The 105,815-nt window shown below is 40.3% G+C and overlaps 3 protein-coding genes across 7 annotated transcripts; 2 read left to right on the top strand and 1 right to left on the bottom strand.

Moving 5' to 3' along the window:
• Positions 1-19,658: 19,658 nt before the first annotated feature.
• MYH15 (myosin heavy chain 15) lies at positions 19,659-65,908 on the top strand. The gene is made up of 43 exons (XM_085239419.1): positions 19,659-19,795; positions 22,499-22,644; positions 23,721-23,824; positions 24,317-24,460; positions 26,754-26,910; positions 28,187-28,214; positions 29,054-29,147; positions 30,477-30,497; positions 31,104-31,196; positions 32,284-32,347; positions 32,440-32,538; positions 33,927-34,030; positions 34,436-34,574; positions 35,153-35,271; positions 36,326-36,475; positions 37,104-37,274; positions 37,951-38,130; positions 39,397-39,529; positions 41,349-41,416; positions 43,296-43,383; positions 43,608-43,725; positions 43,954-44,077; positions 44,770-44,906; positions 45,286-45,541; positions 45,933-46,175; positions 46,770-46,946; positions 47,423-47,568; positions 48,131-48,221; positions 49,272-49,661; positions 50,884-51,010; positions 52,045-52,163; positions 52,637-52,833; positions 53,468-53,817; positions 54,561-54,685; positions 56,921-57,036; positions 58,805-58,997; positions 59,656-59,859; positions 60,724-60,849; positions 62,165-62,335; positions 62,861-62,965; positions 63,872-63,967; positions 64,462-64,599; positions 65,763-65,908. The coding sequence occupies exons 2-43, from the start codon at positions 22,554-22,556 to the stop codon at positions 65,778-65,780; spliced, it is 5,814 nt and encodes a 1,937-aa protein (XP_085095545.1). The 5' UTR covers positions 19,659-19,795; positions 22,499-22,553; the 3' UTR covers positions 65,781-65,908.
• A 4-nt stretch (positions 65,909-65,912) lies between these two features.
• Positions 65,913-78,060, bottom strand: HHLA2 (HHLA2 member of B7 family). 5 transcript variants are annotated; one of them, XM_085239453.1, is made up of 9 exons: positions 77,785-78,060; positions 77,302-77,339; positions 76,407-76,476; positions 75,748-75,844; positions 74,431-74,751; positions 73,735-73,995; positions 71,618-71,908; positions 69,225-69,319; positions 65,913-67,302 (listed from the first exon to the last, which is right to left on the bottom strand). In XM_085239453.1, the coding sequence occupies exons 4-9, from the start codon at positions 75,809-75,811 to the stop codon at positions 67,276-67,278; spliced, it is 1,059 nt and encodes a 352-aa protein (XP_085095579.1). In that variant the 5' UTR covers positions 75,812-75,844; positions 76,407-76,476; positions 77,302-77,339; positions 77,785-78,060; the 3' UTR covers positions 65,913-67,275. The 5 variants fall into 5 exon arrangements, with proteins under 5 accessions (XP_085095579.1, XP_085095566.1, XP_085095587.1 ...); XM_085239440.1 differs by having other exon boundaries at positions 65,913-67,297; XM_085239461.1 differs by lacking the exon at positions 69,225-69,319.
• Positions 78,061-78,078: 18 nt separating this feature from the next.
• On the top strand, positions 78,079-93,717 carry IFT57 (intraflagellar transport 57). The gene is made up of 11 exons (XM_010721194.4): positions 78,079-78,379; positions 78,778-78,940; positions 79,796-79,914; positions 80,867-80,957; positions 84,691-84,759; positions 85,195-85,317; positions 88,581-88,652; positions 89,431-89,562; positions 90,566-90,628; positions 92,371-92,437; positions 93,477-93,717. Exons 1-11 carry the CDS (start codon positions 78,225-78,227, stop codon positions 93,653-93,655), a joined length of 1,233 nt encoding a protein of 410 aa, XP_010719496.1. The 5' UTR covers positions 78,079-78,224; the 3' UTR covers positions 93,656-93,717.
• The last annotated feature ends 12,098 nt before the right edge of the window (positions 93,718-105,815 follow it).

Here is a 105,815-nt window from a genome sequence, read left to right as displayed (position 1 = left end):
AATGCATCCAGTTTGGGATTCCCAACACAGGAAAGATATGGAGCTTTTGGAGAGGGTCCAGGGCTGGTGCACCTCTCCTATGAAGAGAGACTGAAGGAATTTGCCCAGCCTAGAAAAGAGAAAGCTGTGGGGAGACCTCATTGAGGCCTTCCAGTATTTAAAGGTAGTTTATAATCAAGATAGAATTCTTTTTACAAGGGTAGATAGTGATAGGACAAAGGGGAATTGTTTTAAACTCAAGGAAGGAAGGGTTAGATTGGATGTCGGGGAGGTTTTTTACTGAGAGAATGGTGAGGTGCTGAAACTGATTACTCATAGAGGCTGTGAATGCCCCATCCCTGGAGGTGTTTAAATCCAGGTTGGATGGGGCTCTGGGCAGTCTTATCTAGCATTTGATCTAGCAGCTGGCAGCCCTGACAGTGGCAGGGGGGTTGGAACTTGATGATCCTTGAGATCCCTTCCAACCCAAGCCATTCTATGATCTATGATATATAAATAAAAGAAAAATAAATCAGTCACTTTTTACACCCTGGGCAGTTCTTGTTGCACATAGTGTGCTATTGAACTATATATTTTTTCCCACAGGCTCTCTCAGTTACTGCAGAGAGCATCTGGCGCAACGAACAGCTCCTCAATAGAGTCGATTTTTAATTATGTGTGTGTTGTATCAGGTTGTCAATTGCCTGTTTTACAAGTGCAGAGACACTTGAGCTGTCTTAATTCAAAGCAATATCAAGTCTCATTATTGGGCACTCTAGTACTTTTTATCTGACAGTGGGTGCCTTTTATCCTATAAAATCTGGAGAAGGTTTTCACTCTGCAAGTGGCTCTGTATAGCTTTGTATGTGAATCCTGCTGGTGGAAAAAAATAGTTCTTTTTCTATAGCTTTTGATTACCGTACTCTTCAGTTCATTTTTGGTGTACCTCTTTGCGATGATGAGACAATGAACAGTTGATGTGAGCTGATGCCCTTCAACACATAATCTGTTCTATGTTGTCTTCATCTTATTCTTCCCCTTGTCTTTGGTCTTAACTCTGTGTCCTCTGCTCTTTTTCTGCCTCCCTGCTGTTGATTTATTCACTTTTTCGTACTTTCCCATCTCTCCATCCCTTTCACCACTGACTCTAAGTAACAGTGCTCTACCCCTTGCTTTTACCTGATGAAGACTAGCTTGCATATAAATCTGGAATGTTCTCTTGTGTGCTACTTGGATCTAATAGTATGGAGTCTTTTCCACCTCTGGATAAAAAAGGTGGCTTCACTGAACTCAAACTTTGAAGTAAGAACATTTGGTCATCTTTGTGAACAAGATGGAACACAAAGCTTTTCCTGAACCAGTCCACGTGCCATCATTGTCCTCCTGCCATGTTCACTCCTGTTACCAACAAGACAGAAGGTATTTTTATTGGCATGGTCAAATATCTATGTTGTTCTACTTGTGTTATCAAATGGGCAATGTAACATAGGCTAAACAAAAAAGCCTTTCTTCACAGGCATATGAATCCTTGTCACAGTATATCCTAAGTTGGAAAGGGTCTACAGGAATCATCGAGTCCAAATCCTGGCTCCACACAGGACCACTCAAAAATCAGAAAGCTTGGCTGGATTTTTTTTTCCCCTTCATCCTCTGACTAATGTCCTGCACAAATAATACAGCTTCTGAGCCTTACAAATTGAATGCCAGACACTGTTTTAAGAAGTGATCCTAAGTGCAAGTGGTGGTAAGTAAACCTGTTTAAAATGAGCAGTACAGTTAACCTCTTTGATGGATAATCAGAAAGTAGTACTGTTTGTAAACCATAAGACTTATTTAGAAGTAGTGTAAGCAAAGTAAAAAATTCTGCATAAAGAAGTCTGAAAATCCACTTATTGTACCGATTCATCAATGCCTGAAGCGTTAACTGCTGATGAGGAGTGATGCATTGTGGTTATGATTTTCTTTATTCAGAAGTGAGTGTCTGCTTCTCCAGGAATTCTTTAACAATGTACTTTTCTGAAAACAACTGCAAGAAAATGAAACAAATTCTATTGAAACTGTGACACTCAGCCATAATGGTCTGGTTTGGCTTAAGCGGTTTTGTGAACATTTAAGGAGGTGTTTTCTGCTTTTTCTTACAAGTAGTTATTGTTAGCAGCCAAATACATATTTTTAGACAAATACTTGTTTCACAAGAAATGCTTTCAACCTTGCAAATTTGGTTTGTATGTAAACAAAGTGCTCTGTGCACTCCCATCTTTTTATTTCTTTTGAGATCATCAGTTTTGTCCGCTCTCTGAAACAGGCTTCCTATTCTGACTTTCTCACCAGTTTCCCTTCTGCAGGGTGATGAAGGTGGGATCAGTCTGCTGTTCTTTACAACCCTAGTGATGCATTTGTGTATCTCTATCCCAGATAAACTGGGTCGTTTTCTAGGAGTACACAGGAATGAGGCATAACATATTAGACTGAATTTTGCTGAACTGAAAACTGTATGACTATTCATGCAAATATCCTGGTAATCCTGGACCAAGCCTAACAGCTGGAGCAAGGGGCTTTTCCATTTTTCAAATGGCAAATCACAGAATCACAGAATGCCGTGGGTTGGAAGGGATCTCAAGGATCATCAAGCTCCAACCCCCCTGCCACAGGCTGGGCCACCAACCTCCCCATTTAATGCTAGACCAGGCTGCCCAGGGCCCCATCCAACCTGCCCTTGAACACCTCCAGGGATGGGGCATCCACAACGTCTCTGGGCAGCCTGTTCCAGAACCTCACCACTCTCATAGTAAAGAATTTCCCCCTGACATCCAACCTAAATTTTTCCTCATTCAACTTAAAAAAAAAATCTGAATTGTTTGCTGACTGCAGAAAATAGGTAACATCTTAATCAAAGAAGGTAGCCATCCCAGAAGAGAAATAACAGGTTGTTATGATCTTCATTTTAATACCCACTTTCTGCCTAAATGTGCTGTGCCTGAGGTTCTCATCCTAGCAGTCTCTTAAACTTGTCTTCCTAAGGAACAGCCTTATGTCCCTTTTGGCATACTGCTCTTTGACAGCAGTCTGGGCTGGTGTGATGGTGTTTGCTTGCTGGAGCATTTTGCTGTCTTGTAAAAGGGAGTGAAGAAGGAGAGACAGTGTTTTCCTTCTTTTCCAGTTTTGTTTGGCTTTATGGCATTTGTCTGCAAATGAAAGTAGGGAATTCCGGGAGCTCTTGGCAAGAAGTCTCAGAAACAAACTCTTCAGTGTCTGATAAACGTGAAGATGGATTACACACCCCTTGTTGTGAGCAGGGGAACCCAGGTAGATGGCAAGTAGAACTGTGATCTCGTGGGATATTCCCAGCATATTCCAGGAAATGAAAAGCGGGGTGGAGGGAAAGGGAGAATATTGTCTTAAACAAGTTGATAGGAGTGGAAAAATCCCAGACTTCCTTGGCGAAGCCACTGCAGCAATATAACTGGTTGCAGTTTTCTTTTAATGTGGCTGACTTTGTTCTTACTCCAGCCTGCAGGCTGTCACCTAATACGCACTGGTTACATTCTGTAGGATCCTACCCCTTTGAGCCAAAGCACATCTCTGAGAAGGTTATCTCTGTGTGGAAAGCAGACACCTCGCAATGCTGAGATCTCCCGCATAGCAGGAAGGGCTAGCCCTTGGTTCCCTCATATGTAACTGAGCCTTTACGAGAGAGTAAATACTGTGTTAGTGAGTTTTCTTCCAAGTAACTGAGCTTACAATGTGTTTTAGGGGTTTGCACTGCATTAAGTTATTAAAAATTCATTTTGTGGGTAAGCAGCTGTTGTTTTGGCTCAGTTTTACTTCACAATAATCTATTTGGATGTATTATTTGCTCATATTGATACTCAAGCGTTGCATTTCAGACGTGTTTTACGGTGCAGCCAAAAAAGTCTTACAACCTTTGAAGGAAGTAAAAGGCTATTGTAATTTAAAAATCCAGAGGCTTACAATAAGCCCCAGCAAAAAAAAAAAGTCTAGTGCTGCTCAGTTACAATATTTTGTTTAATCTTAATGGGGGCTGGGGCCATCGTCAGGAGCCCTTTCTGCTGCTTGTGTGTCATATCAAGTGCCTTAATTGTTTCTCTTTTTATCTCTTGAGGATAAAGCTGAGCAAAACATCTTTGCTTGATCACATATCTAGCAATTGAATTTGAATCTAAGTTTTAAAAGAAGCCCTTAATTTTCTTTCTTATATTCAAGATGAGGCAAATTAATACAGATTCTTTGTTGTTGCCTTGCGTGTATTCTGCAAAGTCCAAGCAAATTCTTTTATGCCTTTCACTGGCAAGAACAAAAGTATCTTTTACTGGGGAGGTGTTAGTACACTGGGAAGCAGAATCCTGTGCACAGGGGGCTTTTGTCACTCCTTGACCTGCTCAATATCCACGGCTGAAGTGCCATGTATTTTTAGGCTTGGTGCACTTAAGAAGCACAATCTTTGGGCTGACAGATACAAGGTGGCTGTATTTCCCCGGAGAGGTTACAGGCCTTGGGGAATGCCAAGATAAACATTGCTCCTGCCGCTCTTCCTGTGAGCAGGATATGGCCGCAACAGTACATGCTTGGACACCTGCTGCTGTGCCCAAGCACTTGTGCACATGTGAAGAACCTGATCTGTAGCTATATATCAAATGAAGATAAAATATCTAATGCATAGCCTCCTATTAATCACTTAACTTCATTATAGTACTTATCATTATGTACCTACCCACAATTCCCTTATGTTACCAGCAGAGATCCAAGAAACAAATAGAGGTAATTTCAGGTTCCTTATGTGAAATGTCAAAACTCACTATTTTATACATGCATGAACAAATACGTCTTATACAAGTATCTATAGCTCTAAAAAGTTGTTCTTGGTGGCACTGGCTGCAGCCGTGGCACATAGTACATTAATGTGCTTCTACTCAGTACTTCTGTACAAACCAGCAGACTTCTGCAAGACAAGAGCATTTCACAGAGCTGTAGGGGTTGGAGGGGACCTCTAGAGATCACTAAGTCCGAACCACTGCTATAGCATTTCCCTATAGCTGGTTGCAGAGGGAAGTATCCAGACAGGTCTTGGGTACCTCCAGAGAAGGAGACTCCACAGCCTCTCTGGGCAGCCTTTGCCAGTGCTCTGTTGTCCTCAAAGTAAAGGAGTTCTTCCTCATGTTTGTATGGAACTTCCTGTGCTCCAGTTTGTGGCTGTTGCCCCTTTTCCTCTTGCTGCACATTGCTGAAAAGAGTCTTGCCTCATCTACTTGACTCCTGCCCTTAAAATATGTATAAACAGCAATGACATTTAGCCTTCTCTTCCCCAGGCTGAACAGTGCCAGGTCTCTCAGCCTTTCCTCATACAAGAGATGCTCCAGGTCCTTAATCATCCTTGTGCCCCTCTGCTGAACTCTTTCAAGAGGATCCCTATATTTCTTGAACTGGGGAGTCCAGTACAGGACACAGTATTCCAGATATGGCCTCACCAGGGCAGAACATAGAGTGAGGATCACCTCCCTTGACCTGCTGGCCATACACTTTTAATGCACCCCAAGATACAACTGGCCTTCTTGGCCACAAGGGCACGCTGCTGACTCATAGCCAACCTGATAATCCACCAGGATTCCTAGGTCCTTCTCTGCAGAGCTCCTCTCCAGCATGTCAGCCCCCAGCCTGTACTGATGTGTGCAGGTATTCTTCCCTACATGGAGGACCCTACTTTCAACCTAGTTTCACTGAAAATACAGCCAGCTGTAGTGATTGCCTGCCTGAAGGTTAGTGTGAATGCCTCGCTTGCTGTCACGCAGCTGCTCTGTGGCAAAGTGTCCTGGCTTGCTCATGCAGCCAGCAGTTACTTGGATCTTAAAATCATCCTCTTTTTTTCACTTCTGAGTCATGCAGAAGTGTTGCTGATACAGAATGAAGGGGGCAAGCCGACAGCAGTATCGGCCCCGTCACCTGCCTGCCTTCCTTCCCACTCAGGCCTCCCTCGTATGCAGACCTCCCTCATGCACAGAGTGAGGCAGAGCCCTGAGGGAAAATAGCATCTAATCACATTGCTGAGCAGGGAGTTTGCGCAGGCAGGTGCTGGAGAGAGGTCGTGCAGCCTCCCATTTTAGTTCTATTTCTGAAGCTGGGAGTACTCAAATAGCATTTTTCCTTCCCCCTTTCTCTCCTGCTCCTAAGCCTTATTTATTAGAATTCTAACAACTCAGCCTGCTACCATTATCTTTATTCATGAGTTGGTGTGAAGAAAGGACAGGAGCTAGACCTAAACTGCAGATATAATTCTACTAGCTTACTGAGTCTGCACGCAAGGACGATTACAAAAGACTAGTAAATCATAGAATCATAGAATAGTTTGAGTTGGAAGGGACCCTAAAGATCACCCATGATGAGATGACTTGCATTATAGAAACTGGAATATCACCTCTCCCAAATTCTCCCATTTCTCAGACCTTAAGGTAGAAAGTGATCCAAGGAGAAATGGAAGGAATGGTGCTAATCTCTGCTAAGTATTTTCCGTTCATCGTAGTGTTGAAGTGCAATTAAAATTTTAAAGCAGGTAGAGACGAGTGCCAGACTTTGGCTGTTGTTCAGTGATAATATTTTCCTGGATTTCTCCCAGACTCTGTCACAGGCAAATCTAAGATGGAGACATTGGATGAGAACCCCAGATGGATGAAATGTTAAACAGTGATTATTCATACCACTGATAGCAACTGGTAGGTTTTAGTTAGATGGGCACAATGGTGCCTTACACCTTTGGGATGAGTGAAGGAATTCAACAGATTATAATTACGTGCCAGCTTGACTGTGGTAACGTCTTCTGCACTTGTCCATAGCCCAAGGTAAAGTTGAGCTCAGCAATTAAGCTCAAATCTCTTTTACTGCCAGGTGAAATCAGTTGCTTTACACTGTTCATACTGATGGTCAGCTTCCATTCCACCCAGCAAGGTACTGTGGAACAGCAGAAAATTGCAAGAGCTTTGAGATTTCTCTTAAACTACCCATACTCTTCCTTCACGCAAAGGTCTCTGCTATCTCTTTAGCACTTTCTGGAGATGGAGGTAGGATTTGCCCTCTTCTAGGCACAGCTCTGCTACCATCTGAATATTAATTATATATATATAAACACAGCTGTATGCAATGATCTCCAACTGAAACAGTGTTTGCTGTATGCACTACTGAGGTGACCTTGCTCAGCTCTGTTCTTTGAAGTGCAAGCAAACTCTCCTCTTTGAAATGTTTTTATCTCCATAATGGGTAAGAAAGGGTGTATTTATTTTTACTTGTTTTGAAAGGGATAAAAACTTAGTGGGTCTGGGGCTTGAGCTCATATCTTGGGTGCCAACACATACACATGCTGATGTGTGCAAGTGAGACTGGATTTTTTTATCTTGTGTTAAAGGCTCTGACACGCTTCTATCTTTCAAACACTACATGCTAAGTGTCCTCAGATGTGAGATGTTTTAGGCCAACAAAATGCTAATGTAAGACTAGTTATAAGCTCATCTCACTGTTAAGCTCCATGAATTCATTCAAATTGTTTTCCAATGTCTTTTAATACCTCAACTGGGACTTTTGTTTGGAGATATTACTGCATGTTACTGTTACATTTTCAGTAACCCTATCAAGCAGAGGAAATATTGGCTGTTCTATACGGACTCAAGTGGATCGATAACAGATGCATGTGACATGTTGGAAAACCACTTACAGGCCAATAGACAAGGTCACTCCGTGTCATTGCTGCAGTGTGTCACAGAACAGCAAAGCCAGCTCTCCTGCCCGTGTTCTTGCAACCAGGAGAAATGTAAGCTCCTCCTCACAAATCCATGCATACTCGTCCTTCAGAAGAGCAGGAGAACTTGAAGGGAGGATCTGCTTACTATGGCTATGTGTATTGCTCACTCTGCATGGAGAAATCAAGGCAATGATAGCTGTGCATGTTAACTTATTTGTATAGGAAGGTAGCTCACTGCTGGCAGCTGTGTGAATCTGCTGAGCTAAAATCCAACTTTGTTCAAGCCAGTGAATGGCTTGAAAATTTTCATGCATTTTAAAACAGTGCATGATGAATGCTGCAAAACTCTGGGTCCTTTGTCCTCCCGAAGACTCTTTTTGTTCCACAAAAGGTGAGCTCAGCTTCCTTGCCTCTGTGCCACTGCTGATATTCTCATCGAGGAAGAAATATCACGTGATGACCATGGACTGATTGGCCAAATGGGCTCTGGTATACAGAATCGTAGAATCATAGAATCATAGAATCGCCTGGTTTGAAAAAGACCACAAAGATCATCCAGTTTCAACCCCCCTGCTATGTGCAGGGTTGCCATCCACCAGACCAGGCTGCCCAGAGCCACATCCAGCCTGGCCTTGAATGCCTCCAGGGATGGGGCATCCACAACCTCCTTGGGCAACCTGTTCCACTGTGTCACCACCCTCTGTGTGAAGAACTTCCTCCTAATATCTAACCGAAATGTCCCCTGACTTAGTTTAAAACTATTCCCCCTTGTCCTATCACTACCCACCCATGTATACAATTATAGTACAGAATATGACAAAACTAACTTCTGCCTATGTTGGTTTCCAGCAACTGACTTGTAGGGCTATTGCTTTGACTTTCCCTATGATAAGTGTCATTGAAACAGATCAGTGAGGCTAAAAGTAACTGTAGCTGGTGGGAGTTACACAGCACAACCATAAGCCTTATTTCTGTTGGCTATGATGAAAGATTTTATTTTCCTTTGTTGAAGTTACCCATTGAATCTAGTGTTTCTGTGGATATCTACCAAACTCATTTTCCCCTTCTATACTGCAGGGTGACTGCCAGTGGCTGTCAGAGCTGGTCATTGTTTTGTCTATTCATACTGTACAAAGATAACTGCTGAGTAGGGGAAGGTACTTACCCCAGGCTGCTCCACTGAAGGCTGTCTCCAGTGCTGAGATTTTTATATGAGTAGGAGCAATGGATCTGGGTGTCCTCAGGAGGCTGTTTGTAACTTGGAGCAGAAGTTTTTGCACTTAAAGTAGAGACTGAATCTTTAATCTCAAAGGAAAGTAGAGCATATTTTCTGCAAGCTTAAAGATTTGCCTTTTGAAAATGGGTTAGGTTGTTGGAATCTGTGAGTCTTTTAATTAGCCCGAGTTCAAATTAATAAGAAACTGTCATTTCAAAAATTAATCATTTGTGGCTTTTACTGAGTTCTGAATGATCTTAGCGGAATAAAACTTGAAACTCTCCATGTAATTACAAATAATTGAAATCTTGTGAGTGCATGTATATAAAGTAATTAGAAATAATTATGCTAAGATATCAGCAGTGGCTGTATTTGATGCTACATATAGGGTATAACCAGGCTAAAAAATCTTAGATCAGTAGTCCAATGTGGTATCAGAAATAACGCAAAACCTGAGGAGACTTCTGCAAACTTATCTGCAGGCAAGCAAGTTGCTGGCTGAAATGCCATGGGGCATTTCATCTCCCATGGGAGAGAGAAAGCATGTGTACATTTTCACTGCCGGATTACTGTGCCATTTTGCTTTTGTCCTTAAAAGTTGAATACCTTAATAGCTGAGTGACTCACTTACTACTGCAGGAAATGTACCCTGTACCACTGAAACTTGGCTACTGGTGGAAATGAGATAGAACCACAGAGAGCAGCAGAAGTTCAGTGCCAACAGGACTCAAAGTAGGATCTTAATTCCATCTCTCTGTATGTGTTCTCCTGCTGCAAAGCAAAATCCAAGTCTGTAAGTAGATCTGTCCGCTTTGCAAGGCTCCAGTCATGTAAAGTAGGTGAAAACCTGTTTAGAGGACTGGCAGTTGCTGCTTGCTTTACACTTCTTCAGTAGCTCTATTCTTAAAATAGTCCTGTGCTGTTTGGCTCCGTGCTTCTCCAGATTGCCAGAAATCTGGGGGTGCACAGCAGCAGCCTGTGTTGCTTGTTGAGTCTCACCATAGTCCTTCTGGAATTTTCAGATTTGAGATTAGGAAAAAAATATATTCATAAAGAGCAGTGGCACAGGCTGCACAGGGAGGTGCTGGAGTCACCATCCCTGGAGGTGTTCAAGAACTGTGTGGATGTGGCACTTAGGGACGTGGTAAGTGAGCATAGTGGGGATGGTCTGATGGTTGGACTAGGTGACCTGAGAGATCTTTTCCAACCTTTCTAATGATTCTAGAAATAGGAACTTCCTGGAGAAAAAAAAGAAAGAGGAGAAAGGAGAAAGAAAGAAAGAAAGAAAGAAGGAAAAAAAAAAGGTAGAAATGAAAGCCTGTTAAAATGAATGGAAAGCTAGCAATTATTCATTTAATGACTTCAGGAAAGGTGGAATCAGCTTTAATAAAACTAGTAACAGAAACAATTGCCTTAGTCATGGCCTGTCTTTCCTGTACGGCAGCACTAAGGCTGTTTGAACACCTTTGCTGTATCTTATCTGCTTTAATTTAGTTGAGTTTCTTTTAATCTGGTCTTATAGATTCCTGGATCAGTGATGCTTGATTTGAAGAGCTTGGTTTGAAAATAGCTGCAGCAACCTTGTCTTATCCCTCTTCATGTTCCTAGTTTTAATTCTGTCATTAAGAAGTGTTTCTCTTTAAGTTGAATGCATCAATACAAGGCTGAGTTTACCTAGGCAGCCTGATCAGAGATGCTGTCAGTGCAGGAGGATGGTGCATCCTCTGGTGCATTAATACTAATGAACAGTTCCCATTATCATTTCACACAGGATTTTCAAGTTTATTGGGTTTTAGTTGATTTATTATTATTATTATTATCATTTATTTATTATTATTATTTAAGATCCCTAATTCTTCATGGCTAGGAAGATTCTCTCAGCAAGCGCTGGCTTCCTGTTTTGGGATTTCAGACTGGTAAACCCGTAAATGATCCAAGTGCTGGATCTTGAGAATGTTAAACAAATGTTGGTGCTTAACATGTTCTGTCAGGCTGTAAGACATCGGAGGCAGTGTGTTCTGCCTGTTGTTTCAAAGAGGGATTTATTTTGGGGGAGGAAGTGGGTGTCTCTGAAGACAGTAATGAATAAAGGAGGAGTAAGAATGATGTCTGCTAATTATCATTCATTGCCTTTATAGGGTTGCCTTTTATTTTCTACACACAAAGCCACAAGTGCTGACATCCCACACTGCTGTCCTTCTGCCATGCTTTTCCATCAGCTCCAAAAAGAAAATGGTGTGGAGAGAGATCACAAGCGGATTCCTTGTTTGCCTTAAGGCAGGGGAGAATGAGGAGGTGATGCTAAGGAAAATTAAATGGTTTTCGTATGTAAAGGCAAAGCTGAATGATTAGTTTTTGGTTCTTTGCGGCTCTCACAGCTGGCTGATAGTTCTTCTGCATGCCCTGGTGCACAGGCACTCTCTTCTTGTCCTTTAGTTGCTGAGTTGGAAAGTGTAAGGCAGACAAAACTCTATTCAGACAGAGTGCTGAGCAAAAATATCTCGCCTTTGCTAATGCCTTTTTCACCTCTGGTTGTGATGACAGCAGTGGGAGACATTTAATGGAGACAGCTGGATTAAGGCAGCCATTGCTTGCTACCAAGGCTTGGTTATTGTGAAGAGACTTAGCCTTTTTTTTTCCCCTCCATGTTATGACTTTATCAGTGATTTAGTGTCAGAGGTCTGGAGCTCATCTCAGCAGAGCCCTGTGTGATATGTCGCATGTTGTTACTGCTAACAAACAGGCTGCAAGATGGGGAATGGAAAGAGTGGAGGGTTTTGTACCATTTGCCCTTTTGCAACCTTTCTTTTTTACACGGTACGAAAGTGCTCTTTCAAACTTTTTTTATAACCTGTAATGTTCACTAAAACACATATTGAAGCTGCAGTCTGACAGACTGCTTCCTTTCTGGTTAATGTTTTCTTTCCTCTTTGAACTCTACCTGTGCCCTGTGTTCAAATCAGTAAGACCTGTTTGCATTCCATGGCCACGGGACAAAACTGGTGCTTACCAGCGGACTCAAACTCAGTGTTTCATTAGCTAAGTGGAAGGGATCCAGGTCTGCCTTCTGATGCCTTCTCTTCTTGAAATAAATTCAACTTGCATTCCAATTTGAATGTTTGTGTTTTTTGTTGTTGTTGTTGTTGTTGTTGTTTTAATCATTCCGAGCCCACATCCCCTATGTGGCAATAGAAAACTGGACGTAGTTCAAGTGTATTCATTAAATATCGAGATCAGTGTAAGTAGCTACAATTTAAGCCTGTGTATTCAGTGTACAGTGAGTCAAATTTTAATGTGCTGTAACTTGAATTATAATGGGTTTGTTATTATATTTCACTGTATTTGCCTATTCTATTTTGAAAAATAGTGCCACTCAGTGCTGTTGCTCCTTATCCTTTCAAAACGTAAAATCTGCCTCTCACATCTTGATTTTCTCCCTGATTCAGAATAAACTAGTCTGGCAAGAGTGGCTTGCCATTAGCTTTTACACCATTAAAGATGCTTCTCTTTAGACCAAGAGAGAACTCATCTGGTCAGAAGTGTCTTACCATGGAGACTGCAGCTCCCTGAGCATGCTGTCACTCTCTTGCAGCCCTTTTGCTGTTGAATTGCTTAATCCGTCTTCTACGGAAGCAATTAGTTTTGTAACTCCACAATGAGACAGCAGCAGGAACTACACACCTTTTTGCTTATCAGGATGCAGTTCTTATCTTTGCTTCAATTAACTTTCCTTTTTCAGAAAGATATCAGTAATTTTCATATCACAAAGACATCCAGGGAGACCTCAATGTAGCCTTCCAGTACTTGAAGGGAGCGTATAAACAGGAAGGGGAATGGCTGTTTACATGGGTGGGTAGTGATAGGACAAGGGGGAATAGTTTTAAACTAAGTCAGGGGACATTTAGGTTAGATATTAGGAGGAAGTTCTTCACACAGAGGGTGGTGACACACTGGAACAGGTTGCCCAAGGAGGCTGTGGATGCCCCATCCCTGGAGGCATTCAAGGCCAGGCTGGATGTGGCTCTGGGCAGCCTGGTCTGGTGGTTGGTGACCCTGCACATAGTGGGGGGGTTGAAACTGGATGATCTTTGTGGTCCTTTTCAACCCAGGCCATTCTATGATTCTATGATTTTTCTAAGGATTGCTCATTGTAAATGGTACAAAGATGAAGGCATGTCAGTAACATATGAGTGTAGATGTAGATTATGCTGGAAATGCAATGGAAATTGTCTTGCAATTCCTTCTCTAATGTTCTTCTGGTGCATGTTTAGGTGACTACTGGAGTGGGGTTTTTTCTGCTCTGAAAAATCCCTCTGTACCATCTGCAGCATGACAAGAAGGACCAGAGTTTCCAGCAGAACCAGTGTATTTTCACATGCAAGAGACAGAACAATCCACCTTATAAAATTTCCTTTTTTTTTTTTTCATAACATGTTTTCATACCCCAAAATAGCTGATATTTTTGTTAAAATTCTGTGTCAGATTTTGCAGCTCAGCCTTCTGCTGTAAGTTTGGATTCTCTGAAAAATGTCAGGGACGATTTTAAAAATGATATACATCTCTCTCTGCTACACCAATAAAAACAGTCTGTTGTTGCTGTGCAGGATCTGTTACTGGGATAATGGTAGAGGCACAGCACCTACAGGACAGCACTGGGACAGGTGAGACCAACAGCCTTGTGCACACGGGGCTGTGCAGATGCAGCCCTATGAATTGAGACTGTTCCCAGTTGATCTTCGGCAAATAAATAGGTTAGAATAGAGTGAGCTGCTGGTGAGATGTTTCTGTGGGACATGCTGGATCAAAGCCTGAGGTTTCCTGTTGGGTGAGCTTTGATGAAAATTTAACAAGTTACTCAGCTGGGCTGGTGGTCCTGTCAAATGAGTTGTTTGGTGTTTCCATGCCACTGAGCTACAGTATTTAATGCAAGGCTTCAGAGGTCCCCTCTGATGCAGGGCATAAGTTCCATTCCTGCTCAGTGTTTTCACAGCAGTCAGTCTTTACCTCATTCTGCCAGAAGTGGTATTTCTTTTCTTCTTTTGCTTTTCTCTTCTGGAACATTGCGATACCAAAGTGCCTAAAGCTGTGTGTGTGGCAGGTACTTTGGCTCTGTGCAATACATCTCAAGCACATCGTTTGATTTTTTTTCACCTCCTTCATTTTTTCCTTTTGAAGACATAATGCATGTTTAAATTAAAAAAAAAAAAAGAATTTTAAATCAATTCTGTTCCAACAGGAATGGCTGAAGAGCACTGCACGTAATATCACTGCAGTTTCAGCTGATGTTTTGTTACGGCACCATAAAAGGTAGATTTAGCATCATAGCAGGGTAGACTTAGACTAGATAATAGGAAGAAATTCTTTACTGTGAGCGTGGTGAGACACTGGAACAGGTTGCCCAATGAGGCTGTGAATGCCCCCTCCCTGGAAGCATTCAAGGCCAGGCTGGATGGGGCTTTGAGCAACCTGTTCTAGAGGGAGGTGTCCCTGCCTATAGCCAGGGTTGGAACTAGGTGATCTTAAAGGTCCTTTCCAACCCAAACCATTCTATCATTCTATGACTAGTTCTCTATGTCAGTTCCTGTCTCTGCAGAAAAAGTCTCTTTTATCGAGCATTAAGCTGTAAGTGTGGAACACCACAGTTGGGAGGAGAAAGGTGGGAAGATAAACTTTTTTTCACATAAGTATGCGTATGTGTGTGTTTAAATATACACAGAAGTATACATATGTATTTATACATGCACATCAGCCGGTGGTTGCCACTGCAGAGAAGGATAGTATGTCCATTTTTGGATGTGTTGATGCTTCTCGTCTGTTGGACCATGTCAGAAGGACAGGCTTTTACAAGCTTATGGCAGGAAGCAGTGTTTCTGGAAATAGACTTTTTTAAACCCAGGTTTGTTTTTCCAATCTTTGGCTGCTTCCTAGCTGAGGTGATCAGTTCAGCAAGAAGAAAAGCACCTTGTCTTTGCTTATTGGATGTAAATACTGAGGAATCACACAGCTGGCTTTCCATGGTGGCTCCTTGCTATTTAGTGTCACATCCATCACACAGGGTCTATTTTCTCAGCTCTTGTAATGTTAAGTGTCTCTGCAAAGCAATTCTTTCCCCAATTGAACTGTTGGTGCATTTTTTTGTATAGTTTGCTTTTGGCATAAGATAAATATGGCAGTGAGATAGCAAACAATCCTTGACAAGGAGTCAAGCTAAGAGGCAGAGTTACAGAAGCAAAACACTGAAAAATTGCTTATGTCTAGAGAGGCAGAAAAGTTTTCCTTCTTTTTCTCCTCACCTACTTAGAAAAACAAACAGCAGCAAAAATGGGAAACCAGCAAGACCTATGCCTGTCTCTACCTCATTTTACCTAGGCCCTACATCCTTAAGGCTGCAGCTCAGAGAAGACAAAGGGAGGCTGTCTTGCAGGAGGTTGGCACTGAGTGCTGGGAGTGCTGGGATACGTTGTATCTGAAGGCCTCCAAGTATCTGAGGGCAGTGCTGAGTATTGACATGGAAATGTAATTTGCAGAACAGAGAGAGTGCATCACAGTCCCGGGCTGGCTGCCCAATGCAGCACCCTGCTTCCTATTTGGACTGCCTAATACAGCCCTTGAGAGAAATTGATGACTTTTTTTTTTCTTTTCTGCCTTGATCAAGGCTACAGCACTTCAGACTAGAAGCTTCGGTAGTGCGTAATAAAACTGGTGAGTGGGCTACAGGAATTCTAATGACGTGCTGTGCAAATAAATGCTTAGGTAATGAATACTGAAAAGATTAACCTGAACTAATTCCATATATTACTGAGGCGTTTAACTCCTTGCCTTCCCCCGGGGTTAAGAATAATGCAGAGCAGTGTAAAAGGGTAGTGGGGAAGGGAACTAAATTAAAGCAATGGGTGCGTGTGAAGGCCAGTAAAAGGATGCACAGCAGTTCTGCAGCCATGCCATTGTGCAGGCTCTGACCTCACTGCAGGGAAAGTTGGAAACTGGGCAGTTGGAAACTTTTTGGAGAAAGGAGGGGGAATGCCAACTTCTGGAAGGCACATGATAGACTTTCCTTTCCCCAGCACATCTCTACAGCCAAAGAGCTAAGGCCAATTACATTCTGAGGCTCACTTCCTCTAGTTTTTCACCTCTTTTATTTATTGTGGGACTATGAGTCAGCCCAGTGCTGATTTATCAGCACCAAATAATCCTCACTCTGAGCGCCGCCAGTGTTGCTCCCAGGAGATGTGCTCCCCATTAGAGCCCTGACCTATTCAAACATCCCAGTGATAGCAAGATGGCCACGTGTCATCAGGGATAGGCACCCGTGACAGCTCTCAGATGCTGCTCACCCAGCAGGGAAGCACAGCCAAGCTCCACAACCCAGCTGCTGGCCTCATGCAGTTTCCTGCATTCGTCCCCTGCTAGTGGCTTCCAGCAGTTCAAAGCACGAGAAGATACTCGGGCTCAGGGATCGGCATACTGATAGCCATAGGTCATGAGTTTCAGTGGTTTAAAAGGCATGTAAGCATTTTTGTGGGTGGCTTAGAAATAATTTCCTCCAGTCCAGTGGAAGAAGACGTTTTCCATAAAAACTTACACTTCCTTTACATGACCGATGGCAAACTTGTGCACCACACAGTCGCTATAGGCAAAGTATTAAACAGAGGAAACTACTTAAAATGATCATCCTGAAAGGAACGGGATCTGCTGCTCCCTCCCCAGGATGCAGACGTCTGTGCCCACTGCCTGAGTGTGCACTGCAGTAGAAGGGGCAAAAAGGCATACAGAAACCATGAAATCTCCCCTTCCAATAACCCAAATCTGGCTGTCATAAACTTTAACTGGAATGGCTAGTGCCGATTTTCTCATCTTCTAGAGATGTAGCAGAGCATAACTATTTTTAAGATTAAGCTTATCTCTCCCTCCAATTCCTCTCTGGGGTCTCAGCAGCTTAAAGAGTTAAACTGTTTCTTCACTAGAGAAAATGTATCTGCCTGTACAGAATGGGCTTGGATGTGCTGCTGGATGTGGTGCTCATGTTTTCCTTCCACCAGAAGCATTCTTGTGTGGATGACTTTTGCTTTTTCAAAGAGTACCTAAGTAGTTCATTTTTATTTGTTCTTGTGTACCCTTGAAACAGCAGCAAGGATCAATGACCACAAAAAACCTATAATTATCACTTTAGGTATGGTTTCTCAGATGCATCTCATGGAGGGACAGTCTTCCTGCTTGCTTACAGAGCACAGTGCAGAGCACAACGACTCAGGAGATGCTTTCTACTAGTAGCTATATCTTGCACTACTTTTCATCTATCTCACTGATCCGTCTCTTCAGGAGTAACAGGTTATTGCACTGCACTGCTTTAGACACTTGTCTAAAGGCCAGTTTCATCATAACACAGTAAACTCGTTGATTTTTTTTCTAATAAAATGGAAAGGGTTTCATAACCGGGCTTTTATGGATCCCAGGTGTCACTTTTTCTGTGTAAGGCCGCACTATTGACACTATCTGTGTCTGCAGCTGATAAATGTTATTACATTCTTTTCCATTATGTAGTGTTATTAAAAATAGGTTTGTCACAAGCACTTCTTATCAAAGGCCCTTTCTTCCTTAGAAATAGTGACCATCATTAACCTTTCTAAAAGTAGCTCCTGTGAGAGACGAGTGTCTTTGGTTGTCACCACTACAAATGTAATACGCTCTGAATTCTGCTTCTTATTAACACAAAGCTAATAAACTCCAGAAAGGCAGGAATAACGTGTGCATTGCTAATTCACACCAGGTCAGCAAGGAAAATAAATTCATCACATTTGACCCACTGCTGTCTTGTGTCCCTTTTAAGTGACAAATGCATTGAAAATGCAATGGTATCAGCTACAGAAACAGCTGTTTACAGCCCCAGAAAAGCAAAGGAGGCGTGGGAGAGAGACTGCAGTGTTCATGCAGGGCTGACAGAAGCTGAATGTTTGCAGAACAGAAAACATGTAAGTGATAACAGAGTATTTGTAAAAGATGCCTTCTACGCAAAGTAGGTGGTAATGGGAATACTGTACTTAGAAGTAAAGCTGCTGGTAGTGCAAGGAAGGAGCAGGAAGGAAAGAGCACCAGTGTGCTATGTGTTCATGGCATGAAATAATCATATTCTTAGCCCTGACAGCAGGTTAACAGTATCGTGGAATCTAAGTGATGCACACAATTTACCTTGTTTTGAATTACGTGGTTGGGAGCATCTCCTTGATCTTTACAGAGTCACTCACTTTTCACTTCAGTTGGGAGCATGAGCTCCATTTCCTTTGTTGTCAAGTATAAAAACAACAGTTGAATCCAACCTCAAAATACATCCATGCTACAGAGCACTGAGTACTTAAAAAGCAGCAGGGTGGGAAGTGATGCTGATTTAAGGGTAAAAATGAGAAGAGCTTGACCACCAGCCGAGTGCCAGAGTGTGACACACAGCTCATTTTCAGCTCAGGCTTGGGCTGCTTTTGCAGATTTATTCAGGACTGAAAGCCTCGTCCTGAGCTTTAGCAGAGGGCCCTCTCCTTAGCTTATATCCTTCTGAAGGTGGCATTTCTCTAGTGAAGCAGTAGCTATTCTCTGCCTCTTGGTTGCATTCCCCAAACGCTAAAAATACCAGGTCACTGAAGCACTCAGATCCTCAGTCTCCTGTCTTTAAGTCCACCACATCCACAAATCCCTCAATTTCTTCCGTAATTACTTTGTGCAACCCATCATCTCCCAGTCCTCAAGGCAGCAGCTTTAAAAATAGCAGATTCGGTATGCAAATATTTTTCTTCTTGCCTGGTGACAAACAAAACCATTTGTTCCTGTGGGTATCTAAGAATTCAATGAAGCTGTAGGTAAGCTCCCTCCCTGCTGCCCCTCTCTTCCTTGGAATTGAGTTTTATGGAACCCTAATGCATTATCTTCCCTTATGGAAAATAAGCATTGCCCACAGTATTTATTTTTCCTTTGAGCTTTTATATTCAGTTTATGCTGGAACCAAAAGAAACCTATATATCTACCCATGCTGGTAATGGCAAATCAATTTGAATGTTATTTTGCTTTTTATGTACTAAGGTGAAATGAGACCTGTGTTACTTATGGCACTTGTTTAACAGGAAAAAAATGAGTTGATAATAAGAAGACCTAAATTCAGTCTCATAAATAAGTTTTCTGAAGCAAAGCACTCACTAAAATTGATGCTTACTTTATTCATTACCTGTAGTTCACTTTCCAGGCAGAATCAATGTATTCTTAAAAACCTTCTCCATCTCGCCTTTCTTATAAGCAGCAGAATACCTGTTTATTTCAAACCTAAGCCAACAGATTTAGTTGTTATTCTCTGAGGCCCAGCAAGAGGATTTAAGATGTTTGGTTGGGATTTGAGAATGCACATCCTAGCTTTGTTATTTGAAGGCTGTTTGGTTCACATTACAAAATTCCCTTTCAAATCACTCGCTTCTTGCACAAGAAGTTCTGCTTCTTACTTCCTAGATGAGTTACATCTGTGCAAACCTTGATTCCTCCCTCCCCAAACCAACACTAATCAAGCCCTCAGGCATGCGGGGAAGCAAGCCTTGCTCCTGTACAAACACAGTGGAAAGGCAGGGAAGTTTTCACCCATGAAGTCATGGATCAGGAATGGAGCGACAAGGGGCAGCAGGCGCAGAGCACTCCCCCTCTGGCATTCCTTCTGTCCCTTGGCCACGCGTGCTCCCTGCTCAAGCATTGTCTCCTCATCCGACAGACAAATATAGGCATAAAGGAAAGGTCCAATGCCTTTATAAAGCCATCGCTGGTGACCTTGAGGTGGTGTATATAAAGTCTGGACCAGGCAGAGCGGTGACACCTTGTGTGTGCTTTGCAGGGTGAGTACCAACCTCTCTCACTTCTGAATGCGTGTGCCCAGCTGTGCTCTAACACTTTGCCATAGTTTTGGTGTGATACATTTTTCACGCGGCTTAAGTTTTATTAGTAGTTGTACCTCTAAACTTATAGCATTGTGTTGGTTGTCCTGTGATGCTGCGTGAATAGTAGGATGGAAAATAGGTGCTTTTTTTTGTGTCACCAGTGAACTCATTTGGTCAGCTAGAATAACCACTTAGGATAGTGTCAAGTCACTTGTAATTGTGTATCTGAGTGGATTGGTTGACCAGTAGTTGCAAGTCATCTTTGCGTCTTCTCTGTCATCTGCAAGAGATGATGATGACTTATGTAGTTAATAATTTTAAGCAGCCTGTTGTTTAAAGGATTTCTTTAGACCCACCCTTGGAGTTTTACTGATTTTCCTTTTGAAGGCAGACAATGATGGTTTTTGATGCTATCACAGATGAGCTACCAGCACTATGGTAGCTCTTCCAACAGCCACAGTAAAGAAAGACAAGTTCCCTGCTTTCCAAGCTTGAATGCATCACCAAATTATTGGTACTTCTGGGTGTGCCACTTAACTTTGTGTTACAATTCTGGCCCTCTAAAGAGAGTAGGTCGAAAATTCACATGCAAGAGCTACCTCTTTGTTATCAGACAAAACAAACTGAAAGGAAAGTGAATGTATTTAGCTCTGCCTTGTCCTTCCTGACTATAGCAGTTTTTACAAATAATCCTTTGACTGTAAGCCAAGCACTTCCAGCTTCTCATATCTTTCAATGGATTGGCTTGTTGAGTGCTTCAGTGGGCTCTGGGCTCTGTCTTAACTCCTGACACATGAGACTGCTGCAGAAAAAGGGATTCTCTCCCATCTGCAGCAGCATTGTGCTACACCCTGTTTTATAAAGTGCTTGCCATAGTGGTAAACCCTAAATATATATCAAGACAAAATTGTATCAGAAAGTATAGCTGAACAGTTGTCCCAAAGCGCTCTGCAAATGGCGTGAGTCTACACAGGAAAGGTCTGGATTATTAAATTTGGATCTGTAAGAATGTCTCCTGAATCCTAGAGGTAATGACTGAAGTGGCACTTCTTATCTTTGCATATTTAATGTGGAAAGTTCTAACACTCTTCTGTTTAGATGTGTGATGCCGTTTCTGTGCCCAACCAGAGCTGAGCTAAACACGCTCCCCAGGGGAGAGAGACTTTGCCATGCCAGTTTTGAGTTGTTTCCAGTAGGAAATTTTGCTCATTTCAGATGATGTTAAAATAGTTGCTGACAGCTGTGCTTATGTAGACCCAAACTCAAAGATCCTAAGCTTGCACTGTGGCAGGGATGGCAGGGGCAGAGGGATGGATGTTAAACATTAGATAGCTCTGCTGTCTTAGGGTTTGCACTTCTCAAGAGAAATATGCTGTGGAAAAAAGAATGCCTTCGTTGATGAAGAGTTTTTAGATCTATAGCAATTCCTTAGGAAGTAACTGAATTAAATTTTAAAAGACTGCAGTGTTTGTCTTGACAGGGTTCTCGAAACTTTTTCAGCAGTTCTGGATACTGCATAATAAATAGAGTAAGAGAAAAGATAATATCTGGGAGTCGCTTATGTAGCTTCAGATAGTAATTAAATAATATCTTGAACTGAAGGAGAGAATGCCTAAAGTTCTTAGATTGGGGAAGGGAGCTGGAAGGGGTTGGACACCTTTTAGCAATGGAACTCCATTGATGTTCTATGGGCAGCACCCTGAGTATTTTATATATGTGTGTGTGTGCATTTTTATACGTACCTGTGTGTATATGTCAACTCATTGATGCAGTTGTTGAAGAAAGGACACGGGAATCAAATTAACTCCTAGTAAAAAGCTGGATAGAGCTGTTTAGACTAAATTTCCTTAAAGATGATTTGTATTTATAAAATTTTCATTATATAAAGCACCACTGATTTGAGTTGTCTATGCTCTCTAAATGATAGAATTAAGAATAGGACAACCGGTTAGCACCTTAGTGCTCAGAAACCCAGCAAATCAGTTGCACAAATGTGAGCATGCCCTGGCCTTTCTTTCATGGTAAGAAATCCTTAAACACCATGGCTGTGTTATCTGAGAAAACAAGCATTGTAGGCATTAAGATGGGCTAATAAACTTGGATTAACGTGAAGAACTTCAAAGCCATTGTGCCAGCATTGCAGTTTGCCCTCTGCCCTGCCCTGCTGCATGGGGATACCCGCAGTGGGCGAGTCCTGGGTTTCTGCCAGGCTGAAGGGCACCATCTGAGAGCAGTGCTGCTGGGACATCAGCTGTACCCAGCTCCAGCAACAGCCTTCTCCACCAGGAGCATGGGGCTGTGTCCCTGGAGCCTTGTGCTGGCATTTCAAGTAAGCAGCTGCCCAGGAGGATCTGAGGTGTGGCTGGTGGCCTGGTGTGGGGTTTTCAGAGTCACAGCCTCGAGTGGTGCCTTTCATCTGCTGCTCTAAAGCAACATTCATGCCATAAAAAGATTGAATTCTCCTGTAGAAATAACCAGTGTCAGGGTTTTGAACCATGCAGGATCTGGCTGGCTTTAAACTGAGCTGGGCAAGGGTTTAGCTAAGGGTGCAGTAAAGCCACAAATCTGCAGGCGATATTGCCGTTTCAAATTAGGCCATTTTAATCAGCCACCTGCCACATTCTGGTCCAAGAAATACAATTTTTTCTCTTCTTTTTGTAGACCGGGTCCTTTTCTTCCTCCTCCTAGAGCTGTACTACCTTGAAACTTTGCCAAGATGATGGACATGACGGAATTCGGGGAGGCTGCTCCCTTTCTCCGAAAGAGCGAGAAGGAGCTGATGATGTTACAAACTGTTGCCTTCGATGGTGAGTTGCAGTACCATTTAGGCTGCCAGTGGCCAGCTAACCCAGATAAGGGTTGCACCCATAATATATCTGGGGAATGCAGAGCAAACAAGGATGCAAAGCTCTGTTGTTATTGCTGCTTTTTGAGGCAGCTGGCAACCAACTTTGTGATTCTTTTTCCTGCAGAGCTACAAAAAGCCCCTGATAGCACTGAAGAGAAACAGTCTATCAACTTGTACTAAGCAATTGACTAATTTTAGAATTAAGATGTATTTGTATGGTACTGATAAGAGAGAGATTGCTTCTTCATCTTTGTCCATTTGAGAGACAATCATCATGCACTGATGTTCTGGTAATGCAAGGATTTCTGTTATGTGAATAGATGTCTCCATCTGCTTGATTTATACATTTTTATAGGCAAACCAGTACTAGGTTTTAGCTTTCCAAGAGTTATTTTTCATGAAATGCATTTATGTGAGTTCTGAAGTGTAGTAGTAAGAACAAATATGCCAATAACCACAGCAATGCTCTGTTGAGAGTAGTGGCTATAACGAGCCATCTGAAGTCTAGCACAGATACTCCAAACTTCTAAAAAGCAGCAGTCATAACTCAATGTGAGTTATTGATATTGCTGTTTTTTAAGACAAACTTCAGGAGAATGTCAGGAATAAGGTTAAATCCAATAGCTGGCAGGCAAATAATGTGGGCTGAATTCCTCATTCAGATAGCAATGTTCGGTGTAAGTTTTTAGCAAACAGCTTCATTTGGGCTTGGATCTTGGTTCCTCCATCTGCACATCAGTGCTAGTGATTATGAATTTCCCTTGGAGGCTGAGACTCAGCCAGCATTTGTGAAATATTGTGACACCTTGTGTTGGGAGGATCTAGGGAAGCCAAGTAGTGGTTTCAAAGGAGAGACAACATTTGTGAGCCCTGCACCTTCTGTTTTGGCACGCAGCTCCCACAGCTCTACGATTGGCTGTGATCCCCGAGGTTTTGTGCTGCTTGTGTGGTAAAACTAACCCTACCAATCCCAGTTCAGCATGGTGTTATTATTCTACACAAGTCTGTGAGCCTTTCTTCTTCCTAATTTCACAGGGAAAAAAAAATGTTGGGTACCTGATGAGAAGAAAGCTTATGTTGAAGCTGAAATTACAGAAAGCAGCGGTGGCAAAGTGACTGTTGAGACAACAGATGGACGGGTATGGAAGCATTTTTGTCTGACCCATGACTAAGGAGCAAGTCCCAGAACAAACCTGGCTCAGTTTAAGCTCTGCTGCCTGGTTCACATCATCTGTGAAATAGCTTGTGAACAGGAAGCCTCAGTAGCTGATGACAAATGAGAAACAGCCAAGAGAAAAACAGGAGTTTGGTGGCACATCAACTTTTGCAAAGCACTGCAAGCAGAAATGTGCAATAATTCAAGCCAGGTTTAGATCCTAGGAGGAGGCAGGAGGTAAAACTGCACACTTAGAGCTAAATCTCATGGCTTCAAAGCCATACCACTCTCCTTACCTGTAGCATCTCAGCCTTCCCTGCTTCTGTTTATGTCTGTGAAAACAAATGGAATTACTTACACCACATTGAGTGGGAAGATCTCCTCCTAAAGAGATAATGCATTTACCTCTTAGGAGGGGAACCGATTGGGATTCTAAGTGCTTTCTAGACCTGCTGTATTCTATCTGTCTTTGCAGACCATGACTATAAAAGAAGATGACGTGCAGTCAATGAACCCTCCCAAATTTGACATGATTGAGGACATGGCTATGCTGACCCATCTGAATGAGGCGTCTGTGTTGTACAACCTGAGGAAGCGCTACAGCAACTGGATGATTTATGTAAGGTTCCCTGCTTTGTGTATTTGAAACATGCATTTCAAGTGCTATGATGTTTGAACACAGGCTCTTCATGTTCAGCTTATAACTTGCATATGTCATAAAACTGAGGGCTCAGCTGCTCAAAAAGGAAAGAATTTTCTTGCAGATTTGAATGAATATAGACAAACAAAAGTGAATAAATAAGGTGATGTCTAGCTCTGTTTTTCCTTGCTTGCCTGGGAAAGGGGTGTCATAGAACATATTTTCAGCAGTCAAGGCCTTTGGGAAACCAATTTTATTTTTCTACTCCTAATATTAATACCTGACATTATTAGGCATAACAATTTCCTTGTTAAGAAACAATGCCTCAAGCTTAGAGCACACATATAACTTCTTTTAACTAGGAACCTTTCTATCTTTAGTTCTATAATTTTCTTCCCTTCATTTTCAGAGCTGACATCTGTCTTGTTTTGCTCTGGCTTTATTCCTCACTCTGTATCTTTTCCATGGCATCATTAACATAATTTCTATCATCACCAGAACAAGCTTCGGTTGCACCAGTTTTTACGGGCCCAAACTTTTGCCTTCAGTGTGTTGCATCCAACTGTGTTTGAAGTCACTCAGGGCAATCTACAAATTTTCTAGCCAATCCTTATTCAGGTCTGTGGTTTTCACTGAAGGACTGAATCCAGTTTAAATTATGATTGTTATACAGTTTCAGGATTCATCTAATAACCCCTGGATGAACATGCATGTCCTAAAAAATAGCTATGTCTTGCAGATCGCTATAGTTAGAAAATGACATTTGTCATCTTGTTTTAATCCATTTACAGGTTGGAGCTTTTTTCTCTTAAAAATTAGGACTAAGGACTCATACCAGCAGCAATCTGAAGCAGGTCCAAATCTATTTTGGGAGGAAGGCTCCTGCATTTGTTAACTCAATAATCAACATGCATATTGTGTTTATGCCAATATAGTAGCTGGTTTCTGTGAAGTTTTATGCTTGGACCCAGACTAAGTACCTGAAAAGTTACCAGCTAACACTAATTCCCCAGAGTTACAGTTGGAATTGTGTTCTGTGGGCTGATGTAGGAAGCCCAAAGAATCACTATAAAGATAGATTACTTTAGATAGATTACCAATTACTTTTTTTTCCAAACACTGAAAAAGCTCCATGGCTTTGGAGAGAAGTGCTATGAAGTTTACACAAAATCATAGAATGGTTTGAGTTGGAAGACACTTTTAAGGTCATCTAGTTCAACTCTCCTGCAGTGAACAGGGACACCTACAGTTCGATCAGGTTGATCAGAGCCCCATGCAGCCTGACCTTGAGAGTCTCCAGGGATGGGATATCCACCACCTCTCTGGGCAACCTGGTCCAAGTTTTCTCTTTGAACAACCAACTGAAATTTTCCCCAGGGTGCTCATAGCAAGCCGGTAATGACAGATTGTTTCTCTCAGACTTCTTCTTCTAAGAATAGTTCTTTCTCCCAGATTTCTCTTCCTAAGAATAGAATTCAAATAGAAAAACTGTGATTTTTATTTCATAATTACTGTTTTATGGAGGAAGCAGCTCTTGCTGGGCAGCCAGGCAGAAAATCAGATGTAGATCTCCTTGCTGTTCCTATGTTCTGCTGAAAGGGCAGCTTGTCTGATCATCATCTTAGAAATACTTTTTTCCACCTTTGAAAACTGTTCAGGAGACCTCTCCTATGAAGAAAGGTTGGGAGAACAGGGCTTGCTTAGCGTGGAGAAAAGAAGGCTCTGGGGAGACCTCATTGTGGCCTTCCAGTACTTGAAGGGAGCAGATAAACAGGAGGGGGAACAACTGTTTACATGGGTGGATACTGATAGGACAAGGGGGAATGGTTTTAAACTAAGACAGGGGAGGTTTAGGTTAGATATTAGGAGGAAGTTCTTCACACAGAGAGTGGTGACAAGGAGGTTGTGGATGCCCCATCCCTGGAGGCATTGAAGGCCAGGCTGGATGTGGCTCTGGGCAGCCTGATCTGGTGGTTGGCAACCCTGCACATAGCAAGGGAGTTGAAACTACATGATCAGTGTGGTCGTTTACAAACCAAGTCGTTCTATGATTCTGTGATTAATATCTGTAATACTGATGTCATTGATTGCCAATAGGAAGTCACTTAGCAGACTGCCATTTCAGCCTTTGATCTGAATTTCTAAAACTTCCAATCAGAATTCCAAGTCAGACTAGAAGCTGGCAACACCAGTTTCTGCTTGGTTTACTCAGATTATTTCTTTTTCTCATTCGTTGAGAGGCTGTTCTTCCTTGCCTGTTTTTCCTCTCTAGACCTACTCTGGCTTGTTCTGCGTGACTATAAACCCCTACAAGTGGCTGCCTGTCTACAAGTCGGAGGTTGTTGCTGCCTACAAAGGCAAGAGGCGCTCAGAAGCCCCTCCTCACATCTTCTCCATTGCTGATAACGCATACCACGACATGCTGCGTAGTAAGTGGCGCTCCTCGCTTTTAAATTTAGTTTTGCTTTATTTAGCAGACGTGACTGATACCAGATGGCCCTTAGAGAGAGCAGTGCACACCAAATGTGCAGATACTCAACAAGCAACAGGAGCTTGGGAGTCTGCATCCATAATTTTATTAATTAATACATTTTTTTTTTTTCTCTCCCCTGCCCATCGTTGTGTGGGTTCTGGCAGCAGCGAGCTCATTCTGATGCTCATCAGATGCAAACATTGAAAGGTTAATGAAGGGCAGCCATGGAGGGTGCTGTGGCTGTGCACATGTCGCAACCAGGAGTCAGCTATGGATCAGCACTGTCTAATTGTCTCGTGGCTGAGAGCCCACTGTGAGCAACCAGATCCAGATTCTCTTGCGAACTATCATCCCTGCTCTCAAATTACTGAAGAAAAAAAAAAAAAAGAAAAGAAAAAAAGGGATTTTATCAGCAGGTGGCAGCAGTGATGTGCTTCCACTGGGAGGTTGCCGAGAAAGGCCAGCTAGAACTGGAATCACATGCTGTTCTCACCTGGTTTTCATAAAATGGCAAATGCAAGAGGATGGGAGGTGCTGGGGCAGACAAGGTCTGTGTGTGGTTGCAGAGAGCTGCCTTGTTTATTGCATAAGAGTGAAATATCACCAGGCTGCCCAATGTGCAGCTGGTCAGGATCTTTGGAGTTAAAACAGAAAAAAGGGATTTAGATACAATGGTTCAGGAAGGTGGTATTATTTCATATTTGCTGAACTAGATTGTTAACATACTGATTGCAAATTGTTCTCATAAACATTGGTTTCTGCTCAGGCCCATTACCAGACTTTATTTCAGTAGCATAGCTAACCAAACAAGACTACATAAATAGTGAGGACGGGTCCATTAACAAGCAGTAGAATTGCTTGGGCTGGTGCAGTACTGCAGGGCAGAGGGGTCAGGTGTGAGCAGAAACCTACACAGGAGTAAAGAAATAAATATTTTGCCAACAGGAAATAACTTTCTATTTTATTGTTTCCAAGACATAAGGAAATATTCATGACTCAGATGTTTAATGCTGACTTGAGCAAAACACAAGAGGGAGATTCAGGGCAAGGGTAGAATTGGCACTGCTCAAAGCTGGACTACATGGGGCTTATTTTTTCTTTTCCATCACCATTTCCTGTGATTCTATGCTTCTCTTTCAGGACCGCTTCTGGATTAGTTGGTGCTGATTTGCAAGGGTAATAAGCAAAAAGTACAGCCTACTAAGTTTGTCTCATTTTTTTCTCATCCACAGATCGGGAAAATCAGTCTATGCTGATCACGTAAGTGCTTCTCTTTTGACTGATTTGAGACTCTATTGCTGCAAAAAAAACTTCAAAGAAAAAAATCCCCTTGAAATACAAGTTGACCCTTGAAAGCTCAGCTAAATTGCCTGGAACTTAATCCAACTCAATAATTAGCACTTTGGCCATCTGATGTCTGCTTTGAGTCTCATTGGAAAGAAGTAGCTGAGGATTTCATTTGATGGAGGCCAACCTGTTTCTGATCCCCATTTAGTGTTCATTCCAAGTGGACATGGTAGCAACTCCGCAGGCAGTTAAAGAAGTTCTTCCAGGGTTGTCCTTGCTATCTGCCCTCTTCAGGCTCAAGAGACTCCTCCTCAACACAGTTGTTCTAGCTGCAAAACATAGTTAAGAGCACTGAGTTGACACATCTGTAGGGAGGAAAATGACCAAAACAGAAAAGAAGAGGGATGTCTTTTATTGGCAAGCATGAAAGATGGAGAGCTGTGTGTCTCTCTCCACAGTTCACATATGCTTCTGGATGACGTTGGCAAAGTGCTGCAGATTTCCTTTGGTTTTTAACTCATTAGCTGCACAGAGGTATGCCTCAGATACTGAGTGTGGATGTTTGTAACAAAATTTCATGCCCTTAATGAAATCTCAAAGAAGCGTGCATTTGTATGAGATTTCTGAACGCAGTCTCATAAAGCATTATTTGCCACTGACATGATTTTCACTGAAATGAGCAGACTACAAAATCAGTTGGTGACTCTAAGAAAAGCCTGTGCGGTACATGAAGCTGATGGGATGATGGGTGGGTAAGAGCACAGGTTACCGTTGGTGGAGCAACAGTAATGTTCTCTTCCTTCTTCCCATAGCGGAGAATCTGGTGCTGGCAAGACGGTCAACACAAAAAGGGTCATTCAGTACTTTGCCACAGTGGCAGCCCTGGGTGAACCTGGTAAAAAAAGTGTAAGTCAGCCAGCAGCTGTTTTATTTCAGGCTTCCATGATTTATGTTGTGTACAATTAACATTGCAAATCTGCATCCTGACCACCAAACCACATGCTAAACCTCAGCAGGCATGGCTAGGATAAGTGTTTGTTGGGAAAAGATACTGATGCTTCTAAATGACATTACCAAGACCATATGGTTCTGAAGATAGAAAAGTAATTCTCTTCCAAATTTGCCATGCTGCATGTGGAGCTGCAAAACGACTTCTGGTTCTGAGTTAATGCTTGTTGCTGCTGCTTTTCTCTGGGAGTTTGATTTTCATATGTATTAAATGTTTCTGAATGCATTATAGCTGGTTAAAAGTTGGGGATACCATGAAGATTAAGAAAAATAATTGATTTTTTTTCACCTGGAAAAGTCTTCAAAAAAGCTTAGCTTTCATCAGAATGCCTGTTTTGTTGAAAAGCCTTTTATGACCACAAAAATAGGAGTGTTTGACAAAAGAATTTAAATCAGCTTTTCTATATTTCCTTCTGGATAAGCGCTGTTCTGCTTAAAAGTGCTAAAGTTACAGTGAATAGCTCATTCATGTTGCATTTTATCTTGTGTTGCTATGAGCTTATTCACTATCTGCTTCATTGCGCTTCAAGGCTCAAAGTTCTTTGTGGTGAATTAACTGATTCCTATGAACCATATATAAAAGGCCAAAATTTCAGCCGGTCTTGGATACTGTACATTCACCTCATGTCACCAAAATCTAATATGCATTCATCTGAGGTCTGCAAAGCTCTCCTAGGAAATGATTAAGTAGTCCAGAGCCAGCCTTTTATGTGCAATGATCTAGATGCTCATAATGGTGTCTGAAATGTGGTGTGCTCATGAAACAGATGTGTTAATAACAGATATCACAGCTGGATAATTTTTCCTTGTAATTTGTCAGCTGAGGTAACATTTTATCTCTGCTATCATCATCCTTTGCTTCTAATAATCCAAGATGATTTCATTATCTAAAACTTGTCTGTTTGCATTTACATCTTTTTGTAAGTGCTTTTCACCTGGACCCAGCTTCTTTTCTCAGTCTAGTTAGTCAGCCTTGTGCTTTCTTCTCGAACAGCTCTACAGTAAAGACACTCAGACATTTGGGTTAGGGGTTAAAATAACAAGCTGAGTAGGAACTGCACTTGGCTATTTTGTGATGTGTGGTGAATGCAAAGTAAGGCTTCAGAAATCTAACGGTATGTTGGCACCAACTGGACGTCTAACCTTTCTAATCTTTATCTTCTGTGATGCTTTTCTTGTTCATGCCCATGTTGGTTTTTTTTAATCTTTTTTTTTTCCTTTTGACAGCAACCTGCTACCAAAACTGGGGTAAGTAATCAGCTTGTTATTTTATCTTTTCCATACAGAATCACTATTTAGCTATCATTCTGCTCCATGAACCTCAGAATTTCACTCTGCATGGTTCCCCTAGTGAAACGTTCCCCGAAGCCAAGGCAGTTGCAATTTTCTTCTGCAAACTAAAGTTTTTGCAAGCAGAAGATGATGCTTTTCTCATCTCCCCAAATTCCAGGCATTACAAGTTCTGAGTGCTTTCAAAACTACTGCATTTCACTGCAGTACTTGTCACAATCTTCAGCAGCCCATTTCCTCTACGCGTTCACATGGATGTCCCCAGAGACTCCATACATAGCACACAGAAAGACATGGTGATGCCATTCGTGTGCAGATGGAATAAATTATAAAAACCTAAAGCAAAGCAGCAGAGAGCAACTGAACTGCTGAGGCCTTTCAAGGACTCCTAGTTGGCAGCTGTGCTGTTAAATCACTCATGCTGTGCCAACCCTCTGGTGTGGCTAAACCATTGTGGTAAGGAGGCTTTCTGCCTGTAAGGAAAGGCAAGGTTGAGTTACAGAGGCCAGCTGAGTTTTTGGGTTGTTCTATGTTTCTCAAGAGTATTTCAACCTTGATTTTTAGGGAACCTTGGAAGATCAAATCATTCAAGCAAACCCAGCCCTAGAAGCTTTTGGAAACGCCAAAACCCTGAGAAATGACAACTCCTCACGTTTTGTAAGTCCATAACCTAACGTGTTTTCAGCAATGGCCTGTTAATAATATGTCTGTCATAATCCTTTCATAAATTGCTTCTAATTTTGTCTGCTAAAATGGTTGGGTTTTCTTCACGTGGAAAGAATAATGAAGTAGGACCTGACTAGGAAAAGCTACTGAAGGGAATAAAGAGAAAAAAGCAAGACCTTCCCACTCTGCAGACACTCATAAATAACAATTCTCCCACCTTTGGTCCACACTACCTACCCTGCTCATTTTTCAGTGTGGTTATAAGCTCGGGCCTCTCTCCTTGTTTCCATTAGACCTACAGGAGATCAGTTTGCTGGGGTACCCTTCTGTCACATTTGGTTGATATTGGCTCAGAGGTCCAAAAGGTGTTGCATGAAGCACGATAGCCTGAGTTTGTAGCTCATCTTTTCCCTAAGAAATCTGATTAAAACTGAAACTGAAGGGGTCACGTAGAGAATCGGAGATTGTAAGCATCTGTGGGAAGCTACACAGTTGTTGTAAGTTTTCCAGCTGGAATGCAAATTAATTTTAGAAAAGCTGATGTCTTTGAGCATGATAAATTAGATGAAAGCTAGTTTGATTTGTTTTAAATTCATTTTGGTATGAATATTCAAAATTAACAGGCAAATCAGGGTAAATAGCACAGCACTGTTCTGACTAAGCAGAGCATAAAAGTCAGGATTGCAGATAAGGGAGAGTCAAACAAACAAAAAAAAAGATAGAGAAAGAGCAAGAGTGCCTGTATGTCCTAGCCAGGCTTATTGGCTTACTGTCCTAAGTCCCACATTCCTGCAAAGCTACAACATGAAACTGGAAAACATGTGCTTTCCCATATCTCAGCCTGTCCAATAGGTGCGCAATTATCCTTTCCCCACAAGTCAATTACTTAGTTGTATATATAGACTCAGGCTTGGAAAACTATTATATCATTGTTTGGTATTTCTCATTGGAAATCTGCCTGTGCAAAGCCAAGGAGTTAGCATAAACTAATTCTTTGATCCAAATGATTGCTTTCATGTAACAACCTTTGTTTCCTTCTCTGTATTCACTAATTAAAATATTCTTTTGTGTGAATTAGGGTAAATTTATTCGAATCCATTTTGGAACCACGGGCAAGCTGTCATCTGCTGATATTGAGATCTGTAAGCACCAAATTCTCTCCTCTTTTAAAAAATACAATTCCTCATATGAAAATTAAGAACTTTTCTCACTGAATTTCTCACTGTGCAACTAGATTTACTGGAGAAATCCCGAGTGATTTTTCAGCAACCGGGTGAGAGAGACTATCACATCTTCTACCAGATCTTATCAGGAAAGAAGCCAGAGTTACTGGGTAAGCATTTAAGAACCAGCTTTTAGCTGAATAGACTGGCTGAAGAGAGGCCAGGCAGTAAACTTGTGTTCAGAAAGGCCCGTAAGCTTCCACTTCTCAAATCTGAACCTCCACTGACAGACATGCTCTACTAAAGGTGGTGTTCCAAAGGCAGCAACAAAAGAAATTCTTCTGTGGTGTACTGACTCAGGTACCCATCTCCTAATGCTTTGAATAAAACCTTCACTGGTCATTTTAGTAACACTTTTGTTTTCTAAGAAAACATTTCTTGTAAAATGCATTAAAGAGTCACTATATTGCCACATTAAACTTCTGATAAGCTTACTCTGACACTGTGTGGTCAGGTCCTGATCCTCTTAGCTTGTATGTGGCCTAATTAATTACGGGAAACATTTGAAGGAAGCGTTGCAATGGGATTCCTCTGTTAATCCCTGTGCTGGGAAAATGTGGTCCTTCTCATCAAGTGTCTGTGTACCTCACAACAGCACACACCTTTCTAGCCAGCAGGAGTTTGTCTGCAGGTTTTTGAAGAGACTGAAACCAATGGTAGCTTTGTTCTGTAGACAAGAAGTGTATGTCTTTGTGCACACATGTGCACAAATATCTCAGCATAGATGCATATAAATATAGACAAATTAAAATATAAATAAGTGAATGCATATCATACTGACTACATTGCAAACATATGGGCAGACTGTGATTTTAAAGATGCATATTAGCGGACATATTTACACACATACTTAGATATGCATGCACATGTATATACAAATTGACATCTAGCTCGGTCAAAGCTTTGTTTGTAGTACGGCTGAAAATTTCTGTGGATTTAAAGAAGAAGGACTCTCCCTGAAGTGCTGGAGCCAGCTAGCTTTCTAGAAAACAACTCTATTTTTTGATGTGAGAGAAAAGGAAAGAAAAAAGAAATAGAACCGTGTTCAGACTTCTGTTTGTTGAGAGACAAGAATCTTTTTCAAAGAGTCCTGAAACTTTTTATTTTGGGAATCTATTGTGAAAGAAGAGAAAAATCCTCTTTTTTCCTGGCGTGCATCATACTAAAATCTTTTTCTCCTCTGTGTTTTTATCCCTACTGCCATGCAAAGCAGAAAGTAGAGCAATATAGGAAATGATTCTCTTAGTATACTGCAAAACATGCTTAATAGACATATACAGTATTCCTATGTTACTTTTATTCACTCTTTCTCTAAATCTTGGTCTTTGGACTAGAAAAGTAGTGTGAAAGGGTTTGTTGCTGCCACACAGTTGTAAAAAGCATTGCATTCAAGTTTGTGTAAAGACAAATGTTTGTCCGATTTCATCCTTTCAGTCTGTTTTTTTGAGGGGTATATCCTGAATAGACTGCATTTTTCATCTTGTCTGTTCTTTTACAGATATGCTATTGGTCTCCACCAACCCATATGACTACCACTTTTGCTCCCAAGGAGTAGTTACAGTGGACAACTTGGATGACGGAGAAGAATTGATGGCAACAGATGTAAGCCTGTATTGATTTGACTCATTGATTGGATGCATGGAGCCTAACTTATTCCATTGAAACTACTGGAATAAAATGGAAGCAGAAATGGGTCTCAACTGCACTCATACTACGAAGGATGAGATCTGATAAACTAGGATGCTTTTGTATCTGGCCTTGCCCTACATAATGTCCAAGGCCTCAATGTTCTTATAATTTTGATACATTAAACTAAATAAATGTTAGATGTCCCCTTGGTCCTCAACTACTGCTGGGTCTTCAGAGTATTTCAATAGCTGTTGTGACACAATGTCCCTGGGCAAGTGAATAATATTTGCCATGCAAAAGTAGATTTTAGGACTGCAAAAAAACATTGTCATTGAAGAGTCACGTGACAACATATCCAATTTTTTTTTTTTCCCACAGCAAGCCATGGACATTTTGGGATTTGTGCAAGATGAGAAGTCTGGTGCCTACAAGCTCACAGGTGCCATTATGCACTTTGGGAACATGAAATTCAAACAGCGACCCAGAGAAGAGCAGGCAGAGGCTGATGGCACTGAAAGTAAGAATAACACCTAACATTACTCCTTACATTCAAAATCCTAGTATGTATCATACACTGTATTGAGGAATAAGCAGCCTGTTTCATTATACCTTGCACAGTGTAGCCACTGTTCAGCCAAAAGTGCTATTCTTTCATCTCTAGCAGTGGTTTGAACAATGGCAAGTAACATTGCTTAGTAGAAGGTGAATAGATGCAGTCAGACCAACACAATGAAACTCCATTTTGTAACCATTTGAACAAAATGATTGTATGAAGTTGTTGCCTTAGCTTTATCTTTTACATGTTCAGGTCTTGCTTCTTTGCATCCTTCAGCACTCTGAATAGTATTGTTTCAACTGCCTATATCCATTGTGAAGATATGTTATTTTCCCTATACTGCAAGAATTTCTCAAGTGTGTTACTAGCTGACCTCTGCCATAGGAAAGAGCACAGGCACATTCAAGACGATATATTACAAAATTAGCGAGGTCATAGTTTCTCTTTGGAAGTGGATGTACTAAACATTTTTTCTTGGCTAAGTATGTTTTCATGTAGCAGCTCAGATCCAACTAAAACCTTGTTTTTTTCTTGATCAGGTGCTGACAAAGCTGCCTACCTAATGGGAATCAACTCCTCTGATTTGGTTAAGGGTTTATTACACCCTAGAGTGAAAGTTGGCAATGAGTATGTGACCAAAGGTCAAAGTGTTGAACAGGTAAGGAGAAAACATCATAGTATTTGGATACCCATTACAAAAGCCTTGAGGCTTCTGCAACATCTCAAAGATTAAAACAGCTGCAGAAGTATTAGCATGTATGTGTTGCTGGAACACTGGATCCTCTAGTGCACGTTCTCATTCTATATCCTTTCACTTGGGGTTACAGATGGTGAAAGAGCAGGAAATGGATAAAGGGATCTAACAAGGAAATAGACTCAGTACTAACAAAGGCACTGCTCTTGATGGATTATTTTTCTGATGCATTTGTAATAGCCACTTAAAGAAATAAGCTGCAGTAAAAGCATGTGGGAATTGGTATCTTATTCTGGATTAGAATAGTTACCTAGAAGAGCTGATCCATGGATTATTTATATACTCATTCATTATTCATGTAATTTTTAGCTCTGTGTGACCTCAATCAGCTGAATATCCACTTAAGTACCATTTAATTTAGAAAACAAAAGTCCTTGGGTTAGTACTGCTCTAGACTATAGCAATACTTTAGAGGACGCTCCAGTATTTTGATTACAACAAAAATTGTCCAAAGATAGGCTAAGGTACAGGCTCAGTTACTAGACATTCACTGGAGAGAGAAGGTGTAGATGTGCATGCTTTAGACTAAAGAAGAGACACTGGCAGTTCCTTTTCAAATCTCCTGCCTTAGCATCCCTCCAAATTAGAAGCAAATGCCAATTAGTAACAAAAGCACAGACCACTCGTATGGCCATAGTAGTTCTGGATATCATGGCTGCCATCAGGCCCACAAGATTTTCATAGCAGTTAAAGAGATTAAACCATTTGCAACCTTCTGTCTAGCTCTTTCTCAGTAAAGGTATTTACTAGCATTTTATGTACACATTTGTACATACGTGACTGAAATGTGCATGGCAAATAAGGAGAGAAGCTGTACTGTATTAAACATGCCTTGGCAATTATAAGAAAAAATATTTGACTCTAAGTAGGGATTGAAGAAGGCTACTGTATTAAATTCTTGTGTTCCTCCACAGTGAAAGCTGTTGTATGTAGTAGCATTTTGAAATCTGTGTTTTAGGTTTTGTACGCTGTTGGGGCCTTATCCAAGGCAGTGTATGATCGAATGTTCAAGTGGCTGGTGGTCCGTATCAACAAAACATTGGACACTAAGCTGCCAAGACAGTTCTTCATTGGAGTCCTGGACATTGCTGGCTTCGAAATCTTTGATGTGAGTATTAATGTGTGAGGACTTGGGGGAGGATGGAAAAGTACTAGTTTTCAGGTGGACATTTCTTCTAAATGGACAGAAGGTAAAAAATGCATGTGACTTTGCAAGGCTTTTCCATGAACAGATGTAGACAACACAGCAGTCAGCACAGCTGGCCATGCTGATAATCCTGGGGAAGAAGGAGAAGTCAGCCTTTAGCAAACACAACGTTCCACATTATTTGTGCTGAATTTTAGGACAGTGCGCTGTACTCACTCTCTCTTTGAGAAAAAAAGTATCCTTTACAGGGTATAGTATTTCTTCTTTTTTGTATCATGATTGAAAATAAATAAGGAAATCACGTGATAAAAACACTTCACTGTTTTAAAGGACTGGGATGGCATGTTGCTGAGGAGAAGGATTGTACATCCTAATTGAGAGATCTGAACAAATCTGAAAATCCTCACACCCCAGAGCATGGCATGAGGGAGCCAGAAGCCTGCTACTCAACTTTGTCCCAGTGTTATGTTCAGTAGTTGTTCAACAGGTGGTGCTTAGAAGAATTTAGAACCAGCCTTCCTCTTGCTCTTTCACCGAACCCTTGCTGTAGTTAACCATATACAAATGCTTCTCTTTTTAACTCCTGCAGTTCAACAGCTTTGAGCAACTCTGCATCAATTACACTAATGAGAAACTGCAACAGTTTTTCAATCATCACATGTTTGTCCTTGAGCAAGAAGAATACAAAAAAGAAGGCATTGAATGGATATTTATTGATTTTGGCATGGACCTGCAGGCCTGTATTGATCTAATTGAGAAGGTAGGTACAGGGTCCTAGGGTGTACTTGCTGGATTTTTTTTTTTTTTCTTCTTCATGATGTACCTCTGGAGTTGTCTTCAAATCTCAGGGAACAGAGCAAGACAAACAGCAGGACAGGTTTTTTACCATTCTTCATGCAATACGAATCAAAGGAAAATCAGTATTTGTGGCTATCTGCCTTTTATTTCTGTAAGTTTTCCTCACAGAGCCAACAGCAATCAGAAGTTGTATTGGTTTTTTTTGTGTGTGTGTGTCTTTGTTGCTATATGGTCTTCCTTATTTATTACTTCCTCTTTCTCTGTTCCTACTGTTCTCCTATTTACTCTGTTCTGCACATGCTTAATGTCAATGAATAATTATGCCAGTCATCCTAGTTCCTCAATCTGCCTTGTCAAGTCTTAGGAAGTTAGTCTGTCTACTCCTGAGAGATGAATAATAAAATATTACTTGGTCCAAATGTAAACTGAATCATTTCTGAAGTCATCACAAAACCTCAAAGGCAGAAACACCCTACTGAAAGCCAAAGCTGTGATTAGTACTTTAACTGAAAGATTTCCTCCTCAGAATGAGAAGAAATTTTGCAGGCTTAAAGTTCCGCTGGATCAAATTTAAAGTCTGCACATCTCTTGCAGGCAGCCTAAACATTTTCCAACAATGATCTTTTTTAAATCAACAGCCATTGGGAATCCTGTCTATCCTTGAAGAAGAATGTATGTTCCCAAAAGCTACAGATATGACGTTCAAAGCCAAACTTTATGACAATCATCTTGGCAAGTCACCTAACTTCCAGAAGCCCAGGCCTGATAAGAAAAGGAAATATGAAGCTCACTTTGAACTTATTCATTATGCTGGCTCAGTAAGTTTCTCTGCTTGCAGGTAGATCTTATATTAGAGGGCTTCCAGGTGGGGTTTAATCTATGATGTGCAATGAAGGAGGGTGGGAAGGCTGAAGAGAGAAACAAAGAGCAGATGTCTGCTCTCTCTGCCTGATTATTGCCACACAGTATGATACTGTCAGCCTCCAAGACATCTGGTCCTTGGCTACACAGATAAAGGGAACGAACTGAGAGCTAATAGCAACACTGCTGAAAATACTATTTGTCTTTTTTACTTTTCCAATAATCAGATTAATGATTAATCAGCAGCAGCATCAAACTTTCCATCTTGATTCCGTGCACAAATGAACTAAGCCATCTCTAACCAAATAATTTTTTAAAAAAATTAAAAATTGGCATAGCTTTTTACTTATGTTAAGAACGCTGAGTCAGTATAGCCAGTACAGCCAAAGGAAATGTGGCTGTGAAGGTTTAATTAACAGGCCTGCTGCTGATGGGGCAAAGAAATACAATCCAGTACTGTGTCATCTGAGCCAAAATTTATCCAGTTTCAAAGCTGCTTTCAGACCAGATGGCAGAAAGAGTTTGAGAGGGATATAGGATTATTTATTTTTTTTAAATAAAACTGACGTTGATGTGGAGGCTCAATACAGCAGAGCTGGAGTCTAGCTGGTGCTGGTTTAAGATAATTTCAAAGTAGAGTTGAATTTTAAACTAACTTTGTATCTATTATGAGTAATGCCCATTCTTACTCTTCATCTGTAGATGTTAATGTATTCTGCAAAAAAAAAAAAGAAAATTTGCATGTTCACGTGGTGCTGTTAATGGAACGTATTTTCCCACTAAGTACAGCTATGGAGAAGTCTAGGGGTTAGAATTTTAAGCAAAATATTTCTGTTTAAAAAATGTTAATTATTCCAGTGTAGTACTCTGTTGTAAAGTGAAATTATGACTTGTGTGTTTGTAGTTCAGGTGCTACGGGTAGGGCTCCTAGAATACTGATGATGTGGTATTTTTACAGCCAGCCATGTGGAGTTCACAAGGACATGCAGGGACCAGAAAGTTTAGAAGGGATGTGAATGATTCAGATGTCAGTTGTTAGGAAGAGATATTTGGCAATTAGAAAGCAAAGAACTGGATGGAAGGTGGTGAAAAACTGAGTGACTGTTCCAGCTCAGAGCAGCGCTTCACAAAATGTCATTGGCTTCAAGCCAAGCCATAAAGAACTACTCTGAAGGGGAAAGCATTTGTAACCTCTTGTTTGTATTTTCAATACCTTGCTGTAGGTTCCCTATAACATCATTGGGTGGCTGGAGAAGAACAAAGACCCGCTTAATGAAACTGTAGTAGGTATTTTCCAAAAGTCATCCAATAAGCTCCTGGCAAGCCTGTTTGAAAGCTATGTTGGTGCTGACAGTGGTAAGCAGAATTGGCTCACATGGATCTTTCATTTCTGGAATGTGTGCTTGGAAATATATTTAAGAAACAAAACAGTTCTATAAGCTGCAATTGAGTCAGTGCTAAATGAGGCAGTGATTAGTTATTTAGATGTTCACAGCATCTGTAAGAGTCTGGCACGCTATCCTAAGTAAGCCATTAACTCAATTAGTTTAAATGCTCAATACCTCTGAGCAATTTTGGCAAGGAAATCTGTGTTGTGAACATTCCAGTAGGTGTTTGGGCATGCAGATGTTCAGATATGGAGGCAAGAGTCGCACAAAACATTCTGTGCATAAATACCTATGCACAAAAACAGCTTGTTTCCCATGCTAGCCATCCTGAATTAAATAAGAAGAGCAAAGATTTAGAGAGAAATTTGAAATATTTTGTTGGATTAGTGGTAAGAAAATGACCAACTACCTTGGCCAAAGCAGCAGAACATCTTACAAATGTATCTTCCTTTTGGGTTGCTGTTGTTGTGGATTTTTTTTGTTGATTTTTTTTTTTTTTTTTTTTTTACAAGATTGGTGTTTGTCTGAGGATGTATTTAAGCTGTATGCATTATACAGAACTGTTTTGTTGGAGAGAAGACAAGTAGCAAGCATCCAGAAAATTGATGTTAAGTAAATAAGACTGGCATGCATTACAAAGATTCAGGCTCTTATGTCCTGAAGTTGCAATCACTTACAGCCTATTTATTAGTAACCTCATCTCTATAGATGTTGTTGTCATGAATCATAAGACACTTGCTGAGGAAGCAAGCAGACTGCAAACTTCATAATATGGAGAAGAGATGGAGTTGAATATAAATAACAAAAATCATGCCAGTAGCAAATTCTTGTAAGTTATTAATGACCTATTTGCTTGTGGATATTCCTGTCTGTCAGAATACTACCTTGCTTTTATTTGGTATCTGGAGAAAAGACCAGCCAGCCCAGATTAGCCTCTTCTAATCTTGGCAGTGTCACTTTTAAAAGGGGGGAGAGGATTTTGGTAATTGCATCAAACACATTGCACTCTTTACCTCTCCTTTAATGTTGACTGTTGTTGACAAGTGACAGAATGCCAGACCTCCTGGGAATGATCTAATGGTCCAGTATTTAGAGAGCTGCAGCAATTGCTGTACATTTTTGGGTCATGTTTGGCTGTTGCGTTGTACAACTTCATAAAGGTCATGTCAAAAATTAGCATTCTTTTGGAGGACCAGAGTGATTTTGACTCTGAAGCTTTAAGCAAAATTCAGGCAATGCAAAGCTACTCTATCTAAAATTACGAAATAAATATTTATTTCCATCTATTTGTTTCTGTCTGGGCAAACATTAGTTGCAGAAGTTCAGTGTCTCATTAGCAGACAGTGCCTGTACAGTAATCTATAGTACAAATTCTCACTAAGCATTACTTTTTGGCATTCTGTATCATTTCATGCAATATAGGTCTTAGTGAACCACAAGCCACTCTGTGTTGTTAACATTATTTTTCTGCCTTATTCATATTTATGATCTTTCTGCATAACAAGTGATGATGTCCAGAACTGGAATGAAAATGGAATCCAGAAAGCTTGCAGCAGTCTTTAACAAAAATCTTGACTGTGGACAGAGAGCTGCTATCTTGTGATATATAACACTTGATGTTCAGAAGCTTTTGTATACTACTTGAACTCATGTAGCCATCAAGCTGTTAAGTGTGCCTTTTATTTGAAGGAAGTTGTGCTACTAGAATTGTCTGTCTCCCGTGCCCCCATCTGCACTCCTTACTGAGATACTGCTTGTGATTTTTTTTACTCTTCTTTTTTTCTTAGCTGACCAGGGTGGAGAAAAGAAACGCAAGAAAGGTGCTTCTTTTCAAACAGTGTCCTCATTACACAAGGTTTGTTGACCTCACTTCACCTAATGGTTAGAGTTGAGACAATACTTTTGAAAAAGGATATTAAGGATTGTAATAGACAAAAGAGACTGAAATCCAATATCAGAATTTAATTCTGGGCTTGAGTTACTGGCTTATGATTACTAAGGGCCTGGAGCATCTCCCATATGAAGAAAGGCTGAGTAACATGAGTCTCTATAGCCCGGGGAAATAAACACTGAGAGGGCATTTGATAAAAATATCTAAAGGGAGGTGGAAGGCACATGGATGAGGCCAGACTCTTCTCAGTGGTGTGTAGTGAAAGGACAGGAGTAATAGCAAAAAAACTTGAACATAGGAAGTTCTGTACCAAAATGAGGAAGAACTTCTTTCTGGTAAGGGTGATAGAGCTCTGGCACAGGCTGCCTGGGGAGGTTGTGAGTCTCCTTCTCTGGAGATATTCAAGACCTGTCTGGACATTTACCTGTGTGACCTTCTGTAGGGAACTGCTTTAGCAGGGGAGTTGGACTTGATGATTTCTTGAGGTGCCTTCCAACCCCTGCAATGCTGGATTATGCTAACCTAATACCTTGTTATTAAAAATGTGAGAGGCTGCTCTGTTTTCTTCAAGCAATCAGGAGATAAAACGTTTTTTATTCTGTTTGAGAAAGTATCACAGAATGTTGTGCACTGTGTTTGTCGTTTATTTTGTGGCTTGTTGCTCTGTGCATGTCTTTGGTCCTGAAACTGATTACAAGTCATTTGCTTATTCCTACTTTGTTACTGCTTCTAATGGGATCCCACCATAAGAGTAATGGTGGAAAAAAAATGTGGGTAGGTATCTCCCACTGGTCACATCATTTCATCTCATCAGTAGTTACTTTCCATGAAGTGAAATCACAGGAAACTGAGACCCATATCTTGCCAGATGAAGAACTGTAAAGATAGCTGACAGATGTGTTCACAGGTGGCAGTCTAATAGTCCACTAAAAGAGGACACAAGGAGCTGCTAAGTATCTAGTTCACTTTGTCTCCTTTGTCATCCTGACCAGAATAGGAGAAATCCTCAGTTTTAACAGTCTGCATTGATGATGATAAGATATATCACTTCTAATCTTCTCTATTTTTCCCGTGCTGGAAAAAACATTTTCCCCAGAGCTTGGGATCACTTGCCTGCCTGAGAGATATCAGATTAAGATTAATAAAGGAAAAATATTTGTCCAGGAAGACAAGAGCCTAATTTTTATGAGGAACAGATGGGAAATTTGAAGTGACAAGGCAAAAATGCAGTTCAGGTCAGTCTTATTAGGTGAAAGAAATGTGACACTCATGCAAAACGGTATGAAGTCACTACATAAGCAAGATGGGATGAAAACTGTCACTGGGCACTTAAGTGTGAAGAGAGAGTGCTGATGCTTAAGGTGACCATAATCTTTTATGACAAAACAGAGTTTAACATCAGTGATGTGTTAATTAAGTTGTCATAAACACAGCACAGCTTATTGAGGGTCTTCTTTTATTCATGGACCATTACCTGAAGAATATGTCCTGTAGTTAGTGTAAGGAGAAGAAATGCAAAACACTAGCCTTTACAGGAATGTTCTGTAGGATGATATTGCATCTTGTGTCACAAACCGTGTGTAGTGCCAGCTTTTGGGGCTGTAAGTAAAATACATCTTCTTAAGATTTTCCTAAAACAAATGTTGATTCCTACAATAAAGTTAGTTTATGCTTTGATTTATTTGAAATCATTTATTTTTAATGACTTTTTAAGCTTATAATCTTATTGAGGACTACTTAGAGAAATGACTTTAATAAGCTTAACCAAGAAACCAAAGAAATAAGTGATGAAAATTCAACAAAACCATTAAAGCTCAGTGTGTTTTTTGTATGTCTGTTACAGGAAAATTTAAATAAACTAATGACTAACCTAAGATCTACAGCCCCTCACTTTGTACGATGCATTATTCCCAACGAATCAAAAACACCAGGTATGGAAAACACAGCTGTCTTAAAACCTCAGAATATTTGAACAATGTAATTCCAGTATTTACTTGCAAGCCCCCTGGAATGAATTTGAATACTGTCTACATATATTGTTCACCTAATCCCCCGATGTTCCCTTTCATGAGATGACACCCCACATTTTTTAGTTTCCTTGGTGAAATGAAGATTAAGCCCTATAGAAGAGTTTAGCTTTGTTTCTCCCCTGTAGGTGCAATGGATGCTTTTCTTGTCTTGCATCAGCTCCGCTGTAATGGCGTCCTGGAAGGCATCCGCATTTGCCGTAAGGGTTTCCCAAACAGGGTGCTTTATGCTGACTTTAAACAAAGGTAATGCAGAGCTGTGTTGTCTCCCGTCCTGTCCCAACGAACAAAATAAGCAAAGCATGCCTTCTCATTTTTTATTGGAAATGTTTTATTTCATTCCAGTTTATTTTCCATTCTTTTTGTCTGAACGTGAAAGGCAGAACTCTGCTCTTGTGCCTGTGTAGATGCAAAGCAGGAAATTAGTCCAGGCCATTATGCTAGTTTTATTTATTGCTCCTCTGTTGTTAACAGGTACCGCATTCTGAATCCAGGTGCAATACCAGAAGATAAGTTTGTGGATAGCAGAAAAGCTGCCGAAAAACTACTGGCATCTTTAGATATTGACCATAACCAATATCGTTTCGGGCATACTAAGGTAACCAGAGAAAGATGATTAATGAATGTGTAAAGAGAAAGGCAAGGGATCTGATCTGCAGAATAGGACACTATGCAACCTCTGGTCATGTCAATTAATGAGGAGTTAACAATATATATTATTATACATATAATATATGTATATTATATGTATATTATATTATAGCAGTATAGCAGAAAACTAAAATTAAACTGTGCTAGAGAAAAGTTATTTCTCTAGCTTAAGTTCCCCAAAAGCTTGTATTACAGCAACAGTACAAACAAACACAAGAGCAGCTGATATTCCATACTCCCCAGTAAAATATTAGCTGATTTGCACCATGAGGTCAGCTGCAGCTTTTTTAACGAAGCTGTGTGACATGATCCCATTAGTAGGGACCTGACAGTGGGCAGCTATGGTTTAGCCGAACCTGTCACAGCTGAAATGTACTACGGAGCATGTCAATAAAACAGTTTCACTAATTCAAAACTAGGAACATGAGATTTGGTTTTAAAGAAACAGTGAAACAGTGCAGTCCCTAATCAAAGTACCTTACTTTTTATTAATGCATGTATCATCTTATTTCTTAATAAATGTGCCAATAGAACTACCATTCTTCTGAACAATTACAACAACGTCTGTATAGCTAACTGCTGGTGTGCTTTGGAAGAAAACTAATCACTGTCATCAAATGACATCTGTGCATGTACCAGGTGTTCTTCAAGGCTGGTCTGTTGGGTCACCTAGAAGAAATGAGAGATGAGAGACTTGCAAAGATCCTAACGATGATCCAGGCAAGGGCACGTGGCAGACTGATGAGGATTGAGTTCCAGAAGATAGTGGAGCGCAGGTATGAAGTCACCCTCTTCAATCTTAGCGGATAATAGTCATTAGCATTTAATTATATGTTGAGTAGAGCCATTATTACTGTCACTAAGGCTCTAACTAATCCTAAATTAAAGGTTTAACATGCATGTCTGATAAAACTAATAGCAACTGTTTCTTGGTTACCTGAAAATGGGATTTGGAAATTTTTCATGTCCCTGAAAATTAAGAGTTACAGAAAACATTTCCTGCATGTGTTGGAACCAAGAACAAGTTCCCAATATAACCAGGGAGCAGAGTTGTAAAAGTGATTGAGAATGAAAAAAAAAAAAAGAAAAAAAAAAGTATCTCATTTTCTAAATTCATGCTAATCATTAGGGGATTTTGCTTTCTTCCTTAAACAGGGATGCCCTTCTTGTAATTCAGTGGAATATCCGTGCCTTTATGGCTGTGAAGAATTGGCCCTGGATGAAGCTTTTCTTTAAGATCAAACCTCTTCTGAAGTCTGCAGAAACTGAAAAAGAGATGGCCAATATGAAGGAAGAGTTTTTGAAACTGAAGGAGGCCCTGGAAAAATCTGAAGCAAGGAGAAAGGAACTTGAAGAGAAACAAGTCTCTTTAGTTCAAGAAAAAAATGATTTGCTATTGCAGCTCCAAGCTGTGAGTAGATGTATACTTATGTATTCATTAGATGTACTTTCAAGATCAAAGGCTTACAGACCATGATATTATTTCAGTTCAAATAAAATAAGCTGTTGGTCTTGTCAGAGTCTTGCCGAAAAGTAGAGCAGATAGAAATTTTCATGCTTGAGCATAAAACCAGGTGGACTAACAATGCAAGTCTTCTCAGAATTCTGTCCAAAGCAATTTCTGTGGCAGTCATTCTCACCACTCTATTGTCGTGCTCTGTTAATTAATTCTGGTCTTGTTTTCTGAAGTCAGGAGTAGAGAATTTTCTCTAGCCTTGATTGGATCAAGCCCTGTGACTGCTTTACAGGATAGGTGAGGGATGAGGCAGTGACTACTTGATCTCTTTCTTTTGGCACCCCAGGAGCAAGACACTCTGGCAGATGCTGAGGAGCGATGCGACTTGTTGATTAAATCCAAGATTCAGCTGGAGGCCAAAGTCAAAGAGCTGACAGAGCGAGTTGAGGATGAGGAAGAGATGAATTCTGAGCTGACATCCAAAAAGAGAAAATTGGAAGACGAGTGCTCTGAGCTCAAGAAAGATATTGATGATCTTGAAATAACACTTGCAAAAGTAGAGAAAGAGAAGCATGCTACTGAAAATAAGGTGCCTGTTGAACTTTGCCATATATTCAAAAGAGGTCAAGCAAGGATTATCTTTATGACAAGATCTACTGGTCTTTTTGACAGCTTTATACTCTGTTACATAGGCCAAACTGTAGGATCACTACACACAGAGTCATTTGAACCTATGAGGGAAAATCAGTTAGTCTGAGTTTCTCTTTTTCTGAAATGAATTTTGCTGCAACTCTTCTAAAGAATTATGTCTAGGTTTGGCATTCTTAAGTAAACAATTTTCTGCTGTAACCTTGAGTTCTTCCAGCTCTTTTTCTGGGGACCTCTTATTTTTCCCAGAGAGAATCAGGAGCTATAATCCACCACAGAAAGAGTAGCACTGGGAAAAAATAAAAATAAAAATCAATGCTTTTGATATAAAAAAAAAAGTCTGCAACACGAACTTTGCACATACTGGCTCTTTTGCTGACAGTTTCACAGAAATTGCCACAAAGGGGTGAAGGGAAAGACATCCTTTTCAATGTCTTCTTCCATACAAATTCACTAGGAACATTCATTTGAACCAAGTTATGATAATCCCTTTCTTCAGAATCCTACAAATACACTTCCTTCATCCTCCACATAGGTGAAAAATCTGACAGAAGAAATGGCAGCTCTTGATGAGAACATCAGCAAACTTACTAAGGAGAAGAAGTCCTTGCAGGAAGCTCATCAGCAAGTTCTGGATGACCTTCAAGCAGAGGAAGACAAGGTCAACACACTGAGCAAAGCTAAAGTGAAACTGGAACAGCAAGTGGATGATGTAAGGCTTAGTTTTTCTGCATTGCTTGTTTGTCCAACACTAACAGTTGTCATGAGTCTGAAATGTCATAAAGCTTTGTCCTTTCAGAATCAATCACGTATTTATAAATGCAGCTCTTGTTGAATTGTCTGTAAAAAGTAAAATGACAGAAACAACGTGAATCTTATCTGCATGCTCAAGCCTCTGAAAGGAATGTAATAAAAAAGGGAAAATCTGCTACGTTTGCATTTGCAGTGTAACTTGACATGGAAACAGAACTTTGCTACAGAAAACTGCAATGCTTACTCAGACATAAAGCAGGGACTAGTCCTTATATTTCTTTAGCTCATATGTCTATTGGCTGCACAAGATTGTATGCCTACACTTATGTACTTCAACACTTGCTAGGGCTCAGCATGAAGATGAGCTTAGTATGCAACTGAATGTTATAAACAATCTGTGTTGAATATATTTAATGAGTGACTTTGTACCTAAAGCTTGAGGGCTCACTTGAACAAGAGAAGAAAGTGAGGATGGATCTAGAGAGGGCAAAACGCAAACTGGAAGGAGATTTGAAGCTGACTCAAGAGAGTGTCATGGACTTGGAAAATGATAAGTTGCAAATGGAGGAAAAGCTGAAGAAGTAAGAATTTTTTTCTGTTATACTAAGTAAAAGCAGCACAGTTACCACTGCCTGATGTATTCAGATGTGTCATTGTGGCCTGGTGGTGGCTTAAAGGAAATTTCATCACAGATGAGAGAGTGATGGAGGGGAAAATCAGTGTTACTTGTTTGCAGTATACCTGAACCATTAGAATTGATTAGACTTATCAGCATTAAATATATATAGTTTGTTTTTATTGCTTAGGAGAGAAAGGAATCTTCTAAGAAGTCATTCCTCCTAACTATAAGAGTATTGTTGAAAGACCTAACTCCATTAAGCATATTTTTCCTTTGAGTATGAAAATAGCATTGCTCTGTATGGCATAAGGAACAAGAAATGTAATTGCACAAATATCTGAAGTCTTGACTTGGAAACGACTGCTAAGACAGTTATGTATTTTCTTCCATATGGTGATACACAAGAATTGTTTTCATTTTTAGATACATTAGGAGTTTTGTTGAACAGCTCTTTAAAAATTGCATGAGCCTAGTTTTGAACTGTGGAAAAAACTGTCATAGTGGGATTTTCCTTTCCTTGGCAGGAAAGAGTTTGAAATGAGCCAACTGAATTCCAAGATAGAAGACGAACAAGCTATTGTAATGCAACTGCAGAAGAAGATTAAGGAGCTTCAGGTTAGCTTGCTTCTTTCTCATTTCTCTTAGAACGAGCTTCCCAAGGCTGGATATGTCTTTGGGCAGCCTTTTCTAGGGAAGGCATACCTGTCCATTACAGAGAGGTTGGAACTGGATGGTCTTTTCTGTTCCTTTCAATCCAAGCCACTATATCATTATCCACCTTACTGAAGGGCTTTGCAGAGATTTTCACAGCTAGCTGCTACTCAGCTTTGAGACCCAAAGTAGTGCAATCCCAATCCCTTTTCCCTCAAGGAACTGATTCCTCAAGATGTATGACTGCAGAATGCTAGTAGTTTCAGGAAAGGCAGAAAGGCTTCATTGTTCTCATTTAAGCTTGGAACCATGGAGCTGAGGATGGCTGTGGTTGCCAGGGAGGAGTTCAGCAATTAGTAGGAATGGATTTGAAATTTAGAGTAGGAGCTCAAATACACATGAAATTTTCAACAGAAATTAAAAGGCCAAAGTCAACCAGGATAGTCCCAACAAAATATCAACTCTGATTTTTCTATAAATAAAGAACATTTGAATAACTTGAATGTGAAGCATATGTTCACCAAAATAACTGTTTCAATAAATAAAAATAAAGGCCTCCCAATGAATAGTCACTACTCATTAAATTCTAGACACTGCTTTATTTAAAGTCATCAGTCTTAAAATTCCTAGAGAGAAATTACTTCTGTCATAGCTCTCTAGCTGTCAGATAGCTCTTAGACTGGAAGCAAAGAGAACTCTTACAGTTCCCCTCAATGGCAATCAGTTGCTACACCTACTGAGAAATAACTTCTCTCCCGTACTTGACCTATATGTAAAGTACATGACAGAATACAAGGCTGACGTACTTTACCTGAGTGTCTTGAACTAAAGCTTGTGGGGAAAATTGTAGAACTCATAGAGCTATTTACTAAGAGAAAGATATCTTGCCCTCTGGCTCAGTATCTGATTTATTGACACAGATGGGCAAATTTTCTAACTGCTGTAACATGCTTCAAGGTTTTCTGGTGGGAATCATCTGAAGGTGACTCCAAGGTTCTCTTTTCTCTTTGTTAGGCTCGTATAGAAGAGTTAGAAGAGGAGCTGGAAGCAGAAAGAGCTGCTCGAGCCAAGGTGGAAAAGCAGAGATCAGATTTGGCCAGAGAGCTGGAGGAATTAAGCGAGCGGCTTGAAGAGGCTGGAGGTGCCACTGCTGCCCAGCTGGAGATGAACAAGAAACGTGAAGCTGAATTCCTGAAGCTGCGGCGTGACCTCGAGGAGGCCACGCTGCACTATGAAGCCACAGCTGCTGCTCTGAGGAAGAAGCACGCAGACAGTGTGGCTGAGATGGGGGAGCAGCTGGACAACCTGCAGCGCGTCAAGCAGAAACTGGAAAAGGAGAAAAGCGAGCTGAAAATGGAAGTGGATGATCTGACATCCAACATGGAGCAAACGGTTAAGGGAAAAGTAAGGGCCTTGAGACTTCCCATACCCCCCAGTGGTCTTGTGTAGCCAAGGCTTGTCTGAAGGCTTCCCAGGACAGCTGGTAGGGCTGGCACGTTTCAGAAAGTCGTGTCTTGCAATCTGGTGGAGCTTGTGAGTGCAGTATCACCCCTTCCCCAGCTGGTGGTATAGCCCTTCTCATTTGGAGACAGGATAGGCACTGAAATGGCCTATGTCAGTTGTAATACATCCTCAGTCCCAGACATACTGGTTATTCATATATCTCAGAGCACAAAACCATGCCGCTTAGTGGTCCCCTATGCTGATGATGACTGCGGTCATGCCATTCAAGGCAGCTCACATGTTGATCTCGGCCCACAGTTTTGACTCACATGAGCTGTTCATTTTCAATTCCTATGGCTGAATTATGCATTTTGCTTCCTCAGTAGACAGTCATGGCAGCTTTCAGAGCGCTCTAAAGAGCGCTCTGAAACTGAAGACAGGATTTCAGTATTCTGAGTATAAGAAGGCTGACATCAAACTCAATTTATTATAAATAGCAATTACAGCAGAATCAGTAAAGCAATTTTCACTGGAAATGATTTTCCCATCAAACACTTGAGATGAAGCTTATGTCTGAACTTCATAGGCATATGATTGGTTCTCTGATGCTTCACTTCAGAACACAGTTAAGGAAAAGCAAATGAGGAAGGTGTTCTGATGGGGAGACCCCTGCCTGGGACCACAGACACAGGGTTTCTATTCTCCATTTTACTGCTGTGACATGGCAGCTTTTCTTCTCACAGTTCCAGTGTCCTTGTCTTCAAAACAGTGACAGTGTGTACACACACACACACACACACACACAGAGCCTGATGAGTGGGATTATTTCTTCTTGATTACTTTTAATACTGAGCCAAATCTCAAATACTTTATTTGTGTTCCAGTCACTCAGTGTTCCTGTAAGGTGCATTTCACTGTTGTTTTATTTGCCAGGTCAAATTGCTCTTTAAGCTAGGGTGCCAACCAAACAAGAGCTCTTGCTGTAAAGCTTTTGAAGATCAGGCCTTACCCTCTCATTAACATTCATTACAAGCTGGTGGTAGAAGAGATGTTTGTGTCTTTGTTATCTGCTGTTTATTTGAAAGGAGCACACACAAAAAAGATGTATTTCAAATGTTACAGCTTCCAAATGGCTACTTGGAGGCTGCAGCTTTGTATGTCTCTTCTCCTGATTCCCATTTAGGCAAATGCGGAAAAACTTTGTCGCACTTATGAAGATCATCTGAATGAGACAAAAAGTAAACTGGATGAAATGACTCGCCTCATGAATGACCTCACTACTCAGAAAGCAAAACTCCAGAGTGAAAACGGTATGTGTAGTAAATGAGTGTTCAGTCCAAATAAGCTACTGGTAAGCAGAATGTCAAGTGGCTACATAAAAGAGAAGTGGTGTGCAGCGGCATTAGTACTGAATCTGACGGGATTTGGTTTGCTAAGTAGAGTTGTAGCTTTGCATCTTCCAATTTTCCTGTCTTCAGTATTCATGTAACATAGGCTGGAGAGACCCTGCCTTGAACTGTCTTTTGAAACTGGTCTATAATCCTATCTACCAGCATGCTGTGCTACTGCCTCATGAGCTGAAGTGGATGTGCTGGCTAAGTACCACTTTCACAAACAACAACGCATATATTGCAGAGCTAGAGGGAAGATGAGGGAGTTGGCATACTTCAGTTGTCTGTGTGAATACACCTTCCTCAGCACGGCCTCAGGCATTGCACCCCAGAGGATGCTCACATCCAACAAAAAAGTGCATGCTACATTTTCTTGCCACAGAACTCTTATCTCTGCATCTCCATCAGATACCACTGTTCTGCCAGACTAACTTCCTGTGTATTTTTAAAGACATTTCATTTCCTGTCTATTTTCATGTTATTTCTCTGTACTCTTGAAGGGCTGCAGTTTCTGCCCCGTAGTGATGCCCTTGTGATAAGTAAAGTTTTCCTTATATAGCCCTCTGTTTTGTATGCTGGCAGTTGTGAGGTTATTAAAGTACTTTGGATCCCTCTGAAAAGAAATCTGTAAAGACAAAGTAGTGAAGAAAACAAAACCAGCTACAATTTCATGTGAAAGGAAGCATCAGTCTAGCCTGATTCATGAAATTGCTTGAAGTTCACAAATCCAAGTAATGACTGTACAAATATGAGTAATCAGGAAAAAAAAAGAAAAAAAAAAAAGAAAGTTATCCTAGTTAAGTGTCTTGATGGCTACAAGTTTGGAAGATGCTTCACAAAAGGCCAGCCATAATCATGTTTGTTCTTTCCCTCAGTAGAATTGTGTAACTTGGACTTTGACTTTTGGCTCTGGCTGCAAGTGTGTTACTTCCTCTTCTTAAATCCTGTGACAGGTGAATTTGTAAGACAGCTTGAAGAGAAGGAGTCACTGATAAGTCAACTGTCCAGAGGAAAAACATCATTTACTCAGCAGATTGAAGAACTTAGGAGACAGCTAGAAGAGGAAACCAAGGTAATGCTGTGACTGTATCCCATTCATTGAAATAGAATAGGAGAAACTATTCACGTTCATTTGTATCCTGGATAAAAACTGAAATGAGATATAGGAATGAGAATACCACCTGCTAACAGAACAGTATAAATTCCTGCCCTGACAGCAGCAAGTCAAAGGAGAATAGTTTTGAAAAATAAGTAGTGTTCATAATTGCTTTATAAAACTGACCTAATAGTCTATGCAAAATCTCAGATCTTGCATCTTATAAATCGGAATGTTGCTCCAAAGGTATGAGAATATCTTCAGTTTTGGTAGTTTGCCCAGCATGTTACCTGTTGGGATGACTTTTTGCCTGACTTGTCCAGGCCTGACAAGGCCAGCAAAAAAAAAAAACAACAAAGACTTGACCCTTCGTTTGAATTTCTAGGGCATGCTTGTTTAGGTTATCCTATAGGTAACCCTGCAATGTTGTGACCTTTCTATCCCTACAGTCCAAAAACGCCCTGGCTCATGCCCTGCAAGCAGCCAGGCATGACTGTGATCTCTTGCGAGAACAGTATGAAGAGGAGCAAGAAGCCAAGGCAGAGCTGCAGCGGGCTCTTTCCAAGGGAAACGCAGAAGTGGCGCAGTGGAGAACAAAGTATGAGACTGATGCCATTCAGAGGACTGAGGAACTAGAAGATGCCAAGTAAGTGGCTTACATGGGCTTCATCTGGCACTCAGCTGAGAGGACTATAGCATCTGTCTCTGAGCATCTCCAGTCTGCAGGATCTTCCCTCACTTCCAGTACATTTTCTCCATCTAGGATTTTCCCTGTGATCTTTTTCAGGTTCCTCCTTTCTTTCCAGGACCTCTTCTTTTTGCTGAGACTACCATGCCCTGGCTTTCCCCATCTAAATAGCCTATGACCAAAAGTCCAAGGCATGATCAGTCTCCTAATTAGAAGCTATGTCTCTTAAATGGAAATTTCAGTATATAGCACTTTAATTTGACTAGGTTTTATCAAAATTCACAACCAGCCCATAGTGGTCACAATTAGAAATCATAGCAGGCTTCTTATTGAGAAATCAAAAGTTCAGTTTCAAACATTCACGCACATGCACAAAATTATCTGCTACTTGTAACATTCACAATTTAAGCTATTTTTTGTCTACGAAAGTCCCTTCTCTCTAGAGGCTTGATTTTTATTTATTTCTCCTTCCCTTTCCCCCCCATTTTCCCTTTGGAAATCAAATTATTGAGATATTGCTTTGGCGTCAGCTTTTCTGGATAGACAGCAGTCATTGCCCTCACTCGTTTTGCTGTCTCTTCCCATCTGGCAGGAAAAAGCTTGCTGCCCGCCTGCAAGAAGCCGAGGAAGCAATTGAAGCTGCCAACGCGAAGTGCTCTTCTCTGGAAAAGACAAAGCACAGGCTGCAGAATGAACTGGAAGATATGATGATTGATCTAGAAAAGGCCAACTCAGCAGCTGCCTCCCTGGACAAGAAGCAGCGTGGTTTCGACAAGATCATCAATGACTGGAAGCAGAAGTATGAAGAGTCACAGGCTGAGCTGGAGGCTTCCCAGAAGGAGGCCCGCAGCCTCAGCACAGAGCTCTTCAAGCTGAAGAATGCCTATGAAGAGACACTGGACCATCTGGAGACTCTGAAACGGGAAAACAAGAATCTCCAAGGTAGGCTTCATTCAGGACCCCATGGCTGGTACCAGAGACACAGCATTGGGAACAGCTGTAGGGAAAGCCATTTCTCTTATCCTTGAAAGAACTTTCAGGTGTGCCTGGAGACACTGATGCTGGAAATGAAAGTTTTAAGCATTGAAAATGTTTTTGCCGGAGGACTGACTAGATCTGTGTAATCTAGTGTTGCCTACAGCTTTGTTTGAAACAAGAATTCTTGTTGCAAGGGAGAAGGAAGACCCTTAAGTGTCGTTGTAGCCTTTTACTAGCAGTACAATCCTTGCTAGTTACACCAATGGAGCAATTCACATTATTGAAAGCAAATTTCTAATCATGACCACTGCCTTTTCCTCCTCCTGCCAGGGGCAGGGGAAGAGAGCTCACTGCTTGCAGGGATGTCAGCCTCAGAGAAGGAACAAGAAAGGTGGCAAAGATGCAACAGATGAGGCCTACATAGCTCCCAAAGTAGGGCACCATGTTGCTAGCCTGCAGATCACAGATAAAAACTAAACCGCTTCAAAAAGTATTTATGAGAAAACCCGTGCCCTCAAGTTCATCAGGTAAAAGCAGTGGCTATACAAGTAGGATGCACACAAGCTGTCTTGCACACAGATGAGCACTTGAGGTGCCAGACACATGGATCCTATATTCTCATTCTGTGTATTGCTTTATGTTTGGAATACTCAAATTGACACTAAATCCCTCTGACCTTTTTTTTTTTTTTAATTTGTTTGTTTCAGAGGAAATTTCTGATCTGACTAATCAGATCAGTGAAGGAAACAAGAACCTCCATGAGATAGAAAAAGTCAAGAAGCAGGTAGAACAAGAAAAGTCAGAGGTTCAGCTGGCTCTGGAAGAAGCAGAGGTAAGGAGAGAGAACTCAAAGGATTAAGAAATTATTTCTTTATCGTGAATTTCCCTCCTTTTTGATCCTCTCAGCTACACTGCAAATGTGCGTGGAACTGCCCTGCGACGAGCTCTCCTGAGCTTGCTAGCCAGCCATGGGTTTCAAGAGAGACTGGTGTCTTCTGGAGATCTCAGCTCTGAGATCACCAAACAGAGGCTGCTTCAAAGGATGTGTCTTGTAGGGGTTGTTATTGTTTTCTTTCCTTTTTTTTTTTTTTTCTTTCTTTCTGGAAGCACATAAATCCTCTGCTCATTTTCTGAAAAGCCAGCATAAGAGCATTCCAGTCTTTCAGGAAATTTGGGAATTATGCTTTTACAATATTTTATCAGATATTTCTAGTATCTAGTTTCCATCAGCAAATTCACCATTTCCTATCACAGAGCATAAGAAAAAAAAAAACCTCCAGATGACACTAAACCCCACAAGGTTTTAAATATTGCTTTAGATGATGCACTTTGCTTTAAAAAAAAAAAAATAAAGTGGTCCCAGGCTTGGAAACAAGACAAAAACAGGCCATCCAGAAAATCTTTTACTCCCATAGGAGTTTGGTAAGACACTTAACATCACTGTGTTTCTTTTTATAGTGACAGGTATGCGCTATGCAATAGGGATGGCCCATCACAGTTTACAGAAACAAACCACCAATACAGAACAGACTGATTGGAGATTCTGATTATTTCCAGGGTTTTCTGGAAGGTTGGTGCATTGCAGAGCTAGGAAGGGGGTGTCGGTGTTGCTGGCTAGAAGCAACACAGCAAGGGATTGTAGGGAAGGGCTGTGTTTCATTTGAATTGTTCCCTTCACAGCATCTGTTGAAGTGAGCATCATGCAGCAACAGGGATCTGTTAATGCCTTAAATGCTGTGCAACTTCTTTTGTCTATTACAGGATGCTTTACAGATTGCAGGGATTTCACAGCCAAACAAACAGGTCTCACAATCAGAGCAGAAGAAATGGCATGTCTGTCTCCCCCAGTTCTGAGATGTGAAGGGTGATTACATGCTCTGTCACTGAGCTTCTCTCACAGGAAAGAATACATCGCTTCTGAGGAATCCAAGAGGCACGCTTTACTTTCATGAACTGTGTGAAATGGTTTCCTGAATCTCTGAAATTGGCAGCTAACTGAAGTAAAGCGATGATGTATCTTAATTGTGATAGAAATATTGCAGACTTTCTCCCTCCCTTGTGATTTGGATTTCTGGCCCTTGTCACTGGTGTTTCTGTGTACTGTTCCCAGTAACAGAGTGGCTGCTTGGCATGAAGTGGCATGAAAAGTGACCTGTAGCTGCTGCACAATGACCAGAGATAAGCAAGGATTTTGAACAACTTTGCTTTTGGGAACCCCATTCTGTTTCCACCATCTCTTGAAGGAAACACAGCAAAGCCAGTGCAATTTTATACTTCAGAGAGCATTTTCAAACTATGTGGTATTCAGTTCCACTTTCCTTCTCTGTGTGATCAGAGCAGCAGTGAGTGAGAGTGCCCTGAACTTGGTTTGTGCATGACCTGAGAGTCAAAGACCTGGTGTTTACTCGTTGCCACTAGCACAGTTCTTGACTTCCATGAGTGAGAGAGAACATCAGAACAAGGACAAGTCTCCCCTGTTCTGTAATGTTTCCTTCATGTTTACTGGAAATAAGGGGCAGAATAGTTTTGTAGTTTGTCTCACAGAGCTGATGCCTCCTATGTCTGTCCTTAAAGTCACTCCATAATGAGATTGCATATGTGGGAGGTTTTCAAAACACCCTGATTTGGAGAGATCTTGATGAGCTGTATGTGGACCCCTTCAAGCTCCCAACAACAATCTGGCTTCAGCTTCTCCCTCTCCCTTAGAAGCCAATGCACTTCCTGAGGGTGTCTGCACTGCAGTGCAGGGGAATGCATGTGTTGGTATCAAAACTATGTAGGCAAGGTCTAAAGTACCTGGTACTTTGGTGAGCCATGGACTATTTGAGAATTTGTACTATGAGGAGCTTTCTGCTCCATTTTCCAGATGCCAGGTTGCATCAAAGGTGAATAAAAGCATTGCTTTGCCAAGTAAGCAGCTCATGTCTCTTGCTTAGAGATAGGGGCAGTGGAGGAACGTTGCTACTGGGAGCAGTGAGAAAAGTGTGAAGGGATCTCTTTCTGCATCAGCTTGTGATTTGAAAAGAAAGAAAAAGTAACTGCAAGCTCATGGTGCTTTCTATTCCAGGGAGCTTTGGAGCATGAAGAAAGCAAGACCCTTCGTTTTCAGCTTGAGCTTTCTCAGCTTAAAGCTGATTTTGAAAGGAAGCTGGCTGAAAAGGATGAAGAAATGGAAAATATAAGGTACTGTACAGAGAGCTTTTATTTTTGTTTCTTCTGCTGAAAGAATCAGAAATATTCTCAAGACCCAAGACAGCCAAACAAAGCACAGCGAGTTATGGCAGCAAAAGCAGATGCTGGCAGTACCAATAACTAAGGCAGCTCTGGTTATTGCTCTTTGCCAGAGGGTAGTTCTACCACAAGATCTTTTTCTTAGTTCAGATATTCCTGTCAGTCCAGTCTCTGACAGCGTACATGTAAACTCACCAGATATGTCACAAAGCAGCTGCAGGAAAACCAGCTGGCACAGTCATGGGAAGACCATGAGCTGCTATGCCTGTATGTTTACAGCAGGAAGCAAGCAGATCTAGTCTACTGCCTTCTCCTAGAATGAGCTCCTTCCAAAGGGAATCACAAATCAGGAGAAATGTTGCAGTGGTGCTCAGATTGATGCTACCTGAAGGCAATATTTAATTCTGCATCTGGTTCATTTGTGCAATCCATAGCTGTTTGCAGGAAGGACACAAGAAGCTTGCAGTTATGCATGCACAATTTGGATAAGCGGTGAGATTTGGAGAGGTACAGAAAGCGTGGATATAAAAGGAGAGGAGCCTGCAGGTAAAAAGGGGTGAGCAGCAAGAAAAAGGAAAAGTATTCAGATGACAGAAGGATGAAATCTTTTCCCCACTTTCCTCTAGCACAAATCCTAGTCTGAAGAGTTACACTGATTATAGAGACCACAGGACAAGCCATTCCATTTGGTGTTCCTGCCTCAGCCACACTGTGCATGTTTTGCTGCTAGGCTGCCCTGCAGGCAGGCAGGGCTATCCTTGGGAATCTGGGGCACAGTTCTCCGTCTTGCCCAAGCAATAAGACCGTCAAGGTTTTCCTTGTTGCCTTAATGAGTTCCCAGAAATGATATGCAAACAGCGAAGCCCGGCCAAGGGTGAGAAGAAATTTTTTTACTGTGTGAGTCATATTCTGTACATTGAGTTACTTTCTGGCTGCAGGAGAGCAAAACCTTCACCTTGGGACTGAGAATGTGGAACTGCTGATTTTAAGCCTCTCTGATCTGACTGTTAGAGGAAAATTATGCACCTGCTTCTATTTATTTTGCCATCTCTTAAATTGACAGTAAGTTGCCTTTAACAGGGAGACCAGCCTGTTAATTACAGCAGGCTTAATCTTTTCTAACTTTACATGTCCATAACACAGATTTCTATTCCTAATCTACTCCCATAATAATTCAGCATACAAAATATATGTTCCAACATTTACTTTAAGATGCACTAAATTGTAGCTTGCAAGTGCCATTTACTACATAAAGAACCGCTAGAGTGATTAGCTTGAATGTAGCTCCCAACCATCAGTTTGATTAATCTCCTTTCTTAATGCTTCCATGTAAAGCATCCCAGTAGATGATTCAGTAAATATGACAAGTGACAGTTAAGCTTGAAATGCTTCTTGCAAGGTTCAGGCCTGTACTTGCCTGTGCTCCTAAGATACTTGAGGAAGCTCCCTGCTGAAATATTGCCAAAGAAAACATGGGAGAAGGATGCTGTAAGTGCTTACAGGTGAGGAGTTGGCTGAGGGTGTGAAACATACTAGACAAGTACACAGCAACAAGGTACTAGAAACACATGCTATGTATGTCATTTAGAAATGTAGTGCTGCTTCTAGATGAGACAACTCTTGAAGGTGAAGTATAGTTTCACGTAGCTCTACGTCCCTTCCCAGAGAGTAAAACAATTCCCTTCACCCTTAACTTCCCATTTACTTTATCCAAAATCAGGAGGAACCAACAACGCACCATAGATTCTCTACAGTCCACCCTTGATTCTGAAGCCCGGAGCAGAAATGAGGCTATCCGTCTGAAGAAGAAGATGGAAGGAGACCTCAACGAGATGGAAATCCAGCTCAGCCATGCTAACAGACATGCTGCAGAAGCAACCAAGTCAGCACGTGGCCTGCAGACACAAATTAAGGTACTCTGAGAGCCGGGTTTCATACCAAAACAGTAATGGTGATCAATAGAGAAGCTACTCTCAAGCACATGCAGTAAAGCCCTTATGATCACATCTGATATGAGACAATATTGAGCAGTAGATTTCTTCCAAGGCTTGCAGACAAGGTGAGTGAGATACAGGCATGAAACCCTGCTGGCTACAGCTTCCTGCAGGCACAGAGAGCTACGGCATGAGATACTGAAAATCTGTGATTTCCTTGAGAGCCTGCAAATCTTTTAAAATTGGAGAGCAAATCAGTTGGCTGTACAGAGTATGTGTGTGTGTGTGTGTGTGTGTGTTCAGTTTTCTCACCTGCTTCAACATTGGTAATTTTTTTTGTTTTAAAAAGGTTTAAAAAGATAAGAGATCTCTTAAGTCATTACCTGCCTCTGCTCCTTCCTGTGCCCATGCTGCCAGTTCTGCCTTAGGCAGAAGTGCCAGCTCTGACAGATCTCAGTTCAGGTTTTTCCCCCCCTTGCACCACCTACCAGGAAAGCTCTTGAGATAGCAGTCTAGAGGAAGCTTTTCTCCAATAAATAAACACTGAACCTTTGGAGGTGGGCCCTAGGTCTATAGGTCCTTTATATAGGGACTCAAAATGGAGTTGGCCTGGTAAAATCTGGCTGCTTTGTTCTAGGAGCTCCAGGTGCAGCTGGATGACTTGGGACACCTGAATGAAGACTTGAAGGAGCAGCTGGCAGTCTCTGACAGGAGGAACAACCTTCTCCAGTCAGAGCTGGATGAGCTGAGGGCTTTGCTGGACCAGACTGAACGGGCGAGGAAGCTGGCAGAGCATGAGTTGCTGGAAGCCACTGAACGTGTGAACCTGCTGCACACTCAGGTTGGCTTTTCCTGGGTTAAACTGAGCTTCACCTGTTAAGCACTGACACTGGGAATCACAAGACAGATGCTCCCTGCATGCCTTCTGTTAAGAAAATGAAGGAGAGGAAATAAGCCACTCTGCAGATGAGCTCCCTCCTTTCTGCCAGGGCAACTGGAACTGATGGCTCGGCAAACTGCTTTAAGCAGTTCCCAGAAAATATGGATGGGTGATTACAAGAGCAAGTTGTAGTTCTTTCCCTCTCTAGGTGCTATAAAACCATAGCTTCCTGCTTTCACTTCGCTGCAGCTGGGATGGAGAAGCAGACATGGTGTTTTTGCTGCTGTTTCTCAGCAAATCAAACTGCAGAGCCTGGGTGTAGGCCTACTGTGCAGTGTAGCAAAAAGTACTTGACTACACCACAGGGCTTCGTTACGAGAAGCCTTTGGACTTGAAGAGTCGTGTAGGAACACCTCTTGACTCAGCAGCATTTTTGCTGCAAAATCCAAGCTTCTCTTCACCAAATACTGAATACTCAGAAGGGAGAATGAGCTTTTTCTGCTTTGATGTTTTGTTCTAACGATCTCATTAACTAACAGATTATGGATCATTAGTTTTCTGAGTTGAACTGCTTTATCCATCTTCTATTTCAGTCTCTAGCTTATTATTTTATCTGAATCAAAATCTGAATGTTTACAGCTTTGTGAGTACTCTTAACACCTCCTAGGCCTGACGGTAGCAAAAGCCTTTACCACACTGCTGGGTCTCTCAAAATACTGCAAAAATAATTAAACCTTGGTGTGCTATGGTATTTAAAGAAGTTAGGTCTCCAGCAATCACTTTTCCTCCTTTTCTGCTTTTCCTTTGTGGAAAATGTAATTAAAGAACACAAGCCTGATCAATCAGAAGAAGAAGCTGGAGGGTGACATCTCCCAGATGCAGAATGAAGTGGAAGAATCAATCCAGGAGTGCCGGAACGCAGAGGAAAAAGCGAAGAAAGCAATCACAGATGTAAGTAGCCTAGTTCCTTGCTCGTATTGTTTCAGCTCCACCGTGTCCAAGGACAGCACAGCATTTCTTAAGTATGTTACAAACCTGATATACCCCAAGTGCTCCACAGTAATCTGGAGGCAGCTGATGAAACTACGACGTTACACAGGCTGGAGGTAAAAAGAGAGGAAAGAATTCTGCTTGATCGACTTTATCTTATTTTTTCAAGAATGTAGATTCCACTGATCCTCAAAGTCTCAAGTCACATTAATTTCAGTTGGGTAAATTGTATACTTCTGTAGGCTAAACCAGTTCAGACTGATCTAGCACTAACTGGTTGACTGGTCTATGTTGAATTTGATATGAGAAACAAAATTACTGAGTCCAAAATGAGGTATCCCATAACTAGGTGTCTATTAGGAAAACATGAGGACAAAGATCCAAGAAGACAGAGTGCATTCTTTCTATCAGGAGGAGGGCATCATTTGGATGTCCTTCATTAGAGTATACTTTAATTTCCCACAGACCTGGAGAAATGCAGAGTTGGGCTGACATATCACATCATGGTGTGCATGAATGAAGCTATTCTTGTACCACAGCCTTCACTTCTCAGGAGGCAGTGCTATTACTGCCTGCCAGAGAGAAGACACTGATTGTCCTTGATTCAACTCCAGCCTGGACTGCAGCAATTGCTGGCTTCCAATGGCTGCTCAGTGATGGATACAAAATCTGTAAATGGCTCTTAGTAGCAGGGAAACATGTCAAATCAGAAAAGAGCTAATAGGCGTGCTTGTTACCAGCCTTGCAGAATGGCCAGGGACGATGACATAAGATGCTGAAACTGAGCTTCCTATTGCAGCACACTATGGAAACTGCTGTGCTGTTACAGCTGCTCAGGAAGCTCTCATCTATGACTGTTCAGGGAAATTTGCTTTCCAGTTGTTTTAATTTACTACCTACCAAGCCCTCCTAACTCCAATATTAGATTTTTTTAAATAAACTCTAGTTGAAATGTTTGTAGTAAGTTGTACAGATTACAGGTATTGTAAATGAGGACATTTAAACATAGCAAGGATTCTAAATCCAAACAAATAAACAAGTAAACAACAACAACAAAAAACCCACATTAAATCACAGCATTAGAATAGGAGGGGGGAAAAAAAAACATATTCTCTCTGTCCAGGGGATATGTGCAGACACAAAATATTCTTTGGAGCTCTGGGTATAGTGAATGATCCAAGTAGTGGATGATTCAAGACAGATCTTTTATCAGGTTTTTACTGAGGCACAATTCTGTGGCATAATAGAGGTGCTGTAAAGTTTGGTTGTTTTTCAGGCAGCAATGATGGCTGAGGAGCTTAAAAAGGAGCAGGATACTAGTGCTCACTTGGAGAGAATGAAGAAGAACATGGAGCAAACCATTAAAGATCTGCAGAAACGACTGGATGAAGCAGAACAAATTGCCCTGAAAGGCGGCAAGAAACAGATCCAGAAACTAGAATCCAGGGTAAGTTTGCAATCAAACTACAGTTCGTTATCCCCTGTCTTACAGAACTGGGACTGGGTAGATGGCCTAGGGCTGCCTGGTAAGTTTATAGAGGCTGATAACAGATGCTGTGAATGCTTTCCTCTGTTTCACAGAAAGCAGGTGAATAGTTCTCAGACACACATTTCCCTTTTATGATTCAGTTACAATGAACTGTTATAGCACAGCAGTTGGCCAACTTCCTCATTAAAAAAATAGTGACAAATTTTAAAAAGGAATGGCACAACATCTAAAACTGGGAAAGGCCTCTGCTTGCTTCATTTAAACATTTTTTTCTCTTGCCAAAATTTCTATCGAGCATCTGGTTCTGAGTGGGATCTTTGCTGGTTCACCTTAAATACACTTAAGTAGAATGGGAAGTAGAATGATCCATTTTTGAAATTCAGGTCTATTAAGATGTTGAGAAAATGAACAATTCTTGAACTGTGAAGTACATTGTCCACTGCATTATACATACAAGGGCAAGAGCTTTTTCTTTTTTTGCAGGTTCGTGAGCTGGAGAATGAACTTGAGAACGAACTCCGCCGCAACTCTGATGCCCAAAAGGGAGCCCGCAAGTTTGAGAGGCGCATAAAGGAGCTGACTTATCAGGTGACCATGGACTGCATAGCCACTAGATCCCAGTGAAGAATAAAGAAGGGCATTACCCAGAGCTTTCTGATTGCAAGAAGCTTTACGGATGGGAGGATGGGAAGAATATCTTTTTAGGGCTGCTATCATCTTGCCTGACTCATTGTAACTAATGGTACAAAGAATGCTATTGCTGGGATTTGGATGGTTTTAGCATGGTTATAAAACGGAGCAGGCTTAGATGATGATTCACACTGGCTAGAAGAAAGCCCACCTCTCTCTCAGCTGTGCTGATGTTGCTAAAGAGAGGATTCTGATGCATCATCAGGGGTAGGGCTGCGCAGTCCCAAAGCTCTGACACTTACCACAGGTTTACTAACAGCTGCTCATGCTGCTTGCCTTTCAAAAAAAAAGGGCAGAGCCTGAAGGTTGCTAAGAAGGTACAGGCACATAGAATTAACTGATCTGCCTGTTTATGGCCTGCAAAAACTTAAAATTGGTTCATTTTACCAGAAATGCCTTCAAAACAGATTTTACAATAATCAAATTACATATATTTTAGGCATGCCCATAGGCCTGTTTCACTGAATAACAACACACTCTCTAACAACAAGTGCTTCTCACCCCCAAGCAAGGAATTTTCTGTGCATGTATAGGTATGTATGATATAAATATATAAATACAGAGGAGGTATATATGATATAAATATATAAATACAGAGGCTACTTTTAGTCCCCAGCCTCCAAGATCTTACACATCTTCAATCAGTCTACAGAATCTATGTGCAGGTTTACCACACTATGACTTGTTCATACGTCAGACAGCATGTTTGCAAAATAATATACTTGCCAACTGTAATGACTGAACTGTGGAAAATGCTTTTGGCCTTTTTATAGTATTAACCCAATTACTGGTGTTTTGGTACAGTCAGAAGAAGATAAGAAGAATCTGGCCCGAATGCAGGATCTGATAGATAAGCTACAACTAAAAGTGAAAAGCTACAAACACCAAGCAGAGGAAGCTGTAAGTGACTATTTAGGCCTTTTTTCCCCAATTGTGTTATCCAATTACTATTTGTGTTTATATGAAGGCTGGACTTATAAATGTATTTATATATATAATATATAGCATTTGCACTGATTACTTTAGAAGAAATTATTCCATTTTATCTCAGGATTGGAGAGTAATTTGCAGGATGCAAAGGGAAGGGAAGAACAGGAAAGACTTTTTTTCCTGATACTCCCTCAGGAGGCATGTTAAGAGCCTTCCAGTTCACTTAAAATGAAGAGTGCTGCTGGAAACATCAAATCCTTTCTTTGTGGAGGAAAAAAAAAAAACACCCTAACCACAATAAATAAATAAAAAAAAATAAACCATCAACCCTCGGCCCTTCAAGAGTCAAGTGGGTCCCACAGGGCTGTTACATAGCCATGCTGAGCTCTTTTGTTATCCTTGAAGTGGAAAGCTTTTTTTCTTAGGAATTGGAGGAAATCGGCTCTGCTGTTTTCTCTCACTAGGAAGCACAAGCCAATCTGTACCTTTCGAAGTACAGAAAACAGCAACATGATCTGGATGATGCCGAAGAAAGGGCAGAAATAGCTGAATCTCAAGTTAACAAGCTGAGGAGCAAGTCAAGAGATATTGGCATGAAAAAGGTATGGTTTTACTCTATGGGGCAAATGTGACTGGTTGATACACAGTAGCCAGAATTTTCCAGACTGTTTTACATATGTGATATTAAAAAGCTCTGTTTCTCCCTCCCTTTAATGATGTAGATACCGATGTATGAAGTGGAGCTGGCGACTACTGCATTAGCAGAGTGCCAGATATTCTAACAATGCTCTTTCAAAAAAAAACCTGCATTGATTTCAAGAGCTGGATGAAAATATTAGGTGTTAGTCATGTGGTGTGATAAGTAATGAGAAATACATCGGTGGTATTTTGCACTTGAACAAAATGGTACTAAAGTAAGATTGGTGAAACTGAAAGGTGCTATTTGAAATCAAATCTCTGCCTGACTTTACCTGCCTGATAGCAACCAGGGAAAGGAAGGGCGGTGTAGCTACTTGTAGGAATGATAGAAGAGGAGCAGAGTCGTTGCTTTTATTTGCTTCATTTGCAAAGGTAACATAAACTCCCTACTTAACAACATGTAAATGTAATGGAGGTTAAGCTCCTAAGTCAAGTAAGAGAAAATAAATCTTTCTGTATTATTTAGCTGTTTTTGTCCCATTCCGTCCCATCGCTTCCTTCATTCCACAATTCTGTGGAAAGGAAATACTCCAATTTCTGCTTTTATAGTAGACTATTAAAGTCATCTTTAGCTGAAATAAACTACTGTAGATTCACTGTCTACAGCAGGGCTACATTAATACTAGATGAACATCTGGTCTTTTACACACTTACTTCCTTTAGGGAGAGAATGTCATAGGAAAGACTTTATTTATTAGCATTATTAGATTAGCATTAAAATTACCTTCCTCATACTGCTACCCCTGTTCCTGGAAACTCTAGGAAGTATGTGTGATTCAGAGTAAACAACATTGCATTGTGACATGTCTGCACAGAAATCATCTGCTCTCAAAGGATACAAACACTAGCATTGGGAGAAGAAGCCTATAGACTTAGCTGAAGTAAGACAGAAAAGATTCAATATCTATAGCATTTAGTGCTAATCTATTTCAGCTATAAGCTAGTAATGCAAATAAGGACAAGCATTAGTGAATAGAAGTTTTTGTCATTTACTTGAGAACTTAGCCTAAATCCCCTGCCATGCTTTGTTTTTCAACAGCTGTATACTTTCTCAATTGCGTTTCAGGTTCATGAAGAGGAGTAAGTGCAGTCCTGGCTCACAGATACAAGATGATGTTTCATACAATCAGGCATAACCAAAAGCAGATGCATTAAAACAAAACTAAAACAAGCACTTACAAAAATAAATATCAAGTGAAAACCAAAACACAATGTATAGCGTATTCCATTCATTTTTTTAATATAATTTCATTTTGTTGAGCCCCAGGGATCCAATAAAGGATAACATACTTCCACTAGCCCACTTCATTATATAAGAACAAATCCTAATTGGCAGATCTCTTGTGAAATCAAACTGAAGGGCAAATCCAGTCATGTTTTCCAGTCTCAGGCACAACCCTTAAAGTCACAATAACTCAGCTTCTAGCTGTCTTGTCTGCGGGTCAGGGGCTGTACCACTTTTTTTAGGACAGCAGAAGCTAAAATTCAGACCACCAGTTTAGAAGCTTCTCCTACAGTTGGTCAAAGGATTTCTGTTCTCTAGCTGCAAGACAGAATTGCCTGCATTAGAAATAGTGTGGCCAGCAGGAGCAGGGAGGTAATCATCCCTCTGTACTCAGCACTGGTGAAGCTGCACCACGAGTACTGTGTTTTGGGCCCCTCACTACAAGGAAGACATTGAGGCCTTGGAACATGTCCAGAGAAGGGCAATGAAACTTGTGAGGGATCTGGAGCACAAGTCTTCTGAGGAGTGGCTGAGGGAGCTGGGATTCTTGAGTTCAGAGGAGGCTCACAAAGAGACCTTCACCCTTCAACTTCCTGAAGGGAGGTTGTGATGAGGAGGGGTTTGGCCTCTTCTCCCAGGCAACAACTAGGACCCGAGGAAACGGCTACAAGTTGTGCCAGAGGAGATTTAGGTCCGACATAAGGAAAACTTTTTCTCTCAAAGAGTGGTCAGGCACTGTAATGACCTGCCCAGGGAGGTGGTGGAGTTGCTGTGTCTAGCAGTGTTCAAGAGGCATCTGGATGAGGAGCTACGAGATACGGTTTAGTGCTTGTGGTAGCAATGGTAATGGGAGGAGGGTTGGACTAGATGATCTTGTAGGTCCTTTCCAACCTTGTGATTGTATGATTGGCATCAGAAATGCTGTGGAGTGCCTATGGCTCATAAGTAGTGTTCTTTAGATCTCTTCCACTTTATATTTGGTATTAAAACATTCAGTAAAGTGCAAAGCAGTAAGTCCTCTCTTCCCCTTACAGTTAAAAATCTCAAAAAAAAAAACAAAAAAACAAAACCCAACCCTCAAAACTTGATTTTCTGTGAAATCTGTTGTCCTTTTAATACACTCAAATTTCAGTTTTTCATGCGGACTGCTCACATACAAATGTCAGTTGACTTGCACATGCTTTTTTCTGTCTGTCTACTTGCTTGTTTCTGCTGCTCTGGTAATTAGCCATGTATTTTTCTCCAAGTGTGACGCAGTAGAAAGGAACTTCTATGTTCTCCAAGCTCATTTTCAGCAACAATCACAGGAACCTCTGTTTGCAGTGAAAGGGTTTCTTTTAGTATGTCCAGGCACTCATATCACTGCATTTCTTCTGCTGCTCTGGTTAAAACAAAAACTTCTGTGAGAACTACTTATGTGTCTAATTAATCCCAACAAGACTTTCTTGTGATAGAGGTAAGTATTTTCCATTTTAAGACTAGGGTGAGCAAAATAAATACACGACAATGTAGAAGCATTCCTGTTTCTTCCCTCTAGTCCTCAATCAATGTCACCAGTGCTGTATTAACCCATATATTGTTCTGCTCACTCTGAGTGAAAGATCTCAACAAGTCCCAAGATAAATGGATAATGCTTATGCTCTTTGAACAAAACAGCTTCATCTGCAAAGTATGTTACCATCTGTATGGGAACTGCTGAATCACTGCCTGAACCTCTGATTGACCACCTGAGGCAAGCAATGACTCAGCCCTGGGAGCACAGGTGAAGGCAATTCCCCTGTGCTACCATAAGGAGTGGAGCCTGGCTGCACCTCTCCTAGACCCCATTTAAGAGCTGACTACCACTAGGGAAAGATCTCTTTTGGAGATCGCTCCTCTTGGAGTCCTCTCAGTGAGCCCAGGACAAGGGTAAGCTTTCCAACCATTCTCCTTTAGCATGATAACTTGTTTAGCCTAACTTTCCTGTATATTTCTTAATTATAACATCTGTATATTCACTGATTACACACCATCTCTAAAGCATATCAATGTTATTAAAACTGGCTAGCATCCAACAGAATCTCCACATGAGAGTAAAATAAAAAAAAATGACAAATTCATTCATTTTGTAAGGGCATATAGCAACAGATGAGGGGAAATGGCTCTGGGCTGGAAGGGGTGGACTTGAACTGGATGTCAGGAAGACATTCTTTGCTGTGAGGGTGGTGAGACACGGGAGTGAGTTGCTCAAAGAGGCTGTGGATGCCTCCTCCCTCAAGGTGTTAAGGATAGGGCTGGATGGGGCTTTGAGAGGCCTCATCTGGTGGAGGGTGTCCCTGCCTATAGTGGAGGGATTGAAACTGGATGATCTTGGAAGTCTATTTCACCTCGTTCTATGATTTTAGATTTGCTTTCTGATGTGCTCTTGTCATCTCAGTTTCTGTTGCATAACGAAGTTTGAGGCTGTGACAAAAGTCATAATGCCCAGAGAGTTCAAAGATGCATCTCTCCACAGATGGGACCATACTGTTACACAGGACAAGATTTACCATAAGAAATAAGGGCTATAGCTGTTCTGGTTGTTTGGTTGTGGTTTTTTTTTTTGGTTTTTGTTTTGTTTTGTTTTTTAAGCTGACCACAAAACGAAGAAGACAGAATACTATAAAACAGAGCCAGCCTTTTGCAGATACATAAGAATAAAAGGCATTGCAGAATCACAGAATTCTTTGAGTTGGAAGGGATGCTTCAAGGTGATCTATTTCAACACTGTTGCAATGAACAGGGGGGCAGTGAACACCTAAAGAGTAGACCAGGGTGCTCAGAACCCCACCCAGTCTTCAATGTCTCCAAGGCCAGGGCACCCATCACCCCTCTGGGCCTTCCATTGCCTCACCCACCTTATCATATCTAAAAAACAAACAAAAAAAAAAACCAACACTTCTTCCTTATATCCAATCAAAATCTTCCCTCTTTTAGTTTGAAACCATTTCTCCTTGTCTTATCACAACAGACTCTGCTAAAGTTACCAGGAAATATTTGTGAAGGATAATCTACTTTTTCATCTTTTCACAGAGCATGGGAGAGCAATCTGGTTAAGGAAAGGACATTTTAACATAATTACAACCAAAGTATTATAGCCTAGAGAGCTTTCAGGACACAGAAATGAAGACAATTTTCCTATGAAGAGATTTATCATTCTATCTTTTCAATCTTTTTTAGCATGATTTAACCCACAAAAAACGAAATTACATTTTGGTCAAACATTCAAGATCTAGATTTCAGTTTAATGTTTTCAAAAATAAATCCACTTGTGATTGTACATACCTTCTTACGGAGATAGTATATCATTGCAGTGACGGTGATAATGGTAATGATCACAATCACTGTCACTATCACTGCTGAGGTGTTACCTGCATGTTCTTTAAAAATACAAATTTCAAAATGTTAAACAAAAGCTTTTTATATTGCACGTTAATGTTCACTACTTTTCAGTAAGTATACCTGAAGTATGATTTTTCTTTTATTTATAATGTAAAACCCTTTAATTTAGTGGGAACATCTCAATTTCTTTTTAATGTCACTGATACAGCAGTCAAGTTACTTGACCCATGCAGTAAGTGAAGACTGTGAAGTGATACTTTAATGACTTGAGCATGAATAGCTAAGAGCACATAACTTTTCCTTAACTGTGCTGATAGAAAATCCAATGTTCTCATAAGTTACGATCTGATAACTTCTTAACTTCCTGGGGGTTAAATTTTGATGACCCTTGAAGTCCCTTCCAACCCAAGCCATTCTATGATTCTAATATCAGCCTGGTAAATGCTGCTTCCAGGTGCTCAATGTCATTAGCAGCACTACTGATTTCCAGTTTTCCAGTCCAAACCACAAATCTAATCATTTCTCATACAAAATCTTCGCAACTTTCACCTAAAATGTTTTCCAGCTTCCTGATGCAACCATGCAATCCAGATGCATACAAAAACAATAGATCCCCAAATGGGTGGTAACAATGGATTCCACAGGAGACAGAAGTCCATCTAAGCAGAATTGTTCTATGCAGCATGAGCGTTTCCTTACTTCAGCTCCTTTCAACAATAAGAGAACACTCAAATTTGGGGGACTTGATCTTCTACATGTGGTTCTAACTTCACTACTTCTGCTCTGTCTTGTCCAGGAAAAAAAACACCTGAGAAATTCTACACTTAGCTCTAAACTGTGGGCATTCAGCATACGGTTTAAGTGAGAATATCCATAGCAGAGCACTCACAGCTATCCTGAGACCACTATCTGTCCTACTAAGTTAGATCATTCCCTTATCTGCTTACTCTGTGTTTTCAGCCCGTGCTGACACAAAAATGCTCATCGACTTGGTAAATGTCTTTCTTCTTCTGTATAATGTATTCCTGGCCCAGAATTAGTAAAACATGAGCAGCACAGTAGTTTAGCTGCTAAATGAGGAGATTGGTGTTTCTGTGGCTACTGTGAGATCCATCTGCAGAGTAGCCAGATAAAAAGCAGCTGAAGAGGATAATCAAGGTCATACTTGCATTGGAAAGGTGTGTGTATATCTTTCCTGTAAATGTACAGGGAGACTAACATAGTTGTGCATGTATGTTAGGAGCATCAGTCATATATGTAACACCTTGGAGCTGTCCTATACTTCCCCACTTCAGAAGCACACTATCAGATTTACAGGATAAGGAAAATCATGCTGGAATTTGAGCTTCAAGGAGTTATGTTTGCCTGACTCAAAATTTTTACTTAAACTAAGAAATCTCCTGCATATCGTATATAGTCAATGTCATTTAAAGCATAATTTTCAGTTGTAAATTAAGCTAAGGGGGGAAGACAAATATATGCAGTTACTATAACTTAGTCAATTCCCTTTATGCTACATTGCCTCTTTTTCACACCCCATCTATTTCTGTCAAGTTCTTTTCTTAAAAAACTGAATGAGGTGCCTATATAAGCTTTCTCAGTCTTTCAGGTGATTGCATTTAATTGATTGATGCTATGTGCTGGTTTTTTTCCCCTTTTTTGAACTGAGATTTAAGGAGGCACCATCCCAAACAGCACACTACTTTTGAAAAACATCTGTAATTTGTTTGCACTACAATATTGGAAAGCTGGAGTCAACTTTTAACCTCAAGAGTTCTCAGTGGATAAAAGAGTTAATCAGTAAGTGTACTTGAAGCCAGAGACAACAAAATAACTGTAACTAAGACTTCACAGCTGGAAGTTTACTACAGTTAATAAAAACAAAGGCATGCAGAAATACATATGTATTTCCAAGTCTTAGAAAGGTCTACTGTGTAGAATTAAACCTTTGACAATAACAACCATGTTGTTCTTCTCAACAAGGTTTCTTCTGCAGAAAAAAAAACATACCACATCTGTGGGCTTGCCTTAATCTCCTTCCTACTGCTAAAAGGCTTTATTTGCTATTGACACAGCACTTAGTACACAATTCTGTCAGTTTCTTTATGCTCTTGACTGCACAGCCCTCTGTGCATAGAATGAGAAAAAAAAAAAACACAGATCCTTAAACAGATATATCTTAATGTTTTTCACCTAGGACAGTAATAATGCATTGGCTCTTCCTCTAGCCATTACGTATTATAAAACGTTATTTTATAGAATTCTAATTGATGGTTTGGTTCTGATCTCTCATCATTTGTCTCCCTCCCTCTGGTATGGAAAGAGCAATAACTTACCAACTTGTAACACTGTCACACTAAGTCTTGTGTAGTGAGGTGTCGAAATATTGCACACGTAGTCTCCGCTGTCATCCACATTAAGATCACTAATGCTGAGTGAAAAGCTTTTTTGGTTAATTTGAACTCTAGGCTGGTCAGTGTGAAATGTACCATTGAAGGAGGCCAGGACTGAGATAGCTGCATTTTTGTTTAGTTTCCAGACAACAGTGAGATCTTCAGCATGTAAAGTGTTATTGCTGTATTCACAAGAAATGGTAGTGCTGCTTCCTTCAGCTTTTGAAAGTTGGTCTGAAATAGATAATTACAAAAAGCCCTCTATAATTACTTTAGAAAATGTTATGAAGGTTAGTTAGAGGAAGGTAATTAGAGGAGAAAAAAAATCCACAGTGGACAAAAGTTAAAACTTGTTTCAGTACCTTGATACTACAGTCACACACCATAGTATGCTTCTGAAAGTGTACTTTAAAATCTTCAGATGCTATCATATAACTATTGGAAAAAAAAAAAAACTCCCAAATAACATATTTCTCCCTTAAAGTGCAGGACCCTGAAGGACTCCTTAATAGAAGGGATTTGATCCGGTCTAGGTGCAATCTAAAGCAATATGAAATACTAGATATTGGGAGTAACTGAATAAACAGAGGTGTGCAGCTGAAATTATTAAGAGAGGAAAAAAAAAAAACAAACAACCACCTATAGCCATATATACAATACAATGCTATTGTATAAAGAACAGGAAAGAAATATATTCCCAAAATGCTCCAGTGAGATGGCAAACATGCAATGAAAGTCAAACAAAGGTGTAATTAAATGCAGCTTTTTCACTTGTGGATTGGAAAGACAGATTAACAAGACATTTATGATGTGCTTGTTATCTGCTATGGTATCATACTTGAAACCTTCCATACTCATATATTACTGTACGTAAATTAAAAACATCACTCTTCCTCTGAAGCAAATGCAGTGGATTAGGAGCTGAGAGTGATTAGGTTCTGGGTGTGCTTTAGGAAGCAATCAGGGCAATGGAGGCAGTCATGAATATATCTGACAAGGAGCTCTTACAGTGCTCTTGATCCAATTAAAAGTATTTCCTAAGAAACACGAGAGGTTGCAAAGGTACCAGTTACTGAAAATACAGAGAATGCTTAGGACTGCAGGAGTAGGACAAAATGGAGACTTTTTCTTATCCCTCTTTTTCCTTCAGTAATAATTTGTCTGAATGTAAACAGTGCTTGTGGCTCTTCACATCCATGCACATTCAACACTGCACCTTAAGTGCATACCTAAGTATACACTTTAAGAGAAGTGCAAAGAGGAGATCAAACAGTACTGAAAGTATTCTGCAAAAATGTGGAGAATGAACTAAGAAACAAGCATAAAGAGCAGCAAACTCCGTCATGTAACCTTTGGGCTCACTAAGGCTTGCAAATATTTTATCTGAATTCTTTTTTTTTTTTTTGACAAAGCATAAAGTTTGATTATGATGCACCCCTTGAAATGCAAAAATGATGAAGACAACGTGTTGAGAGTAAGGTTACCTTATGGAAGTGCAAGCTATCCACTCTTGTCCCTACTTGTAATTTTAACCAATGCGTTTCAAAGCAGCTGATGCGACTTCTTTCACTACTCCATATCTCTGCTGGTCCAAAGTAGACTGGATTTAATTTGGCTCAGCACCCACTTTTATAGAATCATGGAACAGTTTGGGTTGGACAGGATTTTTAAGATAGTTCTAACCTCCCTGCTATAGGCAGGGACACCTCTCTAGAACAGGTTGCTCAAAGCCCCATCCAGCCTGGCCTTGAATGCTGCAAGGGAAGGGGGCATCCACAGTCTTGCTGGGCAGCCTGTTCCAGTGTCTCACCACCCTCACAGTAAAGAGTTTCTTTCTAATATCTAGTATAAGTCTACCCACTTCCAGTTTAAAACCATTTACCGTTGTCCTACCTGCCATTATAAAAATTCTCTCCCCAGCTTGTCTGTGGGTCTCCTAGAGTTATTCCAGGCTGCTATAAGATTTCCTCAGAGAATTCTCCAGTCTGAAGAACCCCAGCAATGTGACAACCAATAATTACAATATGATGTAGGAAGAGGCTTTATCCCTTTATCTTTACCTTGCATGCTCCACTTAGCAGTCCAGTTTTCATGGAAGAGATTAATATGACAGTAGTAAGTATCAGATGTGTTTATAATATTCTGGTCACTTCTAACAGAAGAGAGAACTCCATTCCTGGTTTCCTCCCGACCTGTTTCTGGGATGTATGTATTGCCTCGTACCCAAGTTATATTTGGTGTCAAATAAGTATGAAAGGCATAGCAATTCAGCATCCTTGCTGTGTCTGTCTTTTGGTATTCCAGTACATAAATAGAGAGAACTGTAGATCAGAAAAAAAAAAAAAAGTAGACCTATTAATTTTAAAATCCTTTTTAACTTGAAGTAGTTGGGCCTTTTAAATAACATTGAGAAGAATGATTAGAATAAAGAACAAAATTTAGTATACGTGATTTCAAAGGAAAGCATAGCCTTATTATTGCCATTACTGTTCTAAGAAGACACGGTATGTTTTAAGACTCAAGTGTACTAATTACTCTTTCAAAATCACTGCGCAGTAGATTCTGAGAACCAATGCCACACTGTAATTTTTTAACTTGTAACATTTTACCAGAGGAAAAGAGAACACTAGAAGGCCCAAAATGTGCTCTGCTAGTGTTAAAGGATTTCAATTCCACATGGGAAATAATGCCAGTGAAATCTGTTAGTCAGTCAATTTCTACTCACACAGTCCAAGCACTTCTGTTAATTTACCAACCTTGCACCTGCAGCACGACATCCACTTCTGTTTTAGCTTTCTCTGTTCCCACATAGCAATGATAAAGGCCCTCATCAGTCAAGGCCACATTACTAAGTTTCAAGGAGGCATTTCCATGACCAATGTTCTGATGAAAAAGGTGTGTTCTGTTCCTGTAATCTGGGTCTTGGCCTTCTAGCTGGTCCTTCTGCTCATAGTAGCTGTGCACATTCTTGTTCTCTTTTTTCCAGTAAATTACTTCATCGTTCCCAGGTGAAAAAGGACAAGGAAGGATGACATCCTTAGAAAACAGCCCCGTTACAGTTTCTTGTTCTCTAGAACCTAAAGCATATAAGAACAAATGAGTAAGTTACATTAAATCTAGCCCTTAAGTACCATAAGTATTTTCTGTACCTCCTTATCCCTGACAGAAAACTTCTCTGGTTCCAGTAGGTAGAACGCTCCTATTATGTTTTTTAACAGCACGCTCTTTCAAAGATTTTCTGTAGTGTAGATCCCTGGGATAGCAACTGAGAAACAGCCACACTGTGCTTCATTTCATTCAGTGTAATTGATATTATAATGTAGGGATGTGGTCTTTGAACTTGTCATCAGTTTAAAGTGGGCAACCTGACTAAATACCTATGTATTCACATTAGGTATGGTACACCCCCATCCTAGCACTGCAGTTTCCAGTACATCTCCAAAAACACCACCTTTGACATCAAATTCCACTAAGGGAGTTCCCCGCCTCAAGCTGCAGCTTGTTACTCAAATTTCAAACAGGTAGGTTACAGTGACTTGGGTGATGCTCACAGTGCCAAGCAGTTCTACTGACAAAAGAATGCAACTGTGTGACTGTCAGGAAGGACAGAACTTTTTGAAAAGGATATGTCACCCCAAAATGGTGTCAGGGAATGATGTCCCGGCTCCTGGAGGTAATTAAGGTGCATTGCTCTAAATTAACTTACACAAAGAGTATCTGGTTGCTATTGATGTTTAATTAATGATGCCCTCTCCACAGAGACGGCAACTCCGGCAGAGCAATCTGCATGACCTTTCCCCAACCACCTCAGTACAAAGTTTAATGTACATGGAACCATTTTCAGTACTGACAACCACTGCCTGCTGAAAGGTCACCAGCCATCACATGACAGAAATGCAGGAGGGTAATAGTCTGTGTGCTCAAAGGCCAAGGCCACAATCTTCCATTCTTCTTCAGCTTAGGAGCGGATTACTCCTCCTTAACCATTAACAGTGTTTGAATTAATTCCTCAGGTGAAAAATTAGTAACAGTTGTGATTCTTATTTTTCATAAACAAAAGAACTACAACCTACCCCAAAATGTAGCACAAATGGAAAGTAAATGGAGAAGAAGAGATGGTATTTTCTGTCCCCTCATGTCTTCTTCGGTTCATAGTAGATTCATTTCAAACTGACAAGAAGAAAGGAAGGGAAAAAAAAAACAAACAAAACTGTTTCAATGCAGGTAAAACTCTCCAGCTGTATTGTTTTCTTTGTACAGTTTATCAACTAATCAAATCTGTCTGCAATAGTTTTTGACACGTTTCTTGGCATTGACGTTACTAAGTATGCTATACATTTTATAAACGTCTAGGCCCTCTTACTACCATGCAATCTATTTTCAGTCTGTTCTTCAGGTGTTAACACTTGGTGCTTATCTTCAAAATGAATGAATAGAACACAGAGAAAAAACGGCCAAGTGCATTTTTCAAAAGGATGCATTGTCAAACCAGTTTTTCCATTTTCTGAAACAGACTCCTGATTACTGCAGAATTTGTTTTTCTGAAGTGGGGAGTTTGCCTGAACGTCCAAATACTGCAGGTATAAAGAATCTTCAAGTAATGCCCTTCTGATCAAGTGAACTTCTACAAATATGCATATGGAAATCTGGGGTAGGAACACAGAAGAAGATGAGGCTCTCCCATCAGCTTTTCAGGTTCATCAGTCAAATTACAATGAATGAGGAAACTCACCTGCAGAATGACACAAGAAGAACTTTCCTGTAACTGACAGACCACGCTCTTCCTTCATCCAGGTGTATTACTTCAAAATATAGCAAAACATGGAAAAGAAATTATCTCATGACTCATATAGCTCTCAACTCAAGAGCCTAAAGGGCTTCCCCTTCTTCTTTGTCCCTCCTGAAAGGAGACCTACACGTACTCTTCCTAATTTAAGACAGGGCACAGGTTTGGCTCGCTAGTCAGTTCTTCTATCCCAGACCAATACTGACAAATAGTTTTGACTGGTGTGTGCGATTGTATTTGTGATGCATGTGAATCTTACATCCCAAGGATTTTTGTATGTTGCTTCTTCCACAAAGCTAGAGTGATTTTATGTATTATTGTGTTTTGTGGAGGGAGCCAGAGGGACACCAAATTCTTAAGCCTGAAGTAGAGATTATGCAAGAGTAAAGCAACCTCAACGTATTAATTTTTTGTACCATTAGCTACACTGAGTAGCAGCAATTTCCAATGCAAGGAGAAAACAAGTTAGACACTAGAGGCACGTGCTTTATCATCTTGTTGGAATTTTTTCCATTTTATTTTTTTTCCAGTTTATCTGCACCCTTTGCAAAGGGTTTACTGAGCATACTTACTTCTTACCCATTTGTGGAGCAACCACGCATATTGCAACATTCTCTCGCCTCGTAAAGCAAAAGTTATTAGTTCTTACTAAAAGGACTGTTTCTTTGCTTTTTAAGGTAACTTCCATATTGGCACATTCCAAGCACATGCAAGCTCAAGAAAGTTAAAAAAGTCTGAGTACGTGGCTTTTTACTAAAGAGGAATGACATGCACAAAGAAATCTGTATCAGCAGTAACCACAGAACGGCTTGGAGCAAGAGGGAACATAAAGATAACCTACCATGCATGTCCAACCTTCTGGCTTGCAGGAACAAGTTCCTGTAGAGGAAAATAAGATTACTATAACAATATATTAAACAGTATTAATGCTCTACTGTCCTCCAATGGAACACACCTTAAATGCCAGCTCTATGCCAACTCCACACTAACCAAATGCAGACTGCAAACACAACTTCAGTCGGTGAGAAATACTCCTGAAGGAAGAAGGCACCTTTGTACCACACACAGCATTTCACAGAATCACACAATGGCCAGGATTGGAAGGGACCTCAAGGATCATGAATCTCCAAACCCCCCTGCCACATGCAGGGCTGCCAACCTCCCCATTTAATACTAATACTAATTTCCTTAAGAAGCAGACCTGAAACGCTCCATTTTACCTCACGTAACCAACTGCCCCTAAACCCCAATTCATACCCTTTAATGCCAAAGAGTTTGGGGGGTTTTTGGGGGGAGGGATTTTTTTTTATTATTTTTTTTTTACCTCTTCTGAGTTCACGAACAGCCAGAGCTCCCAGAGCACAGCTCACCGTTGTGGTTCTGGACGGTGATTCTCGGAGGCAGGGCGTGTACGTACGTGCAACTTAAAGGAGTTACACAGCTTTTCTTGGGACGGTGCACCCTCCCTTTCCCAATCGCTTTCATAGCCACGCCTACACTGTGTACATGTACTCTGCCCCGCTGTCCAGCTTGGGTCAGTGCTGCGTCCGCCTCTCGGCCTGCCTGTAATCCTTCGCTCAGTTGAAAAACAGCTGACTGAAAAACAGTTATCAGCTGTTTTGTCGCTGCACGGTCGCAGAGCAGCAACAACCCGGCCTTCTGTCGGCCGTGGGAGCTGATTCGATTGGTGGCACGGAGGAAGAGGCGGTCGGTGATTGGCAGAGACGGTTGCTTCGGCTACGGGCGGTGGCGTGGGCTTCTAAGATGGCGGAGCGGGATGAGGATGGGACAGCGGTGGAGCGGGGCCCGGGTGCGGCTTACGCCGCTTTCGTGCTCATGGAGGAGCTGCTGGACAAGCTGAAGCTGCTGAGTTACGAGGAAGAGGTGCTGCGGCGCCACAACATGAGGCCGCTCTCCAGGTGCCCCTTGAGCGATTCCAGCGGGACGGGCCGGCTGTGGGGGACGTGCGGGCGCGTTCGTGGGGAGCAGCTGCTGTCTGACTTAATGGGCTGAATTCTCTTCAGGGCACGTTAGGTATGGCAGCGGGCTACCTTATTCAACTCGGTTTGATCCCAAATAGGTGCAGTTTGTGTAGCTCGCACAGTAGGTGGGAGTGAGTGGAAGAATTACTTCAGAAGCTCCTGGTCTGACCTGTGCCAAGTGTAGGTACACCAACCTCTTGCCCATCTGGTAGCTGGAGAGTGTGGGGAAAGTCAGTTTAAGAGTCTGTTTTCCTAGCCTGTGTTGACTTACAATGCTTTAATTGCTTCAGGAGCTCAAAATACCATTGTTTACTATTTTTGCCCTTCTTAAACAGGCACTATTTTGCACTGCCCACTAATCCTGGTGAGCAGTTCTTCACGTTCTGCACTCTTGCGGCTTGGCTGATCACTAAAGCAGGGCATCGCTTTGAACAGCCTCAAGAATATGATGACCCCAATGCAATAATATCAAAGATACTCTCAGAACTGCGATCATTTGTAAGTGTTGAACTTAGTGTTTTTTCAAGTGCATTTCAGGCATGGATGTGACCTTCATAAATATCAATAATAACACGTTTCCTGTCCTAATTGTCTTCCCAAGGATTGGACAGACTTTTCCTATCTGTGTGTTTGTACAATGTTAATTAAGCCAAGTTATTTGAGATTTATACTGTCTGTACCTACTTGTTAGTTTTTTGACACTACAAAAATGGTCTTATGTTATTATATTTAGTTCTAATTAGTTTTGTTCCACAGTCTGTAAAACGGATTTAATCAAGATTACTTCTTATAGTGCTACAAATGCTGTTCATTTGTAGTGGTGTAATTTACAAAGTTTGTCTTGGAAGCTTAAATACAATACATACTCACTCTTCTGCTCCTGCCAAAGTCAAAAGTGGAAATAAGTGCAAAGGAAATATTTTTAATTGTGTTTATGTTTTGGGATTCTCTGGAGAGACATCTGCAATAAATAAGGCAGTGGTTTTTTTTGTTTTTTTTTTCTTTCTTTAAAAGCATAGGTTTAATCTCAGTACTTGGGTTCCTCTGTAGCTGATCTTACCTTGCCAGGATGTCACTTCTGTTCTTAACCATCTTACAGCTTTTCATTTTTCTGTTTACTACTTTTTACTTCTTTTCTTTAGGATTTCTACTCTGCATCTATTCCTTGAGTTGTTTTGTTTTTCATTCCTGTTTCCTGACTGGAGTTCCATTGGAGAATAATGTGAATTAACATTGGTAAAATCTTTCGGCACCATGAACACTTGGGTCTTAGTTCAAAAAATCTGGTTATTGGCTTGAAATGAAATTGATTGATGAGTAGCCATTAGTGAACAGCATATCTTTTTGTTTTAGGGAAGGCCTGTGGATTTTCCTCCCTCAAAATTGAAGTCGGGTTATGGAGAGCAAGCCTGTTATGTTCTTGATTGTTTAGCTGAAGAAGCCTTGAAATACAGTGGCTTTAGCTGGAAAAGGTATAGTACGCTGGAAGAATCCTCACATACGCATATTTTCCAGCAAATATAAATTGTAGTTATAAAGGGAGGTACACAAAATATGATGTTGTTCAGAAATGTTTTACTTAGTGTTTCATGAGGTGCAAAATTCAGCTAGGCTTGAAGCAATGGAATAAGGTGATTCCTAATGCCATTTCATGCGGCTTAGTCTTTTACCAGTGAGAGTGAGTTTGGGCTATCAGTAGATTAAGTTAATTGATAAAGATTTGACTGATAGCCTTTTTTTGGTCCCTGTCTTGTGAGTAACTGCTTGTTAATCTAACTATTGATTTGAAATGTTTTTTGTATCTCTCTGTTTAGGTCCCATCAATCAGTAGCTAAATCCAGCTCCTTGGCTGGAAGTACACACAATGTGTGATCCTGTTACAAATAAAGTACTATAACTTGTATATTGAATCCAAAGGAAATCTTCACCAAAATCAGATGGCAAACAATTTCAAGTATATGACAGTTTGTTTAAAAGTGCTCTTGATTTCATCCCCTCTCTCTGGTGTTTTTAAATTGTATGACAAAGTAATTTCTACCTTTGAAGTACGTTATTGATACCACTATTTAGTACATAAATTCCAAAATAAGCTAAAAATGAGTTTATGGAGACTTGCACTTGAAGTTTTAGAAGTTAGACCAAAGGAGAAAATGAATAAAAGCTTAATCCCCAGATGTCTTAGCAGTGTGAATACACTTTATTGCTTGGCCTGACTGCTCATCCTCACTTTTTTAAGACAGTCTAAGGTAACCAAAGACTTTCAAGGCTGAGCATAAGTTAATTTGTTTAAGTGTGTGAGACAACCACTGTCTGTTCATATTACACATTATTCATACTTCTCCTGAAATTTTTGTTTGCTTGGGAGCAGCTCATTGAAGTATTTCCTATTTATTTTTGTCAGTACTTCTTTTGAACTTATTTCAGGCCAGTGTACCCAACAGATGAGTTAGAAGAAGAAGAAATAACAGAAGATGATACAGAATTAACACTTAATAAACTGGAAGAGGATGTTGCAGTAGGTTTGACTGTTTTATATTATATTAGTATTCATCAGCAATGAAGTAATTTTTACTTGCTGTCCATCTTCTTTGGTTTTAAGAATCTACCAGCAGTTCCGTTACCCTTCTTTCCTGTGTCCCTTATTTTTCCTGCATTGTCAGCTTCTCTGTGGGATAATTTCAGATAGAGTGGTTAACTCTTCAAGACAGAGCATTTGTTATTGAGTGCATTTACAATTAATATAAAGTGAAGATGACTCAAACCATATGTTAAAATTACATGGATTCAGAATTGTTTGTTTTCTACTGAAACAAGCTGTTGATGTTAAATGAAACCTGAATTAGCCCTTTTTTACTGTATTGGCTAAAATTTGACCAGCTCTTTATTAATTGCTCGCTATTGTTACTCACATTTCACTGTGAGATGGGAAATGGGAAACAGTAACTTTGGCCTTAAGATTAGTAAACAAAGTAGGTGGAAAAGAACTTCTGAGTATTTATTTGAGACACCATTGAAGATCTAAGTAAAGGTCACAGCATTTTTTCTTTAAAGGAAGCTCGTGGCTGTTCATCACTATGTATTGCTTGAATGGAATGTTAATCATAATCTGTTCTGACTGCAGAATAAGTCTCTTTATACCTTTTTTTTCAAAAAGATGGGAATGCTTCAGGATCAACAGTTTTAACTATAATAATTACAATGATGTTGTCATGTCTGTGAAACAGTCATTGAAATACTCCTGTAAATTCCAGTATACTTCTCGGACTTACCAGTGCATAGCAGAAATTGTTTCTTGCAGATTGGCTTTCCCAGAGAATTATTTTTGTGAGAGTTGGAGTCTCCCTGTCTGTAAACTGTTATCGTAATGTGATCACGAGTTCTTCATTTTCAGTCTTCTCAAAGCAAGTCTTTTTACTGCTGACTTAAAACTTTTCTGGAAAAGGAAGTTAGCTGAAGATGATCAAAGTGAAAATTACAAAAAGAAATTAGTTTTGGATCTGATCTCTGAACCTCTGAATCTCTGAACCTCTAGAGATCATTGAATCCAACCCCCTGCTAAAGCAGTTTCCTTGCAGCAGATCGCACCTATGGGCATCCATAAAGGTCTTGAATATCTCTGGAGGGGAAGATTCCGTAACCTCTTTGGGCAGCCTCTGCCAGTGCTGTATCACTGTTGGCAGTAAAGAACTTCCTTGTCTTAGTATGAAACTTCCTGTGCTCCAGTTTCTGCCTGTTGCCCATTGTTCTACTGCTCATCACGACTGAAAGAGAGTCCACTGCCATCAACTTGACTCTCGTGCTTTCTATATTTATTTATAAATAATGATGAGATCCCATGTCATTTTTCTGCAGGTTGAACAGTCCCAGATCCCTCAGCCTTTTCTCATAAGGAAGATCACCAGGCCCTTAATCATCTTTGTCACCCTCCACTAGACTCTTCCTAGGATCTTCCTGTCTTTTTTGAACTGGGGAGCCCAGTACTGGATGCAGTATTCCAGATGTGGCCTCACCAGGGCAGAGTAGAGGGGGAAGAATCACCTCCTTCTGCCTGCTGGGCACGCTCTTTTTAATGTCAGGATACCATTGGCCTTCTTGGCCACAAGAGTACACTGCTGGCTCATGACCAACTTGTTGTCCACCTGGATGCCCAGATCCTTCATTGCAGTCATCATCAAATTCTTCTCCACCCAACTCTCTATGTCCAGGTCTTGTTGAATGGCAGCACAGCCTTCTAGTGTGTCAGTCACTCTTCCCAGCTTTGTATCATCAGCAAAATTGCTGAGGGTGGATTCTATCTTTTCATCCAGGTCACTGATGAAGGTGTTGAACAAGACCAGACCTGGCACTTTCCCTTAGGGATCACCACTAGTTACAGGCCTCCATCTAAATTCTGTGCCACTGAATACAACCATGTGAGCTCTATTAGTCAGCCAGTTCTCAATCTACCTCACTGTCCACTCATCCTATACTTTCTAAGCTTCGTTACAAGGCTGTTGTGGAATTCAATGTCAAATGCCCTGCTGAGGTCAATGTATGCAGTATCCACAGCTCACCTCCTGTACATCCAGCTGGTCATGACATCATGGAAGGGTAACAGGTTGGTTGAGCATGATTTCCCCTTGGTGAATCTGTGTTCACTGCTCCTGATAGCCTTCTCTTCCAATAGCTTGGAGGTAGCATCCAAAACGAGTTGTTCCATCACCTTCGCAGAGGTGAGGCTGACTGGCCTGTGGTTGCCAAGATTCTCCTTCTTGCCTTCAGCCTCCCTGAAGACTGGAGGACAATCAGGATCACTCCAGTCTTCAGGGAATTCTCCTGTTCTCCAAGACCTTTCAAAGATTTGTGTGGGGAAAACAATTTTGTGCAGTCTTAAGGACTAGAAATACTAGATAGAAATGCCACAGCTTCCTCATGTTTGTGTCCACATTTTTCAAGTACTTGCAAAAAATCCAAAGTCATACAAGTTAGAAGCAGAGTGGCAGTGTTGTTATAATAGGGCTCTGATTGTAGTCTCAATTTATATATGACAGTAGTCTACAGGACTGTAAGAGTTGAAGAGTTTGCTTCTCTTGTCATAGTTTTCTTAAGTATTGTACTTCTTTCCCTGTATTTTTATTAGCCAAGAAAAATTCCATCCTTTTGTTCTTATTTTTTGTACCGTATGGAAGTATTGGAATGTGAGTGTTAGTGGTCTGGTTGCATTTTGAAGTCCAGCCAGAAAAATTCTTGATGAATTCTGAGAACAATTGGAGACATTCTGTGTTACATATTTGACAAGCCCCAGAAATGTCAGCTGTTGGCTAAGAGCTATAAATGTGAAAACAGTCAACTGCCTGCTCTTTTCTGTGTCTTTGTGACTGTTTACATGGAGAAGTGGAGAGGAAACAGTTAACTAAAGCACAGTTTGTGCCCTTCAAAGAACTTCTGCATTTGGTCTTGGGTACTTAGGCCATTATTTTTACATCTAATGTGCTTTATTAGCTTTTCTACATTTCTTTGTTAGTAAAACCACTGAGCTAGGTTTATGCCGAGCAGATAACATCTTCTTGAAGCCTCTAATAGTTCTACAGGGATTAATCATATGTAAACATTTTTCCAATCTTGTTGCAGACTATATGTTGATATATCCCGGATATATTAGTTTTATCCATAATTGAATTTAGTAGTATTTCCAGTAATTAAATAGTATTGATGAATTTGATTGTTCTTCTAAATTAGATTATTCTGAATGAAATTGATGAGGATGGCAGAGAAGGCCTGGTTCTCTAAATCTTGAGGAATTTGGTGAACAAACTGTAGCCACCCCAAGGAAGTCTTCTCTTTTTAGTGCCTTATCCAATCGTTAATCTTTGTGTTCTTGTTAACGATGGTGTTGTGGTCAAACATAGTCAAAACCTGTCTAAGGTACAAGAGTAAGCTCACAGGTTTTTACTATGCAGATCTTGAAGGGTTCTACACTAAGAGCAGCATTCATGATTTGTTTAGAAGGAATATGAATGATGAAATTTGTCTTTGGTGGAAAAGATGAGGGCGGACTGAGAAGAACTACAGAACTGCATAAGTATGAAGTACATAGATGATAAAATGGCAGATGAAGTAAATGCAAGTTCTGTTATCAAAAACTTTCCATGTCTTGTTTTGTTCAGTGATTTGGAATGTAGTGCATATTTGCTCCTGTGAAGAAAAGTTTTGAAGAAAGATTGTGTGAAAGAAATACTCACTGATGTCTCTTTGCAACATTGCTTAAGGAAGAAGAGTCAGATAATGAAGAAAACTTTATTGACCTGAACGTTCTAAAGGCACAAACATACAGATCAGTAAGTTGCTACCTGTCATTCTTCTCTTCAGAGATTTTTACTTCTTCAGCAGAAATTTATTTCTGTTGAAATCCAAAAATACATATACAGTCTGTGCTTGAGAAAAACATGCCAACTGAAACACATCAGCTTATTTTAAAAGAAAACTGTATTTCTAGTTTCTAAATGGATATTGCTGCAAGATTGATATATTATAGTTCACCTTGATATAAATTTCATTTTTTTGAATTCTAAATGTGCTGAGAAAATATATTTAATTCTTAATATTTAAAAATTCAAAGAAAGACATATAAAGTTCAATTGTATCTGTAGTTCTAGTGGATATATGTGTACTTCTGAATATGAATGCTGTGAGCCATTGTAACTTGACTTCTAACAGTTGTTGCTGAGTATAAAAATTATGTTTTGTATGTAAAATTTGTGGATTTCATGCAGGATGTGAAAGACTCCACAAAACAAGAAGAAATCTTGCTGTCCACAACAGATGCAGCAGAGTGGAATCTGGAAGTGGAACGTGTGCTTCCACAGCTGAAAGTTACAGTCAGGACTGACAATAAGGTTTGTGAGAGTGGATTTTCACATGTATGCATGGTGATTAAAGTGCAGTTTGAATCAGCAGTGTTATTTTTCCTTTTTTTTTCTTCTTTTGTCGTGCCAGGAATTAAACCATGTAAATCATGGGCTTTCCTGTGCTATCTTCTCTGAACCTTTGTCACTTACTTTGAAGCTAGAAGCAATAATTTTTAATAGGCTGTTTTCCAGTATTACATAAGAACAGTGACTGCTTCTAACTTTATTTTTGTGGAAACTTCTTAAATCGTTAAACACTTCTGAAAAATTATACCTTCAGTTTAGCAGCTATTAAAGCATTTTCCTAGAAGAAGCTTCTTACCTTGCAACTGTTTGTTTTTTTCTTCAACCACTTAAAAGATTGATTTCATAGAATTCATCTTGCTGAACTTTAGATTATGTAAAGTAGGTCTGTACCTCTGATCTAGTCATTACATTTCCTTGTGTTTAATGAAAAGAAGTGCATTTTCAGTTTAATTTTATTTACCTGTCCAGGTAGCTACCTCAAGATGAAATTTATCATTTCTTAGAAATGTGTTTTTCTTACCATAATCTATTCCAAGGAGTCTAGAATGAGCAGCTCAGAAACACACGTCTGTTTTTGACACATCAACGTCCAATACTAGAATGTATTCTTCACATTGCCTCAGGCATTCTTTCTGAGAGTTTGCATAGCCCACATAGATGAGTGCAGTATTGAAACTGTGTTGTTTGTAGTGGCCCAGCTAGTTGAGGTAGTGGAGCAATCTACAGTGATGCAGAATTCAGTGAAGGATGATTATCTTGCCCAAAATAGACTAAACTCTCAACTCTGTTAAAATGTCCTGCCTGTCTGTACTGCATTCTTCTAAGTGAAGGATCTCCTGGTTTGAGTCACTGTGCTCTGGTCCTCAGCAAGCTTGTTACAGATAACATGGTGTTGATTCTCACGGGAAGAAATTAAAGCTTAATGAAGACATACATAGAAAATGAAAGCCGCTGAGATTTGCTACCTTCCAAATTAACACCCTGTTCCTTGACTTTAAGGAATGTGTCAAAATGAATACGAAAAGAGGATTCTTCTTTTTCTAGCTTGTGTACTTTAATGCTTTCAGAAATAACTTGAAAGAAGTTTCTGAAGGGTTTGGAGCGCAAGTCTCATAGGAAATGGCTGAGGGAACTGGGATTGTTTTGTCTGGAGAAGAAGAGGCTCAGGAGAGATCACAATTCTTTGAAAGGAGATTATAGAGAGGTGGGGATCAGCCACTTCTCCCAGTTAACTAGTGAGGGGATGAGCAGTGATGGCCTTAAGTTGTGGCAGGGGAAGTTCAGGTTGGATATTATAAAAAATTATTCTCAAAAAGAGTAGTGGTACATTGGAACGGGCTGGCCTGGGAAGCGGTGGAGTCACCTTCCCTGGAGTTGTTCAAGAAAAGGGTAAACGTGGCACTTAGGGACATGGTTTGGTGGGCACGATGGTAATAGGTTGATGGTTGGACTAGATGACGTTCTGTAAGAAAAGCCTCACATTGCTTATGTAAACTGTGCATGTATATTTAATACCAGGAGAGGTCAGTGGTTTAATTGGCAACATAGAAATGAAAACTTATTTTTAAGGTCCTAGGCAGGGGTGGGAGCGGAGGGGTATATGTTGTAAGTCTGCAAAATTTGGCAAATTACTAACAGTTGTCACCAGACCAGCAAAAAGATCTTGAGTTGCTGCAAACTTAAAACTCAACACATAGTGTAAGCACGTTTCTCTATTAACTTTTGTTTTAATCCTGAAGAGAATAGTGGGCAGCAGCACAGTTCTAGACAGCAAGTGAAATCCCATAGGCTGAACAGCTGTTGGAGATGCTCAGCTGTGCTCATATGAGATAGAGACAGAGGCACTAGTGCTATGATAATTATATGCATTTGAAGCCAGGTTTGCATTCTTATCAGTTGGAAGGTGCAGTTGTGTCCTCTTTGAAGTGTTGTCTAAAGTTTCTTGATAGCAGACTGGTTAGTGTGATTGATCATGTTTGCTTCTTTTCAGTATCTCTTACTGTTTTTCTGACAAGTGTGTGTCTCTGTGTTGTTTATTCCCTCCGCTTTTTCTTTTTCATCCTCTTTAGACAATGTCCTCAATCAAATGCTATTACTGAAAAAATAAATTTTCATATGTTCTGCATATCCATTAGTGTAACTGGCAGGACGTTTGTTACCTCTTTGTTACTAAAGAGGCTTGTGCCTCTTTGTTTTGCTTCTCCCTTTTCTTTATTGTCCTATTTGATAAGGTCCTTGATCAGGTAATCATACTGAAGCAAACACTGTCGTCTTCCTACCTATGCCCTTACCCTTACAGTACCTACTTTACAAGGAAGTATTCTAGGGTTTGATTTCAAGTGATGGAGTTTTGTTAACATCAGTTTTCTTATCATGTAGACCAGAACAGTGCCAAGTGTTTAAAAACCTTGACAGTCTATTTTTTTTTTTTTTTAATACATTTTCAGAAGCACAATGCTGAAATAGAGATAATTCTGCAGTGCTTCTGCTCTGCTTTGTTTTGAACTCACAGTTTGCAGCTGTGCTCTGGGTATGAGAGGCATAGAAAGTCCGCATTGATAAGCATAAATTGTGATAAATGTTGAGAAATGGAATTGATTTCTAAGTAACAGCTGCCTATCTGTCAAGTTAAAATAGCAGCTTTTTCTCGTTCTCTGTACCTGAATCCATGTGTGTTTCCTATGACATAACAGGTGCAAATAATTATCCCCATTCTAGTTTTGTCCCAGTATTAAAAACAAGCTCAGTTATTTCTGCCTATTTCATTTCTTTCTGTTTTTATGATAACAGTTGGGGTTAAGTAGGAAGAAAAGATCTGATAGTCTGGAAGTGGTGGTTGTTAGGTAGTTGAAGCATGCTTGTTCTCTAAGAACAAGCTGAGCGAGCGCATCTGTAGTCAATTTTTTCAACATTTGTGCTGTAGTGGTTTCAGTCCCATGAAGATCAATCAGACTCTTAAAAAATATAGCTACTGTGGTATTAGTGAGGAGGTCAATGTTTGTTTATGGGTCTGAGTGTTACACTGGGACATTTTGGAGATCAATGAACTATGTCATGCTGTGCCAATGCATCTAGATATCATGATGTCAATGAAAGAATCACATATGGTAGTAGTAGTATGTATGAGAACTCACCCTGTCTTGCATACCAGTATTTGTTTAGTAACCAGAGAAACATAAAAACTGTATTTAATTACCTTTTATTTCATGGCATCCTGTTTTTAGGATTGGAGGATCCATGTAGATCAAATGCATCAACATAAGGATGGAATTGAATCTTCTTTGAAAGAAACTAGGGTATGTATTTTATGTGCAGAATATTTCACTGGTCTGTTAGCACCTCTATTCTGTTTTTCATTTTGTATGCCTCCGTTTTGTTTCTTCAGTTTAATTATAATAATGTAAAACTAAAAAGGGAGATGTGATAATGATGATTACACATAATGGCACTGGCAAAAGATCTTGTGAGCAGCAGTTGTATATGTTAACAAGGATGTAAATGTTAATGTATCATATCACTTTGCCCTCTGTTTTCAATATGTTATAAATACAGAGTGCAAAATGATATAATACAAACTGAAAATAACAGCTAATAATAAAAAAAAAAAGTTCTCAAATACTCTTGCTAGAATAATTTACCAGCGTTGACATTTGTAATTATTTGGGGAAGGATACTGAGAGAGTGGCAAGGTGCTGGAACAGGCTGCTGAGAGGGTGTGGATGCCCTGTCCCTGAAGATGTGTAAGGCCAGGTGAGATGGAGCACTGGGTAGTCTGATCTAATATTTGATGTAGTGGTTGGCAACCCTACCTGTGGCAGAGGGCTTTATGATCCTTGGGGTTCCTTCCAACCCAAGCCATTCTGTGATTGAAGGAATTGGTAGAACTTGAAATATGTGTTGTGGCACTGGGAAAAAAGACATTGGGACCATTTATTCACTGACCAGACACAACATTTCTGTACTATTTTTTGCTATTACTTGTAGCATTCCATATCTTTTCTTAATTACAGCACCATTTTGATACTCTCTGGGTAATGTCTATATACTGTCAACCCACAGAATATGATTTTTTAGGGCTACCTTGACAAATTCCATAATGAAATCAGCCGAACGTTGGAAAAGATCAGTAGCAGGGAAAAGTACATCAACAGTCAGTTGGAGCATTTGATTCAAGAATACCGTTCAGCACAAGCCTTGCTGAGTGAGGTAATACACTAATCTGTCATTTCCTTGTCTAATATTAACATGAGGGTAAAGACAAAGAATTGGAGGAGTTATCTGTGAATTCTTCTTTTGGATATAAAGCATGGGAATTGCTGATTGGCTGTCGAATTATATAGTTTTTAAGCTAAATTAGCAATTTTTATTCAAGTATTCTACAAGGGAAAGTAAATGTTTTCTTGCCTGAATATTATGTAAATCAGCTGCCACAATCTTCTGCAGCTAGTAAATTGCTGGTTCTGCTTTCCCTATGAAGTTCACACATCTGCAATGAGTGAAAAAGCTACAGCTTCAGTTCAGCATTCATCTCTTACGTTGATTACTCATGCTAACTTGCACAAAGGTCTCTGATTACTTGTTTACTCTATTTAGTTTTTATGCCAATAGGCTAATGCTTGAGAATCTTTTTGATTCTTTAGTTAGGGGGCCTGTGTAAGCTACCAGTTGGTTAGCTCTTCTATTTGAGGGCTCGACGATAAAATCAGACTGGCAGGATTTGACCTCTGTGCTTTCTGTTTATCTTGCTGTTAAACGTCAAGACAGTAACTTACTGAATAGAAAGAAGCACTCTGGGTTTTGGGATTCAATTCAGTCTGCATTCTGGCAAATTTTCTTTATGCATGTTTTCTCATGTAAGTCTACCAGGAAACCTACTTCTTACTCTTATGCATTAGGGCTGCCACTTACAAGTTCTAAAACTGCTTTCCTGTTTTGAATGATGGTCATTGCACAGGCTGATGTCTTCAAGTCTTTCCTTATATTTGTAGTGCTGTAAATGTCATTGAGATTTCATGGGAGAATTTCTGGAATTGGGACAAGTAAAAGCAAATTTTGGTGTTCTCTCTGAAAAATTCATGTTATTAATTATTAACGATTAATTGTTATTAATGATTCTGCTATTTGAATTTTAGAAACCCACTTTATTAAGTAGATATTGAAGCGTCTGGAATGCAAGCATCTCTTCAGCGAAAAATGTGTTTCTTTGCAGGCTAAGGAGAAGTACCAGGAGGGAAGTGGAGGAGTAACTGAAAGGATTAGAGTCCTTTCTGAGGTAAAAACACATCTTCACATTATTTCTTTGGCTTCCTTGAATAAATCATTGGAGAATTGACATCTAGCATTCCCAGATTTATGAACTGAGCTCTTCCTGATATGTTGTATTAAAACTAATTATGTTCTTCTAGTGAGAGCAGATTAGCCTGGCCTCTAAATTTTAAACTGAGGTTGCTATTGCTTTTTAATTTCTGAATTTAGACAAACTATTATGAGCTCTAAATTTCACCAATTTGTGAAGGAGTGAAAATATTCTGTATCTCATAACCTGTCTCCTAGAATTATTGAAGATTAATCTACTCATGTCCATAAAGTGTTCAGAAGAAAAAAAGCTTAACTTTTATTTTTAGTAAAAGTAACCAATAGCAATTTGAAATGTTAATCTTGAAAGCATTTAAATGCAATATTTGACTGAAGAGTAACTTCTAATACCAATCAAATTATATTAATACCTAAAACTGTTTAATTGATGGTTTGACAAATTTAAGAAAAAACTCCTAATTGCCTTAAATGTGGACTGTTTCATAGTTTTCACTCAGATTTACTGCTAGATTTCCAAATATTTCCTCCCTTTGTGCAGTTCAGATTTTTTTTTTTTAAATGATTCTCCTATTTGACTCTTTAGTCAAATACTGCATTTATTGCACTTTATTAGATGCTAGAGTATCTGGAATGGTAACATAAAATAGATCACGCCATAAGAATATGATGGAAAATGTACGATAGATTTGAGATTTTTTTTTAATGTTATTACAGTCATAGAAGTTTAACAAGGGTTTTCTAGCAAGGAATTCTTAGTATGGCATTTGTACTATTAGCCCTTCTTTCTGTCTGATTCTCAAGGAAGTTGACTTCAGATTTACTTGCATGATCTTCTTTCCCTTAAAAAAAAAAAGTTGATTACTAAAGAAATGTGTTACGAGTTGGTAGCCTTTGAACTATGTTGATGCAGCAGTGCATATCTGAGTTAAACTAGGCTCATTGGATATCACTCCTGATCTGCTTTCTAATAGGCTATAATCTAGAAAGGATTAAATTTTAATTTCATGGAATCAAATCTCAGCCTTCTTGGCAATACAAGTACCACTGCAGGTATGCAATAAAAATGCAGCCGTGTTTTTTTGTTGTTGTTGTTGTTGTTTAATGGAAGGGCGTACTGAAGCCTTAAATAATACAGACAAAAAATAATAGGTGATTATCTAGATTCTGCCTTGGAATATAGTTGCTTTGTCATCAACAAAGACAAACTGGTCGATAATCAGTGCTGAAATGTATTTCTTTTCTTCACGCATGGATTCACACATGCCAGTGCCAGTAGGCTTGCCTGCTGCACTATCACTTACTGCAGTGCTATTTCTTGTTTTTTTTTCACCTGCCAAAGTCCTGCCACTGTTAGAAGGGCATTTTTTATGGTCATTTGGTAAATGTTGGTCTGTGAGGATAATGGTTCTTTTCTCCCATCCACTGTGCAGCAACATTTGCACTTTGTTTTTATTTGTTATGGATCCTCAGTAACGTTTCTGTATGGCTAATGTTCTGCCATACGATTTATAACATCTATTTTTCAAAAGGCTGATGAAAATTTTCCTAATGTTTGGGAAAAAAAACCAGAAAAGTTCCTCTTTTTACAACAAGACAGACACTTTTTTCAACTGATATGTTTATTCAGGAGGGAGTTTTAGATTTCTTTTTAACTTTTTATTCATCCGGTTTAATGAATAAAAAAATCTCTAATTAAAGATTACAGAAGTTTTAGAGAAAGTGAAGCAGGAAACAGAAGAGAAAGGAAGCAGTATGACTGATGGCAGTAAGTATGTTTTTGCCTCAAACTATCCACCCAATTTCTCAGTGACAGATGCATCATTGGTCTTCTGTGAAAAAAATAACCAGAAATGAGTGACAAGTCTAAAATATCTATATTAAGATTTTAAAAGATGTCTAAGAAAATTAGACATCTTACTCTCTTCAAAAATGTTATGCAAGTCTGTAGAAGATTCAAATTATTTTACTCTCAAATCATTACTGAGAGTAAGTGTTGGAATTCCCTCACTAATGCTAATGGAAATGGGTGAGAAAATTAATTTTGGTGCTGAAGTTTGAATTTTTTAATATATGAAACTATGTACTGAGAATTTGGTGTAATTTTTCTTGATAAATGCATTCTTTTGCAAATGTTACACATACTAATGCAGAAGTGAATAGAAGTGAATAGCAAGGCTAAATGTGCAAGCTGTATCTATATTTTATTGTAACTACTATGGCTAATTGACTTAAGTAATTATAAGTGTTACTGTGTAAAGAAATTTTGTTCACTCTTCTTGAGTGAAAGAGCTACTCAACTACCTCTCAGCACCATAACTGTATTATGACATGGCCAAGGATCAGGATAAACTCTAGAGCCCAGAATTATAAGGAGCTATATGATGTGTCAGCAGCATCTGTAAGGTGATATTAGTGGGAAGTGCTGGGTTACAAATAAAGTATGGAGCACAAAACATTTTAGTAGATTTTCACAGGTAAAACGGCCTCCTGCTGAGGGTGTCTTCAGTTCCCTACAAAACCCCAAGTCAGATGTAGGGGTGAGGCTTTTAGCTGAGCAAAACACATCACTAGTAAACCAAGCTTAATGATTGTGCACGTCTTTATGCAGATCTTAGTTGTCGAGAAGACAGCAAAATTGTTTTGCCATTTCTATCTTTAAAGCATAATGTATCAGTTCAATCATGACTTTAAAGTAGAACATGCTTTTGTTCAATCACTTTTTCAATTTTAAGAATTGTAGAATGTAATGCTTCTGTGTTAAATCACCTGACACCAAGTTGCACTATTTATCTTTTCTTGGACAGCTCCTCTGGTGAGGATTAAACAGGCCTTAACAAAACTGAAGCAAGAAACCGTTCAGATGGACATTCAGATTGGTGTAATGGAACACACATTGCTCCAGTCAAAGCTTAAAGAGAAATCCAATATGACTAGAGATATGAATGCAGCAATGATACCAGAAGCTACAATAGGTGCCTACTGAAATTGTTTGGAGCTGACTTGGTTTGCCCAAAATAAAGTTTTCTACTGTTTGTTTTTTTGGTAGATTGGTGGTTTTCTTTTTGTTTGGAGAGAGTGATGGTTTTGTTTTTTTTTTTTTTTTTTGCTTTTTTGGTAACAAGATGCTTATCATTCACTTTTAAAAGAGTAACATGCACTCTTTGGACTCAGAATGGAGCCATGTTTAATTTTGGGCTATAAGGATTTGCTGCAGATCCCTTCAAAATATATTAATGAGTTATTATTACTGCACGTGTCTCTCTGTTTCGCTGGAGAATGAAAAGCTATAAAACATAATTGACAGCCTGTAATCTTGATATTCTACAGTGCTGAAAGAAAAATGCTCGCAAAGGACTTAAAAAGAATTACTGCCATTTACTTGCATTTAGTAGAAAGTATTTAATTTTTGACATTGAAGTGAAGATCAGCGTCAAGTAGTGTCTACTGTATCTGACATTCACATGAGCATGGATTGTGTTCCCAGCCCTGCATGACTTTGGTCTAGTAGCTTTTTTCTTTAGCTCTTTGGTGGGTGGATACATAGTATTTCATTCAAGAGCTGCTCTGGTGTTATTCCTCTGAAATTCTGACTATAATTATTCACAATTAGAAGAAAGCAGGATGTGTTCTGCATACGTGAGTAGTTGGGTGTATGTCTCTAGGTTGCTTTGAAAAAAATGAACCAAGATTATTTTTTCCTAAACTTTCAGTAAAGATTACAATTTATTCTGTGACCTTGATGTTCAGATGACGTAGCAACTTCACTCCTTTTCCTGTGAACTTGCTGATAAAACCGTGATTAACAGAACTGCAAAGAAATATTTAGTCAGTAAAGGTGGGAAGGAGGGCAGCAGCAATGGGCTAACGTTGCAGTAATTTCAGGATGCTCCTAGGTCAGCCTAACAACTTTGTCAATAGACAACTATAGAAAACAGCCTTTTTTTTTTTTTTTTTTTTTTTTTGTGTGTGTGGGGTGGGTGTGAGGAAGTCCTCTAGGCAGACTGCTATGGGTGGTTTTTGTAGTTATTTTTATGTTTACATTTCTTTTAAACAAAACAAAACAAGTGGTGGCACACTGGAACAGGTTGACCAAGGAGGTTGTGGATACCCCAGGCCTCGAGGCACTCAAGGCCAGGCTGGATGTGGCTCTGGGCAGCCTGGTCTTGTGGTTGGTGACCCTGCACATAGCAGGGGGGTTGAAACTACACGATCATTGTGCTCCTTTTCAACCCAGACCATTCTATGATTCTGTGATATGTACATCCTTTTGATTACCACTGTTCATAAGCCGTGGACAAAATTGGTACAATTCCAGTAATGTTAAATTATTCTCCTAACTTCTCTAGGTGATTCCATTCATTTTGCAATCCAGTTCTCTCACTTAGAGGAAACTCATCAGGTGAGCAGTATTTAACAAAACAGATAAGCTGTTTTGTATGTGAAAGTTGAGATACTAGATACAGTCAGTAAGATAACCCAGTTTCATAACTTCATTGTACTTCAGCGCTTCGTTTGTCAAAAAGAGTAAGACTTAACCATCAGGTTTTAATAAGTGAAAAGCTGTATGTAAATGCTGAATATTATAATTTACCTGCACAAGCAACTGTTGAAAATCTCTATGAATCACACTAGAAATCAGTTTCCAACTTCTTTTGCTGCCTACCTCTATCCTCCCACACTCAGTTTAAATTAGAAAAGTATTATTCATGTTCACATTGTTAGGTGGTGTTGTTACTGCGTATCTACTTTAGCAGTGGGTTTATTTCAACTTAAGATGAAGCAACCCTCTTCTGTATCGCCTGCAAAGTACACTGATGTTTTTGGATTGAAAATGTTGTGCTGTTTATGTAAATATTTTCCTCAAAAAAACCTTGTGCTTCATGCTAATACAACAAAATTACCCTTATGTGAATTGAACCTCTTTCAGTGTTAGAAGTGAATCTATTGAGGGATGAGTCAGACAAGCATGGCCAGAAAAACTAATGTGATATAAAAATCTGCAGAAGAAAAGCTATCCTTCTTTATGCCTAAGCAATTCTAAAATAATGTGCTAATCGTGTGCAGCAGTCTACATTATTTTAAATGGTGCTCCTTGAAATAGCATTAATCTAAGCAGAACAGCTATGTTGTCTCGGAGGTCATATGTTGCCCTTAATTGTCATCTGACAGAATGCTATTAGCTCATTTAAATTGCTAAAAAGCAGTTTGCTAGTCCAGGAAGTAGCCACACCACCTTCCTTAAAAGCAGAAATCAAATGTCTCTGTCACAGGCAGCTGTTCTAAAAAAGCATTTATGTGTGTTATTATTCATCTGCTGGATCAGTTCAAGAAGCAGAAATCTTACTAAATCACTTGAGTCATGCTTTTTCATACATTGCTCATATCTAATGCTATGTCAGAATTGAAGGCCAACAAAATGAATATGTCCTTAAGACAGCAGAATACACATGAAGCTGCACTGTGCTGTAATAGTACTTCATCTGAAGAATTCTGGGGGCAGAAGCACTACTCGTAGGAATGAACTCTTATATATAGCTCTCCTTTTCCAAGGCCATTGGAAAACATTACTGTTTTCAATCCTCTGAAATGCAACCAGCATGGAAGCACCATGTCACTGTTATGTGACATCTAGAAGCCAGACAGATCGTAAGTAGTGCAGATGGAGGAGGAACAAGGAGTTTGATTTGATGCAGCTGGTGAGAGGAACTGTGGTTTTTGTCCTTGCCGTGAGGACTGCAGTACTTCAGTGTTACATATGGCTCTCGCAAGAGCTGAGACTTGGCTCTTAGAAATGTGTGACTGAAGAGAGCTCATCTGGATCCAGCTTACTCTCCTGCACTCACTCCCCAAAGTTCCAGAAGGAGCATTAGCAGTGTTTTACTTCTTAGGCTCTCTGTGGTATGAAATCCTGCTGAACTCACCTTAGTGTGAGTTATATCTTGTGCTCTCTTATCTCTAGGCTAGAATGCAAGGCATGCAAGTGCCCTTCTAGGAACTGGAGTAGCCTTGGTGATTGTTACCATATTAAATGTATTGCTTACAGTCCATTGGGTATGTTTGAAAGTCGTGCCATATTTATTGAAGTAAGAAGGTAATGCATGTATTATTCCAGTTCCCTTACCTTCTGATGTGATTTGCTGAGAAGTATGTGCTGTGCTGGTAAAAGAATGCAAAGGAAGGGCAGGAATTTTTGTCTAACCCCATTCTGACATAGAGAACGAACCTTCTGTGGAGTTAGTGCCTTAATATTGACATTGCAAGAGTTTAATAGTGGCTATTCAAGCCTATGCCAAGAATTCAGTAATGAGACATGAGGTAGTTCTTTGAACTTGTATCAATGAGAGCTGTGCAGGAAATGTGTAGGTCACGTGAATTTGAGAAACTGCTTCCTTTTACAAACATCTCCCTGATCTGATTAAAGTAGCACCACTTCCTTCTGCTGCTGACATTAAAAGTCTTCACTCCACATGAAATACAGGGGCCTCAGGGAAGAATCCTTGAACAGGGAAGTAAATGTCCACCTACTATTAAACATTGCCATGCGTTTTTGGAGTGTAGCTCTGCTGCACACTGACATACAATGGAGAACTGTCACTAATTGCAAGTTACAGTAAGAGCAATTAAGTAGTCTCTGCATGACCTATAAACAGAACGAGGCATAAATAAGGAGCCTGTATGCGAACATTTCCAGTTTCAGAGCTCTTTGAATTTTGCATCCAAATTTTGCAGCCTGCCTGGGCTTCTCTCCAAACTTGACAAATGTTAATTAAAAGAAAAGAAATTAGTGTGGTGCTGTTTCTTTTCATGCTGACTCTCCTCCCGCTCCCTGAATGTCAGTGCTGCTGTGTGCCTCCACAGTGCAGCTGCACGTGCGTGTGCGCATGCGGTGTGCATCCTCCCACCTGTCGTTTTGTGAAACTAGCAGTAGACTTTGACAGCATGAAAACAGGACTGTGGATACCCTGCCCATACCTGCTGACGCATTTAAGTTTTTCCAAATGGATGGGTGTTTTCCGGCACTGGCTTGAATTAAAATGTGAAATAAAAAAAAAGCCTGCCTTATGACATCAGTGCCCGTGAGCTTGGGTAAATGGGCAAGGAGTGCCAGCTTTTCAATCCTCATAGGTGGGGGATTTCCACAAGAGGCTGTAAGGTTGCAAAAGATACTTTTGTCTGCTGCTTCCTCCTTTCAGTGCATTTCTCTCCTCTCTTATGCAAACATCATTACTATGGTTACTTTGTTAATACTAGTTAATGCCAGATCTTGCTATTGCCAGAAATATCTGACTTTCACACACCTAGTAGCAGCCCTGCCGTTCTGGAGACAATTCTTGGGGAACACAGACCTGAGCAGTTTGAAGCTTCTCATTTAGAGCAGTTGTAAACAATGTGAGTAATGCTAGCCTCTCACTCCCTGGCTATAATTTTACTCCATTCTTTTTCCACTCCTAGTCTGAAGTAAATAGAAGTGAGTTGTTGTACTTCCGTACTCCTTTCAAGACATGGGATGTGCTTGTTATTCATGCATCTTGACTGTCTGCTGCAAAAATTGACAGAGGTGGTCAGAAGTGCAGAATAAGTTTTAACAACATTTCTCTTATGACTCAGTAACTGTAGTCATTCAATTTAAAATGTTTTTCTGCTTTCATGGCTTTCAAAAGATGACAATAGTTCAAACTGCACCTTAGTGTTATTCAGTAATGACAGGAAGAATTAAGCTGTAGATTGTAGGCCTCCTGTGGACCAAAACTTTCCTTTTTCTGCTCTTATTTTTGGCCTGAAGTTGGTCACCCGGTCTTGGGAGGGGACTTCTGGAAAGGCTTGTGAGAGTTTTCTCTATCCTTCCATCAGCCCATGAGCCTTTTACCTACTTTCAAAGAATCCATTTGCAAAGAATAAAAACCATTAGTCAGAGGAAAGGATAGGCTGATTGTGACATTTTGCAGGAAACTAGTACCAAAAAACAATGCAGAAGGTCTCGAGAGGTTTTAGAGCATCTGTTGGTCATCATTTCCGTTGTTATAGGAAGTGCAGAAGTATGATCACAAGGGTAATTTCTGTCGAGTTTGGCAAATGCTATCAAGCAACAGGAAAAACTGCAAACTGTGTATTTGTGTCATTCACTAATTCTGTACTACTTTACCTATTAGCTATTTCATTTCAGCTTTCCGTGGAACGTTCATTATATGTGCTCAAGTGAAACATGCCTGCAATTTATCCTAAGCTGTACCACGTTGGCAGTAAAGACTGAAAACTATTGATTTGAAATGACTTTGTACTTAGGGCAGGAAGATGGGCCATAGGTTTAGTAGGTCTGGAGAGTTTTATTGCTAGAAGTACTCCAGTACTCTACATTTCTGCTTATGAGAATGTACTTAATGCTAAGTATGGGCTTACGAAATTTTGATTGAACAACAGCCTTGTAGGTAACTGTGCTAGAAAAGATACACAATTGAAAGTCAATTAGATTTTCTCTCAGTTGATATACAGATAACAAGTTCAAACTAATAGAATGAACAAACTTTACTTGAGAAGCTCTTCTGTATTATTGTAGCTTATATATAGAAAATATACTTTGACTTAGTACATTCCCTTTATTTCTTGTAGTTGATCCTTGATATCTCATGCCTCTTAGCACATAGCTTTCTTCTCTAGATAATGATTCCCTTCAAATACTTAAATATTTAGCACTTTATAGTTAGAAAATCTTCTGCCAGTCTTTAGAGTCTTCCCTCATAATAGGTATGAACCAAACACATGGTGGACAAAACAATTTCCCATTAACCTCAGTGTAAGACAGCAGGGCAGGACCAGGTTCTACCCTGTACTTAGCGACCAAGAATTTTCTACTTAAATTACACTTTTCCAGTTCCACTGAAGTTGTGTAGTTTTAGTGTTTGTTCTACATTTAAATATGGAAGGGAGTGGCTTTGAACACTCTTTTTGCATAGTTGTGCTGACAAATCTTTGCTGAGAAATGTTTCCAATGTAACTCTGAAACTTTTGCAACTTAAGCGGTTTGTCCCAAGTTTTGACAGCCACGCCTTATGTGGTTGCAAAGGGAAGTTTGACATGACCTAAATGTAACCGGGACCGTTAATCTGTCTGAGCTTCTGCTAACCTGGAGGGAAACTAACTGGTATGTCTCTTTAAGGATGTCATGTATAAGCAGCCACTGCTGGGAGACCTGCTGACATCATTTCAGTGTGGGTGTTGAGATCGGAAGCAGGACCCACCTTTCCTGTCATATTTACCTTTGCTTCTCCACAAAGACAGCTACACACAGAAGGAAGGTGAGCACCACGGTGCTTGGTGCCCTTTGACTAAAAGCAGCTCATCAGTTTTCAGTGCCTCATGAGTTACTCTAATAAGCAGGTGATGAAGCCAGGTAGTAACTTCTGTGCCCAGAATGAATCAAACAAAAAGGAGAGAATAAAAAAAAACACAGGCTACTGAAATTCAAATCATTTAGTAGACTTATCTCTTGACTTGTTCTTGGGGCCAGGCTACTCAATCTTCTGAGTCGGGATTACTTCTATGTCACCTGTTTTATTTTCGGATCTTTACTGGCTCTCTCTCCGTACGCTGTGACCTTTGTACTAAAAGCACTCAAAACTCTGGATGGATCTGTTTGTTTTTTTGTCTGGAGGAGACATTGCTGTGTTGTGGCTTTCAAAAACCCTCATACATGAACCACCTGCAGAGAAGCTTAATTCTTACCTGCATCTTGAAGTGCTATAAGGATATGTAGTGCTTCAGAGCAGCTTAACTTGACCTGTAACAAGCATAAGTTTTAGCTAGGAGGAGGGAACATCTTGTTTGTGAAAAACAATGTTCTGTCCAGACATGCTAAAAGAAATAGGAGGAGATAAGGCCTTATAATGAAGCCTTTAGAATGATTTGATAACCCCAGGCTTTTATCCTATGGCCCTACAATTGAAGGAGTCTCTCTAAACATCTGAACTTGCTGTCCGTGATTTTAGCGGTGACCCCAGTACAAAAGTTGAAGAACGTAGCAATGAAGAGAACCTGTAGCATAAGAAAGATCACTCGGGGCACACCAACAGAATGAGTTTGAAAAGAAACATGGCATATGTTTTTTAGTTATTTGAAATTCTGAATACCAGTGTAACAGAGTGACTTATGAGGGACATTCTGACAAGCAGAAGATAGAACTTTGCTATAACAGTAAGAACACAATGGTGATAAAGGTCTATGCAGTTATTTTACTATACTCTATTTTATATTTCATTCCATGGTACCTCCTTTTCACTGTCTTAAGCATGCTTGCTTCATTATATAGATTTTGATCTCTAAGCCACGCTTTGGTAAAGTATCCTATCTTGTACTTCTGTGATCGATTATGCTTTACTCTGTGCAATAATTGTTTACAACACACCAGTCTTCTACTGGTAGAAAACACATTTATTACAGACAATGGTGCCAGTGCTTATCAGTTCTTATTGGCTATTTGAGAACAAAAGCCAGACAAGAAGGCTTCTGTTTTCAGTGGCTGCTCAGGATAGTACTGGAAGTCACTTCTTGGTGCTTTTCACCCTGTGCTGGAATACAGCTGTCAGTGCTCAGGGTCCCCTTTCATTCAGGACCATCTTCTCAGAAGTAGTGTAGCAGTGGACTCAGTTTAGGGCTAATTCTAGGACTGACCTCCCCTTAATAAGCTGGGCAGTGATGACGTTCCAGGCACTACGAATATGGTTAAAACAACCAAGAGTGTTAAAATGTGTCATGTTTTTCAAGTGACAACTGCTATTTTGAGTGACTTTTTTTGGAAGTATACTTACCAGGACACCCAAGATCCAAGTGTTGAAGCTTCTCTCTGATCTCCATTCTGCTATGTGATCAGGCAGGGCCGTTGTACCACCAATATTACTGAACTGCACTTCCCCAGTTCCTGAAATCATGTTACTTAGATGTACACATCACTGTGTCATGAAGTAACCATGAGTGTCTATGAAAAGCTGCTTCAGAAAAAGGTCGTTGCTCCCAGTGGCAAGCCCTAAAAAACATACTGCACATCCGGAGCCACTGCTTCAGAGGAAGCGTAAAACAGAACAGGGACCACATGGGCACGTGAAACCATGCCAAATATGTGAAGAAAGACAGCGTTAAGGACATACTGGTCATGTTCACTCTCATGGAGAATGGAATTGGAGAACAGGAGGTGGTCAGCAGCAGGAACAGTTGGACACACAGACATAGAGAAAGCAGCCTCACAAAAGAAACAGGGAAGGTGCAGCATGGGAAAAGTCATCAGATGTGAACAAGTCTGTTTCTGTGATGTAAATGTATGGAAGGCAGCAAACATTGCAGAGGAAGTTAGCAAGGAAGCAAACACATCGGAGCATGTATATTTGCTATGAGAGTAAAAAGCAAGAGAGAAACACAATTCACTGGGAAAAAAAAGGAACAACTTGCATAAAGGAAGAATGATAAAGAGGCAATAAGGGTAGGGAGAGCGGTTTGCTATGAAATTAGTTTGCTACAGCTTTAACATAAATCATTGTACATCCCCCCCAGCATATGCGTGAAATCTCATCCCCGCCCTCCCTTCTCCCTTCCCTTCCCCCCTTTCCCCCTCCTCTCCCAACCCCCCCAACACACACACGCTAGACAAAGCCTAGTTTACCAGAACTACCTTTGGTGTCTAGAAGCCACAAGAAGAAATCAAAGGAAATAACGAGAAGAGAAAAAAGTGGAGAGAGTGAACACAAGTCAAAGAAATTAGAAAAAGTGGAAGGGGGAGGATGGCAAAGTTTGCTAAATTTGTTGAAATAATGGTGTTTTTAAGATAAACATCATTTGTTGGTAGCACTTTCCGTTTCGGAATCTGAATAGCTATAAGCTATTCTAGCTGTTATGCAGGGAGATACTACAGTATCTGTTGCAGCCACAAAGAGACAGTTAAGAGCAGTGTAAACTGTTGGAAAAGCTCAATCTAGACCCTAATTGTAACAGCTACAGAAGGATCAAATTGCCATTGTTTGCCTACAAATTGAGGGGAAAAGGGAAATAATCCTTCTGTAAACATTTCCAGGGAACTATTTTTTTCCCTCTTGCCTTTTTTTCCTACATTCCTCTTTGGACATGAGCTGTCTTTATCTGCTGTTAATTAGTAGGTAAAGAGGATTTCATTCTTCAGTGTTGCATGTCCAGCATTTTTACAGGCAATAGTGACTGAAAATAAAACAAAAGCTGTCTCACAGGTTTTTTGGTGTGGCAGTGAGAACTGTAGTGGGGTTTCTGTTGGATACTTTTTTCTTTCAGGTTGCAAGTTCAGGTTTCATTTCAAAGGGAAAAACTCACAATTATCACTTCAGGTAGGACAAGTTTAAAAGCAGTCATCTTTAAATCAGATTTAGCTGGAAAAGCATCCATTGGAGGCCTGCTCCTTGAGTAGAGGCATAACCTATATTTAAAGTGGCCAGATATAATCCAGGAAAGAGCTTTGTCTTCACTTTCTTATTATCCTCCTCCAAACCAAAGATCAATGACAAGGAGCTGCTTGGAAATACTCCTGTGCAACCAGATGCAATTTGAAAAACGCCCACATGATGAGACTAAAGTGCTTTATTTGAAGCTATCTGTCACAGGCTTTAAGCCAGCATTCAGCTGGAGTCCTGCCTGCATCTCTGGCATCAGGCCCCAGGCCTGGGTCGCTCTGCTTGCAGAGCTTCTGGCTCTCAGACAGATCCCCCAGACTGCAGGTGGCAATGTCTCATGGGTTCTGCCTACAGTCCTGGGACTTCAGCTTTGCTGCTGGCTTAAGCTGATCAACACATACACACGTGGTTGGCCCAGCAGTCCCTTGGGAAGAAAGAGAAAGCAAAAGCTAGGATTCTGGCAGTCTGCAGTTAAAGCAGCTTAGGCTGGTGGCCCAGTTGCATCCTATAAGGCCAATGTCTATGACTGCCCTTTAGCACTCATGACTCCTACCAGTACTAAAGAGTTACACAAGCAGGCAAGTCAACAGTATGTAACAACTGAAAAGAAAATAGTCTGCTAATTGTTCTAATGTTCGGTGATACTTACGGTTGAATTTGATTTTGAGATGTCCAGTCACAGAAGCCTCACAAAAGCTTTTAATTTCAAGAGGGAATAGATTTCCTCTGCTCCCATACATGGATACGATATCCCATATTTGGATATGATTTTAAAAAAGGCCTTAATTGGACAAGAAATTGGCAGAATGCCAGCTCTCTTTATTTCAGTATTTATAATCATGCTCTCATATCATTACCCTGGTTTTACTTGTTTTGGCCTTTTCCCTTTTATCTCTGAGCATTTTTGTCATTCATTGATTTTATAATAGCATTACCCCAAAGCACAGGCTAGACTGAGGCTGATGCATATAAAACCATGTAAGAAGACGGAGCAATCACATTCACCCATGGTGCTGCGCAGTGTAATACCTTGTCTTCGCTGAAAGCTGCACCTCCTCTCTTTCTCTCCACTGTGGGCTCTAAAATACACAGAAATCATGAGCTTAGGGAGTCTGAGATGAAAGGGACCAAAGGTTGAGTAAGCAAGGAAATAGGAATTACCGTGTCCATTTAGTTTCTTTCCCACACATCCGCATCTGGGCACTGTCATTAGAGGATATTCAGGCTGAGTTGCTCTTAGAGCACATGCAGTCTGGCCAGTTTCATGCAGAGTTGTAATTTGGCTCCAGGAAATGGTAAGAATTAAAACCTGAATCTCATGGACTGAAGCCTTAAGATTAGCAAAAACCAGATCATTGCTAATCATAGTGAGCATTCATAGGGGAAACATTCCTCAATCAGTTCCATTCCCCTGTTCAAGTGACTTTGCTTGCTATTCATAATGCTGTATAGAAATGGCATGCATGACATTATATGCACGTAAAATTCTTCCCCCCAAAATGAACACTTGCTAATCTTGTGTGGACATTGTGCTAAAAGTGGTATATCTGTCAAAAGAAAACCAAAACCCATTTCATGGAAGCTCATCAAGAAAACACATACAATATGCAGCCGTTTCACAGCTGCCAAAAGAGATCAGTCTAGTTTCTTTTTATAGCTATAAGGGGAAATCTAACCAGGAAAAGCTTTTGGGAGCCAAGAAGATCATAAAAAATAATTAAAAGAAAAACAGAAACAAAGCAGAACTTTATCCAGAGACTGAAGAATTTGTCAGAGCAGTGCATGTGATGGAAATAGTGTTGCCACATGACTGTGGTGCAGTAAATGTCATCTAGTGAATGTGCTGGAGTATTGTTTGTAATCCTGGGAATTAGAACTATAGAAAACATTTCATGCTCTTCTGTTCTTGGTATTTCTCTGTCCTTATCTCTTCCATCCTATCCCCGGCTCTGTTCCTTTCTCAGCTCTCTTCCATACAACAACTGATTGCCTTCTGGCAGTATTTCTCTTTGTGTCTATGCAATACCATTAGATCCAGGCATATCTCTGTCAATTTGAGGTTGTCATCTGCTTGTATGTTCTGAGTAATAAGTAAGTACCATTGCACAGCCATTCTCTTAGCTCAATTTTCATTTTCTTAAAAGCACCTCAGGAGTGTCATGAATTGTTTAAACGTTTTAAATTAGTACGGAGTGAAGCTCTCCCACTCACCCCCAATCCACATGCCATTAGGAACCCATTCAGCCAAAAGAGAGGCCAGATGTTGAAGTCCTTTGGAAGAAGCACAAGTTCCTTCCAGGGTGGCATGTCAGCTGTCATGCAAAAGATGGTTCCAGAAGCCTGCTGGACTTGGAAATACACTTGGAATCAATATTTTTCTGCTCTCTAGGAGAGTGCAATTAGTGGTTTACTGCAGGAATAGGTGACTTCGTCTAACTTTGGATCCCACTGCAAGTAGCCCTTACAGACATGATTAAGATATGCTTACATTTTAATGTTATCTGTGATCCAGTCACTCTTCAGGCCCACACAGCTTCCAGCCACTTAATTAACCTCTTGAGACCTCTGTAGCTTCCTCTGAACAGAGTGAAATGTCCCTCATTGGGTGTTCTTCAGATGAAAGAAGTGATATTATTGTAATTACTGCAGTACAGTTCTGCTGCAAATGGATTCCTTGTGGTTGGTTACCTACTGCAAATTTAATCTGTGAGCGTAACAGTCTTTTCTCCATATTTTCACAGC

The sequence above is a fragment of the Meleagris gallopavo genome, chromosome 1 (genome assembly GCF_905368555.1).
Source record: "Meleagris gallopavo chromosome 1, MGAL_WU_HG_1.1, whole genome shotgun sequence".
NCBI classification, from domain to species: Eukaryota; Metazoa; Chordata; class Aves; order Galliformes; family Phasianidae; genus Meleagris; species Meleagris gallopavo.
Note: the sequence above shows the minus strand (reverse complement) of the source record. Positions and strands in the feature narration are given on the sequence as shown.

Bases quoted from the DNA above. Each gene is read 5' to 3' on its own strand.
- MYH15 (XM_085239419.1), top strand. From the start codon at position 22,554: ATGATGGACATGACGGAATTCGGGGAGGCTGCTCCCTTTCTCCGAAAG. The intron at 32,348-32,439 runs GTAAGCACCAAA...CTGTGCAACTAG, and splicing joins ATCTGCTGATATTGAGATCT to ATTTACTGGAGAAATCCCGA. The intron at 36,476-37,103 runs GTGAGTATTAAT...TAACTCCTGCAG, and splicing joins CTGGCTTCGAAATCTTTGAT to TTCAACAGCTTTGAGCAACT.
- IFT57 (XM_010721194.4), top strand. From the start codon at position 78,225: ATGGCGGAGCGGGATGAGGATGGGACAGCGGTGGAGCGGGGCCCGGGT. The intron at 84,760-85,194 runs GTAAGTTGCTAC...GATTTCATGCAG, and splicing joins AGGCACAAACATACAGATCA to GATGTGAAAGACTCCACAAA. The intron at 90,629-92,370 runs GTAAAAACACAT...CTCTAATTAAAG, and splicing joins GGATTAGAGTCCTTTCTGAG to ATTACAGAAGTTTTAGAGAA.
- HHLA2 (XM_085239440.1), bottom strand. From the start codon at position 75,811: ATGAGGGGACAGAAAATACCATCTCTTCTTCTCCATTTACTTTCCATT. The intron at 73,996-74,430 runs GTTGGTAAATTA...TCTGATCTACAG, and splicing joins TGTCGTGCTGCAGGTGCAAG to TTCTCTCTATTTATGTACTG. The intron at 69,320-71,617 runs GTAAGTTATTGC...GTATTTTTAAAG, and splicing joins TGTGACAGTGTTACAAGTTG to AACATGCAGGTAACACCTCA.